Raw genomic sequence first — 120,131 nt, forward strand, 5'->3', positions numbered from 1 at the left:
GAATTCTCTTTGAATACATAATATATCTGTTCCATCTTCAGTTTAATTCCATTTTCAGTGGTGAAAAGGAAGCTGACAGATTCAGGAATGGGTTAGAGAAGTGAAGACAAAATAATGGAAATTGCAGTCATGTCGAAAAAGAATTAAATTCTTGAAGCCAAAAATAGTTCCGTTTCACCACCAAGTGCAGATACCTCCTTTTCAGCAAGACACTGAGCAGATTTAAGCATAGATATGGAACCTGGCACTTTTCCATTGCTGCAGAGACAATGTTAGTAATGACAGAATCAGACAGTCCACTGAGACAGTGCACAGTTCATTTCACAAGAAGTGAAAGATCTCAGCACAAATCTACAATGCTGACATGACAGTGACTGTGGAAGAAACTGCAAGGAAAACACTGGTTTCCATTGCAGAAAGCATGGGTTTAGATTGTAAAAGCACACTATATTATTTCTCTGGTAAATGCTAATGGGCTATGGCTTCACAAGTTTTTTAAAAAGCATTCTGGAAAACCATCTAAGCCATGTATTGTGTATTTTTAGGGCTGTTGCCCTGAATAATCTGTCATCTTAGTAAAGAATACTTCCATTTGCGTGGATATTTCCAGAATTTTCAAGTTGCTCTGAAATAATCTCAGATTATGACAGTTGCCTTTCAGAGCCTTGTTACTGCCTGGTAATGCTGTTCCTCATCCAGGCATTGACACACTACCCAGCAGCTGAATGCGTTGGTGTGAGCTTCTTCTCTCATAATGATGTTAATAATTCAATGTATGGATCAAGTGATTTTGGTGGTATTAAAATGCTGATATAGCTGCATGTTTTTTTTCTGTAATAATTAAAACACTTCTGTGTTAGAAATGACATCTGCAGTAACCAAAGTTGTACTGCATGCTGACAGATTCAAAGCAGAGGGAGAAAAGAGGTAATTCTCAGATGAGTGTTCTTAGAGCTATGGTATAGCCTAGGGCAGAATTTTGCCCTTGCTGGGGAATAAATGAGGGCAACATGTGTGGAACTAGGGGAAAGAACAACCATTACAGTTCCAAGTAAATTAATTCCACCTCTGATCTTAGAGTTCGCAGAGGAAGGCTGAGATCCCAGTGATCCATCTGGCAAGTGACAGTAATGAGCATTATGCATAATGATTACAGATTACTCAGGCATGGCTGCAGATTTACAGACAATACAATGGAGTGAGCATTAAGGTTTTCCCAGTGCTTTTTGTAAAGCCCTGTATTAACTTAGTTATAACTGAGACAGTCCCTAATGGGCTAATGTTTTCTCTGTCAGCTGTGTTGCTTTTTTTTTTTTTGACTGACAGAGAAATACCTATATTCTATATAGGAGGACGTTAAAACTGTAGTGTGGACTCATCCTCCTCAGGTTTGTGTGCTATTAGCAGCCCAATTTCATGACTCAGGTACTGAGGCAGCACAGAGGTCCTGACTTATAAAATACTCAGACCTGTTTACCTCCCATCTGTACAGCAGGAACCTTGTAGAGAATGTACCCAATTTCCACAGATGTAAATGGCAGCAGAAAGTGCAGGGCAATGAAATATTAGTTTTTATTAATTTTCTGATTTTGATCTTTATTTAGATATATGTTTCCTTTTGGAAGTCCCTGCTGATCAGATAAAATTCCTATGCCAAAGGAATGGTCATAGTGCACTTATTTTGTGAAATATTAATATTTGGTAAATATTAGATAATGTTAAAACAGCATATCACAGCAATACAGACACTTATATTAAGCAAGCCTTTGTGGCTGAAATCTGCCTTAGATAACATTTATGAACACATATCTCAAGGAGTTTAAAAGTGTCATGTGTTAGGTTTCTTTATCTTTTTGCAATTTCTTCTCCACATTGTATCCTAAATACAAAAGGATATATAAAAATAATTTCTAAATCCAGCTTAATACTGGACACTTAAAATCAAGGTTTCCCTTATTTGTGGGTACGCTGGTGATGTTTGAGACCACCTATCCTCATCACCCCTGGATGGGGACTTTGCCTGTGACTTCTCAGGCAAATGTTTGGGGTTGTCTGAAGAAGTCAGGCTCATCACCTGTGCAGAAGTTTTCAGAGAAAACATAATTTGAGGTGTATACTGATGACAGGGACGTGTGAAGGAGTGATTAGAACAAACTCCGTTGGTTAATCCTGTTCTACAAGTTTTATTTGCCACACAACTTGTTAGTTTATATTAGGTATAATATGCATGAAGTAGTTAAAACAAGGCCCTGTCCACATTCTAATTTGGAAATAGAAATAGATCTGAGACACATTTTTGTAATGTTTTTTTCCTTTCTGTTTGCAGAAGTACTGTCAGCCATCATTAGTGTATTGCTGGTCTATATCCTTATGGCATTCCTCTTGTATGAGGCTGTTCAGAGAACTATCCATATGGACTATGAAATAAATGGTGACATCATGCTCATCACAGCAGCCGTCGGCGTTGCAGTTAACTTAATGTAAGATCTCTCTCTCCATTAATACTCATAAATGTATTTCTGAATAAACTGCTAATTCATTCATGGCCTGTAACTTTCTCATGGGATGTAATTTTGCTGGACCTCTTAATTTTCAAAACCAAGAAATGATACTGAGAATTACTTTTTCAATTATTTGGTTTAAAATGAAACAAATCCTCCCCACCCAACAAACCCTAAAGCCCATTTCTTAAGGCATTTCTCTTCTTCCACTTTCAGAATGGGGTTTTTGCTGAACCAATCTGGCCACCTTCACTCCCACTCCCATTCCCACTCTCACTCTCATGTACCTCAGTCGAGCTCTCCGAGCACAGCCCAGGGCAGCAGCCATGGGCACAGCAGCCATGGGCACAGCAGCCTGGCGGTGAGAGCAGCGTTTGTCCATGCCCTGGGGGATCTGGTACAGAGCATCGGGGTGCTCGTGGCTGCCTACATCATCCGCTTCAAGGTGAGCAAGGACCTCTCCTTGAGAGGGGGAATTCCTTGATTTCAGCTCTGGTGTTATAAGTAAAAAGGGGCCTGTTTTTGTAAGTTGTTAGTTACCTGTGATATTTTATTATAAGCTTGATACATTCATGCAAAGTAAGCAAAACTGTCTTTATCACATATATTGCGACTATTCAAACAAAAAAAAATTCACGAAACTTGGAGCTAGAAGTAACTGTGATTTCTGAGTCATATTTTTGTAAGCTTATTTTCATACATCCTTTAACATTGTGAAATTTCCCTTGCAGCCAGAATACAAGATTGCTGATCCTATATGTACATATGTATTTTCCATCCTGGTGGTTTTTACAACAATTCGAATTCTGTGTGACACGGGAGTTATTATTCTGGAAGGTAAGATCTGTGCATAGTCTGCAGTACTTTACATGCCAAGTACCAGTGAGCACTGGCCCTTTCTTGACATCTCTTAAGTGGATTTGGCCTGGACACCTGTCTGTCTTGGTGCTGCTTTAGTCTGGTGGCTTCTTTATGGCTCCTCTAAATTACAGCAGTCTTCAGGTGTCTTTGACTGTGGCCAGAATGACACAAGTCCTGTCTCTGCTCACCCTTTACCATCAGGAGATGGGACAGTAAAATGTACAGAACTTCCCTGTGTGTGTGCAGTGACTCTCAGCTAAATCAAGTGAACATTTGCCCAGACTCAGTTCTACACTCTCACTTTAATTATTTGTACAGTTAAAGTGAATGTGAATGCAGGTAAGAGGAAGCAACAAGCTTAGGCCAAATGCCTGTCCTGTGTTCCCCTTTCCTACAAGTGCCCTTGTATTACTTGTGTGCATCTACTGTTCTCATAGGGGAAGCTGCAAGTTAAGAGTGGTATAAAAAGAAGGAAAAAAAGGGAAGAAAAAGCTCAACATTGGCTAAAGGATCTTATCTTGTGTGATATAGAGGGAAACATGTCAGCAACATTCCTTGCATTATCATAGCTTACATGCCAACTATTACTGCTTGATCTAGTACTATTACTTTATGAAAGTGAAGATGTTAGGGTTGGGAGAAAAATCCTCTGTTTTAGCTGCAGATTCCTAACTGTCTTGTGGATTATTATTGACTTTACTTTTATTGTGTTACGGGGTTAAATCAGAAACCTCAGAATCTTCAGTCAAGTGCTTTTGCTGTCACTTAAGATTAAAAAAAAGTCCAATGAAGTGGAAGTTCACCAAGAAGGCAGAAACGATGAAATTTGCTGAAGAACCATCAGTTAGCTCTAAGGCAATAGATTCAGCTGAAGAAAATAAATAAGGCAAACTAATGAGGTATCAGATTCCAGATGTTTTGCGTTTTAGCTGTTTGCATGGGTATCCCAGTTGTCACAAAAATCTCCAAATTAATGACGTCATTAAAAGTGATGATACATGGGCTTTATGCATGCTAGATAACTTTTCCAACTCAGATTCAAGATCTCCAGAGAATGGACTTGTGTTTATGCTGGAAACTCCTGCCACAACATTAAGGGTCTTGAAGTTGTATCAACTTTTGGTATTAACTTAAGTTTGATCATAATACTAGGAATGCTAAATTAAAAAATTGAATGGATATACAACACAAGCAATGAGATTCTAGCTTTTAATAGAGATTTATAAGGCAGAATGGAAGCCCATCACAAGTGTGATGTAGATACAAGAGTTTAAGTCCATACATCCTGGGAAGAAGAAAGCTGTACAAATGCCAGGCACTTAGCGAGTTACTTATGAGCTAAGTAAGTTTTGATGGTCTCCACTAGAAGGAAAATTTTGTTTCATATGAGCCAATCCTAGACATTGAACTTTCAAAAGAGACAGTACTGGAACTAAAATAATTTAAGAGGCAGTAAGACACCAGGTTCAGAGAAGTCATGCAAAAAGTCTGGAGGAATTTGAGAAGCAAGTGGCTGAACTCCTCATAGTGTATATAAAGAAACTCCATAAAAATAGAAGATAAGCAGTAAAAGCTATTATAGAAACAAAACTACTCAGAAAGAGTTTATTCAGTACTTGTATTGGTTTTTGAACCATGTTGATAATCTAAAATTTTGATTCTCCCCTTTGTATGGATAAAGGGTGGTGGTGGAAGCTCTAGAGGTGCTGTGGCTGCTGAAAATACCAAAAGGATTTGATCAGTGCAATCACTGATTTGCAGAGATGACACATTGTAAGACACAGTCCTCTGTGTTAACCACTGCATGTGGATTACTGTAGTCTGTTAATGTGGTACCAGGCACCTGAAGAGAAGTTTCAGGAGACAGGCCCTAGCGTTTTATTTTTTAATAGATTTTGACCTTCAAGTCTGGCCTAAGCAGTTACTAGAGGTTAGAAGCCGCAGTACAGTTGTCAACAAAAGTACATCATTGCAAACGATCTAATGTTGGCTGTTGCCAGAGAGAGGATTCTGGACAGGACAGATTCCAGTTGAGACAGCACTGCAATTCCTGTACAGCTTCTGTATCCATACCAGGTTTAACAGGCCCATTTCCATATTATTTTCTGCTGATAACATGGAAGTTACTAATCACTTCCAACAGCACAAATTCTAATTTTTTTGTCATTGAGATCTGTCATGACATTTTATAGGCCACTGAGACTTTGCAGAAGACAGAATTAATTTTATCTCGTGTTTGGTATCACAGGAGTTCCAAGGCACTTAAACGTGGATCGCATCAAGGAAGACTTGATGAAAATTGAAGATGTTTATTCTATAGAAGACTTAAATGTTTGGTCTCTCACTGCAGGAAAAACAACTGCCATCGTCCACTTGCAACTAGGTAAACTGCTGGATAGCATAATTCTAAATTAAATCCAAGTGTAGGAAAAAACCCACCACTTCCTCTTCATATTATTAATTAAGTTGAACTAAAATATCATTCTGGGGAAAGAAAATCTACTAACTCTGGTTTTGTACAGCAAAGAATAGAACACATTGGCCCAGAAAGACTTGGTGTAAAGGAAAATTGTGCAAATAAAATATATTCATACCAAAATATCCAATGCAGATTCTTTGGGTGGGGCAGGGGGAACCCAACACAAAATTTCTCCTCAGAAATTTTCTTACATGTTTAAGGAAAAAAAGGGTGAAGTTCTATCACCTGGAACAGATGGAACAATCTAACGTATGAAAAATAAATGTTTTGCCAAAACATGTGCTGATTCAGACATCTAACTATACCACAAATATCAGTTCTTAGTAAGAAAGTTCAGGTTTTTGGGGGGGAAAGTATCAAACGCACACTTGATAGAGTTCTATCAAGAGAGATGTAAAATAATAAAGAGAGAGTACACAGTGACCACAAGAACAATATTAAATTAATAAATGAGTGTGAGCAAAAATTATTCTCATCGGTAACACTGTGATAAGTTTGAGAACATTTGGATTGCCCAGGTTTCTTAAGGAGTGAATTTATTAATTATTTTCTTAATTTTCCAGTTCCTGGAAGTTCATCTAAATGGGAGGACGTTCAGTCCAAGGCCCGACAACTGCTGCTGAACACATTTGGAATGTACAAGTGCTCAGTCCAACTTCAGAGTTACAAACAGGAAATGAGCAAAACCTGCGCAAGTTGTCAGAGTTCCAGTGCCTAATTTCATATGTTTTGGGAGCTGCTGCCTTATTCTTACCTTGTGTAGTCAGACTGAGAGCAATAAACGCAAAATGAAAATTATCCAATAGTAACCATTAATATGTGGATTTGTACCATGGGACATGCAGCAGGGAGAACTGGTGCTGCAGAAAGTGCAGTGGTTGCCCTACAGAACACGTAGTTCACTCTCTCCCTTGTACTGGTTTATTCAATTTATTATGATTTTGAGACAAAGCTGGTTTTGGATTATTGTTTACAAACTGGAACGTGGCTCTGCAGATACCTCACAAATTACAGTCCAATATTGTCCTTTAATCATTACACCACAAAGTACCTGCACTCCAAATGGAGCATCAAGTATTCAGTATTTCAGTCAAAAGTCTCTTATGCTGATCATACCAGGGTTGCACAATGTATCATGATCCCCAAAGTCATTATTCAGGATTTTTGCAATAGTAATTTTCATACAGTGTCTCAAATTATTAACACATAGATTAAGTTGAATTCTTGTGGAAACTGTCTCTCTGGAGATACTGCAAAATACAGAATTTACTGTACCCAGACCAGAAATTTAGCTTTAATCTGGGCATTCAGAGATCCATATAGGAAGATCCTTGCCCAGACTTCTGGTATTTAACTAGAGACCCAACACTGGACCCAAAGTGTTTTAAGTGATCAGTTATCTTTAATGTATTTTAGAATAGGATTTATACATTAGAAACAGGTTATTTATTTTACAAAGTTTTGACTTGTAAGATGAATTTATTATTAATAATCTTGAATGTCTAAACCATCATTTGATTCACGTTAAAAGGCCAGTTGATTAGCATGCATTCTAATTGTAATTAATAAATGTTCTGTAATTGATCATTTTTCCACGATTGTTTTGTTTTAAAAAAGTCAAATGATAGAAGTGATGTTTAACATGGAAATACTCTCAAATGCAACCTACAGGTATGTGCATCTAACAGGAAAGTGGGAAGTAGAAGTTTTAGAGATGCACTATTCCATCCATCACAATCTCTGACCTTTTCATCTTTGCTTTGAGCACAGCATGGCAGCATCCCGACAGGAATGCCACTGCAATAGCAGTTCCCACTACTTAGCTTATGAATAAAGCAAAATCCAAGCAAGCTCAGTAATCTAATGGTGTTGGACAACAATATCATAACAACCTACAGTGGCAGAAATGCCCTTTTGTATTTACAGAGAGGAGGCAGCCTGAAAAGACTGTGTATTCATCTGGACAGCTCAGAGTCCACCAAGTGGAACTGTTTGGCCTCATTGTGGAACCCCTGTATTTTGAATGTACACGAGATACTAAATCTTAACACTAAGCTATCATACACCTACAAGCTCAGATTTAACCTGCTTCTGAAGTCATTGGCGTTGAAGAAGCTAAGGGCAGGAAGAATATGACCTTCAAAGTTCAGAACATGGGAAGAACTTGGCTTCAAATATTTTTTGTTTGTTCTGTACTTTCATCTTTATGCAGAACTTCCACTGACATCTAAAGTAGTTCTCTGTATGGATCAGAAAGGAACATTTTTGCCCAGTTATGGTTATTATGATACTCAGCTGTGAATACTTCAGCTATTGTCTGTTTTGAAACTCATTAGGGTTTCACATTTTCATCAGGCTGATTTGTATCTGCATTTGGTGGTAACAATCTTGGCTTCTTCCCTTTTTGGAGTAGGGGGGCACATGATGAATTTTTATTGATGAAAACTGATAGCACATTGTGAATTTGGACAAAGTGCACAGAACACTGGATTGTGTTTGTAACTGTTTGGGCAAGAAACAGGAACACTCATGTAAAGCATGGGAGCACAGGCAGCTCAAAAGCAGCACTGTGCTTGGGAAGGAAATGCTGCAATACAAACACTATCATTAATTAAGCCATATCACAGTTCATGAAAAATGTGCATCCCATCCTTACAAACTTACTGGGAGAAACACCCCAAACCACAAACAATAGGTATTTTGCACATACTAATGCTCAAATGGGTTTTAATTAAATTGGGGTTTACAGTTGATGTAATTAGATGTTGAAGTACAGTAGACATGTATTGTATTTGCAGTTTTTTAATAATTTACTATACATTTGTTTAATTGAAGAAAACAGGTGTGTTGCTTTATTGTGGTTTTTATTAAATCAATTATTAAACTTCACATTGTCTTATAAAATATTTATTTGTATTTCTTGTCATCTTTGAGTTCTTACAGCAATCTGATTCTTACAGCAGCTGTGTTTTGAAATGTTTGAACACTCAATTTTAATTCAGTTTGCAGATGCTATAGATAGAATGAATTAAATATGTCTTTAGTCAGAACAATTTAAATCTGGTTATTTCCTATACAATAATTACACTTTAAAAAATATAAGCTGACAAAGTATGTTGGAGTATCACGATAAAGCAACTGGCAAAACATTCTTGAAACCTTACATTCACCCTTGAGGGGCCCTTGTTACCACGGTCTGTATACTGGAAGTTCAGAGAAAAGGCAACAGAAGATGAAATGAGCATAAGGAATAAAAGAATCAGTAAGTTTTTATAGATACTTCAAGATCATTTTCAGTATCAGCTTAGAGAAAAGGGGCATTTTCTCACAAAGTCTAGTGTCCTTCCAAGCCAGATTATTTCATGTGGCTAAGATAGTTTACACACTCTTACACTATTCTTTTCCTTCTAACAAATCCTCTGCTTGAAATTAAAATCCATATACTTGACAGGAGTTCTTTCTAAGCAAAAGACTTGCAAGATCTGAGCAGGTTTCCACAACTAGTATCCCTGGTTTCCAGAGCTGTGCTGGAATGCTCTTGCTGACTGAACAGATGAAATCCTGTGAAAATTCTGCCACTTCTAAAAGTCCACACTGGGAGAAGGTTTTTCCTTTCTAAATCTGTGATTGTCACCCATCCTTTTCTGAAGCACAGATACAGTTTTGATGACAACCTACTCATATGAGTCAATAAAACATTTTCATATGAGTAGACTGCAAACCCTCACATCCCACTCTTCCCTTCTGAAGTGTTCTTATCCTAAGAAGAAAATTATCAGAAACATATTTTGTTTCTGAGTGTTTTCCTTGCTTAATTATATGGTTTGGTTTTTGTTTTTAATTGTGTTGACATTTAGTCTTTTCAATACCAGTAGCATTTCTTTCTTCATCAGCAAAATTACCATTTAAAATGTCATACTTGAATCTGGTCTTCAATTATCTTACTACTGTACATATCTGCTTTTTCTTGCAGAATAACTCCCAAGTGGCAGAATGACTCAGAAAAGCAGTAGGCTGGCATTTAAAAGCAATTTTTTGACACAGAATTAAAAACCCCAAAAGACACCCATCAAGTTATGAGTGGCAAGGATTTTTTTCAGGTATTTTGGTGGGATCTCATGAGGACACTGCAGTGATGCTGCACATCATGCTGCAGGGCTGTTAAAACATTATTTCCCTCTACAGATGCTACCAGACTATAATAAATAAAGATGGGTTGTTGGGTACTTGACATGGCACATACTGCAGCAGCTTCCTAGACTCCAATAAACTAGTCCATTGCCAGCGAATAAGTTCCCTTGGAATCTCAAGGGAAGGGGACAATCCTCTGGAAATATCCAGCTCATTTCCCTCTATCCACCCAAAATGGCATTGCCAAGGTCTTTTTTCTTGCTGGTTGCTCCAAGCACATTCAGTTTTTCCAGGACTTAGCACACCTAGCTCAAGTGTCATGTTTCACCAGCTCTTTGCATTATGCCATTGCTCTCAGCTTCCCTTTGGTTTTTTTCGGTCATATTCTGTCCTCTCCACAGTTTAATTAATAATGTCCAGCTCACACCCTGGGCACCTGCTGCTTACAGGGTCACCAGGAGCTTCTTTCCCTGCACCAGGTGTGGAACACACCCAACAACAGTGCTGTTCAAATACAGGCCTGCCCTTGCCCAAAGTTAATTTCCTCATTGATCAATAGATTAAAAGAAGCCTTCTAGACATCAAGTTGCTAATTCACAGGAAAGACCTAATTTGAAAACCTCTAGATTCCCTTTATACCATAAAGGGAAAAAAGATAAATGTCCTCCATATCCCCACCCATAATTCCCTTTCCAGTTTCACCCCATCCTCCCCTCTGTAACAAATTGTGCTGAGCACTGACAGTCTCAGTGCTCTGGAGCTGGCAAATCCCCTTCTGTTCTACTCTTCCCATCCCATTTTCCACAGCTCAGTGTGCTAGGAAGGACCCTACATGCTCTTGCATTCTGTGAAATACCTGACACAACTGTGGAAGTTACTAGTATAAATACGGATCCTTTCCATTTACTGCTCTGCAGCCACCAAAGTAATCTACTCTTACAACACATGTAGCTGCCCTCTGTGTACAGCTGTAAAATGATGATATCTACGTCAGTATTCTTGCTCTTTTATCTCTATTTACCCTTTCTCCACTGTGTTCTCCTTTTTTTGGTTTTTCTCACAGTATCACACAGTTTGAAAGCGACCGGTGCTAACTATGCAGGACAAAGTCACTGCTTTTATTACAGCTATGAAGCATTTACACCTTTTATGGCGTCAATTTATGCAGGGAAAAAAAGCCATTTCATAAGCAAAAGTATAATTTTATCCTTAAGATGACTGCTTTATGATTGCCTTACAATTATACATGGTAAAAGATAAGTTGTTTTTCCAGGACCATTATCAGCCAGTAAATGATACATGACCCCAGTCAGTGCTGTCTGTCCAGAGTGTCTTTTTGATTGTTTTACATAGTAAACTAAGTACTGATGCACACTGGGATTTTTAGTTCAGCTGATGAATAAATAAAAGGACCCAGATGGCAAGCAGACTAAAAATTTGCTTGTATCACAGGTGCATGAAGAGCACCCAAGTCCCTGCAATCTTCCTATTTCTTTTTCCCAAAGCACACAAAAAGAAATTATCTAATAAATCCCTAAATAAACCGATGAAATGTGAACTTATAAAACCAGCTACCTAAGTCTAGTATCTGGCCTTTTAAAATCGAAACAGAAATTTTGAGAAAAACACCACAAACATTTTCATAGTTAAGATGATGATATTCCAGTGTAGCATACAATTATTCTGCTTTTTTTTTTTTTACAGATTTCTCGTGTTCCCGTTTCCAAGCCCCCGTGAGAACAAGTCTGACACACCTGTAGGAGCAAAGATTCCTCTCACCTGGGAGCTTTCCAGGCTGTTCTCCATTTCTCCAGACGATGGCGCGTCGCTCCCAGCGTTAACCAAGAGTTGGGTGCTGAGGAGAGCCATGGAGACTTCCCTGGCAAGAGAATGTATTTTGTTACACATTCTAGAATGTCTTATTAGTAAGTAAAGAAACAACAGAAAAACAACCCAAAACACCCCCTCCCCCTAAAATAAACCACCACCAAACCCTCTTATTTTTTTAGTAAGAATAACACAGGGGATTAACTTTAAAATGAGGAAAAGCACAAACCTAGCACAGATTGGCTAATTAATTACTGGGAAGAAGTTGAAATGCTTCTTGAAGGCATATATGGGTAAATACCATGGCATGCATGCTCTAATTCTTTCCTCTAGTTCCAAACATATAATTAAAAAATCATATAAGTGGAAATAAGTTGAGGCTACAGGTATCTGAAATGTAATTGGAACTGATTATAATAATTAATGCAAACAATGTAAGTTATCATGCAAGCCCTTTGTTTCTTTGAAAATAAGTATTCCTTTGGGGTGCTGAATTAATGTTTTCAGGACAACAGATACTTCCATCTGAAACATTCCTGACTGTTTTTTGTAAAGAATCAGAGGACACTTCAATTAAGAACATAAACTGAGGGAAACAATTTTGTTTCAAACTAGGCAGGTGTGGCTAGCACAGGTCTTTCTCGTGAGAACATTTTGCTGTGTTTTATAAACAAAGATAAAGTTTGGATGTTTTTGCAAACAGGGTCTCGAGATTTGGGCAGTTCAGGCCTGGCCAATTAGGCCTAGGGGGAGGTTTTTGACTGACCAATCTGGGTGACCTGTGAAAAGTCTATATATATAGAAATCAAAATAATAAAGTCTCTCTTTTCTTGCCTGAGTTTCTATTTCTCTGCTAGCGGCTCAACAGCAACAGGCAGGTACAATTATAAATGTTGAATATTGTTGTATTTGCATGCGACAGTTGCTAGTAGAATGCTGGTTTTTCATTTAGTTGAACAGACATCAGAGGGAGAAAATACAGATGACAGAGACTGATGAACTCAGAACCACAACTTCCTTCCAGTAAAGTCTTCTTTCATTTCTTCAAGCTATTAAGCAATTTGTATTTTCTAAGCTTTTGCAGAAGACACACACCTTTAACTGGAAACAGAAATTGCCTAACCAGTTACTCACTGGTTTCTTTCTTTCTACTTACTTTAAATAGAACCTAGATGGAATAAATGAGGATGGATTTCAAGCAACCTAGCTGCCTCAACTTGCCACAGAGTAAAGTTCAAGTCATATAATAGAAAATTTAAAGGAAAGTAACTCTGTGCTTATCAAAAGTTAAAAGTTCACAGGCAGTTAGCTGTAAATGAAGATATGTTTTAGATATGCTCATTTGTGAATAGCTATGCAGGATATCTCATTATATTAGCTCCATTAACTGTCTTTGTAAAATAGCAATGAAAGCAGAATATTTTTCTTCCACAGATGCACTACATTTGAGATTGCTGTAAGGAGAGGATTAAGAGAAGAGTTAGTTCCTAATTTCAGCTGTCAGAGCTAGAAGGAAGCTGCTCATGAAGTTAGAATAATGACAAAATTAAATCCTACGAATCAGCCCACCACCTGCTATGGCTAAGTAGGGGTATTCATACTGCAGGGTTGTTTGCTTGGCTTTTTTTATTTTTCTTTTTAAAGAGTTCATACTTTGTTTATGACACAAGATGAGCTGGTGTACAAAAGAGGAAGGAGGGAGGAAAACATAAAGCCACATCATGTGGGTACTGTGGGTACAACTGGGAAACATCAGACTCCATTACGTTACCATGCAATCAAGTATGGCACATACTACTGTATCTCCACCAAAATTGTGGTGGTCAGAAATGACATCAATACCAGTTTCCTTTACAGACTGCAGTATTAATTGATCTGTTGAGAGTTCAACTAGGACATCTGATAGTTTTACAGTCATTTTTCTATTAAACAAGGTATGGTTTACCTGTCTAGCCTACACCACAAACTTTCATTACTGCCTGAAAAAAGAAGATTGGAGCATTGTCCCCATCTCCCTTTGCTGGGCTGCCATACTTTCTTTTCTCTTTAGTCAAGAAGAAAAAAAAGTCCAGTAGGTAAAGAGCTTCTGTCAGCTTTTGCTTTTTGAAGCTGATTACACTTTGCTTCAACAAATGTACTGTAGCTACAGCCATACCCCTGTGCTGTACTATTCCTTAAAGGAATGCATGTTAACTGCTGTGGCACTGCCAGCCAGCCAACTGTGAGGATTTTTAGAAGCAGAAAGGAAGGTCAAGCACTGGTTCTTTATTCAGGGAATCCATCTAAGACTTTGCTGGTAATTTTTGTTCACCACAGAGGGTGTACACCTGCGCTCTTTACACCTACTGAGAAGTGACACAATAGTACATCCTCAAACAGAAACTTCCATGTAACACCCTGTAACACCCTGTTTTGTGTAGTGCAAAAGCTTCCTCTTTGAACTAATACAAATACAGGAACTTGAGCAGAGACATGCCCAATTCTTAAATGTTTTAATTTTTCTTAAGAAGAGGGAGAATTTTCAAAAAACACATACTAGTACATATACACAGCCAGAATTCTGTATCAATTCTATACCTCCCTGAAATAGTATAAAAACATTCACCTAACTTCAAACTAATGTTTCTTTCACCTACTTTGTACACCAGGCTATTGTAACTGAAATTATGACCAAGAGTTTGACAAGAACTGCAAGTCATTATGACCAGGATTGTGCTGTGGATTTCTGCTTTGGGGAGTACAATGGATACTGCAGTCTTGAAGCCAAACTAATTTTTTTTTGACCATAGCATGTTTCATTCAAAGCATTTCCCAAGAGGAAAACTAAACACAGTAATGGCAGCATAATGCTAACATATTTAATAATGCTACAGCATGGGCAGCATAGTGCTAAGTCTTAAAAACATATTCAGGCTTTACTGAATTATGAAAGAAGTCACAGCAGAAGGGAAAGATGCATCATTAAATGAAACAGTTTTAAAAGCTTCAATTAAAAAAACCCTTTCCCTCTGTTTTAATGTAGTGAATCAGTGATTTATTAGCAGTTGATGGCTTTGCTTTTCTTTGGCAAACTGATAAGATTTTTCTGTTACCACCAGGGATCAGGACTCTCTGCATTTACTTCCTTGTTTGTACAGCAGCAGCATCAGATAAAGGATGGTGTTTATTAGTTACCTGCCTACTGGAAATACATTTGATTCAATTAAAGAAGTGGCACCCAAAAGGAGATCAAGAATGTGATAGTTTTGCTAAAGTTGAAAGTTTAAACAGATTTATTTACATGCAAGAATTTTTTCAGACTTATGTGGCTTTCTGACCTCTCAGCTAATACAGAACTTGCAATGAAAAATTCACAGAGTGCACAATACTGGAACAGGAAGGGAAAGACCTCCAGCTTTTCACTGACATTGTGCTGTTAACAATCTGTGTTAGAATCTAGTGGGAAGGTGAGTAAATGAGGTTCCTCATTTATCCCTCACACCATGCACCAGTGCTTTCTGAAGATAAAATACAGCTCTGTGCAAAAGACTGATGCAGCCCTTGAACCCACAGTCCACCTCTGGTGTACCAGAACAGACTGGTCTCATGCCAAATACTGTACAAATGAGCAAAGTGATAGGAAGTGGCTTGAAAACCAGAGTTCTATAGAACAGCTGTGACCATAAAGTGGGATGCAGGCGGCTCTGCCTTGTGACTACATGATTTAATGATTTAGGCAATGCTGACAGGATTGCTACAGAGCTCTGGTCCCCACAGTCCATTTTTGGTGCTGTATCCTAATGACTTATCCTCTGCAGTTTGTAGATCCTCAGTTTACCATCATCTGGTAACAGCAGTGTCTGTGCAGAATTCCCATGCCCTTCAGCAGGGAATTCTGATTAGAAAATCAATTGCTGTGATAAAAGTCCCAAGTTCAAGAGCTATCATCTCCTTCCCCGCCTTCAGCAACACTTGGGGTCAGTGAAGTCAGCAAATCTGGCTGAGTGAGAGCTAAGGGAGTTGAACTTACAGAAATGATGTTTTCTAATTACTCAGAAAATACACAAATGAAAAAAATCTGTTTCACAGCTCTTGCCTGGACTGGCACCATCACAGTCTGCCAAGCCACAGGAATCATGATGATTTATAGTGCTTAGGATTATAAATTGCCAGACCACTTCGAGTTTGGAGTCACAGAACACGAACAAATTATCTTACCATTCTCTTGCAAGGAAACAACCAGATGAACTGAATTTCAGTAACAGAGCAGTCCTTACTCAAAACAAAGATATCTAGATACAAGCAGGAGAGGAAGAGCCTCCCCTAATATTATTAGCAGATACAGCCTTTATTTTTCTGCAGCAGGATAATTTAGAGAGACCTTTCAGTGGAATGGATCCTACCTACCAACATAACATTAATTTGTTAACAAATTTAAGGAAAAAATGCTAATTTTTTATGTGAGACCATTGAAGGATAATGCATGCTCATGTCTACAGCCCAAATTTGTGCTTCATTGTTTTAAAAAATGGAAAGAATTTTACAGAACTTTTGTTATTTATGCATATAATGGAAACATGCAGAAAACTTCTTGAAATGTTTAGTCTATGTATCCTTACTGTTATTAGTAAAGCTCCTCTTTTTTTCCCCCCTGATGCATTTATTACAACTCATTAGCATAAATAAGGCAAAGCAGAAGAGGAGAGAGGGAGAAGGAAGGCAAACATTACAAGCAGAGCCTTTTCTGCTTAATTTCTTAGTTTACACCACCAGGCTAACTATATTCTGATCCACTCATTTGACATGTAACTTTCTAGAGCACAGTGCAGATGTACCAATAAACAGTAGTAATAGTAGAAATAGATTAGGCCAAGAAAAATTTAAGTTTTTCTGATGTGTTTTGACTGGTGAGACAGAAAGAGATTTGGCAAGAAGAAAATATATGGCAACAAGTGAAAAAAGAAAGGAATCTCAATAGAAAACAGGGAGGAGGATGTGAGAGGCAGCAAGCAAGTAGTACCAGAGCCTAATATTCTGTATCAAATATTTCAAGTTGAAGTGAGTGATTTTTCTACTGCTTGACAGCCAGTAAAACTGGAAGCACATCTATCTGAATTTTAACAGATGTTCTCAAGTACTTTTTAAACCTTATGGAAAGAAGCTCACAAAAGTGACTTGCTTTATCTTAAAAACATTGCATGATGAAGTTATTTATACAGACCTTTTAAAGAATGTTACACATGGTCAAATCTTGACCATGAGCAGCAGAAATGGTATTGTCAGCCAGGACAGGAGCACACCTGCCAGCCCAGCACCCCAGCCCTGGCTGTCACTGCTGCTGCTGCCCAACCCAGCCTGTTCATGGGGCTGGACACACACAGCCACCAGCCAGGACACCCCAGACACCTCCAGGCCCCAAAGAGAGACTACAGAGAGGGCCTGCTGCACCAGGCCAAACCCTGAAGTCTTAAACTACGTGAAAACCTACACCAAACCAAGCCCTTTGTCATGCCCCTCATGCTAACAGATGAGGGTTTATTTAAACTGATTTGGTAACCTGGCAGTGAAGGCCAGTTCATGGCCCCTATCCTGATACCCAAACTGTCTCTCGGGCTCCCAGCTAGTGCTCTGCCACACCCACTGTCACACCTTGCTCACATAGCCCTCAGTCCCCACACAGGTGCCATGGTGATGCTACAGGACAGTTTTCACTTGTTAGGGTGCAATTTGTCCCAGGCCCTGGGCTCCCCGTGCTGTGAGGAGCCCTCGCACATCCCCAGTGAGCCCAGCAGAAGGGCAGCACCTCTCCAGTAATTTCTCTGGCCAGAATGTACGCACAACAAAATTATTTAAGAGAAAAAGCTAATTAAACTAAACTCCTTGTTTATCTGGTCAAGGTCCAGCATAAATAGGGTTGGCACAGCCCTAGTGAGGGTGTGTGATCTTTGGTCAGGGTGAGGCACACAGGCGAAGTTGCTTTGGAGGTGGTGTCAGCTCATGGCTTCACAGGTGCCACTATTGTGACAGCTGCTTCCCAATGGAGAGAGCTTTGGGCTCCCAAACAAGCTGCCTGCTCCCTGTTCTCATCAGCACCTGAAGGGCAACACTCACCATGTCCAACCACAGTGCCTGAGGCCAGGCCAGCAGTAGCGCTTTTATTTCCATTTCAGTTACACTTTTATGTGAGCTCATTGTCTGTGTGCTCCCGTATGGCAGGGATTTGCTGGACAGCACAGGCTTCAGACAGCAAATGAAAACTGTGCCATGTTTGTTTAATCTGAAAGCTTTTTTGGGAAGTGTCCAACACCAAATATTGGCTGGATTCAGTGAATCATTCCCATTACTCTTGTTTGTTTTCCACAACTAGCCCTAGGGAGAGCCACCCTCTGCACTGAGGCAGACATCTCCAGGATGAAGCACGTCCTTCAACGATTTCATCAGGGCCCTCTGTAAGTTACCTATTTTTGCAGAAAGCCCACACACCAGTGAAGTCACCAGACAGTGCAGAACGATACTAATAGTACCTTGTGGCAGAGAAACGCAGGGGTCAGAAGGAGAAATGCTGACACTGGGGCTTCACATGCAAAGAAACCAAAAAACTCAACAGAGCTCTCTGATAACCAAAACACCACAAGATCTGCAGTTGTAAGGCCTTGACGTTCTACTGTAATAACAAAAATTAGTAATTCCTTGTATATACACTGCAAAAAGCAACCTTCTGTTCTTCTAGAAAGCTATTTACAAAAATACTACTTAGAAAAAGTTAGAAAAGCATGACCATGGATTCTACTGATGCATTTATAGTGGTGATTAGAACTATTAAAACAAATTTCTAATGGTTTCTAACCTATAGCTGAAACTCTAACAAGCTAGTTGGCATTTTTATAAAGTTTGTAATTAATATGAAAAATTTGGAAGTGATATAGTTCCATGGAAATGTACTAGTTAGGGTGAAAAAAGACACTGTTTAAAAAAAAGCCAAAACCAACCAAAACACTCAAACCAAGACCACAAACAGAAGGGAGCAGGAGACAAATGGGAGAGAACAGAATGAAGAGAAATAAGAAAGCTGTTAAATTATTTCAACAGCCTCTAAATTGCTCATGGAATAAAAACTCATGGGTTTGCACAACACAGATCAGGGAAGTCTTACTGTTCTCACAAACATCAGCTCAAAGAATTCAGCCAATTGAATCTTTACTGTTTGTAGAACAAGAAAATAATTTTTATGTTGCTTTACAGATTTGTGTTGAGTAGTTGAGTGGGGAGATAGAGTAATTGCCCTTGGTGTATTCTACTTACAAGAAAAAATCCTAATCTATGCAGGAGACAGATTTTTAGGCACAGTCAGGGAAGACACAAAATTCCACGAACTATAACAATACTCATAATCTTTTCGAAGTGCAGAAAAATATTTTGATTTCTTACATTGTGTGAAAACCCTCCCAAAAAAAATCTATATTAATAAAGAAAAACAGAACAGTTAACAAAGCAAAACAGTTTATTACCAGAGCTGTTAAGCCTCAGGACAGGATAAGAGAAGCAACAACCTGTGACTGACAGCAGTCACTCTACTTAATGTGCTACTGTAAACATTGCTGAAATCCTGCTAAATACAAAAATTAACTAAAAATTACTTACATTTATTTCCCCAATGTTGACAGATACTTAGGTCATAGTATTTGCAGACCAAACAAGTGATTTACAGAAGAACACAGTTATTAAATGAATGCATCAACTCAGAACACAGCACTTTGGCACAGTCCAGTGGAAATATGGAAATATAGATAAATATTTTAAAATATTTTCTGTATTAAAATACTTAAAACTTGAATTCCTCAGAGCACTGTATTTTTGTGGTTCTATGCTATCCAATCTTCTTGTAACTTCATTCCTTAAAAGAAAAGCTAATGGCTTATTCTGAAGACTAATAGTTCTTCTCTCTCAAAAACATAAATGATACTGAATCATCCTTACTTGATAAACAAATATTTATGCAACATATAAACTATTTTTTTCTCAGCTGTAGAAAACAAAGCTTCTGAATCTAAACTACCTGGGAATTCAGGAGACAGCTTTTCTAATTGAAGTTTTCTTTGGTGCAGCAGTAACTTAAAGCATTTGACTATTACTCATTTTAGGGGACTTTTTCCAATTAGCAGTTGTTTCACTTTTGCTTTCTTCCTCACAGAAAATAGTATGAATTCTGAACGTCCATTGTAATAGAAACTGTGTTATAGATTGTAAAACTGTTCAGAAGAAGACACATACAGAAAATATCTACAAAAGGACTGTTCTGCCATTGGATGCATTTCTTGTCTCATGAATTTACTGGGAACCAGCCCATTACGTTCTTTTCCTGGCCAACCCATAAGCAAACACACAGAAGGAGAAACTGTCTCTTCATAGAATCACTCCTAATTTTAATCACTTAGTTTCTATTTGATAAAGGAGATATTCCTAATAGCATGTAGAAAGCTTCAAAAATTTTGTCAACTGTGCAGTACATTTGAGCTTACACTTGAACTACCTTGCACAAAAAGACAAAATTAACACTACATAGTTTTGGATAATGCAAGTTTTCTAATTCTGGTAATTAAAAAAAATTAGTCATGAACAATATTTAAATACAACAGATATTACCTGATTTGCACTTCCCTTCTAGCCATGCTTAACTCTTATGATTTTAGATTCTAAATCTGCAGTCTCAAATACACCATTAAATAACCAACCCATTGGACTCCTCAGTGGGTAAGTTTCAGTATTTGCAGCAGAACATTAGTTTTGACTTAAACTGTCACCACATCTAATACAGATAAGGAATGCAAGGGCACTTAGAAAGGCTTTTGGGCAATTTACGTGAAATGTATAAATTTAGAATTTATTTTATTAAAAATGATTAAATGGCAAAACTAATGTATTTTGAAGCAAATCCTGAAATTCTACAAAAACCGTGAAGGCCTTTTCCATCAATAATTACCATCTGAATATTCGACAATTTACATCAAATGCCTATTGAAAGTGAATATTTTGAGTCAGATTTTTGGACTATGTGGATGCTGTATGCCAGCTTCTAAAGAAACATCAAATTCCTCATCCAGAGTCCAAAAAAATGTAGGGAGACCCTAAAAATGTAGCAGAAGCATTTCCGCACACTGATTTCAGTAGTCAAGTTTGTGCAGAAGTGATTCCACTAGATTCATAGGGTACCTTTTTGAGGCAACAGAAACTTCTCACTTCATAAGCTTTTTGACCTTTTCCAGCTCCTCTATAGGTTGCCACTTCTGATTGATTGTTACCAGCTAGAAGAAATGGAAAATATAAAAGTTAGCAAAATCCCAGTGAGTGCCTACCTCCACTCCCACATCCCCCCATATCATACATCAACTTATTGCTAAAGAAGTTCTAGTGGCTTTACAATTTCCTTTCAGAAATATGCAGCTGATGACATGCTAATTTGTTGAACAAAATCACTTGGGTATTAATTAAGTAAAAATGCCAAATAATTTTATTTTTCCTTATCCTAGATGCTCTACTAAACTAAGATATTTTTCCTGCAGGCTGTGGCACTCAAACACTCTTACTCAATTTTGTAATTCAGGAACCAGGTAAGGGTAAACAGCACTTCCTCTATACTCCAAATTTCCAATGGAATCAATGGAATTGAGTAAATGGATGGAAATTAGTGGTCGAAATGGACTTTGAGGAGCAATCAGAAGTATGGCTCAAGATCAGACCTGGAATGCAATAGCTGAATCCCTATCATTAGGTAATATGGGGAAGACAAAAAGTAACGAATTAAGCATTTGTTTCTACTTTTAACTAGATACACATCAGCTTTGCACTTGTTTCCTCATTCATATTTTGCTAGTTCTTACACTTTTAAAAGAAATGATTCATCGTGTTGGAAATTCATGCTGTTTATACATATATGTACAAATTACCTTCTGAGGCTTAGTAGGATCAATAGTTTCCCATGGTTCTGGGCTGCCCATCTTGTGAATGCTTTAAAAGAAGATAAAACAGGTATTATGTTTTAAGATGTGTCCTTGCATACATTTTTCTTATATGAGCAGCCTATCATCAGTAAAGCTATTCACTTAAGTAAGGAGTTCCCTAAAACAAAAGTTTACAGGTTTGGGCATCCTTTTTTAAAATCTGGGTGGGAATCAATGATGGCTTGCTTTATTTGCAGCTTCCAAAGCACCAAGCAAGTCAGCATTGTTCACATATCACTGTGAGGGAAGCAAGGTGAAAAACCAAAACTGAATAAAGAAAGAAAGGGGACTTTTACCCTGACAATTAAAACACTTATTCCAATCACTTTAAAATAAATAAACTCCCAAAAGAGTACAGGATTTGGCTCCACTTATTAACCAAGCCATTGGAATACTATCTTATTTTAAGTTAATATCATCCAATGCTGTTCTTTATATCCAAGTCGATAGCCTGGTTGCAATATGCATGCGCCTCATCTACCTATCTATGAAATTCTTGATAAGAATATTTAAAACCTAAAGCAAAGAAAAACTATAATTATTAAATCTAAAGTTAGAAAATAACTTGGACTATACTCCAAATAAATTAATTTCTTCACTGTTTACCATCTGCAGATACTTTAGTCATTACCAGTACTCTGGACCATGCTTTTTTTTTTTTTTTAAATGTGTGTGTGTGTGTAAAACATGATAGTCAAATTTTCTGTTGAATAAAAAAAGTTAGGGTAAGCTCCAAGCAATAAGTTTTTGCTTACATCACATCAGATTTGCGGAATAGGGAATAGACACAAAAAGAGAACGCCCCAACTGCTGCCAAGGACAATATTCCAGCCAGGGGAATAAGCTGAAAGAGAAAATGGAGAAAAGAGCTGAACTTAGGTTGCAGCTAGAGACCCACGAATAGGGGGAGCGAGGGTTACACAGAACTCAGGAGGGATCACCTGTTCACATACATTACCTCTCTATTACTCTTCACACCTTTTTACCTCTGTATTACCCTTCCCCACACCTCACTTTTCACACACGAACCTTACGCGGCTCCCCGCTATCACCATTCCCTCGGGAAGCCAAGTGGCAACCCCCGCGCAGCCTCCCGAGCCCGCCGCATCCCTCCCCGCGGGGGTACCACGGCCCGACCCTCGGGCAAACTTACTTCTCTTTTGGTTTTCAGCGTGTGCAAGATGCCCCTGCTCATGGTGGCGGCGGCTGCGGAGCGGCACGAGTGTGTGCTGGCAGCTGATTGATGCGGGCGGGCCGGGCGGTGTCACCGAGCCCTCCCCGCGCTCCCTCAGCCCCGCTGAGGGCATGAGGGCAATGAGGGCACGGACAGCGCCCCCCAGCGGCAGGCGGGCAGCGCCCCAGGTGCCGCACGGAGCGGCCGGGAGAGAGCGGGACGGGGAGAGCCCTTCCACCTGCCTGCCGCCAACCCTCTCTCCGGGACTGCGGCACTCAAACCTTGCCTCTCCACTCCTCCTTTGCCTTCTTGCCTGTCCCCTTCCCCAGGCAGCTGCCCAAAGAACAGCACACCTAGGCAAACGCCTAGGTGAGGACAGAGCCTGCATCTTCCGGAGCTCGGAGAGGTGCTCATAGTGACAAAAGAGGAGCCCAGTGTCACCATGTCCCCTTGTGCTGCAGCAAAAGCTCAACCCAGGCCCAGGTTCCCGTCATTCTACTGTGTTACACAGTTACTAGCACTTCCCAATACCCTTGTCTGACAGAAACCCCCTACCAGGGGCAGGCTGGAGGTGACAGCAGGCAACTCCTGTACCTCTGTTTCCCCCCTCCTCTCTTGCCCGCTAGAGAGCAGTGAGAGGAAGGAGAGGCTGCTTTTACTGCATGCTCTGCTCGCTCCCTGCTGCCAGGAACAGACATGACAGGGCACAACCAGCTTAGCTGGTCCTCCTAGCTGGTGTGGAAGTTAATCAGCACTGTCTTTGAGGCAAAGGAGCTGGCGGGATTTTGCTGTCATGGTAACTTTCAGGTCCAGAAATTCTAATGCAAACTCTCAAACACTGGAAAGCAAAACAGTTTTCAAACTTTTTATGAGCACTGCTGCTGAGAAACCTTTGTGTGTTTGGGAAGTTCACTAGCATTATTTATTTCCACCAATAAAGCAAGAGGATGGTCATTTCTATAAAATGGTCATCAAAGCCGCCAAGCTGTAGGGCAGTTGTTTGTATCTGAACCCTTTCCTAGGTTACAACAGCTTCTTCTTCTGCCTTTTGCCCTCCTCAATCACCAGTTGCATTGGAACTTCGTGATCCATCTCACTATAAACCACACTCAGTGCAGTCCCTAGTGTGCCTGTGATGAGAAAGTTGTATTTGTTAATGGGCTTGTAACTTACAAGTCTTGGCTAAAATAAGAAACTATCTTTAACAGTGGTGTATTTTGTGCACAAGAATTTTCACTGGGAAAAGAAAAAGATAATGAAAAATAAAACCCTTCCTACTCTACTAAAGTAAAATGATCACTTACATACACATAACACTAATTTCCTTGGATGTATTTGTGTATTTTAGAACGCGACCTACAAAAATGTATTGACAAAGAATGGTTGGGTGGGGAAAATAATTCTGCAGAAATTGTCATTAAGCAAACTCTTTTCTAAAGAGAAATTATTATAGTTTGAGTTGATTACATACTTATTATCTGCTTACTCAATCCAAATGTTTGTACAGTAAGCAGTAACTAATCTAAAATTACTCCCAAACCCCCCAGACTTCCAAACCTACAACAAGGTATTAAGTATTGACAACCTTTTCACTGCCAGTATATTTTGGAATCTGCTTGTAAGAAAGTAAGCCTGTAGACAAATACAAAACACCTTACATTTTATAAAGACTGGGACTTTCTTCCTCCTATTTAACTTCCTGAAAGCTTTTTTATTTTTAAAATATTCACTGTCCTTTGGAGACTTCATAACACATTTTCAATTTTCTTATGCCAGTGTTTGTACTCAAAAGTAGAAAATCTACAGTAACACTAGGCTGTTCCACAGTGTTTTATCTATCTCAATTTCTTGTTTCATCAGATGTAAATCTAGCCAATGCAAACAAGATATTAATTTATTATTTGTTACTGAAATTACAGAACTTTTCAAAAGTGAAACTTTACTGTATTTCACACACCCTGAAACTACAGTAAGTACAGTATTAAAAAGCAGGAAAGATGCAAACCTTTTCAAAATCTTTGTAATATATTTAAAAATACCTATGCCACTCCTTTTTAGATTCAAGAGGCTACTTCTTGATTAGAGAATTTTTCATAAAATTCCAAGTCTTTTATGTTTAAAGATGGTTTTACAGTCTTCAAAGATTTCACAAAATGTTCCTGTTTTACAGCAGTTGCTTCGAGTCCGCTCTCTTGCAATGCCAACAAAGCAGCCTTTAAAAGAAAAGAAAAACAACAACTTAAGGTCCTTATAATGCTTTAAATTTCAAAGAATACTGTAACTATTCTAAAATATTTTACAAGGAACAAAGTGTTAGTTAAAGCATCTGAAAACAGCATTGTATAACTTACGGTTATTTAACAACAGATAAAGATCCAAGTAAGGTTACCATAACATTTTCACTCATTTTTTCTGTCTGGATCTGACAATACATCTTTTATCACTTACATATTTGGACTTTCTTGTTAGCCTTCTGTCTTTTATACAACTTAACTCAAATTCTGGACTTCTCATTTTTTTTTCTCTCTAGCCTTGACAGTACCCGCTAATTTCAGCTTGCAGTAGAAAGAATACAATTCATCTAGACTTGAGTATGGATTAGAAAGGGCCACATGAAATAAAGGGTAGTACAGCTCCTTAACTTCTTGTAAATTATCAGACTTTATTATTATTTGCCATTTTTATCTGAGAATGAACGCTTGTTCCATTCTCCTATTTTACCCATTTTCTTTGTATTTTCAATACAAACTGAAAGAATCTGTATTACAGATGCCTTGGTAACATCTATGAGTTAGCTCTCTTTTTTCATGCAAAGTTGTTATTTAGAGTTCATTTCACAGATGAACCAGGAATATTTCTTACCTCCTTGCACAGATTTTCAATATCAGCTCCAGAGAAGAGGTCTGTTAGGACTGCGACATCTTGTAATGACACATCAGTATCTAATGGAATTTTTTCAGTGCAGATTTTCAAAATGGAAAGTCTTCCCTGTAAATTGGTGCATATTGTACAAGAAAACAAAACCAAACAAACCAAAAATTAATCTTTCTCCAAAGCAGTACCAAATTTGAAATTATAGCCAAGCAAAATCCAGACATGTACCAAAACTATCTGATTTTGGTAGAAGAATAAAATGCTCTTAATGGAGGTAACAGTCTTCTGGTTGTCTCATATACTTAAGGTCTATTATCCACAATTACTGATTACTTCATGAAAACACAGCATTTTAGACTGAACAGGCCTTATTTGGCATGCTTTGGGTCAACCTTTTTTGTGAAGTTCAGGACAAGTAGCTATATTACCCTTGGGAACAGGACACAAATTATTTGAAGCAAGGACAGAAAACTTATTTTGGTGCTTGCTGAATTGTAGCTTGATTTTGTAAGTATACCTTTTCTCTATTTCCATATGCAATACTGTAACTACCTACACTGGTTAAAATGTTACTGGTGTTTAAAATACAAAGGTCTTTATTCCTTTTTAAATTTCTTCATTGCACCTTGAATGTGGTGACTGATCTTCCATGCAACAGCCATCAATTGTTAAATATCTTACAGGAATATGCCCCCTTTGCCCTTAAAGCATGCTGGCAATTAATATCTCTCCATTTAAAGCCACATATGGATGTGTAATACCTTCAGATCTGGAGGTGGAATATAGATCATCTTGTCCAGCCTTCCAGGACGGAGTAAGGCATCATCCAACATATCTGGTCTATTTGTTGCAGCAACTACCATGAAATCTTTGTTCAAAGTTTCTTGAAACTCTAGCTGAGTAAGAGATCATATCAACAAATTAGTGCAATGTGTTTAAGACAGATAATATCTAAAGATATTAGTTAACTACTAATGAGAAGAGAGGAAGGGCAAAATGATAATGTAATTTTACATGTAGTTATTTTCCCTTCAATATTAGTATTTCATTTTTCTTAAGTTAAAAAAATGTCTTGGTGCAGGGCAGATTACATGACAAAGAAGAAAAATAGTATCTGCCTTGGCAATAAATAAAGACTCTTCTTTGGCCAGATTGTAACAAAGAACTTTTATATGCAAAAAATTCAGTATCGTACAATTCTGGAACGGTTTTCTTTATTATTCCCCTAGAGAGTATCACAAGAACTTTCTTCTTCTTCAAAAAAGCTACATATTAAATGTTTTGAACAATTCACTGACAAGTGAAGGTGCAACTTTTTGTTTAAATAAGTAACTGGTCGTAACTGTGCTGCTTTTGAATGTGGTATGTGTGAGAAACAACTGCGAACAAAGTAAGGGAAATACTTACTTTGGGAATAATACTTCCCTTTGGTAATACTAAGGGAAAAGTCAGCTCAGGGAGGAGCTTGTTTAGGAGTAAAAGTACCACAATCAATCTAAAAAATTACTTCAGTGTCAAGAAAAGGATTTTTGTGACAGAAGATGAACACCAACTGGTAATGCTCATTAGCCTTTGTGAGTATTTTGTTCAAACAAAGTCTCATTGAGGAACAGCGTATGTAAAAACAGTCATCAGCCTATACACTGTGTTTCATAAAAACTGGTAATTACGACAGAGTAACGGAGCTTCTTGCATGTTTTTAAGTTTGCGGATTTTAAGTATAAAATGTGAATGCCAACAACTAAAATTTTTGAAACAATTAGACAGCATTTCTCATTCTTCCTATACAGAAAAAGGAGCATCAATACCTTTCTTTCCTCGTCACTTTGCTCTTGGCACTGACCCTCAAGCTGTAGCTTGCTTCCTCTTCTTTCTGTAACTTTCAGCCCAACCCCATCCAATTCATTGAGAAGAACAGAAAGAACTCGCTCTGAGACACCATGGCCAGCTCTGCAGTGTGCGCGAGACCCCAAGATAGAATCAATCTCATCCAGGAATATTATTGCTGGAGTGTTTGCTCTTGCTTGGCGAAAAACCTTTTTAACAAATGTTAATGAAGTAAAACATCAGTGTCTGCATTCTATCTGGTAAGGTGAAAAAAATCCCACTTACATATACACTCTATATTTTACTTAACTTTAAAGGTACATTTGTAATGATTTTTAAGAGCTGCTCTGGCTTACAATTAATATTGGCAAATTCTGTTTCTTATTTATATTCTTAAATGAACTGAAAACAAAAGGGTAGCAATACTTCCAGTTTAAAATTAGTACAATTTCAGGGATAGATTCTCACTTTATATACATGTGAACCTGTAAGCCATTTCTATTCTATAATCAGATGAGAAGTCTATCATTTTTTCAACAACTAAATTTAGGTCTAACTAATACTTTACAAAAATCAAGCAAAAATAAACTATAGACCTTATACAAATCAAACACTGTACCTGAGACAAAATCTTCTCTGAATCTCCAACGTAAGGTGAGAACAGGTCAGCACCACTCACAGAGAGAAAGGAACAGTGACAACTCGTGGCCACAGCCCTCACCAGCGTGGTTTTGGCACACCCAGATGGCCCATAGAGAAGAATTCCCTTGGGATGAGACAAGCCCATCCTGGCAAACGCCTCAGGAAATTTCATAGGCCACTCAATACTCTGTCAATACATAAAAAAGGAAGGAAGTTCTTAGCAACAAGCAATCAAAAAATTGCCAAGTACATAATTTTCTCTCCTTGATACAAACACTGATTTGAAATCAGAGAATACTGATTTAGTCTTTCTTCATATAATGCTGCCTTCTTAAAATTTCCACCTGAAACAGAACTAAAAGCAATCCTGAAGAGATAATAACCAAGTGCCATCCCTGCATAGATATTCAGGAATGGACAAATTATTTGGCGCCAAGTTAAATATTCTTCAGCTACTAAATCCATGCATATTTTCCCATGATATTACTATGCTTGGTAGTGGTATCTTGTGACTGCAAGATTTCTAACTCAGACATTGTAATAACACTGTAATAATGTTTAAAACACAGTTTATAATCAGGTAATTTGCAAGAGAATTAATTTTCATAACGCAGCATATAGAATACCTTGGAGCATATATTTGTTAGAGATTAGCTGTTTATCTAAATTTGTTTTATACATTACCTGCTTTAACTTTAATTTCACATCTTCAAGACCACCAATTTGCTCCCAAGTCACAGGTTTACACTCTGTTAGTCCAACCGCACTTCGAAAAGAGGATGGTTGGATTTTTTTAAAAGCTTCTTGGAAATCTCCCATGTTAATCTTTGTTTCAGTTGCAGTTGCATCCTGAAAAAACCCAACAGATAGAGCATATTAACAGTATTTTTATGTAATACTTATATGCTGCATTGATATGCAAAATACTTCACATAAGGCCAAATACAACTAATAAGGAAGCCAATTTCTGACCTAATGAGCCTAAATACTGCAGACACAAAAATGCAACACAAAGTAAAATATACACCTCTTTAATAGTAAGTTTTTACACAAGAAAAAACAGTTTTAACAGAAATGAATGTCTAAGAGGAAACTACTATTTCCTAAATTATAGCACCATTAGACAGTGGTCTGCTAAATCAAATGGTTGCTTTCTGGGTTAACACACATCAAATCCTATAATCTTCTGAATAGAAATAAAAATGTTGCAAAATCCATTTTTACCACACACTGAAGAATGTAACACATTTTATCCCTAACAGGCTATAAAATGCCACTATTAAACCACAGATGCAGTAACAGAACTAAGATGAGAACTGAAAGGACTAGCAAAAATTACATATTTACATTTATAACACACTTGGTGTGAGTCTTCAACTAGTTGAGCTTTTCAAGTAAAGCTGAGTATTAATGAGGGAAGGGTAGTACATATGTTACTGACATTGTTCTTGACTGATTTGCAACCATACCCAAGCACTGTGGGACACAGCCTGCATAGCAGCTTCTCTGCAGAGTGCTGTAAGGTCAGCTCCAACATACCCAGTCGTCATTTCTGCCAGCTTAGCCAAATCAACCTCTGCAGAAATGGGCATATTAGATGTAAGCAACTGCAGGATGGATCTTCTCTGTGTAACTGTTGGGGTCCCAATAATAACCTAAACCAAACGGAATAAACAAACATTTAAAGCACATAATTTCTTACATTCATTTACTCGATAGAACTAGGCAAGCAATTTTGTCTCTTCTTTATATTGCCTACTAAAAATTTATATATACTTATATCCCAACTGAAAAGTTTTACAGGAAACCCATTACCAGCATTATACAAACGACAGGTATTTAAAATACCATTTACTTTCCAAGTGAACAGTGTTTGTAAAAACAATTGTTCATAAGACACTGTCAGGTAGTGTTTATCAAGTCTCCTAACACTGAAATAATAATTTCCTCACATCACAGGCACTAAATTAGATTTATGCAATACGAAAAAATAATGAGATAAACATTCATACACTATTGAAAATCTGGTAAAACATCATCATAAAAACATATCTCAACAATCTATAAATCCTGGAAAATAATGGAAATTAGAATTATGAAAGCATTAAAAAACTTGACTAAACTGGTGACCTTGGAGTGGGTTTAGCCAGAAAAAGAAACAATACAAGCACAAGCACTGTGTGTTGTATAACTGCGTGTATTTCTCTTCTTCGGACTACTGGGCTAATGGAAGTTTTCCAGAGTAGACACAACCTCTGTTACTGAAACCTGAACAGAAGTTTTGACACAACAAGTCACTAGTTCTGTGTCACAATAAACCTTTAAGGAGATATGCATAAACCTTCACTCTAGAATTTAAATGGAAAAAAATCTAATCCTGTAAAGGTAAGTATCTGCAAGCAAACCATACCCCTCAAGATCAGGTCAATGTCTTTATGATAAAGAACCATAAAGACTCTTCCCATTCATTTTCGAGTATATGGAGCTCTCTGTGTCCTGAGTTAAAAACACAAAACAACCTTACCCGAGTTGCAGCAAACTAAAGACAGAAACAAGACACCTGTCTCATACTTGTAAAATCCCACAATGAAACATGACTAGAAGACATTAAAAAAACTACTTTATTAACAGCCCCCTTCCACCTCAATAAGGAAAGAAAAAAGTGAGTATATCAGGAACAAGGTTTATTTACCTCTCTGTCAAATCTGCCAGGTCTTCTCAGTGCAGGGTCTAGGGCATCAGGCCTGTTTGTTGCTGCCACAATGACCATCTTACCTTCACTCCCTACACCATCCAGCAGCGTCAGCAACTGAGCAACAATACGATCTTCAGGAGCATTGTTTGAACTTCCTCGCTTTGGGCATAAAGAATCAATCTCATCAAAAAAGAGAATGGTTGGGCCCTCGTTTGACATCTCTCTGCCCTTTTCAAAGACTCTTCGCAAATTCTCTTCACCTTCTCCAGGTCTTGAGCCATGGAGGGCTGGGCCACTGATGCCAAACAGATACGCCCCCAGCTCTTTTGCTACTGCCTTTACCATAAGAGTTTTCCCTACACCTGGGGGCCCAATTAATAGCACGCCATTAGGGACAGAAAGCCCCAGCTTCTTAAAAGTTTTTGGAAAGCGGAAAGGTAGGTCAATCATTTCTTTCAAAGACTTCCTCACATCATCTAGTCCTGCAACTGACGTTTTGGCAGTGTCTTCTGACAGATGCCTGTTCCACTCTAAAGTCATCACCTCCTTAATTTTTATGCTTGTTTGGGGAGTTATCAAACCAGCTTCCTCCTCCGAAAGGTCTGCAGACAGTATTTCAATATGCACCACAGGATTTTCGGGACTTGGGGCAACAGTGACAACACAATGAAGCGAAACATACACATTTCTTAGCAGTTCTCTGATTGTCTCCTGCAACACCGCTCTGGGAGTAGACTTTTTCAGCGCAGCGCTCTTGAGGACCACTCTCACGGCGGCTTTCCGCAGCTGTCGGGAGGTCAGCAGCTGCAGCTGCCCCACGCTCAGGGAGAGCCCGCGCAGCTCCCGCGCCGCCAGCCCCGCCGTGCCGCAGGTGAGGTCAGCCTGCAGGTAGCCGTCCGCCAGATCGTGCCGGGGCCACGCCGTGCACACGCAGTACCCGCCGGGCACCGAGATCCTCAGCGGGGCGCCGATCCTGGCTCCCAGCAAGGAGAGAGCGGCGGGTCCCAACCGGCACCGCTGGGTGCCCTCATCTCCCGGGTCCAGCGGGAGCAGCTTTAAGGCTGCCGCCTCCATCGCCGCCTCCGCGAGGGACGGCAGCAACACCCCTGCTCTGCGCGGGCCCGTCGGTTCCTTACTCACCGCGCCTCGCCCTCCCGCGGGGCTTCCGCTCCGCCTCCGCCCGACATTCCCGACCCGCGGCGGGCGGAGCGGCACGGCCCGGGCAGGGGCCGGACAGGAGCCCGCGGGCACGGACTGCACGGGCCGGAGCGGGGCAGAGCCGCTCGCGGGCTGAGCTGACAGGCGGCCCCGCGCATGCGCCGCAGCAGGGCACGAGCACTAGGCCCCGCCTCGGGCCCCGCCTCAGCCGCCACAGGACCATGGAATGAATTCGGTAGGAAGGGAGCTCCGAGATCAATGAGTACAAGCTGTGTCCCAGCACCATCGTGCCAACCTGACCATGGCACTGAGTGCCAGCTCCAGTCTCTCCTTAAACACCTCCAGGAGCCCGCGGGCCCACGCAGGGTCCGGACGGGACCGCCCAGGCAGGGACTGCACGGGCCGCAGCGGAGCAGAACAGCTCGCGCGCTGAGCTGACAGGGGGCCCCGCGCATGCGCCGCAGCAGGGCACGCGCTCTGGCCCCGCCTCACGCCCCGCCTCACGCCCTGCCTCCGCCCCTCAGGGCCACGGAGTGAGTTCGGTGGGAATGGAGCTCCGAGATCATCGAGTACAACCTGTGTCAACCTGACCGTGGCACTGAGTGCCAGCTCCAGTCTCTCCTTGAACCCCTCCAGGGGTGGTGATTCCACCACCTCCGTGGACAGTTCATTCCAATGTCTAATCACCCTTTTATGAAGAAATTTTTCCTAATTTTCCCTGGTGCAGCTTGAGACTGTGTCCTCTCGTCCTGTCACTGGTTGTCTGGGAGAAGAGGCCATGCCCCAGCTGGTTATGTCCTCCTTTCAGGGAGCTGTAGAGAGCGATAAGATCCTGCCTGAGCCTCCTTTTCTCAAGGCTAAACAACTTCAGCCTCTCCTCATAGGACTTGTACTCCAGACTCTTCACCAGCTTTGTTGCCCTTCTGGACACACTCCAGCACCTCGATGTCCTTCCTGAACTGAGAGACCCAGAACTGGCCACAGTACTGGATGTTCACCACCTCCCTCAGCTGCCGCCCTAGGCCTTCCCTTCTGAAGGGCTGTCAACGCACTGTCTGTGAGGTAAAAGCTGTGTCCTGGAGACTTCTTATACCCTCATCTCACAGATGAATTGCACTGACCCCCTTTCTCATTGTCAGCTGGCTTGTTCTCCACAGAGGTGGTCATGGCAGGGCTTGTTTGCCACCCTTATTTCCTTGCCCTCTTTTTGTCTCCTCAGTGCCACCTCCTTGTCAATTTGGTGCTTCCTAAACATGTTCCCAAACGTTGGGCTTTCCCATTCCCACCAGTACTTCCCTCTCCTCCTTTGTCACCAGCAGTCAGGGTTGAGTCAGCTGTGGGTGCTGGTTAAAGAAAACACATGTGGAGCCACACAACTGACTTGAGAAGCTGCTGATAAAAGTGATAAAGACACAGATATTTATTCAAAATTTGGTAAAGCTGTTGTAGTATGTTGCTCTGACAAATGCTTAGTCAGCATTTAAGAAAAGTTTTGGCCCACCACCTTTTTAGATTGTGCCATGAATTGTGCAGTACTTTTATAAAAACCTTCCAGAAGGTCTGTTAGCATACAAGATAAAACTACAAGATAAAACCAGGGTATATGAAATTTAGTACATGCATAATTTAATTCTTATAAGTAGCTTCATTTTAAATAAAGTCACATGTGCTGAATACACACAGACTTTGAGACCATAGACATATAAGAATTGGGATCTTAAATACAAGATGCCACTCAGACACAGTTATATTCACAGAAAAGCCAAAGAAGGTGGTTTACAGCTCAACTACAATCTGTTCTGCATGTATTCCGAAGGCCTGAGGAGGGGCAGCACGAGAAAACCTTTTTGATGACGTCCTGGTTAATCACATTCCTTACTGAATCAGTGATGGACACAAAATATTTCAGTAAGCAATATGAATAAAAGCAGGCAGTGTTAAGAGAACCAGTTAATACTAATTCTAAATGCTGAATAGAAACTCACAAGAATGCTGTAGGCTGAGCAGTGTGAAAACCAGCAAGCCTTCTCTTTAAGCCTAATTATGTGCAAAAGGGCCTGTGATGTATTTCCTTTTAATTCATGACCAAGTTTTCTCATTTCAGTGTTTAATTTCTATTCCTCCTGGGCATCTACTTAATCTTTCTTTCCATAGCATGGTTTTATATTGCACATGTATGCAAATGTTTATATGAAATATGCTTATATAGAACATGTAGACTTATTAGGTATTTGGTGTGGGACATACTAATGTCTGTCCAGAGAATGTACAGACAAAAGATTATAAGGAGGTTTCCCTCCAAGAAGGCCAATGTATTTTCAAGTCAATGTCTTAAAAACACATTATCTTGTTTTATTTCTTTCCATCAAAGGTTTTTATAAACACAAGTACCCTCAAGTGTGTACTCAATTAAACAAAAAACATACTCTGCTTAAAATGGCAGATTTGTGTTTCAGAGTTTCGAACTGTAAGTGGTAGACCCTCTGGTTGGTTTTAGAAAGTTGTGTTTAGGAAAAAAAAATATGAAAAATTGCATATTTGCAATGAGGTCTGTGGTTTATATTCATATGTAATTGTTCCGTCTAAAAGACTTATTGTAATATCTGTTAAAATCTGATTTCTTAGGAGAACACCTGCAAATCTATTCTTAAGTAACAAAGTAGCAAAAGTTGGTGTCCAGCATAAAAACTTAGCTATTGTTGCTTGATGAGCACATTTAAATGAATTTTTACAAACTTCTTTGAGTTCTTACTGTAGTTTGTTGTTGTAATACTGATTATTTTACTTGAAGACACTGATAGTTTAGTTCTTTTTAGTACAATGAAGTGGAGGCCCCAAAAAACTAGTATGTCCTATTGGAAGCACACAGGATTGGCTTTTCTAGAACAAACCATGGGATTACATATATATTTATGTATTTTAACAGAAAACTTTGCTGAGTGACATTTCACTGCTTTAGAATGCATACTTTTTCGCAGCCATGCTCCTGAATAATTTACAGACCTCAAAGTTTAGTGACAAAGTGGCAAAAAAATTCCACCAAGAATCTAGTTTGAATTGACAAAAAAAAAAGGAAGTAATGTTTTAAACAGTTTTCTCAGCATTCACTAGATGGCAGCTGATCTTCAAGAATGGCTGTATTTCTCCTTTCAGATCTGATAATTTGGAGGGAGTAGTCATCAGTTCCTGGAGAAATCAAATATTGTCCAGCATTGTCTTCGCTCCTTTTTTAATATGAAACTGAAAAACCAGCAGAGTGAGTGTTCAGATAATTTTCAGCTTTATTCGTTTTTCGTGTTGGGCTTGTTGCTCTCTTTCTGGGGAAGAATGTTTCTTTTTTTTTCTTTTCCTATTTAGTGGGCCAGATTAACTTATTTTAAAGGAGAATATACAATTATTAAAGCTTCTAAAAAGAAAGAACAACATTTCATTGTTCTGTTTTTTTAAATATAGGTATTGGGTTTTGGTGGACTGATGTTCAAAATTCCCAATTACTGTAACTCACAAAGTAAAATAATTGTGTCTTGTTACAATAGTTCCCTGCATACAATGTAAATAAGATATTAAGTTGGTAATTTTGGTAGGTTTTACTCTATCTATTATTGCAATGTATATTTTTATTTTAAATTGACAAATTAGCCATCGTTTTAACATAGTCTTTTTTCATGGGAGATGGATTTGAAGATGTGGTCTGATTGTCTATTAATCAAACAAAGATAGTTCAAAGTGAGTAGCTGGCATGTATATGTTTTAGGGCAGGATTTTAGTATTTGTGGAGATTCTTTGACTAAGTATAAATCCTGTATTACACTCAGGCTAGGCATTGCACATTTTAAACACCAGGCTTTATTATAATGAAACTTCATAAATAAATTGTAAAGACATGCTTAGAAAAGGAGTGGAAAGAGCTTTTGTATGTCTGCACGTCTTTATGGGAGGGCCACCCTCAATGTGTTTACTTAATTTTCTACTAAGCATCCAGTCTTGCATCTTTACATGGAAAAAGTTCCCATTGCAGTTAGGAATTTTGGATGGGAAAGGCATATGGGGTTAGGCCTAGGCCTTGCAGTGTGGATAATCTCTGCCTGCTGAGAGAAGCTATGGTGAAGTTATTGCACCTTAGATAGACAGAATTCATGCTGCATCTCTGCTGGAAGATGTTTTGTATTCACATTTTCCCTCTTAGAAAATCCCACATAGCAGTTACACAGATTAGTGTATGGTTTATGTAGAATGGTCTTGCAGCTTCCTAGGGCTTTTCCCAGTGCCTTCTAGGAATTTTCTCAAATGCTTTCAAGGAATTCTCACTGTAGTGTTTAGGAATTTCTGTTGTGCTTTTAAAAAAAATTCAAGAATTATTCTAAGGGTTGATAGAAATTTTTGTGTGCTTTCTGAAAGTTTTCCTTCTTTGCTTTGTAGGAATTTCTGCCAATGGTTTCTACAAATGGAACTGTCAGTTGGTATGGATGTCTGAAACTATTAGAGTTTTTGAGTAGTTACCACATACTGTCATCTCCTGTAACTCACTGATGTGGAGTCCTGTTTGCATACCTTTATTCATAGTTTAATTATGTAATGCAATGTAGAATATTTTATTCCATTTTAAAAATAAGGAAGCAAAGACATTCTAAAGAGTACTTGTGACTAAAGGTTGTTATTGCTGTTTTTGGCGATAGCTTGAAACTTGTGTCATTTCCCTAATGTAGAGTCCTGACAAAGCATGTTAATATTTGTCATAGCAATTATTTAGTTTTTCATTTCTGCTTTTATACAAATGGCAAGGAAATGTACAAGAAACAAAGCATTATTAAAATAATTCTTCACTGGAAGGGTATTTTATTGTGTAAAATTGTCTTTCAGGCATCAGATGCACTACAGTATTAACAGAAGTTGTCTGTGCTGAGAGGAATAAATAACAGTCATAGCAGAAAGGGACTAAGACAGTAAAAGAAGTCAGGAATCTTGACATAGGTTCCATTAGGGTAGTATAAAGCAGGAAAGATGGTATGAAGGGAAATGCTGCAGTTTTTGAAACAAAACCCTGCAGTTTCTCTGTCCTTACAGTGATGCATGCATTCCTTATGGAAATGTGAATGATTCTACAGGTATTTTTACATTTTTGTATGTTAGAATGACTGTGTGTTTCATCCATATTTATGCAGAGCTCTTATGTTTTAGATGAAGACGTATTTTTGAAACTTTGGAGACAGCCAATCCGACTGCTGGTTAGAGCAATTGTCTTTGGAGAATATAATAATTCTAGTCTCTGCCTTTGGGAGGGATCCTGTGCCTTCAGCATTTGTCTTTCCTAAAACAAGTATTTTGGAACATAGTCATGCCCAAATATTGACATGTCTTCCCTTTTCATGATCCTGTAATTAGATTAATTATTCTAAACGGGTATGAATTTTCACTTCAGTGTCTGTGGTTTTGCACTTCTATTTCAAGCTGCCTTGAAACTGTCTATTGATGTTTTAAAATTTTTAAAGCTACTGGAATGAGTTGCCCTTTGTACTTCCCACTCTAGTCTTTGATGACTGATCTTACTGATGTGAGACTGGTATGACTTAACAAAGGGAGTAGGAATGATTTCCATGCTGTTGGAATAGTTCTGTACCTCAGAAAATAGTACAATGCAAAATATTTCATAGAATGTAATCTTCTCTTGTAATATACTGACTTTCAAATTCTGGTGGTTAAGTAATGTCACCCAAATGCTGTAATGAACAAAAATGGAAGAAAACCATAGCAGGAATTTTCAGTGACTGACTTCCTTAGCTTCTGACTGTGGAAGCTGGAAGATGTAAATTTCTTTTTCTTCTAATAAAAAGAGTTTGAAGATCCACACAGAAATAATGACTAAGTCATATTGTCATATTTCCAGGTTCCTAGGTGTGATATAATTTTTTTAGACTGGGTCTGAATGGAAATGGGTTTAATTATTCCTCATGCTGCTCCATATTTAATGTATTTTTTCACATTTATTCTCTTTAGAAGGGTATCAAGAATGCTGGTTCCTCAGTACTTGGGTTAAGTTGCTGAAAAATAATTCCCTGTTACCTTAGCTAGTGCTGTGGAAGCTGAATTGGATTTCTTAGCTACCAAAGAAATGAAAGCAAATGTTTAGGTTTGTAAATCAACATTATCAGTGGATATAGAAAGTGTATTTATGGCAATGGGAACAACATGAAATCTGTGTGTCTGTTTTTCTGGCCTTCAAGAGGGCAAAGGTGAACTTGGAGAGTGATGTTTTCAAGAACAAAGGAGCTGTTGCCTGCATGAATAATTTGGAGGCACTGATGACTGTAAGGCATCAAGTATGCAATTACTTTGAATTTACATCACTGTTCAGATGCTAACCAGGAGCCACTCAGTCCTGTTCTTCTGTAACAACTGTAGCAGTGTATTACTTTGAAAAATTGCTGTGAGGATTTCTTTTGCCTAATAAGGGAGTATTCTTTTCCTTTAATTTTTCCTGGTGGAAGAATTACGAATTAATCCTGTTTATAATGAGATCAACTTAGTGCTGTGATGCAGATGTCATAATTAGACTTTGATCTTAATTTAAAAAGCTTTTTTTATTCAAGTAACTAAGCAACCTTTTACTGATAGTGTCTGTTTGGGGAACTTGCCTTGTGCTTTAAGGAGCTGGCTGACTAACCTGTGCAAAAGATCATTTGGTTCAGATACTTACATTGTTGTTTTAAAATTTCAACCTGACTATGTATTCAGGTAGGCAAAGAGTTAGCAAAACTGAAAAAAGGGAAGGCTAGAAGTAGTTGCAATAGAAGTACCTTTTTCTTCAAAGGTTTAAACCTTTCTAACTTGTGCAGTGAATAGTGCAATTGAAGTAGAAAGAATCTTAAGAATGCTCTTCGAAATTCACCTTACATAGATCACTGACAGGGAAAATAGGGACTGCTTGTGCAAACAGATATAGCAGAGACTGATTTTTGTGTTTCAATCTATCAAGCCAACAACATGACCTTAGGCATAATTCGTTACATCACCCAAACTGATGGGGTTGCTTGAAAAGCACCACGAACATCAGTAGCCTGAAGGAAATGTTGTTTTTTCCAGAATCTTTTCCAAAAGGAGGTTCTTGTCAAGTATAATTTCATTGTAATTGAAAGTGATTAAAATTTGCAAAAGATGAAAGTGAATAATTAAAAACTAATAAAGCCACTTGTCAAATTGAATCTTGTTAATGGTAAACAGCTGTTTGTTATTGTGGTGAACATAGGTCTCTGAAGCAATATCAGTGAAATAATTAACTTGTTGAGGTTGGTGGAGCTGCACCCAATCACAACAGATTGAATTATGACTTCAAATGTCTTTGTTGTGTTTGATGGTTAGCAGAGTACGAATATTTTCCTTTCTAAAATGCAGTTGGCTAAAACTTAGTTCTTTTTTCATGAAGGCATATCTTAAAAAGCAGAACCATTGAAATTGTCAGTGCATCAATTAAACCATCTTAGCTATCTATCTTCAATAAGATGAATTCTTTAGTTCAGAAAGTCTTGGTGGTCTGCATTTCGAAGAGAGAAACTATGCAACACCTCAATCTCTAAGGAAACTCTTAACTTTCCTAGTTTGAGAATTCTACAAAAGCAGAACTTCTGAAAAAAAATAGAAATTAAACTTAGCTTTCAGATGAATCACATTTTAGAGTCCAGAGCAGTCATCTGATGAAGCAAGTTGCTATAATCACTTATAGCTGAGTACACTGTTAGTAATTTTTAGTGAAAATGTCCAGGCAGTATCCTTAAAACATATTAACTCATGTGAATCATGACTAGGGAATTAAACTCCTGAGACATATGTGATGCTTCTCTCCCATAGATCTACAAGACTGAAAATGACTACTGATTAAATATATCTCATGATAAATTCCCTCTGAAGACTAATTCTCTGAATGTTCTAAGTAGTTCTGGTTCTTGAGCAAATGCTTTCATAAAACTGAAGATTCTATTTCTGTTTTTCCAATCTGTTATGAAATTAAATATCTCAGTAGAAACACTTTTCCCCAAGTCAGGTAGTATGTGGTTTACCCACAGAGCTTTGGTTCTTAGCTTTTTTTGACTTTATTTTCTCAGCCTTTTTCAAAGCTGTTAGAAGTTGTGCTATTTTTATCATCTTCATTTTCACTTAAGAAAATCAGAGATCAGGCTGTATCTCTTTAAACTGATGGGGCAGTTCTAAATTCACTGCATTTAAGCCCAAAGCTACATAAACCATAGTTGTTTCCCACAAGTTTAATGAAAATAAGAGGCTCAGTAATAGCTTGCTTGTAGATTGGAACCAGCCATTGGCTATATTACCTTTATCACTGCCAGCAAGAGGTTGAGCGTTAAAATCCAAATTTGTAGAATTCTATTTGCTCCATTGTTTATAGACAACTTTTTTCTTAGAAGTATCTCAATAGGGGATCAGTTATCTCCCAGGGAAGTAATTTGAAAAATCCCACTAAGTATTCTGGAAGTTGTGGCAGCCAATTTAGGAAAAACTGTACTTGCACAGAACAGAGAATGTAACTGTTCAAAGCATATTTGTGCAAAGTTTGTGGAGTTCTATGGTGGAAGAATCTGTGTAAAAATTACTATATGCATTTGTTCCTCAAATTAATAGCTGCTGATCAAATTATTTTTCATTTTAAGAATGCATTTTGAATCATTTCCCTTGCTAAAGGTTCTGTTTTAGTCTGAGATTTGAAAGCTAGAATGCTCCAGCTTGTGAAGCCACTAGTAATCACAATTTTCCTTTTCAATTTCTGTAAATGTGTTCTCTTCCTACAGTTTAATTTTTATCTGAAATATTGCCTTTGCCTTTACAAAAGAAAATAATCTTGAAAAAAGTGAAAACAGGGATATTAATGTGATTATTTTCATACACTTGTTTTTAAAGTGGAGCTGAGGACCTGCTCAATTAATCATGTGATATCTCCCTACTAGAATACACTGAATAAGGGGGGTGGGAGGGGAAGCAGGGAGGGGTGAGGAGCTTGTTGGTACAAAGGTATTTCAGGACTGCCTACCCAGAGTATATGCCTATGTTTTTATTAGATCCTAGGTTTGATAAAGTGAGTCGATTAATAGTCTCCCAGCTTCAGATTCCCCTTGAATACCTGAAAGGACACTTAGAAACATAATAAATCACAGTAGTCTGAAATTACAGAGGATAATTCATAGTGGAATAGTAAGAAAAATCAAGTGTATGTCCTAAAAGAAATAGAAAGGATGAAACAGCTGAAAATAAAACTTTAAAATTGGAATTTGTAGCTATTGTAGCAGTTAAACTAAAGTTATCTTGTAAAAAAGTTATACTGAATTTAAATGATTCATAAAGTGCCTTTTTGTATGGGCAGGGAAACCTGTGCAGCTTATGCTGCACTTTGCAATGCATTCAACATCTGTGCCTTCTCTGCACCTGCCTTGCAGTGACATCTGCTGGGAAAAGCAGGAAGCCTTTAGTGGAGTTACAACAGTTTGGAAAGAAAGTTAACGTGAAATAGAGTGTAAGTACAATTTTTCCAAGCATACGTGTATTTCCCAATGCAAGAATCTGGTATGATGAAGAGATGTAAGTAATATGGAGCATTCCAATACTGATTTTTTAAATTAAACTCAGTTACAATGGCAGTTGTTTGTTTCTTAACTACAGCCATATATATTGGTTGACTTATTAAGGAATAATTATAAAATAGCCATAAAGCTAATCTTATGACTTAAAATATTTTAACTGCCAACTGATGTATATCTCAAAGAAATGCTTATCTTTCCCTCCCCCAAAATTACAGGTGAGATAACACAATTTCTTTTCTAAAATATATTTTGATATTTTTGAATGAGCAAATTTTTATCTGTTTCGTATCTGTGCAGCTTAACACAGTGCTTTAAACAATGAGAAATTTTCTGTGTTTGGGATAAACAGCCATTCAAAGGTAGTTTCTAGATGACTGGATATAGATTCTGGTATGTGGTCGTACTTGTGCTAAGCTAACACCAAAAAGATTTGAGAAGTAGGGAAAAATCTAAATGATGTAGAGGAGACACTGCCTTTTTTGGTTTTTTAGGAGAATTTCAGAAGTGAAAAATGCCGTGTTTGGTAGTCAGGCGGTGTGCTGAGATGGAGACAAGAATTTAAGAGTCCTCTCTGTCCTCAAGTAACCTGATGAAATTACAGAGGTATTATTGAAAATGAATACTTTGAAGAGGGAAACATTGCAGAAGATGATAGTTATCAATGTTACGAAGTAACATTATGAAAATACTTTGAACGTGCCTGCTTTTATCTGAGGATGTTGGAGCTTTGCAGATATTTTTCTGTCTGCTGAAAGAGATGAACAGTATAACCCTGGATGATACCTAAGAACTGGAGGTTTGGATTATTCAGCAGTTCAGGGCAGACATGTGTTCATTGCGTGATTTAGCCCCATTAGAGCTTCACTTGAACTGCCTGAAGGTTACATGTGGCTCAAGAACCACAAATTGGCCACATCTACATTACGTGATCATAATGGAGCTTTCTGGACTTTATATAAACAGATAGCTCTAACTTGCTCCAATTTTTAAAAATGCTTGAGATAGTTTTAACAATTGAGATTGATTTTTTCCATGTTTTCTCCTGAATGCCTCTGAAAACCAATAAAATACATAACAAAACCCAGCAAGATGTAAGAAGAATCAAACACTTAAGATACTGGTTTTGAGAGAGACATTTAATTAGGGAAAACTCAATAAATTAGAGGAAGCCATTTTCTTTGTATTTTTTTTTTTTAAAGGAAGACAACTGATTTGAAAAGCTGGGTTGCTTTCCATTTTGTTAATGTATAATAGTAATGTAGGCAGATTGGCAGTAATAGATTACTTTGGGAGCAAACACTTGTTTTAGCAAATGATATCTCAAAGTTATTTTTTGTGTGCCAGCTTCAAAGAAAGTAATAAAAATGTAATGGTTATTGGATGTTGGGCTGAGAATTACTAGTTCTTAAATAAAAGAAGTATTGACAAGATGCGTGTTAGAAATGGGAAAGCTTACTATAGCCAAAGAGTTCAAGGATTCTAGGCTGACCATGTGCTGACCTCATGCTCCGCCCTTCAAGCCCCATGACAGTCTTCAACTGTTGTCCCTTTGGTGGGACTGCTGGTCACTTGGCCACCCCAAGAGTCCAGGAGTGACAGCTCAGCCAGGCCTTGGGGCAGCTCTGGGGCACAGCAGGTGCTAAAGGCCTCACCTTCAGCCAAGCCTGGCCGGCCTCTCCCAGCAGACACAGGCACTGCCACTCCAAGACACCTGGGGACAGGGAACACCCAGTCTGGCGGCAGCCTGCCATGATGCCCTCGCAATGCCTTTTCCAGTGCCAAAAACATTCAATTCCTTTCTCTGCTATTAGCAGGACTGGGATGCCTGATACCACCGGTTCTGTTTTGTCTGGCATTTATATAGTGAGGCGTTTAATTTGACCAAAGTTTAGTTGGTTTTGCGTAGGTTTGGTCATTGCCTTTTTTCTTGTCTGTGACTGTAGGGAAGACATTATTTTGGGAAGAGACAGAATCATTTTCCAAATGTGCTTGGTGCCGAGGATGAAGTGTAGGGGGCAGATCTCCAGCTGAGGATTTCCTCATAGGAATCTTGATGATATACAGACAACTTTGCTGTTACTTTTGGGTTTGCTTTGATCCAAATTCTTAAATCATGAGACATCAACACTTATTTTTCATTTTCACATCAACTGTTATGTTTTCACTCCAACTCCTTGACAGCTTTAGACTGTCTGGTTATGCTACAGGAGGAATGAAAATAGCAGCTTCATCATGGGCAGAATATCACTGATACTGTCTCCTACCGCTTTTCCTGTTTCTTTTGTAATGGAGGACCTGATTCAGTGGTTTGTAGGAGGGTAATGGGCCCCAGATATCTTTGGGGAATTAATAATAAAACAAAGAAAATATGGCCTTTCTTGGAAACTTAGGAGAAAGCTGTTTTATTGTATGAAAGGGATGCCTTCTCTTGTAAATTTGAATCCTTCTCTCTTGTTGTACTAAAGTGGGTTTGTTCCAAGGAATAGGAGGAATTGCATTTGTAACACAAATTAAAATAGATTGATTTAAAGTGCATGAAGCCTTTTTATATTTTTTACCAGAAAAGGAATGAAAGATGTCTCTGCATATTTTTAATTTTCTTTTAAATGCTGGAACATTATAATTTTACGAACATTTATGAAACTGTATTTTGCTTATTGTTACTTTCTAGTAGAAGTTTGGCTGGAATAAACTGTAGTGTCATTTGGGCTATAAACAGATCAAAGATTTAAGAACTGGTCTGCTGCATATATTTAACAGGTATACAGCTAGTTAAAAGCTGTAAAACCATTGGAATGCATCAGGTTTTACAGAACTTTAACTTATTTGCAGATATTCTGTAAGTCCTGTGGATGAGGAAGTGCTTTTAGTTAGTTGTGAGTCCATTTCATTTAGGAATGCAGTAGAATGACAAAAAGTCTTTTGGATATAGTTAGTGCCCCATGATCATAAGTACAAAGCAGTCAAAGTATTGTGTTGCAAAATTTTATCAATAAGTTTTCCAAACTAACCAAGGAAAACCTATTAGTTTTACTAAGAATAAAATACTTTAATAATCAGAGATCTTTGTGTTTAGGTAAATTTTTAAATGTTTGTTTATAATTCCTCTCTTTTTGGATGTTTAGCATATATGAAATATTTCTTAATTATTTAAAGGAACATGGTCTAAAAAAATGCTTCCTGAAAACCAACTTGCTTAGAAAGAGTTTCAAGGGGTTGGAGGTGTAAAGAAGATTTTGAAGCTTTGAAAATCCTACCAAATGAGGGAAATGAAACTTCAGGTGCTGTGATGAGGGGTACCTGTACACAGCCCTGTGGATAGGCTAAGCAGCCTGTGCAGGTCATTCCAGTAATTAAATTTTACTGCTTCTAAATATGGGTCAGTACAGAAGCAGTTAAGATATCTCTACTTGGCACTGTGTTGTTCTGCCTCTCATGGAAAGGCATGGATGGCTTCTGTTGAGCTATGAATGTCTAATTCAGAAACCTATTAATATCCTGTGTGGAAAATCGCAAAATATTTGGTATTTCACATGTGGGAATACTGATTTTCTGCTAACTTGAGCTGCTCTGTCTAACTCTGTTCTCAGCCACTGTGGATGCTACAGTGATGCAGTGCTTTCCAGCCAGACTCTCCTGTGGAACTTTATGTTAAAATGGGCAAATAAGATGTTATAAAATGGTTTTCATAGTAAACTTCAGACTCAGACTTTTATGTGTTGGAATTACACAAAATAGATGTTAGTATAAATATGTTTGTTTTATGGAAGTGAGTTTTACATTTTGAAACTTGTGAGTTCAAAGGGCATGATTTCTACACCATGAGAGGAGTTTTCTTACTTTTTGTGTGACCATGAAAGTTTGCCTCTCACAGTTGGTAAACTGAACCTGTGCATGTAAAGGCTTTATGTGGATTTCTTCCACTGTTGTTAGTTTAAAAGGCCTTGAAGGAGAAAGCTCTTTCACAGATAGAAAGTCACAGTAAAAAGTTTTAGCATTGTGTTTATTTGCAGAAGAGTTAGATTGGTTTGCTAGTACATTAATTTTTTTTTAATCTTCCTCAAGCTACATTCCTTAGAAACTAAATGCAATGCTTTGTAAATCACAGTGATGTGTTATTATTTACAAATCATATTCTTGTGAAGCCAGGCACCGTTTCATTGCTTAAGAGCTCTCTGCTTTTCCATCTGTAAGAAAATAATTTCAGTACCAAATAGGGAGCCATGACTTTGAGTTACCTGGCTCTGTTTTACAGGATCTCATGGACACCTGTTGCTAGCAAGAAGCTTGGGGTTTTAGTTGTGCTTATTGGTTCTTTTTGAATGCTGTCTGCCAGGATTCATGGTGACTTATTTCTTCCAAGGAAGGCAGTCCACAATTCAGTGTCTCCATACAGGACTGCAACAGGGTTGTGCTTCATTTTTGTATTGAGCACAATTTGGTAGCCAAGCACTTACTGGGATTAGTACTCTTTAATTGTTGATTTCATACTTAATAGATGAACAGTAGATTGTCTAGGCAGTGTCATTTAGGTCTGAACGAGCTATGATATATAGCATTTTTTTGCCATGTAAAACTGAAGACTGTGGATCTGGGATCCCATTTAGATTGCTAGTAAAGATTAAACTTCCATCTTGAAACTTCTATCTTGACTGAGCTTTGTTCTACAAATTATCTGGAGAAATACTGAAGATAATTACATTTCCTACAGCTGTTTTCTTTAAAGATTATCCAAATGCATTAGTGCACCTGTAAAACTAAATAAAAATAAGTTAAATATGCTGCAACTAATATATATTTCCCCACTTAAGATAAAGTGCAGAAGACAATAGAAATGGAAAACAAGTGCATTTTGGCTCTAGATGAAAATGCTGCTATTGAACTCTTTCCAGAACAACATGTACTTGGATCAGTATTAAAGGGAAGTATTGTGTATGTCTAAGCCAAATGACCTAGTGCATTGATTGTGCAGAGCATATTTCACAGTTATATAAATACTTAAATTGGTTTTTTTTCAGTCTCTAAAACAAGTAAATTAGAATTTAAGCTAAAAGTAAAGGGAGACTGTCTGCCTTAAGTATTTTTGTTCTGAAATTGACTCCAGTAGCAAGTCTATTATTGTTAGAGGGAAGCACGCTACTAACTTAATGATTCCAGGAAACAAGATATGTGACATGCTCCTCTATTTGACATTAAAGAGCCCCTCAAAGCTGCATTGTTACACTCACTGTGCCTTTAGGTAAAAATGTCAATAGGCTTCCTTTAGTTCAGTTCTTTAGCAATGAACAGGTCTTTCCTCCATTATAATGAATGCCAATAAGAAGATCATTGCAAATGCTGGAAACAGGAAATATTTTTCAAGGAAGTGAAAAAGACTCTTGTCTCATTTCTGCTTTCATTTCATGTATCTACATCTTTCACATTGCTTTGCTTGTTTTAATTTCCTTTCTCTGTCAAACACTATTTTTGCTCTACTCATGCATGCAGCAGTTTGTCAAAGACTGTTTTAGTCTGTATGAATCACTGAAGAATCTTGTGGAAGAAGTTAAACACTTATGTCACCAACAAAAGAACATGAAATTTCATACCTTCTTTTAAAGAAGGCTTGTTAATAAATGAGCACAGTGTTGATGTCAGTAGATGTTAAGCACCCATTTTGTACTTTAGCACTTGATTTTTATACCACTGTAAGTTTAAATAACTATCTGTAACTTAAAACATTAGTTACTGAGAATGTTTTCTTTTACACAGATTACAGAATGAAAAATGGAGGAAAGTAAGGGTGACATCATTAAACATCAAAGTACATATATTGTAGTGCTTGTTGCAAAACCCAAAATTGACCTAACACCAATATGACATAGATCAAATTTAAAGTCTTTAAACTGTTACATGGATGTATAGAGATATATAGAGAACTTGCTATTTTTTGCAGATCTGCCATAAACAGGTTAGAAAGACTGCGGGTCTGTTCACAAACATAGCAGTCATAGTTGTCACAAAATGAGGGTGTCTTCGTAAATTGGTATCAATGATGCCAGTTTTTGGCCACATTTTTACTCTAGGCAACTATTTGTTTGCTGTCAGATTTTCGCCTTATTTTTCTGTGTTTTCCTTTTGGTTTTCCTTCTCTGTCATTTTCATTTTATAACTCTGAGTGAAGGGATAAATTGTTCAAAGTATTAAAAGCCCCTTTTATTTTTTTGTATCATGAAACTTAAACACTCTTCTCAGGCAATAATTCTTAAGAACATGCATCCTAGGGTATTGTATTTTGTTTTAGTTTGATAGTTTGACATGAAATATTTACAAAATAATGTTTTTAAAATGTAATAAGCTTTTGTGCAATACTTTCAACTAGGTTCACCCAATGAAGAGATTTTTTTCAACATCAACACTGGGGGATAATAAAAATGAGGAGTTTTAACACATTTTATTCCTTTCCATTGTCTTCTGCCTGTTTGTTTTCCATTAATGATGTTTGTTTGTTTGTTTGTTTTCCATTAATGTTTGTTTTCCATTAATGATCTGAAGCAACCTTTCCCTGACTCAGAACAATCTTGAGCTTTAACTGTCTGGCTCTGACAAGAAATAGGAAACAAACTGTTCAGCTTTCACTGCTCTGAAGAGTCCCCCAAAAGCAGTACAAGCACATTTTGAAATATGACTCACTGTTCTGTCAACACATAGGATTTTGTTATTATAATTTCTAATGTTAAAGCATTATTTTTGTTAATGCTTTGTCTTCTTTTCTCACTCATAGTATCTCATAATATTTTGTAGAGAAACAATGCAAACAAGAAATACATAATTTGTAGTGGAGTTTAAACTTTTGGAATGTCTCAAAAGTCTAGGTTATAGTCTTATATTTCTTATATGTCTCCTTTAAACTTTCTGGAATGCTTGGTGACCTTTTACTATAACAATATTTAATACAAGTAGTATTTATTACTCAAATCTGGAATGTCTTTAAAGAGAACCAATTGCTTAGGGCAGATTAGTAGTCATCAGTTTTGTCATTGGGCAAACTTACACTTTGTAATTTTTTTCCACAAAAGCAGCATAGTATTTTCCAAACTATACAGTGCTAACTACAGTAATATATTATATGCTTATTATAAATATATGGACTTAATTTGATTAATCTATATGAGTTAAAGTTCTTACGTTATTATGAATATGTTGTAGCAAATAAGGACTTTCTAATTGCATTTGTTCCATTGTTTTGGGGATGCTTGTAGCTTGAATGAAAAGTTTTTTCCCAATGTTTTAGTCAAAGTTGTTTGATGTTAACTAGGATGGATTTCAGGGAATATTATATCCTTTCTTGGAATATAGAAAAGGGTTCCTTAAGATTCTGTGTATATACTTCATGACACTTTTTTATAAGCTTGTGAATGACTTCACAAACAGGTTTTGTGGGAAAAATATTAAATTATAAGTCCCAAAACCTGTTAGCTTTGTTTGTAGGATTTACTAATCTAAGAGGCTATCCTGGCCAGTACAAAGGATTTTTGCAATGGTATATTTACAAGCTTTCAATAACAATGAAAACATGAGATTGCTATCTTGAATAAATCTCACTAGTTGATCTAGAAAACAAAAAAGTGTACTTTAAAAAAAACCTTATACAATTGTTTAACTTGTGCAAATACTTTTAACACTGGAATATATTTTTATACTGAACTGGGGTTCATTTCTGTTGTCTCTTATTTGAATTTTATAGGCATTACAATTCACCAAGTAAGGGTAATCTAAAAATACCAGAATCTGCACATAGTTGGGTATTATTTCTGTATGAAAGTACAGTATATGCCATTTTGCATTTAATACAGTCTTGCCTAGCAGTCTGATTTTTGACTGTTGTTGTGATCTGTTTTATGTAACTTATGGCAAGTTTACATATTTTCGTGACTGTTAATACTAAATTCTATACTAGCAAAAGGTTTAGGAGTCCTTTACAAGGAAACATCCAATGCCATGTGGTCATTTTGACAACTTATGAAATGGAAAAGGAGAAAAATAAACAGCACCAAGCCTTACAGAGTTCAAGAAGCGTTTGGACAATACTCTTGGGCACGTGGTGTGACTCTTGGGGATGGTGCTGTGCAGAGCCAGGAGTTGGACTTGATGATCCTTGTGGGTCCCTTGCAACTCAGCATATTCTGTGTTCTTTTTAGTGAAATATCAGTGTTTTAGTACTTAATTCTTCTGATAACATACACACCTGGAAGTGTATTTATGGTTTTCTTCATTTAAAACAGTTCACAAAATGAAGAACTGATGTAAAGATCTTCAGATTCAAATCCTTGCTTTTAAAAAGGAAACCATAGGGGAGACAAACTCAAGTGGGAATTTAGCAAGATATTACTTGTAAATCCCACTATTGTGTCATCATCCCTGCCTATTATCACCAGTCACTGGGGTGTTTTGTGCTCTTTAAAGTGACATGGCTGAGACTAGATAAATTATGCTTTGTGTTAATGTCGTGTTTCCTAACCGGCAAGAGTTCATAGTTAATTCCTTGCTTTCCTGTGGTGAAAGACTCAGCTTATCTGCAATGTCTTTTGGGCTATAAATCATCAAAATGATTTTTCAAGTGCATAATATGAAGTGAAAAAGGTAAGTTAACTGTGTAACACTTCAGAGGAGCAGGGATGAAATCCAGGAATTCCAGCTTGCAGTCAGCCCAAGGTAACTGTGAACAGACTCCCATTATTTTTATTCTGCTATACTGTACAGTCTTCTAGAGTTGAGAGCTTAAATTACTTATTTTCACATAATGCTGATGTAAAAAGAACCACTGAATAGCTGAGACTTCTGTATATTAAATAGCACTTACTTAAGGTTTTTTTTTTTAGTGTGCCAAAACTGACTACTGAAATTGGCCTTGCTGAGGAGTCAGCTACTCAGTCTTGTCCAGCCATAGCTGGGCAATAAAAATGCCAATCAGATCATCCTGCTAAAAGTTCTTACTCATATTTATTAAACAGTTATGTAAATTATGCATTTATTAATCTAAGTATCAGCTTTAAAACACTGACAGTAATAATGAGGAAAATAAGTAAGTAGTGGTGTACTTATAACACAAAATGCGTGGTTCATGATAAATGATTTTTGACTGTAGAGAATGTGAGAAGTGAAAACAAAATCTGCCAGCAATTTTTAATATGAAAGAATTTATATATATCAAAACTAAACACATATTTTGAGGGGTGTGTGAAACCAAATGTGCTTCAGATTGTGTAACAGGGAATTATCGCACACAGCATTGAGCTAAAAACTTAAGCAAACGGTTAGCTGGTGTTAACCAGTATGGTTGACTTTTGACATTTTATATTGCCTCACACTTAAAATTTAGGTTATGTGAATTAAGGACAAATGTTTTGTTAATTTGGAACCAGTGACCAAGCTTGAGGTACTTAATTTACATCACCTCTATATATGTGGGTGGCCTGTGATTTCACACTCAATTTTCTGTTCCTGCAAGCTGTAGGAAGCCATCTCTGTCACTGTAAAGAATTGATTCCAGTTGTCTGCTACAAGTGTTTGCTTTTGTCTTGCATCAAAAGATGTCCAAGTTACTGTTAGTGGCATGTCTTTAGAATATCTTGCCATCTGCTACACAGGACTATACGTTTGCTGGTTTTTCCAAATTTGAGCATTGACTAATTAGGACCATGGAAAAAATTAAACAAAAGTTGAGGAGGGAAAAAGTAATGGGACAGCTGAAAAGAATCACTGGCATTCCAATACACTCTTTAAATAAACACAAGCTGTTTCATGCACTGTACTTGTTTTGAGCTTTAGTTTTCTGTCTGCAGTATACTGCATTTATGTAGGGGATCATGTCTGTTTTTGCCAAAACATTTAGAGAAATAAGAAGTGTTCTACTATAAAGACTGCAAATTCAGCCTGTGTTTATAACACAACAGAATTAGGAACTTGATCACAAGCAAAACACTAGAAATGTGAATTTTTAATTTCTTCCCTTCTATTTTCTTGAAAATGTGAATGTTTCACTCTGAAAAGGTTTTAGGGAAATGCTTGATAGGTAGATGTCTCAAAGGACTGGTAGCATCATTTCACTCTTAATGCTGTCCATTTGATTCCAAGAGCAAGTTTAGTTATTGTGAGAGATGAACAGTGATGTTTCTCTAGGGGATAAACCATCATCAGGTGAATCTGGAACCTGAGCTCTAAAGAATGAGACATGTTCTTTGCTATATGTAACCTTCATTTAAATTTTCTGTTTATTAGTCTTTGTCTGTGCATTTGAGTTCTTTTTTCTGGTGCATAGGGATGTCTTCTCTGAGCCAACCAATGCAAGGAGCCTAGGTGGTACTCCCAAGAGTCAAATTTGGCACTCAATGTAGTCAGTTAAAACTGAGCTAGGAAGTTTCCTCAGTTTGCCTCGAAGTCAGTGGAGTTAAAAAATACACTTGGGGCTATTTCTGTGTTATAGCTGTTTTAAAATTGGTATGTACAAGAAAAATGCAATTAGACCTGGGAGATCAAGCAACCTTAAAAAAAACCCAACACAACCCCCCCAAGAACAATGGCTAACAAACAGGGTTGGTTTGGGGTTTTTTTAATATTTGTTGTCTTTTTCAGTTAGTAATCCCGATGATCAGATAAAGCTTTGTTGTAAAGGGATAGATAGCACTTTATTTGAACAGCTTCATCCAGCAATGGAGTACCAATGTCTTTGGCATCCAACTGTTTTGGTGAAAGTGCTTCTACAGGGGATACTGATTCAAAAACTCATTAACCTGTCAACATATTCAACTCAAAATAGAGGCTATTAAAAATAACGTGGTTTGAATATTCTTCTTAATGTAAGGATATATATAAATGCAGGAGGACTTCTTGAATCAGAGCTAGAATGTTTTGCTGTGAAGTTAGCCACATCCAAGTGATGATTAGAGAGCTAAATCTACTTAAAGAATGTGGGTTATGAGGTTTTATGGTAATATTTAAAACACTTAGAATATTTACATTGTGCAAGTAATCCATATCTCAGAATTCCTAGCTTGAAATCTGTGAAAGTCTATGAATGTGAATACAAATAGTCCAGTTTCATGTTATTTTAAAAAGTATGATCTCTGCTGGTTTTCAGGGGTCTACCCTAATGTGAACTTATATAAGAATTTTATCTAGTTTTCCTTTCTTCCTTTAAGGATTCATGTTCTCTGTAAGAGTCCATACCTAATACAAACCAGTCCATGATTTTAAAATATGTCCGACATAACAAAACCATCATAACATATACTTCATATGGGTTACAAACATACCTATTGTTTTCCTCTCTGTAATAGAGCTTTCTTGGCTTGCTTTTAATCTTTTCCAGAAGGCCAACGTGTTTTATATGAAAACTAAGTTGGAATCATAAGCATCTGATTTTTTTTTTTAAACATTTCCTTAGATGTTAGAACCTTGACTTTTCATTCTTGCTCTGCAAGGTTAAGTTTGTTTGTGTGGCCAGGGTAGGGCTGCTTTCTGGGGAATGGAACAAGCTATATATGGCTGAAACCACAATGTGTGCAGCATGTACACACTGAATTAGCTGATGATGGCTAGCAAGTTGTGTCCCTTTCACCTATTTCTGTCAGGTTGCACCTGTGACTTCATAGGCAATGTCTCTCCTTTTTCTCTCTTCCCCTCTCCCTTCCTTCTGCTTTTTTCCCTCATATTTCTGCAAATCTTTTTCCCAAACAAGTAGAGTTTTTCCTTAATACTTCATCCATACAGTTACAAAACTTTTTGTAGTCCATTAATTTTTTATATTTCATGTTCTTAGTTTCATTGTAGTATCTTACTTATACCACAATATGTGGAATCATCAAGATACATTGCTGTTAATGGTAAAGCATACAACAGCCTGTTTTGTTGATGTGTGTTTAAGATGAAAAACATTTCTGGACATATTCCTCCCTTTTAGCAATAAAACAGCTCGTGATCTTTGGACTTCAAAGACATTTACTTACTTAAATTTCAGGTTATAAGTAATGCAGTCTATTTTGCTTAATAAAAATGCCTCATGGATAGTAGAGTACAATAAAAGTACAAAATTTGAATGCCACCACAGATATACCAAGATTGATATTCAAGAAATAAGTTAACTGAAGTTTTGAATCCAGTGTCTTTTCTTTGACTTGACCCAGTGCAAAGTCCTAAAGACTTGACCCAGGTCTTTAGGATATCACGGAGGATGAAAATCATAATCACATCTGTTTCTTAATATGTTTGGAAGTCTTACAATTTGGCAGTAAAGTGTTTGTATCTATGTGTACTGGCTAATTTTTACCTAATTATATCCTTGTTTTTCTAGGTGTTAACTAAAGCTCAAAGTGATCTTGGGGGCTTATGGCAAGGAAAACATAATTGACTTGGCCATGAAACAGCAATGTAGAAGTATTTTAATTGCAGATTATTCCGTTGTTTCCAAATAATGCAAAGACAGTTTCAAGAATTGTCAGCCTCTGTCATTGGTTAAACAAAGTTTGGGTTCTACCTCTTTCTGAATAAAGTACTTAATTACTTGTATACAAGTTTTGTTTGCAATATGGTTTGAAGGATAGAACAATTCCACAAGTGAATGGTGGCTTTTTCATATAAGCTTGTATCTCTAGGAGTGCATCTCACTTACTGCAAAAGAAAATAAAAACTTAAGGAGTGATTAAGAAGCCTTACTTTGAAGTTAGTGTGAATATAGTTTCCCTAATACAAGTGGTGCTGAGAAGTTGTACCAATCAGTGGTGGAAGCAGTCATGCTGTGTGGTTGCTGTGGCTGCTGTCTCCTCATGCCCTGGGTGCTACCAGCCACTCTGACTGTAGATGCAGGAGGGCAGACTTGGCTTACTTGTACAGACAGGTGCTGCAGCAGGGACAGTAGATTCTGAGTGTCCAGCACTTGCAGTTGGCTATTGAGGAAATTTTGAACAATTTTAACACCTTTCAAAATGGTGGCATGCTCATTTGTTCGTTGGAGATGGTTGTGAGAGTTCTTGTCAATGCCGATGACACCTGAAAAGCAACAAGCACCAAAACTAAAAATTTCTAGACACTGTAGTATTCAGCTGTGTCTTGCCTAACAGTCCAGCAGCCTTTTAACAGCCCATCCATGCACGAACAAAGAACCTTTGCACTTCTAAAGTTGTTATATTGATAACAGATTCCTGAATGCCTTTGAATGGCTTGTTGTCAGAGCTGTAAGGCTCAGTTACATTCAGCACACTCTCCAAAGCTTGTAACCCTCAGAGCATAACCAATCCCTTACTAGCCCACAGTTGCAAAGGTTTTGAGATGAATTGAGGATTATAGGCATTTCAGTTTATAGTTAATACACTATTAATCTACAAATGGAAAATATGTACTTGCAAGAGTTACTTTTTAATTTCTGCTTATAATATACATGTGGTATTGACCACATTGTTATAGCAAAATACATAATTTAGACTGTGGAAATCAGTTTTGCTAAATCAATTTTATTGTTTCATAACTTATTTGAAGTTGTTGTGCAAAGAGACTTAAAATACAGGAGGAAAACCTAGCATGAGTACTAATCACGGAGGATTAGGACTTGAGAGAATATATGTTCAGCATTAGGTAAGAGCAATATAAAATATTTTTCTCTTGAAAATATATTCTACTGTTAAGAGTTACTACAAAGATTGGTCCTACATGCTGAAAGATCCATCTCAAACTTGTTATTAGTGAACGTACATCTTCCTCGGGTGTGAGATTACTTAAGCAACTAGTACTACAATATTATCTCTCTTATTCAAGACTGGAAATACGTGACCATCGTCGCAGGGGGTTCCCCCCTTCGGTGCCCGTTGTGTCTCGAGGCGTGTCCGCCTTGTCCTTCCCCCGCCGGGCTGGGGCCCTGTCCCCTTGGCTACTGGGCCGTGCCCTGTGCGGCTGTGAGAGATGCCCGTGCCCGGTGGAGCTGTGAGCATTGCCCGTGCCCGGGGCGGTGTGAGCATTGCCCGTGCCCGGTGGAGCTGTGAGCATTGCCGTGCCCGGTGGAGCTGTGAGCATTGCCGTGCCCGGGGCGGTGTGAGCAGTGCCGTGCCCGGGGCGGTGTGAGCATTGCCGTGCCCGGGCCGGTGTGAGCATTGCCGTGCCCGGGGCGGTGTGAGCATTGCCGTGCCCGGGGCGGTGTGAGCATTGCCGTGCCCGGGGCGGTGTGAGCATTGCCCGTGCCCGGCGCGGTGTGAGCATTGCCCGTGCCCGGTGGAGCTGTGAGGATTGCCCGTGCCCGGGGCGGTGTGAGCATTGCCCGTGCCCGGGCCGGTGTGTGCATTGCCGTGCCCGGGGCGGTGTGAGCATTGCCGTGCCCGGGGCGGTGTGTCTCCCGCGCCCTGCAGTGCCCGGCTCGGCCCGCAGGGGGCCCGCGGCAGCGGGGAGATGCCGAGTGTCCCGGCGGAACCTTGGCGCGGGGAAAGGAAATGCTCCCCCTGCTCCCGCGGGGGTCTCTGCACCATTGTTACAGCTACCATTACAGCCGGTGATGCTGCTGGTACTTGCTGTAACTGCCTGCTTTTGTGCGAGCTTATTCTTTCAACTGGTCCCTAAACATCTTTCCAAAACGTATATAGATTTTTGGAACAAAGCGTCAAGACATGATCTATAAAGATACAATCTGACTTGTGTTGTGGCTGTATTAGAGGTTGAATATGTTGAGACTAGTTTCCTTTAAATCTATATTAAGATTTAAGAAAGTAAGCTGAACAATTTATGGAATAAAAAATAGCTAAAATAAAATAATAGATATAGGTATCGACATGCTAGTTATTTCAATACTACAGCTGCTAAAAGTGCAAAAACGGGGAAATAAGATACCAATTTAATTTAATGGTCTTCCTTGGTGAGATATATGAGGACACTCAGATGTGCCCTGCAGCCATGATCTACCTTATTGCCTACAGAGTAGGTCAGCTATGTTGTTATGCCAAAGCACTCATAAACTACTGTTATGCCATTGGAATAAGACATTTAGAAAGTACTTAGTAAAAAACCCTCTCTGTTCATGTCCCATCTATAGTACTGTTTCATCCAAGGTGAGCTTCTAAATAACACTTTAATTTGCAGCTGTGTCAGTTGGTCTTCCGTTCATGTACTTGGGATTTGAACTCTTTAACAAAAAAAATCAAGATTCGTTACTTTTTTTATTTACTAATTTGATAGGGCTTCAGGCTTCATTCATGAGGATGTAACTACATTAAAAGATACAAGATAGCAGTTCTGCTCTCGGCCTGTTCTGACTCTTGACTCTTCAATGTATGCTTTCCTCATTTCTATGCCTTTTTCTTCATGTTTCACTGCCATACCCTGTGATTTACAGCATTCCAAAACTTCTGATCTTCCTATTTTTTTCCATTCAGAAAGTTTTTTGTTTACATTTTAATGTAATAATTTTTACAATAAATTAAATCATGTGATATATATGCTGGGGCTACAGAATTTGTGTTCCTGGCCACATTCTCTGTGTTTAGCTTTAGCATTAGATACAAATCCTGAAGAGGATTGCTGAAGGTTATGTAATGATAACTTCAAAAGTTACCACTGGACATTCTTCCAAGTACTGAGTCAGAGAAACACATTCCTGTACTAAATGCCTACTAGGCTGATAGTTCAATTTAGTAAGTCTTTGTTTACTCTTTAATCCTCTCAGTGTCAGCTGGAAAACGGAATGTTTTTCTCTAGAAGCCAAGTTAAGGGAGTTGTTTTCTTTTTTGCATTTAGTAGGTAAAAGTGAAATCAGTTTTGCAAGAAAATGTGTTTTATAATCTTGTTTGTGTTGAGATAATATATGCTATACATGTGTGTACACACAAGAGGATGATTTATAATGCTGAATATAATTCCGTTGCTTAAAATTTCTTTGACTTTGTTACAAAAAAAGATACCCTACTCATTAAATTCCAGGAGTGATCAACATCATGTTGTTTTATAATAGTTATGAAACCAACTGAGTTACCAAAAGTTTTCAGGCTCTTGCTGTTGAGGCGAATTTGGAGAAAATTCTTTGAACTTGACTGTCTGTGTCAAACTGCGCCTGGCTGTTGAGTCACTCCTTTAAAAAATGCATGAGTCTCACAGCTGATTAGGAAACAGGAAGGCAGTTACTTTGGCAATAGGAGATAGAGCTAATGACATCAGCATGATCAAAAGTAAGGGCAAATTTAGAATTTAAAATGTCAATACAAATTATGGTTTATTAATGAATTTGTATTTATAGCAGGCCCATTACTTTTTTCATTTGAAGAATTACTTTTCCTTATATGGAAAAAATAAGACCTACTCAGATCAACCTTTATAATTGGCACTTGAAAGAAGCTCTGACAAAGAAATAAATTAGTTTGTGTGGGGTGAACTCAAACTAGTCAAAACCAGTGTCTAATCCAAGGTCCTATCTTTAGCAGTGACCAAGAGCAGATGCTTAGGAAAGAACAAAGAAAGAGGACAACTATTCCAAGTTCCATGTACACCTTTCTCCAGTCTTTGTGTCTTAGAAAGATATGTGCTTTCTTTGTGTTTGCTAACTCTTGATGGGTTTTTTTTTGTCCTATAACTTTGGTCACATTTGAAAAACATGGTAAATTATAGCTTCCACAAAATCCTCCAAATGGTTATTATTATTTCCTAAAATGTGAGGTTACTGTTACAAATGTTTGCATCAAACATAAGTAATGGACTATGACTGAAGGACTTGAACATATTCCTGTGTTTGTCAAATGGGAGGCTGACAGTTACTATTGTGCATTTTATTCATCACCCATTGTTTAAGTGCAGGATAAAGCCTGTGTAGCAGCAGAGAGTATGTGTATGAGCAGAGTTCTTATTCTCTGCCTGCTGTCCTGGACATCCTTTTCATTCCAGGCATTTACTGAATACTGCATTGAGTCTTTTCAACTGCCATCCTAAATGCTTAGCTTTTCTCTTTCTTTAGGGAGATTTTTTTGGTCAAAAAATGGTGCATCTTTTGCTATTAGCTGAAATTCCTTTCATGGCTTTGTTTTACTCATGGCTGTGTCTTTTGAATAAAAAAAAAAATCAAGCCAGTTGCACAAATATATAATTATTTTACCCACTGTGAGCTGATCAAATGCTGGACCTGATGGAATTTTTACTGTTCAGGGGCAACATGAGGCTCAGAATGTAGTACAGATTTCTGCCATTTAATTGCATACAAGCATCTCAGAATTAATGCTTCAAGAAAGCAGAAGACTATTGTATTAGTCATTATGTTTTGATAGCCTGTAAAGTTTCCCAGCTGATTGATGTTCGTATTAAGAACACAATGTGGTGGGATTAGAATATCAGACACTATTAAGAATAGAAAATGATTTACACTTAAGTTAATATTTGTAACTGCTCTGTTTATTTTACTGTGAGATACCTGGAAGACCCTTTTTATAGAATAGCTACATGAGATTATAGAGTAAAATGTAACTTTCTAATTAATTGATGGCCATTCTTAAAATGATATAAGATGACTTCATGATGAAAAATGGCCTGCCTTGTTTGCTTACATTGTTTCATCTTGCTCCTGCTAGCCTTGCCCTATAAATGTCAGAACCTCAAATTCCAGTGACATATTGTTGAAGCAGGAGAAATAGCAGAATAGGCCTCCACAAAAATATGCAAGATATGGATTGTTCTGTAACACTTTTATTTGATGTTTTGCTATGGCCATCTAGGTCTGGAAAGGGTTATAATTAGTATAAATTTAGGTTGCATTTTCTTATCTATTTTGGTGGGAAGAAGAAACAATGCAAAAGGGATTGAAACAGGATGTGTAAGGAAAAGAAGAGAAACTGGCTTAGATAAAAAATAATCATAGCAATAAATTATTTTGCATAAGTTGCTTCTTAACCATCCCTCGTGGGATGAGGGACTGTACAAACTGAGTCACGAAGGCAAGCGTTGATGTGAACTTTGATGAACACTTCTGGCACTTCTTTCAAATTTCCTGTAATCTAAGTTAATGTTTTCCATTGACAGTAATTATATCTATTGTCTGAAGCTGTCTATGCAGTAGCTTAATTCCCTGACATCTGGTTGTCAGCTGTTCAGTAGAAGGAAGTTTCCTCTCTTGGCTTGCAGGTGCACACATAGGAGTTGGCATCAGTGGCTAGGAAGGAATGGAAGCAGCCTTTGCCAGTGACTGACAGCCCAGTTCAAATACCTCCAGAGGCTCTTGCAGATTCCTGGCAGGCATTCCTGTTTGAAAATGTGCAAGTTCTTATGTTTTCTTCCACAAAAATTTCGCTTTCACACTGCTCTGTTTGTGCTTTGTCATCTGTGACTTCTCTACTCAGGTTTGTTTCTGGTTTTTAAGTTTGTAAATGAACAAAACAGTGACTTGTACACTTTAGATACCTAGAAGTTACTGGAAGTCAGAAGAATGAGTTAGGTAATCTAAATATTTGAGTACAAGTGTTTTGGAAGTTAAAGAAAATAATTATTGTTTCTTTTTCTGTTTTGAAAACATAAATGTATCTGACTTCAGTTACTACACTTAATGATCCCCTTCATTTTCCCAGTTTAAGACATACTGTTTTCATGTGTTATACACTTCTGCCTCATACTTAGGAAGAAAAGAGAACCATATGTTGTGCTTTAATGGTAAATCCCAGGGATTGTCTGTGTGGTTGTAAGGAGTGTGTAGATAAGCCATGACAAAATGACTGCCCCTATCTAAACTACATCTACTATAGAAGACATCCAGTAAGTAATTCTGTAATTCTACTAAAGTAAAGGGCTCTCTTGATATCTCAGGCTTTTCAGGAGACAACCTAGATTTCTTACTTTTTTTTTCTTTTTTCTTTTTAAAATGCTTTCTCTGTGAGCATTTTTCTTCAGGAAACATTAAATTAATGATTTAAGAAATATTGAAGGAGTCAAAGAGTGGGGTCCTTGCAAGGCAAACATGATTTAAAGTTAGCAGTATGTTGAACTGGGAGAGTTTTATGGGAGACCAATGGGAAATGTTTGATCAGTCCCAAACTTTATCTCCTGAGCATTTAAAATGTGTTTTATGAGAATGAAGATCTAACCTCCCCTTTTAATTTTTTTCATTCAGTAATATGTAATATCAGGAAAAAAATTAAATCAATATTTAATTAATTAAGAGAAAACCCTTATTTTAACATTTGTATGTGAGATGTGCCTATACTCTCAGCAAAGAGGGGTTTTGTTCTCTCCCTCATAAATTGCTGTTCAAAATCTTTCACCTCTGTTTAGGAGCTTTCAGTAGACCTTAATGGTCACAGTAGCCAGTCTGATGACCTTGTATTTCAGAAGACTCTTTTCAACTGTCTAAAAGCAAAGGACTAAAGAGTATAACACTTAGGCAAATATGTAATGATACTTTCTCATGTTACTTTTCTACTTCCAACAATCTGCATCTAAAAGACTCACTGAACCAAAAGTGGTTCTTTGTTTACTAAATGTAAAGGTTTTGTCTTTGAATATTTGCTACATATATCAGTAAGTTCTACAGTGTAAAATTAACTTCTGTGTTGTACCTGCTTCATGTAATGCCCCTTAGTCCTTGCCATTGAATTAATCATGATTTAAACTTTCTGCTATACTTGCTCACCTCTTTTCCTGCTGAAAAATCTGTGTCTGTTTATTTGGTGTCTAATTAATTAAATGGTAATTGGAATATCCTCCAGTGAGATACCACCAACCAATTAGTATATGACTTAGGTAACTGTGGTTATTAAGGTGGGTTGATCTAGTACAGTGAAAGAATGAAAAAAGAAGTAAGTCATCCTTGAATACCTTGAATTGTTTGTGGTGGGTTTTTTCTGTCCATGTGTAACTCCTGAAATCAGACAGATGAACTGGGGAAAAGTTCTGAACTGCAGTTGCAATGCATGATTCAAAAGTTATACAGAGGTAAATTTAGGAGAGGAAACCACTCCTAATGCTACTGGCATGGTTCCAGAAAAGAGAGAATCACTGATTGTGTGTAAGCATGAATAATTGTGAAAATATGTTAGTGTTCTGAGCCTTGGGAAACAGCCTTTCTATATCTGTAGAGGGTCTTTTTTCAACAACTGGAGCAATTAAACATTCAATTACAATTTCTAGAATTGCACAGTATTGCAAACCTTTTGCTGAACATTAGAACAACCAATATGCTTCACGGTTTTTGCTGAATTGACTGACCTTAGCAAATTTTTATTCTTTGGGGTATTTTGTTTTTCTTCTTATATGTAACATTTGAGTGCGGTGGATTTTTTTCACAAAACTTTTCAGCTTCCTTTGTGAGCAGATCTCTATCTGCTTTCATGAATTATGTGAACAGAAACCAGGATAAGTTACTACAATTCCTAGGAAATGCAGACTCAATCTTTGAGAAATCATTGCATATTAAAACCTTTCTGAACTTTGAATCCATGACAACCTGCAACTTATGTTTGGGGGAATATTTGAGGCTAGCAGATATGTTGCTACATCAGCTTTGGGCACTTGGGGATTAGTTTTACGTCTTTGATTCAGAATGTTTCACGTCAGCTAGTTTGGGCTAGGGCTCATTTCGGAGACTTAGAGATAACTGTTGTAGACAAGACTCTGCAATATCAAATGGAGTGCAAGAGAGCCCCCATGAATGACTACTTAATGGGGTCACTGAATACACTGAGCATTTTGTAAGTTGTATTGCTAGGTAGTGAGTGTAGCTTCACATAATTCTGAAGGTCTGTGCAAGAGAAGGAACTGCTGCTTGTGTTGGTATCTCCTTACTTTGACACTTAATTCAGTTATGGACAACTTTTATCAAAGTTTTTTGATGACAATATAACTTTATTGCCCTGGTTTCTCCTGTTCTGTGATGAGTGGATACAGTACAGACATTACTGGAGACCTTTTTTGGCATGTATGAGATGTAGAGGGTGAAAACCATATTATCTGCTAGTGTAAAACACAATCAACTGTAAAGAAGACATAGTTAAGGATTTTTTTCTCTTTGCTCATGTTTAAAGACATGGACTGGTAAAATCTAGCTGAGTAAGATCTGCTTATGCTTTCTCTTGACAAGAGTGCTATGGGAAACATAACATCTGGAAGGAATATGTATGTCAGTAAGTCACATTTGTCCTCAGGGTTATTGAGGACTATGCATAACACCACTAGTGTATTGATAATTTACTTAAGGGAACAATAGAGATAGTGAGTTGTTCTAGTAGTGACAGAAATCTGAAACTTTGAGTGTGACAGGAAAAAAATCTATTTTTTATGTGTTTCAGCTGTTTATTCTGTAAAGTATCTTCAAATGTAAGAAATGAAGTCAGGCAAATAATCTGGCCCTTTCTTCAGATTAAAATTTTCATCAAAATTAATGTGACTATATAAGGAAAGAATTCAAGCATTTAGTAAAGTTTTTCTGAAATTATACATTTGGTTATTAATTGGTTACTTGCACTTTTAAAATAACTCTCCATAACAAATTCCTTTTGTTGCATAAAGCAGCTGCTCAGGATTAATGTCACGTCAACGTCTCAGGCTGCAGGAAGAGGATGGATGAGTAAAGCTAAACCTCAAATGTCAGTGAGCTCTTTATTTTTACAACAGAAAACTTTTGCAAGTGATCAAAACAGCTGTCAGGTTAGGTGAAGAAGAAAACCAATGACTTGGACACTCTACTGCTTTACCAGTGGCGTTTTTTTTTTTTAAATATAGCTATCTTATCTTAATACCACATTAACTGATTAGAAACTATTTGCAATTGATTGCAATAGCAAGGATTGATCATTATATTCTTTATATGCTAAACACTTTTTCTGACACATGATCTGTCTTGTTGAGACTGTTTTCTTACTCTAGGTAGCCATATACAAGGGATATGCAAAACAATCAATTTGACAGCAAAGTAACAAGTCTAAAATATCTATAGTGAGGTTTTATTACTGCAACTTAATGGAATTTCCAGGACTATGCATTGGAATTTTTTTCAAAGGCTAGTTAAGATGCAAAACAATAGAAGGAGAAAAAATTGGTGCCTGTCTTTGGGAAGGGAGAGAAAGCAAGTACAATGTTATAGATAAGTGAACTTTAGCTCAGTTCCCATAAAAAGAAATATTTGTTAAAAATACCCCCAAAATCAAGGTGATTAATGGTCAGAACAAAACTTTCACAGGGAAATTATACCAAGCTGTCTTAATTTCTGTCTACCAGGGCATTAGCCCTTCTCCTCTCTGACTGGAGGAGAAGCAGTTTGGCATATATCTCAACTTTGAGGTTCATTTAAGCAGGCTGGTGAAACTTAGTCTTGATGCATCTGCTGTGAGGTGGGTACTGGTCTGTTTTGTAGGAGTATTTGGGGATAAGTATCAATGCTTCTCTGGAAAGTTAAGTACTGAGTAAGTCGTTGTCACATTTAAGGGAAGGTGTGGACCAGATGAAGACAATGATTCACCAAGGTAAAGAATAAGAAGGACTAAGTGCTTAGGAAATATGACTTACAAGGAAAGACAAGTGGAACTGGCCTTTCTTCACTGAAACTTTTATCTCAGTTCTTTGATATGTAAAAGACAGTTGCAAACCCAAAATAGATGTATACCTCTTGTGATGAAGATGTATAAATGCAGATAAATTAAGCCAGATACTTGGTAAATTTAGATAATGGGAAATGGAATACATTTCCTGAGATAAGATACTGTAGTGTCTATAGTTCTTGACATTTCCAGCAATTTTATACATAGATTTGACACTATTTTGGGGCAGAAAGTGGTCTAGATTGTCTTGAGTGCGTTCAAGTCCTAAGATTTCATGAAAACAGTTTTATTTACTTACTGATGTTATTGGCTAACATTTGGTTTCAATCTTACGTGATTTTTGTTGGAAAAGCTGTTTCATATGAGATGTTTGATTCTTACATATCTTGGGGCAAGAAACACCTGTAGTAACGATGATTTATAAGCAAGTTAGCTCACCAGGTCAGTGAAAGTACATTCAAATTGGAGTGGTGTACATACATAGCTGTGTGATGTATCGGTGTAACCCTGGATAAGATCTGGGGTCCCTGCTAACATGAAATAAAGATGAACTGTCATGTTGATCACTACTTCCAGAAAGTAAAATATTTACATTAAAAGATGGAAGTACTGCAAATAAATTGAGAATGGAGAAAAAACATTGTTACTTACAGCGACATGGAGAGGAAGTAGAGCTTCTTGATATTTGATTGTTCATAATCCTGTAATCTTGCTATATCTCAAACTGCTTCTGGGTGTCAAAATAACTCCTTTAGCCAAAAAGTGTTTATAGCAAGGTAAATTACTTTAAAAATAACTATGTAATCAGCATCCTTTGCACATTGAATAAAATAATACATTGGAAGATAATTAATACTATCTCCTATTTTGTAATTTTGCTTTCTGTTTTCCATTTCCATTTCTGTTTTCCATTTCCATTCCATTTTTCATTTCCATTCATTTCCATTGAATTTGTAATGAAAGAGTTAGCAAGTTTTTGTTTTGTTTTGGTTTTGGTTTTTTTTGTTTGTTTTAGCATAATTTCATTCCAATACTAACAGAAAGGTGATGGTAACTTCACCACTAGCAATGAAACCTGTAGTCATTGTACATGGAATCTGTAGATTGAGACAATTTTAAAAGACTAGATTATTTGTGGAATAAACAAAAATTGGCTTTCTATACTTTATTTTCATTAAATACATCAATGACAACTCAGAAGTTAGATTTTACAATAATACACAGGATGTGGTGGTGTTGTAAGAAGGTATTCATTTTTCTTGGGAAAATTTGAGAACAAATCTTGCCCAATATAACAACTATTTTTTAAAATCCCTGAACAACCAAAAACCCCAAGCCCAAAACATATGTCTGTCTTAATTCCATTTTTTGCTGTGAAGCAGAATTATTTCAGTAGATTAGGTTACTCAAACTGACCTTGAGCCCTTCCAGAGATGGGGCATCCACAACTTCTCTGGGCAACCTATTCTGGGGTCTCACAGAAAATAATTTCTTCCTTAGAGCCAATCTAAACCTATCTAAAAATGGGTGAGATATTCCCATTTTTCCAGGTCCTGGGACTTTTCGTGACTGCCTTCACTTTTCAAATATGATGGAGAAACTCTTCACAACTACACCAGCCAATTCTTTCAGGACCTTGGAATGCATCTCGTCAGGTCCAGTAGACTTGTTTATATAATTAAGCTGTCAGTGGAGTCAATTGAAATGTGTGGTCATTCATGCAGTTGAAAATAGAACAAGAATTTTAGAGGATGTTCCTTCTCAGCCTGTCTTTGTCAGTCCCATATATTTGCCTTCCTTTTGGTTTCATGTTGAGTCTTTCAGTGTCTTTCAGGAATGTTAATAAAAGTACTATACCGGCAATTTTTAAAGCGAACAACCCCCCCCCCCCACAATCTCTTTTCAAATCTACCTGTAATCTACCAAATTTACTTCACAATGCTGAACAATTTATAGCTACTGGAATGCATTTTTCAAAATGGTATGAAACTGATTTATCTGCATCTACTTCTATGAGCACAAGGTCTGACTTCTAAAGTGTCTACTTTGTACACCAAGAGTGATGTAGGCTGACTTTAGGACTTCTACATGCGGTTCTGGAAGATCATCTTCAGGTATGTTGGGCTGAAATAATGACTCTGACACTGTTTTATCACTGTGATGCCAATAAGAGTAGGATAATAGTATCTATGTCTATCTGTACCAAATGTTATACTACTTCCTGGTGATGAATGTATTCGGTATAAGTTAAAACAGCCATTTGGCCACAGTAATATTTGTATCTGGGACACAGTCTTGCAGCAAATAAAACCAAGATTAGGAGTCTCTGCAGAGATACTACAGCACCTATTTAGAACCTTTCTTCCATTGTATTATTTACTTCTTGATGAAAGCTTTTTCTGCATTACTTGTTTATCACTGTGATATTGTGATAATCATCCTTGCACTATGAACTGAATTAATTGGTATTTCTCAACCACAAATGCAGTCCAAGCAATTGTTTTTGTAATTAAACTCAAGTTTCCAGTTTACTTTGCTTTGCTTACATTATCTGGTTAGGCAATCATTGTCTGGAACATAATAAAATAATCTAAATGACTGTTCTTTTAAGAATAAACCAAACAATAATTAATATGCTATTGCTTCCTTAGGGACCTTCTTGGAACATTTCAATGAAAAAAAAAAGAGAAAACATAAAGAGAAATCAATAGAATATGGGAATTGTGTTACCATAAAGGAATATTTGAACACTTAATTTCATTTGAAGCGCTTTGAGAATGTTAAAGAATTAAATAAAATGGAAAAACGAAAAGATTTCCTATGGCAGGAAGCCTTTGAGGCAAAAGTGTAATGAATCATGTGAGGAATATTGCTCAAGTGCCATTCTTGTTCTTCGAATTGAATGAGCTAGACCTCTACAAAACTGTGGTGTTAAGTGTGTATGCTTGTGTGTGTGCCACTTTTTTATTCAGACTATTATAGGCATAGTTAAACTAGATTAGCAGCATTCTTCACTGTAATCCATAATAGACTTCTGAAAGGCAGAGTGAAAACACAAACAAAAGGCCTACAGCAAGGCTTGCTGCCACTGGCAGCCATGCACTACTGGCTGATTTTGAGGTAGTCACTAGAAAGCTAATTTTGTGAGTACCTGTAAGTCTAAACATTTTTCACAAAGTCTATCACATTAATTCCTGCTCCTAAATGAGGCCTATAAATCCTTTGCAAACAAATTAAAAGGAAACCAAAAGCCAACAAACAGCAAGAGATGCTAACCCTTCTCTAAAGCAGAGTGCAAAGGTATTTCATACTAGGTATTTCATACTAGTAATTCTTCCATGTTTAGAAGAGACATCACAGATTGTTGTGATTGAAAAGCTGGTGCTCTTTCTTGCTGTATACTCTACCTGTACAGAAATGAGTTAGACATATTCTTTACCTCATTGTATGGCTCAAATACATTTGCCTTCCCCCTGAGAGCAATGGCAACCCCTGAAGATTATTGGTAAATTTTTGGATGCCACTGTTCAGCTAGGAAAGGAATATGCTTTAAAAATGTCTTGCCCCCACCTTGTCTCACAAATGTTTTTGTGCTTTGCTGGATTTCACTATTAACTTCTCAAGTAAGGGCTATCTTTTCCTGAATTCCTGGAATACTGTTAATATATTCTGTGAATAGCTATGGACAAATAACACAATAAGTGGCTAATACTGAATAGCTGCTATTTTTGAAAAGACTTATGGATTACTGCAAAATGTATTGCTTTATCCAATGAACTTGGGCCTGGAGTGGGCTATGTGTGTATTTTATAAATATTTTTTGTCCCAAACTAAGCTGTTGGACTTTCTTTAGAATGTAAGAAGACATAAGGATGTGGTTTAAATTGCTGCCAACTATATAGAGACTGAGAAGAGCTGTGGAAAATCTTCATTTTCTGGAGGAGGTTAGACTTGGATGCACCAAATACTTGTTGCAAGGGGATTTTAAACATTTGGGTGTCTGACAGATACTTTGTCAGAAAGGAAGCACTATAAACTATTAGATTGAATGCACAATCTGTGATCTGTGTGGAATGAAACAATAAAACTAGGGCTGTTATTACCAGGAGAATGAATGTAGATGTAGAAAGCAGAATCTGCTAAAAGCAAATGTCCAAGTTCAGCAATATGCCGAATTATATGGGACACCTACTACAGGTGAGACAGGTAAAGAAGATTTTAAAACAAAATAATTGCACAAATGATTTTCAGTACTTTACACTTATCTTTTTTTCTTGATGTAAGGACATAACACTTCTGTGTTCAGAAAATACGTGTAACTAATGAATTTACTGACCTGCAGAAAGGAGCATGATTGTAATTAACCATGTACATGTACACTAAAGTGTTCACTTGCTCATATTCTTAATTACTTTTAAATTTGTTTTAAAAGACATGTATTGTGATTATTCAAAACTATTTACTAGAATGTTCCAGGACCATGAAATTCAGAAGTATTCCTGTGGTTTTGCTTACGGCACTTAAAAAATGTAATCAATTAACCTATTTCACATCCTGGTTAAAACCAGAGAATGGAGAAAGGTATCTGAATTCTTCAAATGCTGCAGTAAATTTTCCTTTAATTATTCTTTCTGCTCTACAAATGGAGAACTTTAAATTTACCCTGTGGTAATGTTAATTACGTTAGGCAAGCATTCAGCATTTAAGTGTTTGTTATTTTTTATCAGCTCATTTACTTGATGTACAGTCTGCAGTCTATTGTATTGTATCTAATAATACCCAGTGTAACTTGGACCATCTGGTAAAATGTGCTCAAAGGAGGGTCAGGCCTAAAACAGGTAAGTTTGCAAGTGAAAGGTACTCATGGGAGCTCATGAAGCTCCAGATTTAGACAATGCTGTGTTTCATTAGCACAAATTTAAAATTAATCTCCAGTTTGGTAAAGGAAACAGTGTATAAGAGACAGCAGTAACGTTCGGCATCAGATCCCATTCTGGCTTGATTACAGCCTGTCATTGGCCTTAGAATGAGTTGTTTGGGTTTTAGGTTGTTGGCTCATGGTGCTGAAGAACCTTTTTTTTTCTTTTGGGGGACAGCTACATAAGTGAGCTAAGAAAAGTACACCGGTTTAGGTTGAGAATAAAGGTGTTACAATGACAAGTTTGCTAGAGGGTATGAGTCTGAATATATCTGTTTCAGAGGCTTGCTGTCAAGCTAAAGTCTGCCAATTTTCAGAAAAGTCTTAGGGAGATTTGGATCTTGTTGATTCTAGGCCTGCCAGAGGTTTTACTGCTTTTGCATATATAGAGATAATAAAACAATGACCCTTTCTTTCCCCCAAAAATGGCTATGGAAAGAATTGTATTAACAGAAATAGTAGGTTTAGAGTGTTTTTTATTAATGCGATCTATTCTGCACAAACTTCTAGAATAGTATTTCACTTTTGGGCAATAGTGTTTGTGACTTGCATGACACTGAAGCAGTGATAGGTTGTGCAAGAGATCTGAGGATTAAGCTTTTTCAAATTTGGTATATAAATGAAAATACAATTTCCAGTATAAAACTGGAATCTAAATTCAAAGACCAGATGCTGGTCTGTAGTGCTGTCATAACATCAAAGAGTGCAAGTTGATATAGATGACGTATAGAATTGACTACAGATTGAAGGCTAGTGCTGGAAACCAATTCTTCCTATATTGTGCAACCAGTTTGCAAAATATTAGAATGTTCTTATGGATTAATAAATAAAATGAGAACAATGTCTTTCTGTTTGACCTTAGATGAATCAAGGATATTAAAATTACTGTGGGTTAAATCTTTTGTTTCTTAGACTTATATAATTCCATTAGCCATATGGGGTAGAACAGGATATAGGTTAAGCATTTCCAGAATCTATTTTTGCTTCTCCTTTGGGTTACTTAGATCTTGTATCAGAAGTATTCTGTGTTTATTTCTTTCCTTCCTACAGCAAATGGGCAGGGATTAGAGGGAGAGTTTGCTGTACATTACCTACTGCTCATTAACCAAGCAGCTGAGATACTGCAAGTGCATTGTGTATAGTAATTGCTGATAGTGAAGGATTACTGCCTTTCTCCCCAAAGACAGGGAAGAGCTTTTAATTTGGGAGTGTATCTGATGCATTTTTTCTTTGTTTAACAATGTTGGTTATGTACCTTCTTAGAATTGTAACAAAAACCTTCAGTTTTTCACTGGTACTTCACAAATAGAGGTTTTCCTTTTCACTTAAAAAAAACCCCAAACCAGTATTTTCTTTTAGTTTCTTCTGCCTTGATGGCTTGAAAACATCATGTACACGCATGCAGCATAGAACTGAGATTTTTTCCAGTGAACTCGTTTTGACACTTTTCTTTGTAGAATTATAAATACTGGCAGTTATTTTTTTAGTCAATTAAAGTTCTTATAGTTGTTCCCAGCTTTGCTCTAATGCCATGTGTATATCTTTTAAGCAAAATGTACTCTGTACTAAATGGTTTTGTTTAGAGTGTTTCTAATAGAAATGTCCCTGCCACATGTATCTACTTGGTCTGTGTAATCTCTTGTAGAATGTTTTCTGGCGTTGAACTGACTGTGTATGTGCAAGCAAACATAGTTTAGTTTTGCATCTCTGTTAGTAATTAATGTAGCTTGGGGTATCCCCAGTTAATTACAGAGACAACCAAGTTTTACAGAGATGTCTGCAATCAGGCATTTGGTTGTATATAATATTAAAAAAAAAAATTACACAAAACCTTTGAAATTATGTGGGTGTGGTAAAAAATTTGTTTCGCTTTTTAAAAATTGTTCTAATTTGGGGCTAAATTTCAGGTCCACTTGATGTTTGTGAGAACATTCATGTTGATTTGGACAGAAATAGTTCTTAGATGAAACTGATTCATCTTCCAAGGTATTTCCCTTATTCTCTGCGCACACGACTTTAACAGACAACATTGGATTTTAAGGGTATTCTGGAGGATCCAGCCGTGAAGGTTAACCTAAATGGTTCAGGGAAGCAGAATGTAACCCTTCAATCACTCAAACCCTGTTTTGAAAACACAGGCAGGATTTTGATATAATAATGTTGTCTTTGAACCAGTGGTGAGCACAGGAGGAGTGAAATGCTTAGAAATACAGTTTCCCTGAACTCAATGAAAATCTTCACTGACTGCAAGGCATGGTAAGGTAGGGCAATAATAATTTAAGACTTCATCCTGGTCTGGATCATCATGTTTAGTATGGGTATGTGTGTACAATCAGACATGTATTTCTATATATTCCTTATATACATGTATACAAAATGTTTACATGCACTAAGGAGGAAGAGAGATTTCCTTAGTCTGCTTCACAAAGTGATTTCATTTCATTTTTAACAAAACACACTTTATTCACATACAAGCCAGGAGAAACAAAGTGTCCTTTCCTAATCCCGCAGTTTTGTTATTGGTTTTCTCACCTCATGTGTGAGTGGAATTGAGGTTGTCACTTCATTGTGGTCAGTTCCACACCTTTTTCAGGGTAAACAGCATGCAAACTTGTATAAGCAGCATCTGAGCCAAGGCACTTTTATAAACCAAACTTTAATTTGTTATTGTTCTGGCATCTATGAATGTGTGTGAGAGACCATGTGGGTTGGCTGTGGAAGGCACTATAAAAACTAACAGTGGAATGTTCATCTGGAGATGTTCTGTATTATTTATGAAAACTTGGGGCCCAATCCTGCCACCTTCTCTCACGCTAACCATTGCCCTAAGGTCCACCAGTGATTATACCTCTTTTAGAATAATATATGTGCATAAAACTTTACTGGATTGGATATAATGATGGAATTTTCAAACTTCAGAGAAATCATGTCTGCTGACATCCATTGGATGTTGAAATTTGTGCCTTTGGAATGAAATAAAACTAAATTGATATGATCTGGAAAGGAAAAAATGGCCTTTGTATTTAATTATATCTTTAGTTTTAGAGACGCTCACGATAAGAACTTAACAGTGAACACCTATAGTGTGGGATTTACCAAAGAAATGTCACAGTGAGAAGTGGGCTGCATTGTCCTCCTGGTGTCTAGTCCTTGAAAAATTGAAAGTGGAACATAAAGGTGACAAAAAACCAAAATTCTCTGCTGAACAATGCAGACTAGCCAGTGTAGCAATTAATGTTTGGAAATTATATATAATTAAAGGTAAGTTTGCAATTTGTGAATAACGTGACCATATTTATTTTGAAGACTTATTTGTGTCAACTAAATATGATCATCAGTTTAGAAACAATAGCACTTTGAGCTTTAGGCATACTCTCCCATTTTCTGGCTTCACCTTTACACAAGCAGGTCTAGAGAAATGATTTTGACTGCTTTCCCAAAAAGTTGAGCTTTATTTTTTTTTCTAGGGCACATGTGTCACATGTTTTGGGTTTTTCCTGCTGTTTGAACAACAGTCTTTCTCTTTGTGAAACACATTATCCATGGCCTAAGACCTACAGCTATTATAGGTATAAAACAAAACTAATTTTAGTAAATCCATTGAGACATATGGTAAAAAATTCCATTGACAGCATGATAAATGTGTCTTATATTTGGCATAGCTTTAACATACCACTTTTTATTATTTTTCCATGATAATCTCTCACATAAGTGGGACTGTAATCTAAGATTGTTTGCAATGGAAAGTGTGAACTGATCACAACATGCAAACAGGACTGTCTGAAGCCTGGAGGGTAACCTGTAATACTGTCTTTGAAGCTACTGTGCTTATTTTGAGGTCTTGCCCCAGGGACAGTATGAATTGGGTAAAAGAATTTGTTACCTTCCCAAAACTGCAGCCTCTGACAACTAAAGGTGCAAAATTCTCCCTGCTGGTTCTGGATTCTGGCTCCCCACATAGTATCACATTGCATTAGTGGCCAAACAACAGTGGAGACCAGTTGTCATTCAATATAAGACACATTTTGAAACAATTCAGATTTGGAACTGATTTCAAAGCCAGTTAGATTACTATAAGGAATTCATTAAAAAAACTGCCAAACACAAACAACTAGTTTGAATGCTGAACCAATTATTAATGTACATAGGCTGCATATTGAAATGGTTTTAAATTTGAAGCAGTTCATCTGAAGCAGAATCAATTTTGTAAAGGTATCAAACACATAACTGCTTCATTGAACAAAGCTTTTTCCCTGCCACTTGCTGCCTTGCCACTGTTGTATCCATAAATCATCTGAAAAGAGCCTTTCATATCTCTGTTTATGGTATAGCATTCCACTATGGAGGTACAGAGTGAATGCAGTCCTCTGTGTTCCACATCATGCATAACAGGCTGTAGCAAAGTAAATTTATGCATTTCTCTTCTGCTGTGCATATAAAGGAGAATGTTAAGTGCCCTTTCATAGCAAGGAGGATGTTTGGGCCCATCCCTGGGCCACTCCTGCTTTGCTGTAAACATTGTATATGTAAAAGAGCAACAACTTTTCCCCAGGATTTTTATTTACACAAAAACTGTCCAGGACTTGGATACTTTAAGTGGCTTGAGAATCTGTAAACAATGAGCTTAACTTTTAGTGTTAAATTGTACAACATCTATACTTCTATGAAAAGCTTTCCTTAAATTTTTATGAGGTTTAAGAATAAGTTATGTCTGGTCTAATGTTTTAGGTTTTCTGATGTCAAGATTCTCACATCATCCCAATGACAAATCTCATTCAGGTTCAGATGGAACCAGCTCTAGGCAAATGGTGGCAGTGACCCCTTAGTCTAAGTACTAACTGACTCTGGCCAGGTCAGCACAGTGGTGCAAAGCAGTTTTTTGTGACCCATCTGCTTGCAAGTGGATAGAAGGAGGTCTTCTTATTATGTATCCTTTCTGCTTTGGCCCTCCTTACTTTCAGTAAGTCACAGGAAACAATCTACCATTATTTTTTCCATCTTGGAGTGAGTTTGTGTGGTGTTGCAGTTGAAAGAGCCTCATAATCTAGATTAGGGCCTTCAGTTGCATCTTCTTACCTTATTACAAGGGCTATTCTTTTTTCTTGCCGAAGAAGATGAAGCAAAACAAATCACTTTTCATGTAGTCAACCACAGTGAAGTTAAGGGGAGGAAAAATTACAAGCCATGATAAATGTCAGCAGTCAATATTGTTTCTCTTTACAGAACCATAAACAAAATCATGCAACTAGTCTCTAAAAGGTCTCGATGACAGCTCTGGTAAATTTAAGCAATCTGGCTACAAAGATGAATAGTATTTTCCTGTTGCACATTCCCTCTCTCTCCCTGAAACTATTTAAATCTAATTAACCTAGTGTCAAACTCTCTGATTTCCCTCCAATGTTCTAACACAGGGCCTTAAACAATGTTGATTTTTTTTAATACCAAGTTCTCTTAAAATATTTGGTTTTAACATATATCCTTTTATTTGCCTGTATACCAAAATAAATTATTACCTCAGTTATATGGCTATGACACTGAATCAGATGGTACCCACAGAAGAAAAACAGTTTTTTCTCTAGTACAGAAAGCATGTGTATACAATGGCTGTCTTGCTCTGGCTCAGCTTGGGTATGAGCAACTCTTGTTTTTGCCAGTCTTTCATTTTCTTTCACTGCATGAAATTTCTCTTCAGTAAAGCCAGAACAGATTTTGTTATTAACTTCAGTAAGGAAAAATTACCACTTACCTTTAGCTACGAAATATTAATTTTCTAGAGATGTATATGAATTCCCAGAATAACTGGCTTTCTTCTCCTGCAGTACTGACAGGGGCCTAACTTTTCTGCTGTCTATAACCAAGGAATCCGGAGAGTTGCCCTGGATGCACTTTGCTTCAGCATTTAGATCACTGATATTAAACTGGTTTTGTGTCTGTTACTCTTTTAGGATAAAGAGGATTTTACTCTCATGCTCGTCTTAGTTTGAAAGATAGAGAAAAAAGGTTTAAAGTAAGAACAGTATAAAGATGATAACTGGGTTTTCAAATAGTTTCATTTTGTTACACAAAATCTTGAAGTTGCTTGGCCTTTAGGCCAAATACTGTGAGAGGACTGAGAGACCCTTAATTATCTGTTATGGAAGTCTTTTGTTAACAGAACAAGCACACAACAACTGCAGCTCTTGTTCAAATTATTAGATACCTACATAACTCTTTTGAAGAAATCAGTAATTCTTTTCCTCATTTCCCAATGAGTAAAAAAACCCAAAAACCAAAACAACAAAAACTGCAAACAAAACATCCTATAAGTACTAGATGTTGGTAACAGAAAAGCCTGTTACAAAGGTATATTCTAGTGTGGTTTACTTGATCAGAACCTTTTAAGACTTCCCCAAGGGCTCAGGACCAGATTCTTCCCAGGATGGTCCCAAAAAAGATACTGTACTAGATCTGCATCTGCTTGGGCAGGACACCAACATCAAGGACTTCTGTTTGTTCTCACCTGCCTTAATACAGTTGAGCCAAGGGCAATTGAAATTTGTAGTGAATGTATGTATATCTAAATTCAGCCTTGCATTTTTCATTTATTTTTGGCAAATGCTTGATAATTATTTTCAGTGTAAAAAATGCATTGTCACATTGCTTCAGAGGGACGTTCACTGTTTTTTAAAGGACCTTAAGCCAGTCTGTTTCTTCACTGTGGGACTGAGCCCTGTCCTCTGATACCCCTTGCAGCATACCTGTCAGAAATCATAGCTGAGAAGAGTGCAGTAAAGGAAAGCATTTGCATAACTGGACAAATAACATCAGCATCCTTTGCTATCAAAGTTTGAGTTAAGGTCTATGTCCTGTGGAACAGAAAAAGTGCCTCTAATCGTGTTTCGTTTAACTTATTTTTTCGAACTTTTTTCTACATGTGGTACCTTTTGTACAGATGACCACCTGCTCTTATAGACCAAACCAGCTGTTTAACAATGTTGTATTGTTGAGATAAGATTTAATTTTTTTTTTTATTTCTCTGAAGTACTTTACAATTTTTAGCCTCTGATGCTCTTTAAAGTTCAAGTGCTTTTGAAGATAAGGCATATTGCAGACACAGCATGTGATGGAATAAGTGAGCATAGAATGCACTTTACTCTCCGTTTGATCTCTCTAGATGCTGGTAATTGGTGGTGGCGTTGCTGGGCTGACTGCAGCAGTAGCTGCCAAAGTAATGGGAATTGCTGTCAGGGGATTTGATACCAGGTGGACTAAGAAAATATGGCTTAGAATCTAGAACACTACTTAACACTTTATAAAGCATTCTGGTCAAAGTTCTGCTTTGCTTTGCACTGAAGCAAAGTATTGTCATTCAAAAACAATCTGGAAGAAACAATCTGGTTTCTTTCTGTCATGGGACAACCAGAATTTTTAGTTAATTCATTGCTAATTAATATAAACATCAAATTATTGATTTGAATATTAAGTAGTAATTAATTTTAATTAATTAATTCCTAGAGCTTTATTAACAAGGATTTTGAGTGTTCAATTCCAGATAGAGGAAAAGAAAAACCAATTCAGAGACTTGCTTAATTTCACTATTTTAAAGTGGAGGCATAGAACAGTTTTTAATACGAATGGTAGATTTTATTGGATTATCATTAAAATTAATATGATTTTTAGATGATGACTAAGTTCCATTGTGATGTGGAAAAGTCATGCAGTGTATAATGATAAGATGATATAAAGGTGCAGTTATATGTTTGTAAAGACCCATTAGTTGATGCAATTAAAAATAGTATCATTTCAATATTTGGGAATTTACCCAAGAAAGATAAATCTCATCAGGAGCCAACCTGGGGAGGAGCTATAAAGCAGAATGCTTGCTGCCACTGTCCCCCAGGTAACTGCAATGGCCTCTTCTGGAGTGCCAGGAGAAGAGTCTGGCTACAGTATTTTAATTTTACCTTGTATTGACGACTTCAGGGGCTTCCATGGTTGATTATCGCATTGTGATTTACTCCAGGATGTGTATGGAAGCCAACATGTGTGACTCCATTTGAGATGAACTGGTGAGTTTAATGTCCAGATGGCTATCCTGGAATAGGATAGCAATCCTGCAATTTAAGAAAGACACACACGTTTAGGGTACAGCACTCAAGGTCAGAATTCAATGGCAATTGTTTTCAGAGCATGGCATTAGAATTTGTTTGGGTTTCTTTGATGTTCTGCTTTCATCCTAATACGAAGGGATGCTAAAGACATACTATTAATCCAGATGTACTTGCAAGGAATTTAAGTTTCGAAGGTATCACTATCTTCTTCCTTGGGATTGACTGGAGTGCGGTTAATCTGTGAAACATATTGTGCAATGGGATTCTTATCAGACAATCATGAGGTGTTTTTGCATTTGAAGAAGTACTTGATTTCTTATTCTCAAAAATAAGCACCATATGGTTTTGTAACCAGTTCCCTGACTGGCCTCCCAGCTCATTTAATCTCTGGCTTCCTGACAAAATTGCTGACTTTCTTTGGTCATGCATTGGAGTAAGCTATTAGTTTTACACAGAAACCTTAACTTGTAAAAGAAAGCTTTAGTAACTCATGTCTGTAGTAATATGCAAATTTGATTTACTAGCATGTATAAAGCAGGCATCAGATCTGTGGAGAACATGTGAAAAGTTTCCAACACATGAAAGCTTTGACAACTATTTATTTTGCTTTCCCATCAGGGTGTGGTGAACACTGGTTACAAGGACTTGCCAAGTAGAATGGCTACTCAAGCCAGTAGCCTTTTTTCCAGCAACATCTTGAAATTATTAAAGCTGTTTCTCCTGAGAAAGAGTATTTTCCCTTTGAACAAAAGGACGATTTAGATTATGGGACTATTGATCATGTCATTAGAGGAATTTGGGTAATAAAGGTGAGTTTCAACACTACTTCAACATTTTTGATAAAAAACGTATAAAATGTGTTGTCTGAAAGCAGTGATTTTATTCAGGAGTTTAGTCATTCTGAGGTAACATTATCATTCAGTGTCTACTCATAACGTTGGGAAGGTAATTTCTTGCTTGTTTCTGGCAGTGAAATATGGGGGCAAAAAGACTTATAAAAATGTCGATACTCTAAAATTACTGCTGTCCTTTAAACTCGTGTTTTTAAAGGATGTGTTTTGAGAATCAGCCCATCTCCGGAGCTACTCAGCTCTGCTTTAGCAATGGAACTTCAAGGGCTAAAGTTTATGGACTCAAATGAACACGTATTGAACAAAGGAGCTGGTAAGTAGGAATAGGTGAGCTGTGTGTGATACACAAAAGGACTTCAAGCAGTGCAAGTACTTCAAAGGCCACATGGTCTGGTGACACTTAGTACATCTTTGCCCCAAGGTCAGGAGAGGTGGAGCATTGCTACATATAAAGATACAATGGTTTTCTTTTGAAACGAGCCTGAGAATATCAAACATATTTCAACCCTGATATGACATCATTAGGCTATTCCCTATGTAGTCTCCATTACAATAGCAGCAGCCCTCATGCCTTCCTTCAGCCCTTTATTTTGGAGGAGAAGGGGAACTAGATACACTAGTTAAATTAGGAGACAGCCTTAAGATCTGTGAAAACTGATATTACTTGTGTGCTGACTGCAATTTTCTGTATGCAAGATGTTTCTTGAGATAAACTGATTCTTTTTCAGTCAAGTTTATTTTGGATGTAGATAAGAAGAAAAATTAATTTCTGTAGTTGTGGGGAATTGAAGATTGACAGGAATCCATATTTGCCTGCAGGTAGCGTTAAACCAAAGCACAGTCATGCTAAACATTTACATATTGGCAGACTGGATTTACTTTTCAGCTAAGGAAATGTTTGTAAAGAGAAACATATTCATGTTAAGCTCTCAAGGAGCACAGTCTAGGATTTAGGTAGGTTATCTTTTAAAATGTTTTTTCCTGTGCTTTTTTTGTGTTTTATTTGTGTCTTTCTTGAATTTTGTGTTTGATTGTTGTTCTTCCCCCTTCAGTGGTAAGTGTATTACATCTGAAATAAATCAGGCCGAAATTGGTTTAGTAAGAACACAAAGTTGTTTTTTACAACTGACTGCATTCAGTGGTTGGTGCTATTTTGCAGATCAAGGGTTACAGTAATTAGTATAAGGAAAGGCCAAATCCCATTTTATTTACTCATGTGAGTAATCCCAGTAATTTCAGAAGGATAAACGAGTCATCATGACAGAACTTTGCTGAAACTGTCAGCCCATAATATAAAGAAAGGTAAGATACAATAGGAATCCATCATAATGATTGTTTTGTTCTGCAATAGGAAGATATAAAGTATTATTTCAATAATCTTCCCCAGGGATAGTGCCCTTTTCTATTAAAAAAACAATAATTACCACAAGATTGGGTAGAGAAATATCCTTAGAATCTAGGAAAATTTTGACCAGAATTGGAATTTATATAAGAGGTACAAGAGAATTTATCTGTGTTTCTTGTTACCAGTTGACATTTTAATGATGAGCCATGCTAGGAATAATTATGTAAAAATTAAGTGAGCTGCTGAAAGGTGTTAGTGTGGACTAACACTGAAAACCTGCAGACAGTGGTAAGTCAGGTTTGCTAACACTTCATCTTGCTTTCCAGTTAAAGGAAAGGCTAAAAATTCACTTTTCAGGATCCTTGGTGATGCCTTTTGTTACCAATAAATTTCCTCTGATATTAATTATCTATTAAATAAAGAGCCAATATATTATAGGTTAGGGACCCAATCCAGGGCCAATTGAAATGAACATTGACTGTTCTCAAAAGCTGTTGGATCAGGGCCTTTGTGTACTGCATAACCCCAGATGTCATTATCTGTGTTGAAATACATGTATGGAATGGAAAAATGAATCATATAGCAAGGTTTTGATTATGTTCAAGAGTATTTTTCTCATAAACAAGATTGTTATGCACTTTACATTAAAAATAATGATGGAATGAAAGAATAATGCAAATGATAACAGAAGAAGATACATATAGCACAGCTTTGCAAGGGTTCACTACCTTCAAAGCTCCTGTTCAAGGTGGATGAGTAACAGCAGAAATATCTATTAATTCAAGGAAAGCAAATTCTGGCAGTATGGAAAGTTGATTTTAAAGGAAGAGCACAGAGAAGGAAGTCTGTTTCACTCATTCCTTAACCAAACCTTGTGCAGCTGCCTAAAGTCCTCCCTTACTGTCTTCTCCCAGGGTCATGAACTCACCATGTTTTGTCCAAATTACCAACCTTGTCTGAAGATCTATTTTCCTTGATTAACAGTGGGCAATTTTGTATATAATTTTTTACGTTTTTGTTAAAAACTTTCCAAAATGACAGGACAAGTGAAAATTAAACTCCTGTCATTTCTAAGAGTGAGTTTGGAATATTTTGCTTTTTTGGGCTTTGTCTCGATCAGAGAAATTCATTCTGTACAATGATTTGCTCAGAGCTTACTTGGGTATATTTAACAAAAGCTAGTGCGAGTGATGACAAAATATGTCTCCGAGTAGAATACCATATTATCTTGGATTAATGAAATGATCTAGTCTTTTCCTAAAGAGGGAGAAACATTTCCTTAAACCACTAACACATATGGTCAAAGAGACTAGTACTGGAAGCAATAATATTTTCTCCCAAGGAAGTATTGTTGGACTCTTTGTGTGGTCTGCATCTTTTAACAATGTTCAGATGCTACACTGTGGTCTGTATTTCTACTAATGCAGTAAAGGTTGTGAAAAGCCACTGGGGAATTTATTACATATTTAATTTTGGAGTTTTTTTGGGGAACCATTTCTCCATATTTGCCCAAGTGGAATATTTTTTATTTCATAAATTTAGTTTGGTAGTCCCACGTGCATCTGCGAATCCTGGGGTACACGCTTTGTTCTCATGTTGGCCAAGAGTCTATTATTCCAAATTAGTTTTCTGGCAAAAACAATGTATACAAGTTATGCATGCAAAAGCATGAGCAGGAAATGCCTTCTGCTATCATGGGTGTTTGTGACACAACTTCTGTGGAAGTAGGGTTTGGGTTCTGCGCCTGTTTTTATTTTATGATTAATAAAGGAAAGTGCTTTTTTACTCTTCTGAGAGCATAGTTTTTTTCTTTATAGCTTTGGCAGGTACTTTAGGACTGATGCTTGTTTCTCCCAATCTTTTTTTTAATCAAATAGTGACCAGATTTATTCTTGCTTGGAATAGTTGTTATCATACTACCCAGGGAGTCACACCTGGCCTTCATTTGCCTCTCATACCAGAAATTGTATTTATTATTGCCAAGTGTATTGTCTGCTGCATTCTTCTCTCATATGCTTCACTGACAGATTTGAGTTCAATTTCATTAGAAGGGACCTATAGGAAATCAAAACAATGTTAATGACTTATCCAAAGGGATTTACAAATGACACTAGAATTTCTGAGTTCCTGCCTCAAAACTTTTACTCCTGGCATTAAATGATGGGGTTTTTTTCCTATTTACTTTAAATTCATAATGCATATTTATGGACAAAGATTTTACTGGCAACTAAAGGATTGTAAAATGATCATATAGGAATACCAACATAAGCATCAACTTCATGTTTATACCCATTGTTTCTACCATAAATATACATCATTTTGCGAGTGATAAGATGACGAAAGAAGAACAAGTTTAACAGAATTAATGATAATAGTGAGAAGGAGTGGTGAGAAATTTTGTTACAACCTCAGATATGTCTGTGTATACCCTTTGCTTTTTCCTCTGCACAGGACCAGCTCCTTTCTGCCTGAGCAGTTAAAAAAGGAATATATCTCCAAAAAAGGAGAGTGTTTCATCCGCTGATGAAGTTACTAGGTTAAATCTTACATCTGGGGGTAGGTTTGTCATACTGATTAGGACTCCTCTGTGGATGTAAGAAAGGCCCTGAATCACAATTCTATATTTTCAGCAATTAAAGATAAGAAACTCCATTCTAGCATTTCTCTAAAACACTCCCCAAGACGGCATGTAGAGACAAAGTCTGCAACCACAGAAAAGAAAGAGCTGGGAAACCTGTGGAATAGATGGAGCTCACAACAGCAGGATGGGTTCTGTTTAATGGAAGATGAAAGGCTATTGACACATTAAAGATTACAGGGTAGTTTTCAAAACACAAGACTGGGAAAAGCAGATAAATTAGATAATAACATAATCTAGCATGAAGTTCTGTAGCTCTCAAAGAAAAACAAAGGTAGAATTTGTTCAATAGCTAAGTAACCCCCAAAGCTAGGAGGGTGGTCTTGGCTAGGAAGTGAGTAATAGGAGCAAGTAAAGCTCTGGATGCTGCATGAAATATTAGTGCTACAAGCAGTGAGGAACAAGGGGTGTGTGCAGAATCAGGCCCTCTTGGAAAACAACCCTCTAGGAAAGCCATTCACTTATATGGGCAAATATTTGTCATCTTTCTTCATTAGATCATGGAATCTGTTATCCCTAGGGCCAGGGAAACAATTTTATAGCCTTTTTGTTTTCTACTGTCCTTATTTGAGCATACTCCTTTGACTGTGCTGTGTTTCATTCAAGAGAAAACAGTTCTGCATTTCCAGTTCTGTAATGTTCAGTCAGTTACAAAAGCAGCAAAATTCATCAAAGAACTTAATTCATTTGCTGAGGTACCAATCTCTAGCTAGTTGAGAGTTTATCAGGAGAGACCATATTTACTTTTATTTGCTATTTTTAAATCCACCCTCTATTGGGTGATATTGCTATTTCTTTCTGCATTGTTCAGAACTTATTAAAACTGAGATATTTCTTATTAGAGGTAGAAGATAACTGGTATTTATCTTTACTAAAGACAGAGAAAGGAATTATTTTGGGAAGACAACAATCTGTCAGTAATTAGACCTGAACTGTTGCTCCTTAAAGATAAGGTGTAAAATCACTGTAGCTTATTTTTTTTAGTTGTCTCATGAAAGCGTACTTGAGAGGCATTCTGGGAAATTTGTGTTGCTTCTTATGTTGCATCCTTTCCACAGGCCATTGTAAAAGCCACAGTGATACAGTCATACAGCTATTCTGTTTAACCCCAGATTTCCTTAGGATACAATATCTATAAACTTGCTCCATCTCAGGATTGTTCATATCCTTATGTGACAGTTTCCCTTCTGTCAGCTTGAAGCCTTTGGGCTTAGACTCCTGAAAAGCTCATAAATATTTCTTGCAGATACCAGCCAACACATGGTCTTTGGCCTTTCCAAATGTTCCAAGAATGTTGTTGAACACTTATATCTGTCTGTTATGATTTGAGCATTATGGATTTTTCTGACTATATTGTTTTGGATCATACTTTCAACTCATTCAGTGATGTAGGTTAAAAGAGACAGTTTATTATTTAAAATTAAGTCACCATGTGCTCTTTAAATATCAGATGGATGACTACGTGTTTACTAAATGAGGTCATGTAGGAATTTCAGGGCATTTTTTATATCAAAGTATCTAAAATCAAAATGTGAGAGAATCAGGACTTTGTATTTATCTTTATAAAATATAAAACTTTTACCCATGAAGAGCATAATGGCCAAAACATTCTTAAATAAGCACAGTGCAGGGCACGACTAATTTAGCAAAGGTGGTTTTTTCATCTTTCAGCTTAAATTAATGTGCTAAGTATTTTTCTATAACGGTAGAGTATTAAGAAATATGTCTGAAAACAATAAAGACTAAGGCAGTAATTGAGGCATTTTAAACTAATATTAGAAAACAATACATCAGTGTTGATGATAATTGAAAACATGTACTCAAATATATGTCAATGGATCCTGGAGCTGAATTGCTGGGATGCTAATTAGTTTCATAGTTGCTTGGTGGATTGGTGTCAAAAAATACAGAAAGCAGAAAATGTTAAGAGAGGAATATGCAGAAGTCAAATAATCAGAAACGGATATTCACTTGCAATAACAAACAAAGAAATCTTTCTCATCTTTAAAGATAAACTATTTGTTCTAAGTCCTCCTGGAAATTATAAAATAGTATGAAGTAAATTAATACTACATGTTTGATTTTGCCTTTGATTTTTGTGTTTTGGTTTTTTTCACCTAATGTATTTCAGCTCAGTTGTGTGCTGTGCAGGAGGGATGGCAGGGCTGTCTAGTCAGAACACTTCTGGATTTGGGAATACCCCTGGTAGGACTGAGATGTCAAAAGCTTTAGGAGCAAGCAGCAGTAGAAGAACTTAAATCTTCAGCAGAAATTCTGGGTGGCACAATGGGTGTGTGCACTTCTTGCAAGGTAAATGTGCTCAATCCATAACATCCTTGTTATTGATAATTTTACTATTATTTGAGAGGATAGGAAAATATATACTGTGAAAACATGAATTCCTAAAGGTGACACTTATATCTAAGGGGTGAAAGATCTTAATTGTGTATAAAAAGTTTGTTTTGTTCAAATCAAATACTGTTCTGAAATGAAAAATTAATGTTTCAAAAAGCACTAATCTAGTTAGATGTTTTTGTAATTTCTCATTTTCCCATTTGTTTTCTCACATGAAACAATTTCCTTGTTATGAATTTACCAACTGCCTCAGTTGATCTAAATTACAATAAATTTATGGGAAAGGAAATGTTTGAAAATTTTAATTCAGTTTTAATGCTGATTTGTTAAGGAGGATTTTGTATCCAATACTATGAAGGCAAATAGAAATTCTCAAAAGTTGAGCCTGAAACTTGGTAAGAGAGAAGAGGGGAAGGCACTGCTCTGCCCGTTTGTCACCTAGATTGTGGCAGTCTTCTAATGCATCCAGAACCATTTTGCCTGCCTTGATTCTCTGTAGGCAAAATGTGCTTGGAAACTCTGGCGGGTACATCCACACAACTCTCTCCCATACTTGAGAAACAGTGGCTTCAAAGGAGCTGTTCTGGCTCTGTTTCTTACAAGTTGTCATCCCAAAATGTTCTAGCAATGTATTTTTGGAAAAGACTTAAATTAGGTTAAAATTTCCTATAACTATTATATTTCTAATTCATTGTATGAAGAGGAAAACAACATAAGTAAACAGTCCTTTCTTGCTCAATGGTCTGTTTATGCTCTGAGTATGAAACACAATGTAATATTTTATTTTGGATCAAAATAATTTAATTTTGCAGGTCTTACCATTGCAAAATGAACCGAAATCTCTGACCTTCCTCAGCCTGTAGCTGCATTTCACAGTCTGGTTGGTTTGGCAGCAGAAACTCTTACATGAATTGCCAAGTATGGAATTGAATACCCACACCTTAATGTTCAGCATTCTGCCAATGTTCTCAAAATTGTGGCACATCTGGGTGCTGTATTGGGGTGTAGCTTTCAGTGCTTCTTTAGTGACTCTTGTAAAATTGCTGAGTACTCTTTACTGTAGTCTGTCATATGAAATTAAAATGCAGTTCACTAGATGCCCTTTTATGTTTTCCTCAAAATGCAGTTGGATCCTAGGAGGAGCTGGGGGATAATTATCTTAGGCCCTTTACAAGGGGAGGGAAGCAGTCTTACACAATTTAGCATAATAAATTTGGTAGGAATGGAACACAAGAAAAAGGAGGTTAGTGACTTTGGCTTTTGTGTTGACTGGGAGAGATGTTGATATTGGTCTCAAGGATTTTTGGTTTTTTTCTAGATTTGCTAAACAATGTTGGTTTAACTGAGAATCTGACTTAGACTCCATAGAGCTTTACTCTTAAGAGACTCATGTGAACAACTGTTGGCTAGAGGAATTGTAGTAAGAGATTTTTTTGATCCCGAAGTAGCAATTACTTCCTACTGTGAAGTTATACAGCCATTGAAAGTTTGTGTTCTCCGTAATTGCTCTCCTATTTGATATTACAAAGCAAACATATCAAACTGCTTTTGTTTTCTCATCATTAACAAGGCTGATATAGAAGGAGTCAAAGACTATGACATGAAAAGGAGCTGGAGCACTTCCATTTCTGAGAATTCCTTCCAAAAAAGTTCCTAATTTTTGTCTTCTACCTGAGATTGGTGGATCTTTCAGCTAAACTAATCACCAAGTAGCTCTGCTATTTTTATTCTGCACCGTAGCCTGTCTTAATTTCTAGTGCTTTAGCATTAAAAATATATTTAAAATAGTGCTAAAGGCAATATAGCATTAGAGCAGCCATGCTCACCTCCAGGTGTGCTGAAGTCAGCACAGTTTCCTATTTGGGCACCACTAGCTGGCTTGCTGACAGCATCCATGGCTAGTATGGTCAATTTTTGCATTGGGTCCAAGCTGCATCCCTGGATTAGTATACAGTCTTGGTCTTACAGGACTCTCTTCAATTATGGTAAAAGTCTCAGGACTTTCTTCAATTATGGTAAAAGTCTCAAGAGAGTAACTCTTGAACCATTTCATTGCGAATGTAAGTTTTTTGCACGCACATCCAGCACTTGCTGAATACCCTCCACAAGGCAGTCTTGCATGTTAACAGAAAAAAATTGGCATAAACTATGAGGAATCAACAAAGCATTCTGCAGAATGTTTATCTAGCCCTATAGAAATTCCTTAACAAGTCTGCAAGACCTCATGGGATCCCACAAACTACGCTGCAGGGATCCAAAACTTTCTAGCCAACAGCAGTGCTGTAAAATAAGCTGTGGATGTTTATCTAGTCAAATGTATATGTAATCCTAGCCATTGCTGTAACTGTGGACTAGTTTTGGAAAGAAATAAGACAGTAAGGGTCTTGTCCTGCAAAGTAACAAATGATGTCAGCTCCTATTATGCCTGTATAATCTTTAAGCAAAAATCCTAAAGGCACATTTGCTTATGTGAACAAACCCAATAGTGGTCACAGGTAACAATCTTCTGCTAACTGGGTAATTGAATGAACTTTTATTTGCTTTTGTTTCACTTAGTAAATATTTTAGGAATGATATAATTTCTTGAAATATTAATTCAATTTTTATTTTCCTTATATGGTGCATACTAGGTTTCAGGGACTGACAGCTGGAGGTGGAGCAGCTATGCCTGTTACTCAAATACCAAACAGTTACTCTGGCTGAGCTTTGTGTGCAGAAGGTTTTCTTCCCGACACCAGTCTTGACAGTTGTGGGTATCTTGATTAGTTCCTCTGGATGGAGCTATTCTGTCATGCACTGTGTGTGTGGTAAGGAAATTCCACTAGTTTGTCCTCTTTTCTGTATGAAAAAAGACAAAGGCATCTACTTTGGAAACTTTTACAAATAAAATGTTGCAGGAGATTGGATGACTGGACTGGCTCTCTGACAGAATTTTGCTCATATTGGTTGTATAAAAAATGAAAAGTTATGACAACTGGATATAGATGCCTGGTGGGTCTTCTAGAATTAAAATTTGGCAAACAAACTCCTAAAATGCCAATGACAGCAAAGAAATCAAAATATGTCTGGGTCGCATGATGTATAACACTATAGAGATAGATTCAGCCAACAGAAGGATCGCAAGCAATACATAAGTGCATGGAGAGCTCTTCCTCATTTTTACCCTGCTTTTTAATAGCTCCTTTACCCATAGCTCAAGCACTTCCACATGGCACTTCACTGAAAAGTGTGAGTGTGCCATCAGCTCAATTCTGGCTGGTCACACACTGGGTTGTGACTGGCACTCACATGTTGGCATGGAGTACAAACCACTGGCCTTGGGACAGTTGATTCCTTCCGATTGAAGTGATCTTATGCCAGAAGAGAGAGCTTGTATAGTTTTGTCCAAGTTCTAGCCCTTCTGTATGTAAACAGTTCCTAGTACACTAAATCTGGCAACTGAATTTTAAAAACAACCAGAAAAAAACAGTAACAGCAATGTGATTTACTCGTGAAACCAACCATGTAAGTTAATATTTTATAAAACACTGAATGGCCTTTGCTGAAAGATCTCACCCAGCAACTGGCTTTGAGGAAATGCAAAATGTGCTGTTTCATAACATGCAGGATGGGAAATGTTATTTAAACAAAGAACATCTTTGTTTCGCTAGCGAAAAATATTAAGGTGGTTTAGGGGGGAGAAGAGAAATTGTTCAAAAATGTCTGAAAAACAAAGTTTTCTCCAAAGCATATCTGAAAATCTGTTTGAAATGTGATTTTTATGCCAAGTGAGATCCTGAAGCTTTAAAAAAAAAAAATTGAACTGTTGAACCATTTCTGTATCAGCTTCACAGCTTGTTAAAGTAAACTTCAATGAACTGAAGAATAATGCAGTCTGACTTCCCAAACAAACTACATGGGAACTTACAACAAATGAACAAATGAACTATTTATTTTGGGATTCTTTTAATGGACTTGGAACTGTTGTTTTGACCGATGTGCTCATTTGCTCTATTCACATTTAGGCCTGATCTTTGCCAAATGTCACATTTAGGTGGACATGGCACAGTACCTACAGCAGGAAGGAAACCGGTGGAAATTGTTGGAATTTGCACTGAAGCTGAATTAGACCAAGCTATTGAAGTGATAAAGGAGTCCGAATCTATCATTACCCTGGATGAGAGTTCAGATATTTGCTGTTCTAATTACTCAACAGTAGGTTTTCCAAGCTACCTCAGGTCTTGAGTAACACTGAATATTTCACTGTTCATTTCACATTAATCAAGTCAAAATCTTGTTTCCGCTTCCTTTGAATCTATCCAATTCACACTTGTAATCCAAATACTAAAACTGTTAAATACCTCTTCTCTCCTTTATACGCCATCTGTATCTCATCTGATGTTAGCAGTCATTCTTTTCTTGGTTTTGCCCGTAAATACAGACCTTTACCATCATTAGTCAACTTCACAGCATACACATTGGTAGTGCTGTAGTGTTCATTCTTCTGTAATGATACAGCATAAGGCAAAATGTTAATCAAAGCCCTAAGACTAATTTCATCAGGTTTACACTATTTGTCATATCCTGGAATTTTGGGGTTTTGCAACTGATGTATATTCCACTTCCAGTGTAAGCCTGTCCTGTTCTTTATGGTTAGACCTTAATGAACAATGACTCACTTGATATCTGTGAACTCTTCTGGGAGTTTTCCTCATCTTAAAAAATAATGAAGGCCTTCAGTACAGGACTGGGGATAGTGGAAATACAAAGAATTGGACACAAACCTAAATGGTTTTGGTTTTTTGCCCTTTGAATAGTCACTGGTTTATAGCAAAGAAATATGAGATGAAGTCACTGAAGTAACTTCACTGGGCCTCCCTCATTGTGTTAATTCTCATTAAAAAAACCCCCAAACTTGCTTTTCCTAAAAATGGGTAACCCAGCACCGCCAAGATTTATGCAGGGTAATCAGCTATTCAGCCTGAGATTTCTCTAAGAATGGCAAGCTTTGGCCAACATTCATTTTCGATTGCAACAATAACAATAAAGTTTGTGCCACGTTATTTCAGGACAGTTTTATTTCTGTAGGATAACTATACATGGAAAATATTAATGGAAATCAGGAAACATTCAATTTTCACACATCCCTTCTACAGGACAGCATAGGCCACTAAGCTGAGTTGTGCCAGCTAATCATTCCTCTTTCATTATAAAAAATTGCAAATGCCTATGAAGGCATGTGAACAAAAGACAATGGTTCCAAATTATGCAGCAGAATATCCTTAAATATAATAGGTTTTGTACACTGGATTGCCTGAAGCAATTGAGCACTTGCTATGTAGCCAGCTGATATATTCTGCACCTCTGCTGAAACCTGAGGGGAAAGCCTGGGTCTTCTGTGCCTTAGGTTACAGGCATTGGAAGTGCTGGATATCCCTACAGCTGTAATCAAGCTGACTTCTCCAGCTGACCCAAGAATACAGTTGGCTTCTTTCAGAGGCAGCTGCATGCAGCCTGTAGCCAAATGAATGGGTCATCATGATGAGGGGCCTCTGAGAGGAGAGGGATATGGAAAAAAAGGAAGAGAAATGCCAAACTCCCCCAGCAGAGCAGGCTGCTGTATAAAATAATGTTAAGTGCAGTTCATTTTGTATAGTCACATTAAAAAAATCCAACAGAAAACACTCAATGTCCTAGAAATTTGTTATTAGTCAAGATGTTGATATACTCTTCCCCTGAAGATGAAAGCAATTATTTTTAAAAAGGTCAGAGGCTTTACTTGTAGTAAAATAGTGTATTCCAAGTAGAATGCTGCATTGTTACAAATATACACATTAAAAAAAAAATCTGTGTTTAGGATGTTAATGATTTATGGTTTTAATTTTCACTCAATTGTCTCTTTTGGATTATTTTTTTATAAGTCCCAAGTTTGCGAGGATGGCAAATCTTTCCTATTGTGTTCCACACTGCTTAAGTAAGGAAGGCTATAAGAGCTCTGATAACTTCTCTGGAGATGCATATGAGCTGTAGCATCAGGAAGAAAGGCAAAGATGGCTCTATACTGCCTCTGCCTTTCACTTCCTTCTGAGGCTCCTAACTATTAAACTAGAGACTATATAGGTCACTGACAGGTGGAGATCTGGTAATTTCAACAGCATCTTTTCAGATCTTTGATTCACCTTGCAGTGACCATATTTCCTTCACAGAAGAGTTCTTCACTGCTTTATTTGGTTTAAAGCTGCTTTGCATCGCTGGACCCAGCTTTATTGGGTGGGAGTCAAATGAGATGATTTTGTTCTAAGCAGCTATGCAGGTGATAGCTCATATAGGAAGATTTGCAAGCTAAGTTAGTGCCATGGGATCTTGAATTTACTGCTCCTAGAAGACTCCATGTCAAATGTTTTCAGCTGACAATCTTAAAATGTTTGACTCACTGTTTATCCTGTAAACTCAGATTGGAAAGACAAGATTATGTATCTATGTTTCATAAATATCTGAAATAAGTGTAGCTTTGTTGCTGTCAGTGAGGACAATCTGTTTGTGTTGATGTATCTGATGCTGTAAGTTTGTTGACATTACATTTGCATGTGTTTTAGGAACTTGGAATCAGCAGGGAAATCAGATACTTCTGTATTAGACTGCTATTATTTCCTTCTATGTTCAGAGTAAACCTATGGTTGTCCTAGACCTGGATGTTGTTCTCCCTGTAACAGAACACTAAATTCCTTTGGCTCATGCACCTCAGTTGCTTGGAGGGCTGTTACAGAAGATAGAAAATTGCTACAGCCAAGCATCCTTCTCTGGTTGCCAGGCTCCTGGGAGGCATAGCCAGCCCTGAGGTTAGAAAAGTCAAGAGAAATGGAAGCTGTAACGTGGTGCTGATTTTAATACAGACTCTAGGAGACTGAACAGATGTACAGACCATTAAGCTTGACTTTACTGGGCAAACTGCGAACAACTTAAAAAAAAAATGTTGGTAGGCACATGGGTATGTTCAGCAGAGGAATTAGTGCTGCTTGTGCAGATGTTGTATTTCACAAGCCCCTTAAGAGTTCCTTGAAGGATTCAATGAGCATGATGAGGATAAGGGAAATCTATTTGATACTGCTGGTGCTAAAGCTCTAAACTAAACCTTGTGTTTTTATCTGTAGAGTTACTCTAGAAATATAACATTCATGACCACTGTGGCTAGAGGTTTTAGGAATTATTAGCAATTTTCTGACCTGTGTGTTACTATTTTAAGTGGTGGAATCTCTTGAATTACTAAAATGTTAATTCCTGTGCTACAGTGGATGGGTGTAAATGGAGTGCTTCCTGCATGCAGAGCCGAGGAACTGAGGAGCTGAGCAGAACAGAGACTGTAGGCTTGGCCTGTAAGTGAGCAGTGTTGAAATATACTATGTGGTATAGCATAATGCACGTCATCCTCAGATTCCACACATGTGCTCTATTTAGTGACCTCACCAGGGCCTTGCATAACGCTGCCTCTTAAGTCTTAGGAGTATTTATTTTTATGATATCTTGCATAGAGAATGCATGAAATTTTTTTAAATAGTTTTCATTAGCACATGGAACTGCCAAGATTGAATTCTAGGTTTGAGCACCAACAGATGGATTTAATTTTTTCATTCAGATGAAACAACAAACTGTCATCATTTATTGTATGCTTGATTAATGAGCTCTGGTGTTATCTTGATAACTTGAAGCAGTGGCTTTTCCTTTCAAAATAACACATTTTGTAATATATTTCCTTTTTGTCTGAGATACAGACTTGGCTCTGGTCATTGGTGCAAATGGCAGTAAACTCAACAGCACAGGAAGATCCCAATTCTGTTATCAGTAGCATGCCAATACTGGAGCTCTGGAAAACAAAACAAGGTGCTAAAAGACAGTGACAGAGTTTAGTACAGTGTTAGTTATGGTATGTTAACTTCTCGCAAAAAAATTGCCAACTTGTAGAGATATAAACAAGAAATGTCTTTTCTAAATCAATGCTTCACAAGATGAAAATACATAGGCACATGTTTAGCTGAAAATGACCACTGCCTATACAAAGAGGGCAGAACTTTGCAGAGGTCTAGAAAAAAGAATCCTGACTATTGCCTCTGGACCGTCCATATGTTGGAAGAGCTGAAGTATTGCATGTTACCTTGATTGCTTGAATCTTCTGTGTTAGTTTTCATGGGCTTAAAAAAATTCAAGCATTTTTTTTTTTGTTTCTTACTCCATTCTTTTTTCAATGAATTCTCCTTTTAAAATGAGCAAAATCAGCTGGGCTATGCCTACCTTAGAGAGCATGCTGCATTCAAGAGTTCAGCATGATAATTTTGTTGGCAAATTCCCTGATAGCTACTTCAGGCATTGATTTTAAACCAGTTTCCCAGATAAAGTAAGCCATATTCAAGGAAAAGAGGAAGATTTTGGTGATGTAAAAGTTTCTATGTTATATTTTTTGCCAACACAGTCATGATAGACTAGAATGCAAGCACTTTTGTGTCCTTAACCAACACAGGTATGCAGATCAAAGCCAATATTAACCACACTCACACACGTGTGAGGTTTAATGAGGAAGTAACATGATCCAACTGCTTCAAGTAGACTGAGGTGCATCACATGACATTTCTGACAATTGAAGCTTTATCAATTTGCTTCCTCTTCTGCTGTAAATATGAAAAAAAAAATACTGTAGCATTGATTCTGCCCAAAAGAAACTTGTGAACAGAAAACTATATGGCATGTTTCAGCTGCATAGACTAATCACTAGAAAATACTAGGTCAGCTGAAATTCATGCTGCATTTGGCAAAAAATTTAGTCATGGAACTGAAACGTCACAAAATTTTTTTTAAAGAAATAAAAGATTATGATGTTCCTGAAATACAGAATTTTTGTTTAGCATTAGGAGCAACATTTGAAATGAAAGCTGTTCCAGCTTGAGCAAACTTCTTTTGCTGGAACCCAAAGTATTGTTCTTCTGTATAAAACACAACAGGGCTGCTTTTTTAAATTTAGAAGAGTTTGATTCTCTTTAGTTCATTAGCATCCACCTCCAAAAGAAATAATTTCAGAAGTTGTACTAAAGCTTTTAGATTTCATGCCAGTTCAACTGGCTTATGGGCCCAGTTTCATATATTGACACTTTTATTCAGAGGCAGAAATTAACTTTACAGGTAATGGAAGCTCAGTGCACAGGATCAGAGGTGGAGCAGGACTCAGTCTGGGCTGTGTTGGTATGGCACATTCTCTTCACTCTTCTGTGGTATGTTTCTAAACATCCTATTGCAACACCAGTGGTCTGAGAAGTCAGCAGTAAAATCATGTGGTAACCGCATCAGGATTGCTAAAGTTAGACAAAAATTTCCACTTTCCATGAGGTGAAAATACAAAGTCTGCTGTCTGTTTTGCATTAGAGAATTACTTCCCACCTCTTGCTCTGGAACTTCAGAACTATTTGTATTCTCGCAGATAGTGATGAAGAAATCACACCATTATGGGTGGTTTTACTTTAATGTGATACATTGCTTTCAAAATTGGACAGCATCTCATTTCTCTTCAGAGTCCATAAAATGGCAGCAATGTGTTATCTTTCCCAAGTGAACAGGAAGAATGTGGTAGATTTTTCATATAAACACTTCTTTTAAATTTGGTATTACTAAGTTTCACCAGTCACAATTAACATTCTTAACGACAGCATTGCCATTTTACTACAATGGTGTCCCTCAAGACAAGGAGTAACAGTTTAGAAACTATGTTGAGTCCTTCAGTGCCTTAGTAAGTGACCTCATATTCTGGTATCAGTAGATCAGGGATTTAACTGCTGCATATTTTAATCTTGGTGGAAAAGCTTTCCTGTTGCAAGTGTGCTGCAATCACTGTTAACTTTTGTGTCCCGTAATACTCTGAGACACAAGTTAATGGTACCAGGTACCAGGTAATGCAGTATTAACTGCATTATAGTAAACGATGGGAAATTAATAGGAAGTTTCCCTCCCTTCTTCTTTTGGCACTTTCAAAGGCAGGGACAGGTAGAATGCATTTTCACATCATGTTGTATTTTACACAAGTATGCTATAACCATCATTTATGTCAATTGATTTTTAAAATATTCAGGCAAAATACTTAAACTCAGTGCGAGGGAAAGGTAAGAACAGATCCTTGTAATACTCTGCAATAGGGCCTGAAGAAGACTATGTGGAAAACCAGATGGACTCAAAAATTGCAAGAAGCAGTAGCAAAGGATTTAAATCAGGTAAGATTACAAATGTTTTGGGAGGTTGTGCTGTAGATTCCAAGTTGGCATCTCTTTTCAATCTCAATGTATCTTTACCCCATGGACTGACATGACCCTTGATTCAACCTCAGTTTGGATGACATTTCTGCTACCTTCCAGGAAAGGAATTGTTTTTTGCAGCAGCTCCCTCTCTTATTCATTTTGAGAAAAGGATTAAATACTCCCTCTGACCAAGCTTACAGGCATGCTGAAGTGAAGCCACTTCATGCTCCTGGCCAAACAAAGAACAAAAATACCCACAATAAGCAAAAGCAGATGGCTTCAGTGGCAGGAAATGAATGAGCCAGAATGCAGGTAAAATGGTTCTCTGAACACATCGCGGAGGTTTGCACTGACAGGTTCTTTGTTATCTGGGGCCTCCCCACAGACCAGATGTCTTCTGTTGTGAGAGGAGATAGAGATGCTCTTCCTTTTCCTCCCCCTTTAACTTATGGCTGTTTAAGTTACTGCTAATGGAAGCAGAAGCCTGTTTTTCTCTCTTGGTCTCTGATGTTTTTGGAAAGAGAAGAGATAGTGAAGGGGTATTCTGATCTGAAAGAAAAGGCCCAGAACTGGCCTTTACCTCCCCATGACCCTCACTTTAAGGAACACGGAGGTCAGTGCTGCTAATTGCACTTGAAAGGATTAACCACTTGATCGCTTTCGTTTAGTGCAACAAAATTTTTCTTCAGTCTCAAAGCTGGGAAAATATATCAGTGGTACTGAGATGCTTTCAGTGTGAGATAGATGACTTGGTTTGGCTTGTTACATCAACTTCAAATTTAAATAGAGGATTTAAATATTTTTATATTTATGAGAGAAGGGGGAACTACAGCTGCGGCTCAGACAGGACAGATTTGCAGCAGAAGTGACAACAACCTCCTTCTTGCCCCCATAAAAGGTTATCAGAGGAATACCAACAGACCATAACAAATTACAGATATTAGGTGTGCCTCTGTCCCTTGGTATAACAAATGGCTCTTGCATTACACAGAGGTTTCACTGGAAGAAAAAGAATCTGAACCCAATTCCTGGACACAGTGCGACAGATTTTAAATTCTTTCTGTACATTAATTTCATCTGAGAGTTAAAACTAATTTTCTTTTGGAATAGATTTTAAATTCCCATTGTTCAAATAAAGTGAGGTACACAAAACTTAAATTTGGAAACAATTTTTCACCTTATGAAACTATTTTCCAAAAGTAACAAAGAACAGCTTATACAAGCTTTTATCTGACCTCTGCTTCTTAAATAAAAAACATGTTTTCAGGGAAATGTGTCTTGGAAGTAATCCCCCTCTCCCCTCAGATTTTTCTCTCTGGTTCTTGTAAAACATTAGGTCAGTGGGTTCATTTTATTTTTGTTTGTTTAAAGTGGGTGAAAGTTTCCTTCTCAAGCTATTATACTTGTGTGATTTTAAAAAAATATTACAACAATCTTTGTTTAAGAAATACAAGAACAGATGGAAATGTCAAAAGACTATCAAAATTCATACCAAAGGAAATAACATTAATCATTTTAAAAAGCCAAACTAGCCTCTCAATAGCAATAAGAACCAAATGAGTAGGCAGTGTTGTTTCAATAGCACTGAGACATGACTGCTGATTTTTCTCATTGCCTGGCACATGAACTCAATATATAGGCAGATATAAAAATTATCTCCCTCATTCTGACTTCAAGCCTGTGTTTCCTGTGGTGCTGTTATAGTTCATGCACATTTCATGTGCACTCGTAACAAAACCAGCATTTTCATTGACCAAATGGGGAGATAACGTTTTTGTTGTCCACTGAAAAGCATTTTTATATGCACTCACTTGTGCAGATAAGCAAACAAAGCTGAAGTATGATCTAAGGTACTGTTAAAGACAATTAAAGATGACCTAAGATAATGTTAAATAAACATTAGGATTTCAATATCTTGAAGCATTAAAAAACACAGTACAAACCAGTTGTTTGAGCCTGTATGGATTGCTGTGTAAGCAAGATTTTCTTGAAGTATTTTCCAAGACACTATTTCCATATTAACCAAGGTGTGAGAGTGCCCTCCTAGAGAGGATGCTGCAAGTGATAACAAAAACTTGGATTTTATTTTTTTTGTTTAAAAAATAATCTATTGTAATTTTTCAGTTTGTCACTTTGACAAGATATATTTTTTCTTAAGTAACACATTTCTGAGAAATTCAGAAATATTTATCCATCTTACGTTGTAACTCTAATGAAACTTTTTTCTACCTTAAGAATATTATTTTTATCAATGTGATTTTTTTATTATAGTATGATAAAAATGTATTCATATAACTCTGCTTGTAAAGTGGTAGCTCAGGTCTATTACCTCTGCCAGCACTAGCTCTGCTGGTATAGCTTGGCAAAACTACATTCACACATGTGATGACTCTGACAGCAGTGCTACACCTACCAACAAAACTCTCATCAGCACACAGAAAGTCTAACCTATGCTGTTCCAATTTGCTCTATTACTGCAAAAGAAAAAAACAGAGCAGATTCACACTCTGCCTAATTTAAGGAAGCCTTGTCAGGAATGTTGTGGTCAGAACCACCATCCTTTTTTTTTTTTAATGCCTACAATATGCCATAGTGACATTCATTAGGTTAGTGCTCCCCCAAATAATAATATTACATAATAGTAATAAACACTTCACTAAATTTGTTTAAAGAAGTCTAAAATTACCCAAGAAATTGAGAATAACCTGAATGTAACACTACATGAATGGTACTGAAGAAATCATATACTGTATAACAGTGTTCTAAGGGACCACTTTTTTATTACTAGAAGAATTTTCCAGAATTAATTTGAAAGTAATTCATATTCAATTAATGTGTTCTTTCATTTTGTATTGCTGCCACTCTTCCCCACAACTGAACACCACCTGCTCATTTCAGTAAGCTTTTGATTCCATGAAAGTTGTATCAGTATTGCTGTGTAAACCACAAAGAAAACATCTGACTTAAGTATTAGTAACAATAAAAAGCTAGCATGCTAACTCCTTCTTACAGTTAAGAGATCACTCCTTATGGCAAGAGGGGTCAAGTCCTCCACTCCCTTCTCAGGAAATGTGCTCATAACAGTGAGCACACCAGGCCTGTAGGTTGAAGTACGGCAGCATTTAGCAAAATGGAACTGTTTTCAAATCAGTAACTCTGACTGCTCCTCTGAGTAGTTCTACAACCTCAACCGTGGGGGAAGAGGTCTGAAGCTCACTTTTGGACAAACACTGTTGCCATTATTTAGGATATAATCTATTTCCAAAAAACCCAGTTATGTTTGTGCAGTTTATTATTATTAAAAAAAAGTAGTGTCATGCACCAATAGACAGATACTTTACTCTTTTCCTGCACAACACTTGGCATTTTTAATCAATGTGTACATAAATGAAAAGAAAAAAAGCAGATTATCATATTGTCCTTTGTAGCTTTCTCTCAAAATCTCCTGATGATAGTCCACAAGAAAATAATAAATTGCTTCTATTGTGGAAAGATATGTATCTGGTTTTCCTTTCTGATGACGCCAAAAGCAAGTTTTCCTTGTCTTCAACTCAATTTGCAGTAACCCTATCAAGAAAAAAAGATGACATAGATTAGACAATGTGGATTGGTGGCCAGAATGTCAAACAAGACTTTAGTTTTGTTTTCTGAATTTGCTGCTAGCCTGCTCAATGCCCACATGCAAACAATTTCTCTTCTTGTACCTCCATTTTTCATCTGTAAAACTGAGGCACTAATTTAATCCTCTTTTGTGGGCCACTTTGGAATTTGATGAAGTGCTGTTAGTCCTAGGTTACAATCTTCATAATTGCAATTAATTACAGGTTATCCTTTCATTCAAACAGCCACACAGCCCTCAGTAAACTGCAGGGTCGCTTCCCATGGCAAGAGTGAAACCCACACTTACCAAGACTCATCAACGTTCATAAAATTATTACTTCATCCTTTGCAAAGTTAATACTTTTCAAGTGTAAAACAGAATCCCTCAGATTGTTAACACTGCTGAAATGAGGACTATTTCCAAGAGCCAGAAACTTTCCATCGATGCTTGTTAAGTAACTGAAATCTCACTGAAATTACTCAGGATTAAGTATGACAGCGTCTGGTAATTAACTTTATTAGAAACTAAAAGCATTCCCACTTAAGATGAAAGAGACAATTTGGTGTCTGTGTGGCACATGAAAATTTTTTATCTACTTCTAGTCTCTGTAACTATTCCATTACTCAGATAAATTTTAGACATGTATCTTGTTTTTTTTGTTCCCTAAATTCACAAGCTATTCAAAACTGAAACCACCTTAATGTGTTATCACTTAGTAAACAGGATGGACAGTTAGATCATGAAGAGCAGGGTATACACCTGTCAACAATATCAGAAGCAGATTGCAAAGTTATCTTTTTCTGTCACAATCTGAAACTCTGTCTCATGGAATGTTTTAGTACAGATAATAGTACAAAACCCAATATAGTCCAAGAATTGCTTGGAATTTACTGACAGAGAAGTTTCAGTAAGGCCCAAATTCAGAAGTACAAACTGGGCTATAGCCCAGCACTTGTAATTCTACACTTTTTACCTACAAACTGTGTTTAATTCTTTTCAGTGTAATTGCAAGAGGGATTTAGTTGTTTGCTTTGCTTTTAGTAATGTATGATATTCTGCACTGCAAATGAAATCCCAATTACAGCATTAAAAAAAAACCTGAACAGGAAAGTCTGTCCCCGAACTTAAATGTTATTATTGGCATCTCAGAAACACCACCTCAAAATAGCATAGTCTAATTATTACCTCTAATAATCCTATACATGTGAAACTTAAAATAGTAGTATGAAACTGCATTAAGCTAGTTGCCCTTAAGAGTTTTCAACACTTGAATTCTCAGCCCTAACCAAAGTGAAAACTTCATGAAATCCAGCAGTGCTTCCACCCTAAAAGCAGTGAAGCAAATCTCAGGGATGGCTCTTCCAACATAAACTCCCACGTAGTTGTGGTTTGAACACAAACAAAAGTTCACTGAAGGCAAGACCACGGACACTACTGAGCTTACCACAAGTGCAGGATCAGTTACTTTCAAACAAAAGATTTTAGGAGATTTTTATAAAAAGTAAAACCAAAGGGAGTTAAGGGTTAGAGTTCACTGAGCATATTTCATCTGTACTGTATCTGTATTCAGCCAAAGGCAATGTCTGCTTACAAATATGCACTGTTCATGTGAAACCTTACAATACTAATGCATAAGCTAATAAAACGTTTGGCTAATACAAAGCAGTTCAAACTTACAGGAAAATATACCAAAGCACTCTGTTTCTTTAACAACCATGGTGATATTGCCAATAAGCTCCATCAGTCGTGAGAAAGTAATCATTAGCATTAGAGTAAACTGTTTGCTTTTTGATCTAGGGATCACATATAATGAAGTAATCAATCCTACACATTACCAGCTCTCATATATTTCCTGTCTTTAACTGATTTAGTTTTGTTTTCTAAAGATATATTACACACTTTTCCAAGATATAGAAGTATTTTTGTCCAAGTTCTCTAGGCTTTTTTTTTTAAGATTGATGTACTCATTTGCTTTCTCTTGCAGTACAATTTGCTAAATTTACTGTCTATATAAATACAGGCTTACAAAACACAAGGCTTTTCTTTACATTTTCTTGGCTTCATTAATGTTTTAATCCCGTATTTCTTGTAACTTAATATTTCTTAATAAGTATGGCAAATATTTTTTATTTGGAATTATGAACACTCCTTTTTGAACTTTAGTGTTTAACGAGTATTTTGTTGGATGATGACTTCATTTGCAATTGAACTGAAAAATGAAAAGAGTTCTCTATTTTTCATGCATGTACAATGTAAAAATTTCATGAGTTTATGCCTAAGGAAACTCTGCCCCATTCACCTTGGAAGTCAAAACTGCCATCTCTAAAAGGGGTATTAAAGCAATTTATGTTCTTCACGACAGCTACTAGGTAAAGCAATGCATGCACGGGCTGTGCACACTGCTACACCCAATGTGTGGATGGGTAAAATTCTCCCCATACTAGAAACTGACTTGCATGACACTATAAAATCTTACAGCTATCCTGAATGGTGCCCAGGGACGCAGAGGACTGGAAAACAGCTGGAACTGTCCAGAAAGGAGGGAATTGTCATGGGGTAACTGGAAACCATTTAAGAGATCCAAAGTAACACCAGTTAAGACTTTTTGACTAATGTATACATAGGCTTCCATGGAAATCTTCAGTTCCCCTGGCTCCCTGTTACTTTCCTTGAATTCATCCTCTTCAAGTAAGTTCCATATACTTTACTGTAACTTGCAACATGCAATTACTCTAATCTTTACAGTAATACTTCACTGTCGTTGATAGAGTATGTTTTGTGTTAAACTAAATACTTATAACAGGCTTTTAATTAGCCAATACATCATACTAACATGTGGGATTCTTTAATAAACTGACTAGACAGCAAGGCAACATTCATTTTCCATGTAAGAAAGTCTGTGAAATTCATTGTAGGATCCAGTGCAAAGCAGTAGTGTGTAAATATGTAAGTATATATATGTGCATATTTTTGTGTACTTATATATAAAGAGCATATGTATAGAACATATATATATAAAGGGCATATATATACTGCATATATATATCATATAAACTGGACAACCTGCCTCCCAGCTAAGTGCACTTTTTGCACTAATGAAAGTGTTTTCAAACTCCTATTCATCTCAAAGGAAATGGAATGCTATTGCTAAATTGTTTTGTCTTTTGTGGTTTTAATTAGAATGCTTAAATGTAAACTTCTTGTAAAGAGCCTAAGACAAAAAATTTTTGCAGAATTTCTGCTTTCAGAGTTGGGAGGGTGTGGAGGGCATGCAGCCATTCCCTTTTTGTCTGGAGTGGTGAGATCATTGGAACACCCATGTAATAACTCCACAAGAAAGAGAACCCAAGCCATGCCAAACCTGTGCTGTATCTCCTAAATCCCTCATTTACCTTCTCAGGGCCTGTCTGCCACCACTGTGTACACAAATGGTCCCTGAATCTCTGAAAAAGCAGAAGCCAACTGCCAGGGAAATCTTCCTGGCTTCCTTTGGAGGTCATTCAAACTATTGTTCTACTGTCTTAACATAGCAGCTTCCATTCTCTGAGAATGAGGAAATTTGCTCCAATAGAGAGGTGAGACAAATAAGTGTAAATGCTTTCTTAGTACTAGTATTATCTTTTTGCAAAACAAATTACACGGCATGAGAAGTAATGGAGTCTTTGGCTCAGGAAGTATCCTACAGCACTGGAACAGGCTGTTGAGTCCTTCATGTACACTCAGATATTGGGGTACATATAAGCTTACATCATGCTCAGGTCTGTTAGAGACATATGTCCCTTAACCATTTCTGCAGCAATAACATCTCAATATCAACTTGTATTTTTTTACCTTGAAGTCGTTCATCAGTTATTATCTTGTTAGTTTGATTCCAGGTACTGTCAATAAATATTATTTTCTTCAGTCCAGTGCCTTCATTCCTGCTGCTTGAGATGCATTCATTTGGATTTTTTTCTTCTTTAGGTTCTATTTTTGCTTGTTTAAGAAGTGGCTCTCTGGAACAATCATCGTCACTATCACAGGCACCTTTCTTAGTGTACTTTTGGAGATGGAAAGCAATATCTTTTACTGAAACTGAATCTGGGCCAGGAAATACAAGTGCTATCTGAATGAAGAAAACAAAGAGATCTGAGTGTCAACAAAATCTAATAAAACAACAGGAATTTTTATGTTAAAGAACAGAAATTTTCTCTCTCTGCCTATAAATATTTAAGTCAAGACAAGACAGAAAAAAAAGTATCTTAAAAATATTCTATTGTCTAATATGTTAAATTCATGTTAAAAAAAGTTAAAATAACTAATTGAGATATATAATAGAGATTTTTAATTAGTGTCACTTCCATGCCTCTCCTACCAACTCTATAGTTCTGTATAAAATGGTTTTTCAGCCAAGACAATGGTGTCAGCCCTGAGAAAGTTCAAATGTCACTTGTCATTGCAGTATATGGGGCAGGAAGGCCAAAAAGAATAGTTTCTATTGTCATTCACAGATTTTAGATCAGAAGAAATAATCTTTTCCACCCTTGTGTCTATTGCAAGTCCCACAAATACTTTCCATGAAAACCAGTGATGCCTTATTTAGTACTTCTTCAGTAGCCTACTGCAGTATACAGAATCTGTGACTTGGAAAGCCTGAACAATGCAATCTCTTCCCACTTTTGCCTGCCTTCCCCATTACTCTTTCTGCTTTTTTTCAGCTTCCTGCCTCTTGGCCACATATGCTTTCCTTGCTGGCTCATTCCTTGAAGAAAGTATTTCTAGGAGATTAGAAAAACTATTAGAAATTATTGTATTATCCTTTTCTTCACAATGGAAGTGTTAGTTATGACCTCAAATGTGTAAGTACTAGACTTGAGAGTAACCACACCATTTAAATGAACATTTAAGTTCATAGCTCACTTTTTTCAGGCTCTATGCTATGACAGACAGGAGTTGCATTTTAGTTGTTCTCCTCTGTAATAGTGAATGTTAAAAATTTTATTGAGGTTTAAATACTGCAGCTGCTATATATGAGCACAACACTCAACTGCTGTTTAACGCGCTGCAAGTTGAATACTTTCATTTATGGGCAAAATATTTCTTCAGGTATACAGTGAATCCAATTCTCCATTATGTGAGGTGATGAACAGAGGAAATTCAAGGTGGTTAAATAGTGCTGTTGTCTTTCTCAGCTTTGGAGAAAAACTTACAGTCCAGAACACCATATGTTCGCAGACCTAAGCTTTGAGAGCACAGGGTGAACTGCACTTATGGAAAAGTGGTTTCCTCCCAGCAGTGCAGAACAACTGCAGGAGGAAGCTGCACCTCCCCACTATAAAGCCTGGTTATCTCTAGAGAATCTCTTACCTCGTGTCTCTTTTCTTTGTATTCTGGAATGCAAGGGTATTTATAAATTGTAACATCATCAGGTGCCAGGAGCTTAGCATGCACAGCAGTGCTTTTGCCGTCAGTTTCATTTGGGTGTTTAATAATGTCAATCTTCAAAGGTAACTAGAGTGAAAAAAGAAAAAAGCAGTATTTATCATCATATATATGAACATTCATACAAAAACTTACTCGAAATTCAGAGAAATTCCTATGGGTGTGTAATTAAAACATATCTGATAATTTTTGATAATATATTTAGTTTGAGATGTTTAGAACTAAACTAGAAACAAGTTAGAAGATGCACCTTTTACATTCAATTTATGGAAATTCCTAAGTAAGCAATGAGTGCACTTTGGAATGTTGCCAGGAGTAGTGTGGTAAAATTTCTAGAAATAGAATCAATAAGGTAAGTAAGATGTCATCTTAATTTGAGCAACATAATTGTTCTAAATATGAATACTTATCTCTATTATGTATTTACCCAATTGTGAAAATGGCTATTTCAATGAAAATACACCTAAATTTACGAGGTCAAATTTCCAAAGTACTTCTAAAGTATTTTTATGATGCTTTCAAACTCCAGTGTCTTCAAAATGCACTTTAGGTCTTAACTGATTTTGCAAAATGTCTCAGTTCTCTCTGATAGTTTCCCAAAGTATTTTAGCAGAAAGGCATTACACTGTTTATTTATATTTTAAGAGTGGTTATCTGAATTATACAACTATGACATTTAGGAATGTCTTTTAGCTCCCATTTTATGTAAAATTCACCCTCAGTTATGGATAATTTTTTTTTCACAGTATAATGTGTTCTGGCCACAGTTATTAGAAACTGAAGAATGAGCAAGAGCACCGTAAGAAACTTTGAACAACTAAGTGCAAATACAGTTGCATGAGAAGCTGAGTGACTTCAGCCTATATTCTCATCTAGAAGATACAAAAATGTTTATGTGAGGACTGCAACATTTTCAGTGTTTGTACATGTAATTCCTCAAGTAAGAATGGTAATTTTATCTAACTGTAGTTTATTCATACTTATAACTGTGTTCAAGATGAATGTCCATAAATAATAAGTCAGAAAAGAAATGGCAGCAAACAGGCTATTCTCTGTCCAGAATAACTAAAACCCATAAGAATATTATAAAAAATCCAAAAGAAATATTTACCTTCACAGTTGGAATTTCTTTGGTAGGGACAGTTTCAACAGGAACAAAGCATGTGTAACAATAAAACATCCTTGAACTATTGCATCGGGGGCATTTTGATCTCCCACTCTTTTTTGCCTTTTCTAATACTTCCTGGGATGCCAACTGTAATTGTTGAAGTGGGTTATCTTGAAGTGATGATGGAGTCTGCAGTTCTAGGTTTTCCAAGCACTCAGTATTTCTTTTTGGTCCTTGAGCATTTTCTTCATTTAAAAGTGCAGATGAATTTAAAGACATGGTTAGCTGAAACAGACAATATGTTGTTAAATAAAAATCTGATTACTGTGAACTAACCTACTGGAAAATTATTTTGCACTATCCCATTTAACAAAAAAATCTTATCAAAGAAGATATTTCTTACAACAGAAGGAATAATAAAATCATCTGATTCAAGAGTTTTCAGGAGAGCATGGCTGAAAAAAGCCTGAGATCTGCATCCTTAATGCACACAGATGCACGTTCATTGTCCCACTCACTCAACTCCCACAGAAGTCTATTATTTCTCTGTTGTTAATATCCATGCCTATAAGTTTATGAAAACACTGGTAAGCAGTGTTTACCTGGATGAGCAATCCCATTAGTCTTCAGCATGACTACTGACAAGGAATTATATGCCTACAGGATAGAAATTCATATGACAAATTTAGATCTCCAATTTAGATTGTACAAATTTAGATCTCCATCCTGAAATTTATTGTGTGTGGGCCAACCAAACAACCTGAAAAAATCCTTCTTGGATAGAACTCTGTGAAATAGAAGCAATTTTCCAGGAGAAAAGCTTGAGGCTGAAAAGTAAGAGCTAGAAGAGGGCTTTGCTACTCCATAAGATAGTAAGTGCTGACCCAGTCTTGACTTCTGCAACTTTGTGTTTATTTTCTACAATTGATGGATTTTTTTCAGACTTTCTTCAGGACAGCTGTTGTGTCACCCTCTTCAGGTGGCACAGAATTTTCACCATGTACCATGAGCAAGGCATGAGAAACACAACCGTGTGCCCACCCCAGTGTGGCCAGAATTCATGCTGCTGTGCTGTCACAATCCCTTCTGACAGATCACCTGGGCTCCTCTCTCATCCTCAAAGCAGCCCCCAGTCAGGAGCCTGCAGTAGTTATAAACTGCCTTTTGCACTTTGTGCTGCATCACTTGAAAGAAAGAAGCTACTCTCAGTATTTACTTTCAGCTAATTTAGGTTTACTTTTTTTGTCAAGGATCACACTTATGAAATGATGTAGCAAAGTCAAGTTTAACAAAAACAAACAAACAATTAAGTCTTGAAATGTAATCCAAAATTAAGTGTTTAAATAAAATCAAGTGTAATATAATTGGCAAGTAACAGAACAAAAAAACTCAGCTAACTTTGCAATACAAAATTAAAATCAAACCCAGAAAAAATGGTTATTTTCTGGTGAAATTAAATACTCATGCATGCTATAATACCTTCCCCTCCCCCTCTGCCCAGGTCTAACTTTTGAAAGGTCAGGGATGTCTGCTCAAATAAACACAAAATCTAATATGCACACGAATTTTCTAGTGCAATTTGCTGTCACGTTTCTCTGAGATAAAGTAAATACACTTTACATCTCAGAGTAACCTGTGCTATTATCAAATTTCCTCACGAAGGAGAGGGCTGGAGGCCCTGGAATTGGACATGCATTCCCAGCCTGCAAAAGGATTCTTTGCAATGTAATGTCTCACACTCTGTGGCGCTCAGCGGTGACACCCTGAAGCACTTTTGTTATCGATACTGACAAGGGATATGCTGTGGCCTGAGGACAATAGCTGTGCCCAGGCTGCAGCACTATACACACAGCACGCTTCAGAAAATAACAGACTAGAGTTCATGCAACTTGCAAGACCCAAATCTCTTTTCAAAAAAACTCCGTGTGCACCTCATCTCAAACCCCTGCTAAACCACTGCCGGCGGAGAGTACCCTGCACACTCCAGCCTGCAGTCCTAGGACACCTCAGCACCTCGGCCAGGACACCTCAGGGTTTGTGTAAAGCCCATGGCGTGCCAGCAGCTCTCTCCCTGCAGCCGCTCGCTGGTGTCACCCGAGCGAGGGGAGCGCAGGGCCGCTCCGGAGTGCAGCAATCGCAGTTTCTGCGGCCGCAGGTAGCGCAGGGCGAGCACAGCCCTCCGCCGCTGCCTCTGCCAGCAGAATCCCAGTGGTTCTGCCGTTTGGGCGTCTGCATGGCACCGCTCCCGCCGCCGCAGCGGCACCAAGGCCTCTGCGGGCGCACAGAACCTTCCCACCGCGGCCCCGCAGCGCTCCCGAGCCGCGCTGCCGCCTCTCTTCACGGCACCGCCGCGGTGGGGCGGGAGCTCCTCAGCCGCTCCGCAGCCGCTCCTCGGGCGGCTCCAGCCCCCCGCACCGCCCGCTCCTCACCCGCCGCCCGGCGCTGCTCCCGCGCGGCCCTCGCAGCCCCCGGAACCAAAGTGCCGGGCTCGGCCGCCGCGGGGAGGCGGGGAGCGGAAGCAGCCTGAGGCCGGGAGCGGCTCCCGCCGAGCCGCCTGTGCCTGAGGGGGTTTCGTTCGTCTGTGGTCTCAGGGCCAGAATGCCCTGATCCGTGTTTTGTGTCACAAAAACTTGACCAGAAACCACATCCAGCTACCTGGCCGGGGGGGAGAATCCCGCCGCCCCAAAGCTGGTCCTCTCAGGTGTTTCCCGCCTGTGAGCAGTGCTCAGCGCTGCCCCTCAGCCAGGCACCGCCTGGGGAGCGCTGCCGCGGGAGGCAGAACTCCGGGAAAAGCAGATTTTTGGTTTTTCCCTGTATTTCCCCCCCGCACTTAGTAGTATCCTTCGAGCATATTTATTGACACTGAGGGCTAGAAGAATGGTGCTACTGCCTCTCTGCTTGTTTTGCATCTCTCTGAAGGGGCCATGGGATCTCTGAGGGGTTCCTTGGCCTGGCTGAGGGTGCTGCTCCATAGCAGCATTTACTTAGTAGTCACTCTTTAGTGACTGCATATTTAGGTGGAAGTGGCTGAACTAACATAGTAATTGTGGTGTAGAGGATATTTTTCTCCGCTCAGTGAAATAAAGTCTGTGATATATTAGTTACAATAGCTTCAGGGGGGAAATTGACATTATAGGCAGTTTTTATGCCAAACTTGGATCTCAGTTACACCCCTAAGCCCTCACTGATTTCAATGGCAGAGAATTCCTAGCAGCACTGTTGTTTCTTGCTTTGTTTTGACTTGATGAGTTCTCCATGCTAGCAGCATTTAACACATAGCAGTCATAGGGAAAACCAGTGACATTTGACCATATTTTTTCATCACATTACGCTGTGGCAGTATGTTGTGATGTGCAGTAGTTAATTACATTAAAAAATGTTTACTGGGCACAAAAAGGGAGACTTTTATAATGGTTTCAAAAATTATTTCTTACCAAACTTATGTTTTGCTAAGTTTACCCGATCTTATTTTATTTGAATTATTTCTTTGGGTGCTTGATCTGGAACTTGTTTGGGAACAAACCAGTCTTCCATATTATTTAAAATAAGGCTCTGAAATCTGAATGACTTCTTTGTATATTTTCATTCTTTCCAGTTATTTACACAAAAACTGTAAAAAAACCCAAGACTCACACAATATTTTTAGGAATGTTTGTCATTTTACTTTCATTTGGGGTTCTTTACTTCAGAATACACTAAAAAGACAGATTTGTATTTTCAAACCAGCCTTTCTCACACTTGTTTTCTGCTCAGTCATAACTCTAAAGTCTGAGTTTTTAATTATACTGAACTCAGCATATGCCAGTTGATTGATTTCAGTAAAAACTTCAGCTAATATGCAAACTTCACATAGATTCCAACTTCTAAACAAAAAACTGAATACATAAGAATAGTGGCAGATTTTTTGCTTTTTCTTCAGTGTGCATTGTAGATGTGCATGAATAATAATAGTGTAGTAATATGGAGGTAGTAAGAAGGAAATGGAAGCTCTATCTTTGCAATTAAATGCCCTTACATATCTTTTACATTTAGCATGTTTCTTACCATCTAAAAACGTGTAATAGGATTTTGTTTATTGGAAGAAACTACAATGAACATGCTCTCTCTATGCTATGGTGATAGCTTTGACTGTCAGTTTTAGTTGTCTGAAGTTTAAATATTTACTAATATATGTTATCTAAGGGGTTATGTAAGACATTTGAGTGAGAAGAACTCTTAATGTCTGTCAGCAGGAAATGCAAAAGCCTCCTTTTACTTTTGAAGCACTATTAGGGGCTCAAGATTTGGTGAGTCCAATTGGCTATTATTTTAACTATCCATGTGTATGGAGAAGTGAACATGTAGGAGTCCGGTCCTGAGCAAAACCCTATGAATGTAAATATTAAGAATTGAGTGTAGATTGTACTTAAAGACTCTGGGGCACTGCAAAAGAAGTTTATAAAAATGGCAAACCTTTAAGAGAGCAACTTTTGTGCTGTTAACTTTCTTCTTCCTCAAAGCTTTACCATGTCTGCCTGCTGTACAGCAATTTTCTGTTGTTGGAAGCATGCTTGAGTGATGACACTGAATCAAGCTTTGTTTAAAAGATTTTATTAGATCATGGTATTACTAATGTAAGACAAAGTTGTGAACCCCGAGGCCAAAGGTTCTGATGAGGATGAAGATGGGGGGGATAGGTAGTTAGGATTTTTTATGAGCTTTCTGTGTTTTCTTATACTGGTGAAACTGCTAGGGAAATCTTTGCCTATAAATGTCTTTCTATTTTGTTGAAGAATTTAATACAATGTGGTTACCAGTGATTTGTCAGAATGACATTCTTTTTGGAAGAAGCAGGACATTCCTTTTGACCTGCCTACATTATTTGCAAGTATTGATTCACTCGAAGCCTTTAAAACAGAAAGTTTGCTCTTTTGAGCTTTGAACCAGAACTTTTTCTCTCACTTGAACAAAGAAACAAAAATGTTTGAAAATATGTGGAACAGTTAATTATAAAACATAATCTTTTCTTTAAAAGGTATCTGTCTAAGAGGAGGAACCTGACAAAAATGGAAACATTTTAATTTAGGATAATGTCAAAACAAAACATTGATTTGTTTACATTTTCTAGTTGGTTTTACTTACTATTTTACCCTGAAATAACAGCATCACAGAATGAACATGTATGTATTAATAGTTTAATTGCAGTCAATAGCATTTCATTGACTTGCTTTTTCAAAGACATAATTTGTCCTGCTGCCCTGCTATTAAGATGGAGCATATCAATGTCCTTCAGGTGTCCTAGAGTGCTTAAAACCACACTGATTACTCTGTTTTAATGCTTACTAAGTTATTTCAGGAAAGTGATCAATTTGATGATGAATTTGAAACAACTACCTTTGGTTTCAACAATTCACTCAAATATTTAAGCTGCTAGTTTAAATTCTTTGCTAGATCAAGGAACAGAGTTTCCTCCTGTGCTTCCAAGGCTGTTCTCAACAGATGGAAGGCATTCCTGGCCTTTCCGACAACTTAAATTGCACATGATTTTATTTGTCTCTTTAGAAACATAATGACCCTTTTTTCTTGAGTTATCTCCTTCTCTAACTAAAAAGTTATAGTCTTTTTAATTACTCTGTGTCTGCTGTAATGGGCCTCCCTGGTCTATTTCTGTTTTTCTGGCTCTTTGAGATGATGTAATCATCTCTGAATGCAGTACATGAGAGGGGTGGAAATCGCAGTCTGCATTGCAATGTTGCCAAAATTAGAGATTCTTAGATGTAAAATGCATTTATACTTGTGTTGCAATTCTTTATGCAAAATAAAGTTCACAGATTACTTAATTTAATCTTTTCATTTGTATAATTTTCAGAAATAGCTGTTTTTACAATGTACTGATTGCAGAAGGAATGCTGAGCTGTATCTCTCTTGATGAGCTTTACGCTTTGGTGAGTAGGTTACAAAAACATTATTCCTTGTGTGTTATATATAAATATCTGTATGAACATCAGTCCACTCTCAGACATGGAGAAGAGAATAAACACATGTCTCTGAAGCACAGAATCGTGCTGAAAAAGTGTTTTCATGACAATGTGGCCCAGCATATCTAGAGGAACATCTTAATGCCCTTGAACAGAGCACCCAACAGGCATTGGTCCAGATAAGTGTTTACAGCTTTCCCTCAGTCTGTGAGTGTGAAGTGTCAAGTTTATAATTTAAAAAAGCCTAATAAACTAAAGTCCCAGTTCTGCCTGGGTTTTAAGAACATTTTGTTTGGGCCTAAAAAAAGTGCAAGCAAATATCTACGAAACATATTCTCCACAGATCATGCTGTTAATAAAGGAAAGATGAGGCCAAAATGATGACTTTTAAACCTTCCAATCCTTCCAGTGATGCAGGGGGACTGTACAGTGTGTTAAGTTTTGTGTGTAGACACATTGAGATGTAGATCCAGATATATGTAAGGTCTTTTCCTGATTAGAGCTTTTAATCAGTGAAATCATCAATCCAGCCTCTATTTCTAGCTAAACATTGCTAATTTTTCTAAGACATTGTTACTGAGGAAATTACTAGAGAGGAAATTCTGACTCAGACAAATGAGATGTGGAAAGCAAAGGAGTATTAAATATTTTAAATTCTTTTTAAGGATAAGACAAGAAAGATCAAATTTTCTTCTTTTTCCCCTTGGATACAGAAATGGAATTACACCTATCTCTGTATGGTTTTTGGGGGGAAAAACCCAACTTGAAAGAATGCTTTGGTTTCTTTATATCTCCAAGAGTATCTTGTAGTCACTTAAAGTATGAGTTTTAGACCTTTGTTCTGTATCGGAAGTGTATTCACAGTTCATAGTGTGAATTGTCTTAGCTGATAATATTGTTAATTTCATTGTGTGAAACAGAATTGATTATGACATAAGTATTTGTACATTTTTCAGGTTCCCAAATACATTGCTGAGGAGTCAGCTAATGGTAGAAATGTAGAAGTGGGTTTTTTTACCTTGCATGTAAAAAAGTACACAGCATTCTGTCTTATGAGTATCGTTTGACTTGGAATAGGTACAGATTCCCAATATTCACCAGGTCATTGTTATCACCAACACAGAACAATCTCTCTGAAATCCTGACTTTTGACCTATATATTATGTTGCTATTATTAATAAAAATAAAAATAATTTCACTATTTTTTGCAAATTAACCTATCATTAAATGGTATTGCACTGACTGAATGTCATAATCTATGTTAAAATAGTTGCAAACTGTTAAGACTTAAAAATATTGTAAATATTCTGCATGAATTTTAACTGCTTCACATTTATAAATGAGGGAAACCTAATTCCTGTCATTCATTCAAGTCCAAATACTGTCAAGCTGATAAAAACAAGTTGTGCTGAGTGAAGGATTGATTTCAAATTCAGATTGTTGAACAGCCTTGATAAACAGTGTTTTTAAATACTAAACTGTTGATAGCACTTGTAGCGTTGTGGCCCCAATCCAGCCGGCAGCCCCCAGCGCCACACGAAAAGGACAGCCGGCAGTGCTGGGCAGCACTGGGTGCCCCACAGCAGTGAGTGTGGCAGTGAACTGCAGAGCTCAGGGGACAGAAGTGTGCTGGGCAGATAAAGCAGAGGCAAGGGAAACGCAGCCTCTTGATCTGGGGTTCCAGGGAGGTTATTGTCGCTGTTGAGCCGCTAGCAGAGAAGGAAGGCCCCGATTCTCAGCGTGGCATAGAAAAAAGTACTTTATTGTTTGAATCCAACATATATATAGAGTTTTCAAAGGTCACCCAGATTGGTCAGCCAGAAACCTCCCCCTAGGCCTGATTGGCCAGGCCTGCACTGTCCAAATCTTGAGACACTGTTTTTAATAACATCCAAACTTTATCTTTGTTTATAAAACACAAAAGGAATTCTCATGGGAAAGACCTGTGCTAGCCACAGGTTATTGGTAGGTCCAAACAGGGGAGGCGAAGGGCAATAGAAAATGGGTGGAGAGACGCAGGTCAGGGAACAGGCAGGAAACCAAGGCTCAAGAGCCCTGAACAGAGGGCGACAGGGGATTAAAAGGGAAGGGAAAAGGGGAGTGGTCAGCTCTGGAGAGCCAACCAGGGAAGGTCCGAGGGGGGAAGGAAAGGGTTACAATCCAATCATCAATAAACAAGGGAGGGTACAAAGCTCAAGAACCAATGAGGAACCAAACTGGGGAGAAGGTACTAGAACATAACCATATATAAAACAGAGGTGGGCGAGTGCACGGAGCCAATAGTCTCCTGAGCTGGTGCATGGCAAATCTTCCAGGCCACAGGGGCTTATGGGGCTTGCCGAATTGTCGCCCTAACTAACAGAGCAGGTCTTCTCTTTTAGACCCAGGATCCCTCGTCCTTAGGTGCAGCTCCCTGCAGAGGGTTGCTCAGGCTAGTATGTCAAAGGGCCACCGCAACAAGCAGTTGCCACAAGTGTGTTTTGATGACCTGATCTTGAGATCCCCAAAGGAGTTGGTTTTGTTCCTCGCACTAAAAGCTAAGCAGTCCCCCTGCAAGTTTTTTCCTTCGTTGTTTTTGCAAACTCAAAGAAGTTCCTGTATGCTTGTGGATTCTGTTTCAATTTAAAATCCTTGTACTTTTTACCTTTGTCTAGTTTGGATTTGTTTTGTGGTTTTAGGAGTTTTTTAATCTCTACATTCCATGTACTGAATGTTTTTCCATTGTTTTGATAGAAAATTGTTCTCAAAGTCTAGAGAAATTTGTTTCTCTCAAAATAATCTATTGCAGTGTTTCAGGATTGTTTGTGGTCGTGGTTTCTCCAGAAGTTTAACAAGTAAATTAATCTTAAGTATTCGTAGATCTGTTATTATCAAACAACTAATCTGTGTATTCCACAAGTACAAAACGGCAAGTGTTTTACTCATGAAGCTCAACTGCATCAGCTGTATGTCCGAGATTAACTTCTCATGCAACTTTAAAGAGCTGTGGTTGAACAAATGAAGAATTAGTTTAGTTAGCAAGTTTATATCATGAAGCTTGAAAAAAACTTTTAGGTGAAAATGACTGTTTATTTTACTTTGCTTACTTTGTGTAATGGTGCAAAAGTTTATAAAAGGTATGAGTTTGGAATATTTAGGTTAAGAGCATAAATCAAAGTGTATGCGTTCTGTTACCTCAGGTGATCACTATGTTCTTTATTAAAAAGAGAAGGAAAGTATTTGTGTGGCAGGAGACTGTGATTATGTACACTGCCTTTGATTCAGTACATCACTTAGATTCCCTCTGAATTGTTGGCTGGTAAACTTAACATATGCTTCAGATAGTGCATGTTTTTCAGTGCTATTCTGAATCAGGAACTACTTCAGTATACTCAAAAAATTAAGTGCTTAGAAGTTGTTAAAATGTTTAGAAGAAAAACATATTGGTGTAAGAGAATGCACCCCTCTTGAAGCCTAACCAAGACCCCTTGTTTGACAGAATGGCAGATTTTGTGGCACATTTTCTTCTTGTTCCTGGGGATGCTAAGGATGCTCCTTCTCAGGTAAGAATACAAGTTGCATTTTTGGTGATACATGGGTAGCTGCTGCATTTCGGCTCATAAAACTATTAGCATGACACATAAGCCAATTTACCTACATCCAGATTGGCAGCTTTTGGCTCCAAAAGACAGCTGGAAGCACATGCATGTAAGTACTAGAGAGAGAAAACAACCAAAATTGGCAAGGAAAAGCTGGAAATTATTGTGGGCGGTCACTAAAGGGAATTTTTGGGCTCATATAGTATGTGAATAGTAAAATTGAATTATAATACTAAATGATGTAATTTTTAAAAGCTTACTTGATTTTCATTGAATATAAAAATTAAATATTAACAAATATTACTTATTCTGCATCCTAATTTTAACCCCAAGGAATTGTTCAAATGATGTAATTTGTTGAAATCAGCATCCTCCAATTCAGGTTTAACTGAACTTGGATTTATACATTGATTAAGTAAGTTTTTGAGAAGTGAATTCCCTGATTGTTCATACAGTTGACTAGTATTTCACACAAATAACAAAGGGTTATACTTCTTTTTCTTTAGTAGAAGGTCTTCTCTACAGCTCACTTGAATATTTTTGTATTAATTAAAACAATTACAATGTGAAATCTCTTTTGTAGACTTTTTAGATATGGTGTTATTCTTATTTTTCAGGTATATCCTGACTGGTTGTCACAAGTCATTTATGTTGCCTTCTGGGAAGTACTTCCTGAATCTATTAAATATTTTGGTGATGACATTAAGGAGGGATTGGTAGATTTAGTTTTCCAGTGGATATCAGATACTGGTAAGATATTTTCCTTCTCCTGAGGCATATTTTTTTCAGACTACCAGGTGTGCATTTCAGTGAGAATTTATTGCTTTTTCCCCAAGTAAAGACATACACGTATACATACATAGAAAATGCAGTACTAGAAATAATGGTGTCAAATCTGGCTTTCTCTGCTCAGTAATAATAATTATGATGATTTCTTAATACTAGTTGTTGGTATATAAATATGGATAAATATTTTAAAACAATACCTTGGAAAGGAAGCTAACATGGCATTATTTCTCCTTAAGAAAAGTAAAACTGGATCAAACATCTCAAAATGTTTTTGGCAAAAGTAGCTGTTTGTAGGTGGCCATGAAGGTACCTCTCTATAAAAAAAGAGTGGTTTTTTGTAAGTATTCTTACATGATTCAGTCTTTACCTGTCCTAGAAATGTCAATTGGAAGTAATATTATATTACCATTAAAGGAAGTAGTATTATATTACCATTAAATATCTGCATGTTTTGACAGTAAAAGTTTATGATTTTTAGATTGCATATGTCATTTGATATCCATTCCAAAACTTAGATTTAGAGCAGATTTTTATCTTTAGTGCTCATTTATTTAGGTTTCATGACAATGTGGATTTCATTATCTTGTATGTTGAAGCTGATTGACAAATGCAATAGAAATCAGGTTTTTGAAGTAGATGTAAAATACAGAAATATTTTCTCAAAACCTTTCTCTGTGTCAGTCACTGTTTGTTGGGCAGAATTTTCTTTTTAGTTACAGACAGAGAAAATTGTATGTAGAAAAAGATCACCCTGAAAAATTAAATTTACCGAAGGAATATGTACATCAAAGTTATACATGCTCCAAACTTCTGAAGCGCCTTTAACTTGGAAGGGCTGGATAAGCCCGCAGTATTCTCCGTAATGTGTAACCACTATAAATAGATAATGGATGGATTTAACTGAAATTTAGTCAGACCAGAAAAAATCCCAGGAGTCTGGGAGGCCACTGCTATGGCACAGATTCTGTGTTTGCATGAAACTTACGGTGTGGGAGCTGTGTAAAATTCTAGTGGAATGAAGACTGAAAACCACGGAATAAAGTCAATTAAGTATTGCTGCGAGAATAATTCGCAACCTCAACAAAACATATGCAAATGTATTAAATTACCAGAATTGGAACAACCACAAAGTAAGGATATTCACCCATGTGCAAACCCAAGCAGAGCAGAAGGGAGATAGCAAAAACTGTTCTGGTTGACTTTAAGTATATGAATATAATTATTTCAGTTAACAGGCTTGGATTCCATGCCTAAAGTTGACAGTGGCATAAAAATTTGCACATTGGAGACAGGAAATAAAGCAATTTTAATTTCATTTGGGGATGTTCATAGGGTGATTTTCAAAATTCACATAAACATTTTTCTAAATTAAATTTTTTTAATTTTAGGTCTAAAACCAAGGAAATGTGTGTGGAAAAAAATGGAATCTCAAAAGCCTACCACAGTAAATCGTACTAGTAAAGATGCTACTGCTAACTTACAAACTGGTGCATTTACCAGTTCTGCAGCAGCCAGTCAGTCTTGTAAATATTTTAAACACATAATGCATGTGACTGTTAATTTTGGAAGAAAACTTACTGTACACTGTAAAATCTTAATTGTCAGCATAAATTATTACTAATGTTTTCGGTTTCTTTTGCACAAAACCAAAACCAATTAAAAATTAATTGTGAATTTTGATCAGCTCTAAACATATATCCTGCCAATATATTGATAATTCCATTTGATACAACTATAAACAATATTATGAAGTTTTTAAAGAAGCTGCTGATATTCCATTTTGGTTTGATTTGTCAGTTTTCTTATACTAATGACAGCTACTCTTTTTTCTACTCCTTTCTCTGGTATCTGGATCCCATTTTCCGTATGTCTTGCTTTGTAGCATCTAACTTTTACCCCTTGTCTTCGCTGTCCCCATGGATCAGACCTTGATTTTTATTCTTTCAGACTAGCCTTCTGTTCTTTCTCATGGCCACTCTTTTAGCTTCTTTTTTTCAAGCTTCTTGTGCTGTTGCTTCTAACTTGCTCTCTAGAAGATGTTGCTTCTAGCTTGCTCCCTTTCTGAATGTTATCGAGCATTTTGTTTCTTCAGGGTAGCCAGTTTCTTCTCTCTTCACCCTTCCTGAAATTGCTGTTTTCCTTCAAGCATCTACAGCCACAGTTTTATGCTACCAATGTACTCCTACTCCTTTTTGTCAGTCTGTACCAACTCTAACCATAACTTTTCCTGTCCTTGCCTTTTTTTCCCTGTGATAATTTTTGTTTTCATGGGCTCATGTTCTTTTTCTGAATTTAGATCCTTCCCCATTCATCAAGGTAGGAAAACCTTATTTTTCTTGCAAAATAATTCAGAGGAAAATATCTGACTGGAAACTTGTAAGTTTGCATTCCCAGTCCCCAGCCCATACCATTTTCAATGATACCACTCTGATATGTTTTTTCTACAATTAGGTTAAATGCTTAGGAAAAGATGGAGGGTTGTCTGTTGTGCCTGTTAATGTTGAGGAGAGAAGGTTTGGAACATGCTGTGCTCAGGAAATCCTGAATTAATGAGGTACTGCAGCCATGACAGAGGAAGGGAAGTGTTCTGTCATGTGGTTTCCACAAAGCTTTCTCTTTTAATGTGGATGTGCAAGAGCTGTGTGAGGCTATCTAAGCAAAGAGAGTTCCTCTTGAGGCCTAGCTGAAGATTTTAGTCTCTGCAAATGGATACAGCCTTATGGAATGTTTGTATATATTGGCTATGCACAGCTGTGACTTAATAAAGTGAACTATCTTACTGTCATTATGTATTGCCTGTTAGCTTTCCTGAATAATTTTCCTTTTTCACTTCAGTGTTTCTTTAAAAGTACAATTAATGTGGTTTCTTTAAAATTGAAAATCTGTGTTACTCTCATCAAGTTACAGTCTTGAAAGGAAATTCTTGTTTACAGAATCCATTTTTTGTGTGTTGCTCAGTTTGCAGTACAGTGTTTAGAAACGGAAATGGATCTGTGTTTTTAAGCAGAGAAACATTTGGGTGTTTTTTAAAACCAAAAAACCTAAACCCACTGGAAACATTTGTCTGATTTTTGTAAATTCCAATGGTTTCATTCTAGTATAATCATATTTCCTTTTAGATCTTGGTGCTTTACTAGTGTATGAAAACAAGAGTATGAAAACGAGTAGAAAGTGCTTACTCACGAAGCAGGTTCAATAAATCACCTCAGCTGTTGATTAGCACTTCTGACCTCAGAGAGCCTGTTTTAATGACAATAATCCTGAAGTCATTGGAGCTGTTATCTTGATGTTTCTTGCCAAGATATAATGATGTGTTCTTTCCTGTGACAATAAAGTAATAGGGAGAAGCCTTACTATTTTAGCCCTCCTACTAGTGATCTGCCTCATTGCTTTAGGCTTTCAGGGGGCTCACAGTTTTTTTAATGATCACTTGTTCTCTTTAATGACCACTGAGAAGTTAGTTACTTGTTCAGATCCACCTTTGTGCCTGGTTTTGGTGAAATCAATAGGAATAGGGTGCATAGGCAAGTTAGCTGTCATATTAATGTGTCTTGCACAAGAATTGAGTGTCCATGGCTTGCAAATGTTCCTTTTCCTCTAATGATCTCATTTTCCTGTGCTGTGCAATAATATCATATATGTCAAGCAGGCACAAACAGGCTCACCCTGTTTGCTCAGGTGACCAGAGATACTGATCTCCCTGTGGCACAAGGGAGTCCTGTGTAGAAACAGAAGTCACTGTGAGTGTGGGCAAAAACAGCTGCAGTTCCTCTGCTGCCCTGGTAGGATTAGTCAGGTAATTTCATTAGTCAGGTTATTTGTGTATGTTTGATGTTTTAGCAGTGTGTGCCACGCTTGAACTTGTTTGTCCTACTTATCAAATAGGACACTGAAAGTGACTTGCTGAAAGTTATGTAACAGATCGGTAGCAGAGCGAGGTTTTAGGGGCCAGTAGATGAACCCTGAAAACTCAGCAGTCATTAGCTGAGGATTGGATTCTTGTCCATCAAAACTGGTGCTGTCCAAGGTAATAGCAAATTGTGTTTATGTTGGGATGTTCAGTTGTAATTATAAATAGAATTGGTTCTGAATTCTGATTAAAATTATATGATACAACATCATAAAAAACATTTCTAGGGGTAATAAAGATGTTACTGGATTAGCTGGCAGTGATTCTCCTGCTCTGCTGCGTACTGGTGACACCACACCTGGAGTTGTGTGTTCAGTTCTGGGCTCCTTAGTACAGATGAGGCATGGACATACTGGAGAGAGTCCAGTGAAGTGCCACCAAGGGGATTCGGGGACTGGGGAATCTCTCCCCTGAGGAAAGATGGAGAGCTGGGACTGTTCAGCCAGGAGATGAGAAGGCTTAGGGAGAAACTTAGCAATGCATGTAAATTCCTGAAGAGAGGGTGCAAAGAGAACTGAGCCAGGCTAACTAATGTGACACTAACCTTTGTGTGATAAATATATGCATCTTCTTTCTAATTCCTCTGCGTTACTGGTTAGCACTGAAGTAAAACAATTATTTTTGTGAGAAATAATTTCATCTGAAGTCTTTTCAAGTGCCAGGCTTCTAAATAAAAGAGTTTCCCTAATGAAACAACCAATCTTGGTATGCTAGGATTGGCCTTCCAAATAGAATTGAAGAAAATCTCCCTTTTTAGGCCTGGAATGTAAGCAGTTATGGAATTTCAGCGTCTGGAATGCTTGAGCTTTACAAGTTAGCTTTCCTCAGACAGGTATTGTGAAGTTATATACAGAGTTCAAGACTTAACACTTGCTAGTTTTAATACTATATTAATCCCCTCATCCCCAAATATTTATAATTAAATTCTGTGGTTTTATTAATTTCAATATATGGTGTTAAAAAGCTTTTATAGAAATTTTGCTGTGGGATTATTATTAAAGTTAATATAAATGTCATGTTAAAAACCTTGTGCAACTCTTTGAATATTTTTCCCACCTGAATTTCTGCTTTAAATACAT

The 120,131-nt window shown here is 37.3% G+C and overlaps 4 protein-coding genes and 1 long non-coding RNA gene across 7 annotated transcripts in view; 2 read left to right on the plus strand and 3 right to left on the minus strand.

Annotated features, from left to right (window-relative positions):
• SLC30A4 (solute carrier family 30 member 4) overlaps window positions 1-8,745 on the plus strand; it is a 17,151-nt gene extending 8,406 nt beyond the window's left edge. The window contains exons 3-7 of the mRNA XM_085070557.1: window positions 2,327-2,480; window positions 2,718-2,946; window positions 3,233-3,338; window positions 5,611-5,745; window positions 6,405-8,745. Coding sequence (XP_084926683.1) covers window positions 2,327-2,480; window positions 2,718-2,946; window positions 3,233-3,338; window positions 5,611-5,745; window positions 6,405-6,559 — 779 coding nt within the window. The 3' untranslated portion in view covers window positions 6,560-8,745. The remainder of the gene's footprint in view (window positions 1-2,326; window positions 2,481-2,717; window positions 2,947-3,232; window positions 3,339-5,610; window positions 5,746-6,404) is intronic.
• A 10,518-nt stretch (window positions 8,746-19,263) lies between these two features.
• On the minus strand, window positions 19,264-23,089 carry COXFA4L3 (cytochrome c oxidase associated subunit FA4L3). The gene is made up of 4 exons (XM_085070574.1): window positions 22,930-23,089; window positions 22,532-22,620; window positions 21,723-21,783; window positions 19,264-21,080 (listed from the first exon to the last, which is right to left on the minus strand). Exons 1-4 carry the CDS (start codon window positions 22,969-22,971, stop codon window positions 21,012-21,014), a joined length of 261 nt encoding a protein of 86 aa, XP_084926700.1. The 5' UTR covers window positions 22,972-23,089; the 3' UTR covers window positions 19,264-21,011.
• Window positions 23,090-24,826: 1,737 nt separating this feature from the next.
• On the minus strand, window positions 24,827-32,062 carry AFG2B (AAA ATPase AFG2B). Its single transcript, XM_085070561.1, has 8 exons — window positions 30,986-32,062; window positions 29,763-29,948; window positions 28,978-29,142; window positions 28,271-28,480; window positions 27,633-27,860; window positions 26,586-26,720; window positions 25,813-25,938; window positions 24,827-25,163 (listed from the first exon to the last, which is right to left on the minus strand). The coding sequence occupies exons 1-8, from the start codon at window positions 32,060-32,062 to the stop codon at window positions 25,011-25,013; spliced, it is 2,280 nt and encodes a 759-aa protein (XP_084926687.1). The 3' UTR covers window positions 24,827-25,010.
• Window positions 32,063-32,253: 191 nt separating this feature from the next.
• LOC146432712 (uncharacterized) lies at window positions 32,254-102,392 on the plus strand. 2 transcript variants are annotated; one of them, XR_014854296.1, is made up of 4 exons: window positions 32,254-32,381; window positions 35,300-35,402; window positions 101,690-101,864; window positions 102,253-102,392. It is a non-coding gene; the product is annotated as an uncharacterized LOC146432712 (long non-coding RNA). The 2 variants fall into 2 exon arrangements; XR_014854297.1 differs by lacking the exons at window positions 101,690-101,864; window positions 102,253-102,392 and adding an exon at window positions 59,842-60,005.
• On the minus strand, window positions 97,963-105,097 carry DTWD1 (DTW motif tRNA-uridine aminocarboxypropyltransferase 1). Of its 2 annotated transcripts, XM_085070567.1 has the most exons (4): window positions 104,822-105,097; window positions 103,636-103,779; window positions 102,121-102,394; window positions 97,963-98,255 (listed from the first exon to the last, which is right to left on the minus strand). In XM_085070567.1, the coding sequence occupies exons 1-4, from the start codon at window positions 105,095-105,097 to the stop codon at window positions 98,026-98,028; spliced, it is 924 nt and encodes a 307-aa protein (XP_084926693.1). In that variant the 3' UTR covers window positions 97,963-98,025. The 2 variants fall into 2 exon arrangements, with proteins under 2 accessions (XP_084926693.1, XP_084926694.1); XM_085070568.1 differs by lacking the exon at window positions 103,636-103,779.
• Window positions 105,098-120,131: the final 15,034 nt, after the last annotated feature.

Source organism: Lichenostomus cassidix, chromosome 10, assembly GCF_008360975.1.
Source record: "Lichenostomus cassidix isolate B80296 chromosome 10, HeHo_3.0, whole genome shotgun sequence".
Lineage (NCBI taxonomy): Eukaryota > Metazoa > Chordata > Aves > Passeriformes > Meliphagidae > Lichenostomus > Lichenostomus cassidix.

Bases quoted from the DNA above. Each gene is read 5' to 3' on its own strand.
- COXFA4L3 (XM_085070574.1), bottom strand. From the start codon at position 22,971: ATGAGCAGGGGCATCTTGCACACGCTGAAAACCAAAAGAGAA. The intron at 22,621-22,929 runs GTAAGTTTGCCC...TTTCTCTTTCAG, and splicing joins CGCTGAAAACCAAAAGAGAA to CTTATTCCCCTGGCTGGAAT. The intron at 21,784-22,531 runs GTAAGCAAAAAC...CTTCTTTTAAAG, and splicing joins TTCCGCAAATCTGATGTGAT to CATTCACAAGATGGGCAGCC.
- AFG2B (XM_085070561.1), bottom strand. From the start codon at position 32,062: ATGGAGGCGGCAGCCTTAAAGCTGCTCCCGCTGGACCCGGGAGATGAG. The intron at 29,143-29,762 runs GTATGGTTGCAA...GGGTTTTTTCAG, and splicing joins CTGTGTCCCACAGTGCTTGG to GATGCAACTGCAACTGAAAC. The intron at 27,861-28,270 runs GTACAGTGTTTG...TTTGTTAAAAAG, and splicing joins CAGAGAAGATTTTGTCTCAG to GTTTTTCGCCAAGCAAGAGC.
- DTWD1 (XM_085070567.1), bottom strand. From the start codon at position 105,097: ATGTCTTTAAATTCATCTGCACTTTTAAATGAAGAAAATGCTCAAGGA. The intron at 102,395-103,635 runs GTAAGAGATTCT...TTCTTCATTCAG, and splicing joins ACAAAGAAAAGAGACACGAG to ATAGCACTTGTATTTCCTGG. The intron at 98,256-102,120 runs GTAAAAAAATAC...TTTTCTTGATAG, and splicing joins AACTGATGAACGACTTCAAG to GGTTACTGCAAATTGAGTTG.